General features: G+C 44.7%; 4 protein-coding genes and 1 long non-coding RNA gene across 15 annotated transcripts in view; 3 read left to right on the top strand and 2 right to left on the bottom strand.

The window, feature by feature from the left end:
• Nucleotides 1-36,679, top strand: part of SSBP3 (single stranded DNA binding protein 3) — a 140,545-nt gene extending 103,866 nt beyond the window's left edge. For 3 of the 8 annotated variants that reach the window (XM_032766923.2, XM_075067631.1, XM_075067630.1), the window contains 13 exons: nt 15,269-15,349; nt 16,041-16,100; nt 20,151-20,217; nt 20,316-20,392; nt 25,336-25,424; nt 25,579-25,627; nt 26,825-26,860; nt 27,411-27,465; nt 29,084-29,154; nt 32,306-32,384; nt 33,253-33,281; nt 33,621-33,722; nt 34,876-36,679. In XM_032766923.2, coding sequence (XP_032622814.1) covers nt 15,269-15,349; nt 16,041-16,100; nt 20,151-20,217; nt 20,316-20,392; nt 25,336-25,424; nt 25,579-25,627; nt 26,825-26,860; nt 27,411-27,465; nt 29,084-29,154; nt 32,306-32,384; nt 33,253-33,281; nt 33,621-33,722; nt 34,876-34,905 — 825 coding nt within the window. In that variant the 3' untranslated portion in view covers nt 34,906-36,679. The remainder of the gene's footprint in view (nt 1-15,268; nt 15,350-16,040; nt 16,101-20,150; nt 20,218-20,315; nt 20,393-25,335; nt 25,425-25,578; nt 25,628-26,824; nt 26,861-27,410; nt 27,466-29,083; nt 29,155-32,305; nt 32,385-33,252; nt 33,282-33,620; nt 33,723-34,875) is intronic. The other 5 variants (XM_032766924.2, XM_032766925.2, XM_032766926.2 and 2 more) reach the window with 5 other exon arrangements.
• A 21,491-nt stretch (nt 36,680-58,170) lies between these two features.
• MRPL37 (mitochondrial ribosomal protein L37) lies at nt 58,171-66,401 on the bottom strand. The gene is made up of 7 exons (XM_032766935.2): nt 65,906-66,401; nt 63,810-63,993; nt 63,141-63,256; nt 62,167-62,352; nt 61,714-61,871; nt 58,999-59,202; nt 58,171-58,405 (listed from the first exon to the last, which is right to left on the bottom strand). Exons 1-7 carry the CDS (start codon nt 66,291-66,293, stop codon nt 58,301-58,303), a joined length of 1,341 nt encoding a protein of 446 aa, XP_032622826.1. The 5' UTR covers nt 66,294-66,401; the 3' UTR covers nt 58,171-58,300.
• Nucleotides 66,402-66,945: 544 nt separating this feature from the next.
• On the top strand, nt 66,946-82,682 carry CYB5RL (cytochrome b5 reductase like). Of its 4 annotated transcripts, none has more exons than XM_075067622.1 (7): nt 66,946-67,022; nt 69,847-70,026; nt 71,290-71,438; nt 72,440-72,527; nt 75,676-75,780; nt 77,356-77,559; nt 81,457-81,629. In XM_075067622.1, the coding sequence occupies exons 2-7, from the start codon at nt 69,850-69,852 to the stop codon at nt 81,541-81,543; spliced, it is 810 nt and encodes a 269-aa protein (XP_074923723.1). In that variant the 5' UTR covers nt 66,946-67,022; nt 69,847-69,849; the 3' UTR covers nt 81,544-81,629. The 4 variants fall into 4 exon arrangements, with proteins under 4 accessions (XP_074923723.1, XP_032622822.1, XP_032622824.1 ...); XM_032766931.2 differs by having other exon boundaries at nt 66,948-67,022; nt 81,479-82,682; XM_032766933.2 differs by lacking the exon at nt 69,847-70,026 and having other exon boundaries at nt 66,976-67,022; nt 81,479-82,682.
• A 1,868-nt stretch (nt 82,683-84,550) lies between these two features.
• LOC116817126 (uncharacterized) lies at nt 84,551-93,778 on the bottom strand. Its single transcript, XR_004371856.2, has 6 exons — nt 93,662-93,778; nt 92,207-92,501; nt 91,296-91,448; nt 88,609-88,683; nt 86,612-86,647; nt 84,551-85,735 (listed from the first exon to the last, which is right to left on the bottom strand). It is a non-coding gene; the product is annotated as an uncharacterized LOC116817126 (long non-coding RNA).
• Nucleotides 93,779-96,901: 3,123 nt separating this feature from the next.
• On the top strand, nt 96,902-124,711 carry CDCP2 (CUB domain containing protein 2). The gene is made up of 7 exons (XM_032766928.2): nt 96,902-97,072; nt 98,961-99,053; nt 109,439-109,786; nt 111,683-112,024; nt 113,435-113,788; nt 122,471-122,649; nt 124,024-124,711. The coding sequence occupies exons 1-7, from the start codon at nt 97,036-97,038 to the stop codon at nt 124,339-124,341; spliced, it is 1,671 nt and encodes a 556-aa protein (XP_032622819.1). The 5' UTR covers nt 96,902-97,035; the 3' UTR covers nt 124,342-124,711.
• Nucleotides 124,712-142,608: the final 17,897 nt, after the last annotated feature.

Here is a 142,608-nt window from a genome sequence, read left to right as displayed (position 1 = left end):
ACAGAAATGAGACTAATGGAGGAGAAACTGAGGTACTCTATGTAACTCATGATCCCCCTAGGTGAAGCTTTCAGGCTATTATGCTTTTTTTGGTATCACATCAGATGTCTCTCATTAATATTTCTAAAGCCTTGATTATTACACTTCCAAGTAGCTCTTATTTAATGGTGTGATTCATAGACTCTAGGACTGGAAGGGACCTCGAGGTCATAGAGTCCAGTCCCCTGCCCTCATGGCAGGAGCAAATACTGTCTAGACCATCCCTGATAGACATTTATCTAACCTACTCTTAAATATCTCCAGAGATGGAGATTCCACAACCTCCCTAGGCAATTTATTCCAGTGTTTAACTACCCTGACAGTTAGGAACTTTTTCCTAATGTCCAACCTAAATCTCCCTTGCTGCAGTTTAAGCCCATTGCTTCTTGTTCTATCATTAGAGGCTAAGGTGAACAAGTTTTCTCCCTCCTCCTGATGACACCCTTTTAGATACCTGAAAACTGCTATCATGTCCCCTCTCAGTCTTCTCTTTTCCAAACTAAATAAACCCAATTCTTTCAGCCTTCCTTCATAGCTCATGTTCTCAAGACCTTTAATCATTCTTGTTGCTCTTCTCTGGACCCTCTCCAATTTCTCCACATCTTTCTTGAAATGCGGTGCCCAGAACTGGACACAATACTCCAGTTGAGGCCTAACCAGCGCAGAGTAGAGCGGAAGAATGACTTCTCGTGTCTTGTTTACAACACACCTGTTAATGCATCCCAGAATCACGTTTGCTTTTTTTGCAACAGTATCACACTGTTGACTCATATTTAGCTTGTGGTCCACTATGACCCCTAGATCTCTTTCTGCCATACTCCTTCCTAGACAGTCTCTTCCCATTCTGTATGTGTGAAACTGATTGTTCCTTCCTAAGTGGAGCACTTTGCATTTGTCTTTATTGAACTTCATCCGGTTTACCTCAGACCATTTCTCCAATTTGTCCAGATCATTTTGAATTTTGACCCTGTCCTCCAAAGCAGTTGCAATCCCTCCCAGTTTGGTAGCGTCTGCAAACTTAATAAGCGTACTTTCTATGCCAACATCTAAGTCGTTGATGAAGATATTGAACAGAGCCGGTCCCAAAACAGACCCCTGCGGAACCCCACTTGTTATACCTTTCCAGCAGGATTGGGAGCCATTAATAACTACTCTCTGAGTACGGTTATCCAGCCAGTTATGCACCCACCTTATAGTAGCCCCATCTAAATTGTATTTGCCTAGTTTATCGATAAGGATATCATGCGAGACCGTATCAAATGCCTTACTAAAGTCTAGGTATACCACATCCACTGCTTCTCCCTGATCCACAAGACTCGTTATCGTATCAAAGAAAGCTATCAGATTGGTTTGACACGATTTGTTCTTTACAAATCCATGCTGGCTATTCCCTATCACCTTACCACCTTCCAAGTGTTTGCAGATGATTTCTTTAATTACTTGCTCCATTATCTTGCCTGGCACAGAAGTTAAACTAAGTGGTTTGTAGTTTCCTGGGTTGTTTTTATTTCCCTTTTTATAGATGGGCACTATATTTGCCCTTTTCCAGTCTTCTGGAATCTCTCCCGTCTCCCATGACTTTCCAAAGATAGTGGCTAGAGGCTCAGATACCTCCTCTAACTCCTTGAGTATTCTGGGATGCATTTTATCAGGCCCTGGTGACTTGCAGGCATCTAACTTTTCTAAGTGATTTTTAACTTGCTCTTTCTTTATTTTATCTTCTAAACCTACCCCCTTCCCGTAAGCATTCGCTATGTTAGACATTCCTTCAGACTTCAGTGAAGACCGAAACAAAGAACTCATTAAGCATCTCTGCCATTTCCAAGTTTCCTGTTACTGTTTCTCCCTCCTCACTGAGCAGTGGGCCTACCCTGTCCTTGGTCTTCCTCTTGCTTCTAATGTATTGATAAAAAGTCTAATATAGAATTGAGTGCTTCTATATTAGCTATTTCTCTTGTGCTGGAAAAACTGGAGATCCTTGTCATTTCATTTATTTTCTTCTTGGGTTTCAGGCATAAACACATCACTCGTGATTGTGTAATAAAGCTCAGCGTATGCCTTAGCTTGCTAATAAACCAGTGGCAGTCTGTTTTCTCTCTAAAAATATGGGGTGGGAACTGATTGGTTTAAAAAAATAATTTCCTAGTAGTGTAGATACCAGACTGCTGCTGAACCAGTTAATAGGAATAGACCAAAAGAGTGTAGCCTGACTGCAGTTCTAGGCTCCCCGGATCAGAATAGTTGGGCTGCTGCTGCACCACCAATGCGTGTCGCAAGCTACGTGATGAGTCCTGATCCGGAGCTTGAGGGCCAGAATGTTGCATCTCTCTTGCCACAGTTACAACATTCCTTCCTCAGGTCGCCTTGGGGAAAGGACAGCTGTAGCACAGAGCAGATGTACGTGTAACCAACCAACCCTGGTTCCTCCATGGGGCCAGAGAATGAAGCCATCATCAGCCCAACCTAGTGGGGTTAGTGCGGCGCTCTTACAGCTGTCACTGCTGGTTTGATGGGAGTGGGAGTCTCAGGCCATCAGGAGAGGATGGCTTTAAGGAACAGACATTGCTGGCAGGGCAGTTCACATATAATATGAAGTTAAGAGGAAACGGAATGAATTTTCTTTACTCTGCTGCCATGTCAGGAATCAGCATTTTTCACAAGTTAACCTTGTTACATGGGCTTTTCTACTGGAATGTGAGCAATTTCAGACTCTGACTTCTTACCCTCACTACTATGTGGATCCCTCAGAATAGCAAACTGCTGGCAGGAGCCACAGAACTTCACTCTCCTTCACCCACCACCTCCGTGAATCAGTCTCTGCTAGACAGCATGTGAAGGGCAAAACACCCTGTCTCCTGCTCCCAGGCAAGGTGAATGTCATGAGACTCCTAGGAAGCAGCAAGAAAATACAGGAGTGAGGGCCTATCCTATTTGTTTTGCCTGTGGAAAATACTCTCCAATAGACTTCTCATACCCAGCCCCTGGGAGGGCCCACACAGATCAAATCTCTAATGGTTCCCCCTGAGGATATCTCAATTCAAAACTCTATTAAGCGGTATGTTTTGATGATACTGTCTAGCCAGGGTTCAACATGCTTCCTGGGCATTGCACTCCATAGTGGATTTGCATTTTCTACCAGCAGCTTCTACGACTTCGTTTTCAGCTGAGGATGACCTCCTTTCCAAGAGAGCATGGGACTAAAGATCAGTGGTATTAGCCTTCCAGCTGTTCGCAGCAGAGGCTGGCCTTGTCAGATTGACCATTACATCTGGGAATGATGTTCAGCCCAGGTAGTGGAACAGGGTATTCAGTCATACAAGAAGCCTGCTATTTAGAGTTTGCAACAAATGCTGCCTGCCCCCTTTCCTGTCAGACGAGGGCTGATCCTTACAGTGTACTTCATTTTCTGTTTATGAATCACCCCAATTTCAAGCCTCCACTCCAGGTTTCTCCTTCTCCTTTTCCTCCTCCTCCTAAAACAAAGAGCTCTCTTCCTAGAAACTCAGGGCACTTGAATAACTTTACCTTCAGGAGTCCTCTTTGCTTTTCTAGGGAATAGAAAGCTGTAGTGTTAGGCATAGAGCTCAGTTATGGGATTCCACATGGCTGCTTGTGACAACCAAAGCCTATTTTTTCCAGCTCACTAGCACATACGGTGCCTCAGACAGTTTGTGAGAGATGTCCGAAAGCTTACCACGTAAATGTATTCACAACAAGAGTGGTCTGAAGAGCTCCAAGACAATCCTCTGCAACAGTAGGTTGTCATGGCAAACTCATCTCCGCAATACAGGTGCCAACAGACAAACCCAGGAGAACCAGGGGTCCAGTTGTTGTGAAGTGAGATGAGTTGCTTTCTACCAAACTGGGCAGGAAATCAGTACCTCACGGCAGGCAGAAAGTTTTTCCCAGGGAGTGGTGTGTGCATGCGGAAGCATTTACAGTGGGTGTATCAACATTGCCCTAGTATTTGGATTGGTGAGAACTTGCCAGATCTGTTCCACAAGGGACTCATTCCCATATTTGGAACTGGTTACTTTGTTTTCCTATGCCTTCCCCTGCATATGATGGGATTTCTAATAGATTCTCTCCTTGGTAGTTCCTTGCAGATGAAGTGGGCTTTGTCGGCCTCCTCTGGCATTTCGGTTAGTTTCCAGGCGGATTCACATGTTTGGCTTTCAGATACCCCTTAAAATGAAAGCTCTTAACCTCGCGAAGCCATCAGATGGGGAAAAGTCTTTTCTTGCAGGATCTCTCCTCCTGATGGTGGTATTAATTGGGACCAGCATAAAGAATTATTGTCCTGTTCTGTCCTTTGTTTCTTCACATTGCAACTTCGTTGTCCTTTAAGCACCTTCTGCCATCTGTCTTTCTAAACAGTGTTGTCTGCCTTTGCATGCCCAGGCTGCCAGCTTGGGAACTCTCCAGAGGGCTGTATTTGGGTTCTTACAGGGTAACGGTGGGCTTTCCTTCCATTATTTATGCCAAAGGGTCATGTGCTCCTTTCATTTGAACTGGGTTGCAAGACTCCTCCCTCAAACTGTTGTTGTGACCTAGTCACAGTTGGACTGTAGGGGGTTGGATGCTGGATATTCTAAAAGAGTGCTAAAAAGCTCTCGTGAGAATGAGATGGAAATCTTTTGATAAGCTTGGTTGTGTTGGAGGGAATGTAAGCCTTTAAATTCAAGTTAGCTAAAGGACCAGGAAGTGTGTAGGAGAAGATTGTTCTAGAAAGAATTCCCTGCACCCAGAAGAGTAGAGCTCATGAGATGTGAAGTGTAGCCTGAGTGTTGGCAAAGAGGTGGTTTGCAGAGTGGTCTCTTCTGGCATTCACAAAGGGTTGCAGGTTTAGACTCTCTTCTGCCCTAGGTGCAGCAGTAAGTTGTAGAGCTCTTCAGACAGTAAGTACCTATTTCTTATTGTCACTAAATCCTTGTGTAGTGGGTATATATTGGTTTTTTTTTAAGAGCATTATTGTAAAGACAGTCTCAGACAATGAGATTCTTACCTGTCAGTAAACTTAGTTTCTGCGTTGCTTTGCCCGTTCTGAGGGCCCCCTGCAGGTCACTTCATAGCTGGGTGACTGTTTTGGGGAGTGAGGATATGGAGAGGGAGATGAGTTATTGAAAGGTTTTTTTTTTTTTTGTCTTTTTTAGAAACTAACCCCCCCCCCCGGCGCAAAAAAAAAAAAAAGCTCATGTGGTCTGTAACATATAGCTGCTGGAGTTTGATTTGGGGAAACAGAACAATTGGTTAAAAGAATAAGTATTGTTGAGTTAAGGAGATGCTTGAAGCTGTTGATGCCAGGAAGGAGTCTATTTAAAGTTTATAGTAGGAGTGGTGGGATGAAATGTAGAGAAACTTAAACTGGCTCTCAGGATAAACTTTCAAATGTACCATAGTGATTTAGGAACCAAAGTTCTGTTTTCAAAAGTGACTTAGCAGTAGGTGAGAGAGAGTTGAAATCATCAGGCCTAGCTTGCTATCCAGAGAATTAATGCCCTACTGTCGCACTCAAACCATACACACATAATAGTCAGGAATACAGCCACATAGCTGTAGAGTTTTAAAGTAGGGGAGAAATTATATCTACCCCTAGCACCATCTTAAATAATTCTTCTCCTCTTAACATCTGAACCCAGATCTGTCTACCCAGTTGACCTACACATTTTCAGAAATGATTTAGGAGCCTTTGTCCCATTGAAAGTCAGGCACTTAAGGACTATTATTATTAAAATATTTTTCCATAACAGCATTATTATAAAACTGACACCCCAGCCGCTACAAAACTACAGCAGGTTTAAACATTTCTGAGCATGATCAGCTTTACAGTTGGGAATGCAGCCTCTAGCCCTGTGGCATAGTCTCCCAAGGGCAGTGAGGAAAGCTCTTATTATTTGAAATATTTAAAATCACTGCACAAAGCGCACAGTAAACGTAAGGGACTAGAGCGGGTAATCATGTCAGGAGGATGGACTTGGTGGCCTATAGTTGGGCTCTTCCTTCTTTTAATTTTATGGTTCTGGAACATCACAGCTATGGGGAAGGATGAGTGTTTGACAGTATTCCAAAGCAGGATTGGTCCTGCATGACTGCCACTTATCCTGAGCAGGGAGAGTAACCAAGCTCTTCAGCAGTGTGTGGGATACCAAATCCAAACTTGCAGGTAAGAGTCGTCATTTCAGATGCCCATAGGTCAGCCATTTGAGTTTCCTAGTAATTGAAGTATGGCTTGCTAATTTTGTGCAGCTGCTGCCAAAGCCCTGTATCCTGAACCTGAGTACGTGATGAATCATGCTGCTGCTGCTGCAGGACAGTTTTTTTTCTTTAAAGTTTTTCCAGTTGTTCGGACTGTAAAATGCAGTTGCATTCCTGCCTATTGCATATATAGCTTGAGTTAAAGTTGAGCATTAATCCTTTGGCCAGCAAGCCTAATGCCTTTAATATGCATCTCACCTACTGCTAATGTTGTCGTAATTAACTATGGAGAACTAAAGTAAGGGAAAATGATGATATCTGCTATTATGGAAAATGCCTCTCTAATCTCTGCAGTGTTTTCTGATAGAATGGTTGAAGGTTCTTTGATACATTCCTGCACTTATTTTGAAGGATTCCAGAATTTCTCTAATAATTTATTAGTGATTTGATTTTCCCAGTTGGCATCTTAAAATTTGATCTTTTAAAAAGGGGGCTAGGTTCTGTTTTCTACCCAATCAAATATACAATTTCAGACCTCTCTCTAATGATGGTAAATTACATTTTGGGTGCCCTCTTTTATGTTGGAATGTGTACCTAGAGAAATATCATTTAGAACATGGGATACATTCCTTTAGCAAAGTATAAATTGTAGATAACTTGTTGTGTTGATACTTTACCTTGTTATATCATTCTTCATTATTCTGCCCACCCCTAGAGGTACTTAAAAATGTTTAAAAAAAACAAAAAAAACCCATTATCTAAAAATATGCAGCTTATAAAACATAATCCATTTGTGCTAAATTACTCTTGAAACAAATTCATGCATACACACCCCCTCCCTGTGATCGTTTGTGCAATTTTCCATGTTTAATATTTTACAAAAAAGGCCTGGTCTACACTGAGTGGTGTGGGGGGTCGATGTAAGATTCGCAACTTCAGCTACAGGAATATGTCGACTTCAGCTACGCTATCTTATTTTGACTTGCCTCCCATCCTTACGGTGCAGAATCAACAGCCACGGCTCCTCTGTCGACTCCGCTTCCACCACTCACCCTGGTGGAGTTCCGGAGTCGACTGGAGCACGTTCGGGGATCAATATATCTCGTCTAGACGAGACATGATATATCAATCCCCGATAGATTGATTGCTACCCACCGATCTGGCAGGTAGGCTGGACATACCCCAGGTTGAGAAGTTGAGTTTGTGAAAGACAGAGTGGAAATAAGCTCATCAGCAACAACAAAACACTTCTATTCTGTATTAGCATAGATTTGTCACTAAAAGAAACATATTTCTCATAGTCTATCTAGTTAAGGCCACTGTAATGAGCCGTGCTGACAGAAATGGACCAGAACACCTACAGGAACCTGTAATTTGTCTTCCCAGACCACTGTGGTATGTCTTTCAGAAGTACGTGAGAGAAGATAAAACAATTTTTATCAAGCAATGAGTTATACCTTTGTTTCCCAAAGTGCAGGCGGAGACTGGGACACGTTGTTTCCTGAAGTCTCATCTTTCATTTAAAAAAAAAAAGTTTCTAGCTATTATGGTTGTGAAGAAGACTTTCAAAATGTGAATTGAGCAGGAGTAATGTAGACTTAAGCAGATCTCTACAGAGAACTTGAAATGATGTCCGAGTTGCAGACTGTCCCATTCGTTTCATTGGGTGCTAAGTCAGATGCTGATGTGTCAAATGTCAACATACTTTGATGAGCAGTGAATAGTAATTATAGAATCATAGAATATCAGGGTTGGAAGGGACCTCAGGAGGTCATCTAGTCCACCCACCTGCTCAAAGCAGGACCGATACCCAGACTGTTAAGTGGCCCCCTCTAAGATTGAGCTCACAAGCCTGGATTTAGCAGGCCAATGCTCAAACCACTGAGCTATTATGTAGAAAGAATAAGAATTATGTTCAGAACATCTACCCCAACTCATCTCAAAGTGGGGTTGACCCAAAGAACTAGCCAGAGTAGAGCTGCTGGGAGGGAAAATGGGTTTAACTTTTCTGAAAAGGGGCTCAGCTTTCACAAGTTTGGGAAATCCTGGGCTAAACCATCTAAAAGAGATATTGAAACAACAAAGATCAGCTCTCACTTGCTCAGAAGCACTTGTTTTTTCCTCTTAATACGGAATGAAATCCCTGATAATTAGTCTTGTACCTGAACAAGCATTTAAAAAAAACAAACAGGATTTTTTGTGGGCCCGTGACACCATCCAGTTAGAGAAGTTAGGTAATGTATGTTGAACATCCTAATAGAAGTGTTGGTTCCCCAATAGGAGACGATGAATTGGCTCCATAAAGAATTCCATGTTTCTGAACCATTGAGATCAGTCATATGAGTTCACTGATAGATTTATAACCAAAAGAACAATTGTCTTGGAGTTTTTTCTTTTTTAAAAAGAGGAAAATAAATATCCAACAGGCACACTTGGTTGAAATGCAATTCTCCTCGGTTGTAGAACATCTGCAAATATTTAGAGATAACATCCAGAGGTTCTACCTTTTTTTTTTTTTTTTTTTTTTTTTTTTTTTTTTTTTTAATAAGAGGTATGAAATGAATCTTAAGCTGTGCTGTAAAAGCTGGAAGGGATTGGGATGTGAGAGAGCAGAAGAAAATAGAATGGAAGGCTGCAGTTTAATCTGAGCACAATGGATTTAGTGGCCTCAGGGTAGCAGACAGGAAGTAGCTAACATTTTCAGATGCGTGTTGTTGTTGCTGTTTGAAAACATAGAGCTCCTCCCAGGCTGCATAACAAGTTGAAAGAGCATGCAGCGTTTGCTGAGATGTTTGCATAAACTGTACATCTGCAGTTACATTATCCAGAAGTAGCTGTCATGAGCATTACTATTGAAGAATAATGCAGCCATGAGGATTTGATTTACTGCCGTGTGCTGTTTGCCAACAAAATGTTTCACAAAGTCTTGAATTTCCTGGGAGTATGTTACAATTTCTCGCGTGCTTGCAGCTTGCACAGGGCCATTACTGTCTGTCTGTCCATTGTGGAGCGGAGGGGAACAAGGGGAGGGAGAAGATTTGGAGTTTCTTGGAAAGGACTCAATTAACCGCCGCTGCTCTTTACGCTGAGCTGTATTTTGGCAAACTGTGAACTTTCTGGAGATTAAGCAATTTATACCAGAAAAAAGGACTGTCTGTTTGGAAGTGTGCAGACAGATCCCATTCCAAGACCAGTTTTTCTTTGGAGGAATTCAGAGGAGATGTGCTGTTGTGAATTGCAGTAACCTACTTGCTGATCAGACTTACTTAAGAGCAGAGATTGATCTCTCCCCTTTAATTAACACCGGCTGTTAAGGCAGAATCACTCTAATGCTCTTCCATGTAATGTGAGCATGGGGTGCATGGGGAAGGGTAACATGCTTCTCAGACAGCGTGCTTGCTTCATGCATGCAAGTGTCGCTTTTAACCTCCTGCTGCTTTGTCCCAGATGATTGTTTTCATGTAACACTTCACCAGGGAAGAAGCCAGTACTAGTTGAATGTGAGCTGAATATACCTTCACGCATCCATTCCATTAGGAATGGAAGGGTCAAAAGATGAAAGTCCCAAGCAATGGCCAGTTCCAGATCAAGATATATATGTTTTCAAATATCTGAGAGTCTAATTCCTTTTCTAAGTGGGGTTTAAATGGTACCTGAAACTTCTCAAACACAACTGTAAGCAGTCTGTGCTCTCACCTAACGCCTTCTAAACCAGACGGTAACTAAGCTTGTTAGAAGGTAGAGAGCGTCTTAAGGGGGAAAGCAAGCACCCAGTCCACATTTGATGCATTTCAGTGGCAAAACCCCAAGACCAACTTTGAATTTGAAGGCTAGGTGGGGCATTCATTCTCTGTCAAATTGCTGATGTTTTACTCTGAATTGCTTATTCAATGAAATAGATTTCTTGGTCTTAAAGCTTTAATCATAGCTCCAAAATTTCAATCTGCTTTGCAACCATGCCCTGAATGTATCTTAACCACACCAGTCTGCACACTGGTATATGGAAAATTGTTCTTTGGCAGAAGCTGATTCATGGCTGTATTGTGGGTGTTTAACTCTGCTGTGATGAAAGTGAAGCTTTGTCAGGGCAATTTAATGACAGGTGTGTTTGAAACTCTTGCTGTGCATTACTGTTCTCTGCACAGCTCCAGCAGTGCTGTTCTCCTGTGCCACTTCTAGTTCTTCTCCACACAGTCATTGAATCAATGCTGAAATATTCTTGCCGGAAACAGCTTCAACCACAGACAGGGAGTCGCTGATTGTATCGAAATCCAGTGTTCAGGCAGGACATTGACTAGTCCCCATTCTTTTCCAAGATCTTTCTCTTTTTGGAGGGATGCCACTGACCATTTGGGCATGTGTGTTAACTGGCTAGAAGTTTCTTGAAAGTTGTTAGCTAAACATCGCTAGCTGCCTTGATTTCGGCACCCCCCCCCCCACGGAAATACTCACGTTTTGGGGAAGCCACTGGATTTCCTGCAGCAGTTCCCTAATGATGCTTTTAGGAATAATGATCTTTACTTTTTTATCCCTCTGATGCCGTGTATGATTAACAGTAGACCACTCTGCTCTGAAACTGAAGTCCATTTAAGATAAAGGCAGAAGGCATTACTGAGATGCATGGCAAAATGAGAAATCCATCTTTTAGCCTTATTTTAAAAAGCAGCTTAAATGTAAACATTAATGACTTGTATTGGTCTCTCCCTGGACACAGTAGAAGCAGTACATCCTAGTAGTAGGGAAAGCTATTGTATGTTGTCATACTCTTCTTACTCTTTTCCCATCAGAGCAGCAGAATATCTGGTGTCGGAGATATTACTGCTAAGGCTCCCCTGCAGGTAGTGCCAGGTTTATATCTCCTTTTCTTTCTGCAACAACCTGCCATACCCCAGAGATGGTGAAAACCTTGAAAGCCCCTAGATATGCAATCAACCCAAATAACTTGTGTGTGAGACCATTAGGTTTACATAGACACTTGCCATTTCCAGATTAAGCACCAATACAAAGGATTCATATCTGCTCAGTTTGGTCATTCTCCAGGGTGTGTCAGCTGATGGGAGAGGTGGTTTAGCAATAGTGTTACTGAAGCTATGTTGCTCTTGGGATAAGCCCTCTGCTCTGCATGGGAGCCCATAATTCTTGGGTATTCTGGCCAATCCAGCAGAGTGGTGACCATGCTGCTCTCACTTAACTGGATAGCTCCTGCTGCTGGAGCGTTTTTGGGCTGACTGCAGCCTTCCCAATCACTTTGCCCGGAGCAGACCTTTCACTTTGTCTGTCAAGTGATTCTCTTCCCCCCGGCCCCAGGAAACAAGGTTCCTGTTTTTTGTTTTTTTGCCCCTGGTAATTCCCTCACCCCAGCTTGGCTTCTTGGAATGGAGAGAACCTTCATGGAAGCACTTTAATGAAGAGAAGTGCCCCACCCTTCCTGGCATGTTCAGTGCAGGGTTCTTAATTTGGAGTGCAGGTGCTTCTGAGCACCAAAGGATTCCCCAAGCACTTACCGTCCCATTGGCACACCACCAGGTCTGCACTGCTTCCTACTGTGCTGGATGCTTCGGGGGGGCGTTCAGCAAAGCAGTCTTCACACTGGGCGCTGGCCTGTATCCCCTTCAGTAACAGCCTTTCCGCAAGCCAGCCCCCCCGTCCCCACTTTGCTGGCAGATGGGTTGCAACTCCCTTTGGGACAGCAGCAGAAAACTGCCGGTCTGCTCCCCCTGCAGAGCCTGAATCCAGCCACTGAGCCTGCAGGCATGTTCCAGTAAGGGGCAGAGACTCCCTCACAGGGAGTCCAGCACCAAACTGTGTGTTTTTGCGGATAGAGCAAGCCCTGGTGTATTGTGGTTCCTTGATGCTTCCGGATCTCAGCTCCTGCTGCTTTCTTGGACTTACTGAGTTACATACAGATTCTGGCGTCGGTGAGGCCTCAACACACGATGCCTCTCCTTTTCCCCAGGAGTGATCTCAGGATCCTCTAAGAAGGCTTTTTGCACATGGTCTGAGAAGGTGCTCATTGATGTAAGTCTCATCACTGCCACACTCCCTCTCCTGCTGAAGTCATTGGTTGCATCCTGATATCTTTCACTATGAGTAGCTGTAGCTACCAGTTGCCTCCTGGTTAGGTCACCTCGGGGAACCAGAATCTTTTTAAGTGGTGCAACTGGCCCTTACTAATGTGCCTTTCAAACAGTCGTCCTGGGTGTCTGTTTCCTGACTCTCCAGATTGCCTTTCATCTGCCTTTCAGTTTGGTTAGAGGGTTAAGCAAGCAGGGTTCCTTTATTGTGTTTTTGTAGACCTGTAGTTACAACTCTCTGGCTGGGCGGGTTTGCATGGCAGCCCTAGTCTGTGCCTGGCTTAGAACACTGAGCTCCCCCTAAAGCAGTCAACGGGAAAAGGAACTATCAGTCATGAGACTTTGTGCCACTTAGAAATGCACGTTCATTCTCAGAAGGCGGTCTGGGCAATCATTTCTGTCTGAACAGTTCTCATCTGCGGAGGAAGGTGTAACGCCTTGCTCGTGGGGTTGGGTAGTCTCATGAAAGCGGCTACGTTCTTTTGCTTTGCCACAGCAATCAAACGATCCCATTCCCCAGATAGATGAATCAGCACACCAGGAAATGCTATAAAGATTGGGGTTCATTCTGCCAGAGATGCAAGGTATTGGATGGAGAAACATCAGCCCTCTTAGCGGTCTTGTAAGTTTCTTCCCAACTTGTGGCCAGTTCCCTTTTTCCCAGAGCATTACAAAACTGAGTTGGTCTTTTCTCTTTGGATACAGTCTTTGGGCAACATGCCTGTCTCTCTGTTCTGTGTATGTTTCAAGATGAAGAGGGAGTGGTATGTAATCTATAAGTAGAGAAAATACTTATGGGAAATGGCCATTTTTGAGCTTAGAGCTACCTGAATGTACATCATAAAGGATCTTTTTAATCTTGAGGCAGTTTTAACTAACAAGGGTTTCTCTGCGGTGTCTTTCATTTGACCCACAATCACCTTTTTCTTTTATTGGTAGTGACTGTTGTTTTTGTACTTACTCACTAAGCTCCAATTCTGCAATTCGCAGCATGTGGGTGGACTTCACAGGAGTTCTTCACAGGCTCAACAGTCCACCTGCATATTGTCAATTGAAAGATCCAGGGCCTAATTTATTTTCCCCATGTGGATGGTGGGTGGTGGTCACGCTGGCAGCTTCCCTTGAGGTCTGACTTCAGTCCAGCATAGTGGATCCATCACGGAAGAAAGGCAAAATTAGATTTATTTATCTTTTTGCACGTGACTGATTTCTCCTAGTGAGATCCACTACTCTGGACAAACCCCATTCCCTTTGCTTGTCTAGTTGGTATTCAGTAGATATTTGGCTGCTTATGGGATTTTCTCCTCTTTCAGGTCAGGGAGGGAATGTTAAAAAAGCCCTGAAATGTCCCAGTGAAATAAACAAAATGATTGGCATTCAGATTGCTGTGATTCTAGCTTTGTCTTCTCTGCTTTGGAAGGATTTCCCTGGGGCAGGATGCCAGTTCTGCAAACATACCAGCAGGGGGAAACATTCAGAGGGTTTTTTTAAAGTGGGTGGTGGGACACAGCGGGACGAGTTATGACTTCTGCCCAGAATAATGAATCTAGGAGAGGCAAGAGAACTATTCTTGTCTTACTGTATTAGTTATAAATTACAAGGTAGGACTAGTTATGTATATCCTGTTAATGCAACAGAGATAAATTTATATGAGCATATAAACTAAACATGGAAGATTGACAGAGGACGGTTCTGTTTTAATCTTCGTGGCTGTCTTTCTGTGTAACACTTAAGTAATAGGAATTTTTTTTATGGTGCACTCAAGTTTCTGTAGTACAAGAGATTTGCAGGTGCAAATGTCCTGCCTTCATTAACTTCCCCTCCCTTTTTAATTTATGTGATTTCAATTTTCCTTCCCTGTACTGTTAATTAGGGGACCCCTCTAATCAGTACCATTATCACAGTGGTATTCATGTTTAGGAAAACTGCTAAACAAATGCTTGCAAAATTGCTAAATGGCTAATTAATGTCTGTTAATTAAGAAAATTGCTCATGGTAACAAACCATGCCATTGCTGGCAGCAGCTAGAAGGCGAACACTTGTTGAAATTAGTAACGTGGCAGGTATAGAACATCTGCTGCTGTGCTTTTACTGAAGTGTGTGGCTGCTTCACATAACATACTCACAAGGCTTATTTGCTTTCTACACCAATTACAAGTTCTTGGTCTTGATTTTTTTTACATTAACATGCATCAATGTATTCTTGCTCAGAGCTCACATTTTCCAAACAAACTTTCTTTTCATGCTTTAAAGGGGGGGAAAAAATTGGTGTTCTACCCAAAAATTTCAGAAACTGCTGTCTTGTGGTGTTAAAAGCTACATGAACTAATCTTTCTTTTTCCCCCCAGACATGTTAAGTATTGCTTTACTCAAAAGAAACTTTACTTGCATCATTAGGTCATTCATCTTGGGGAAGGATATTGGATCTTTAAGGGTAACAACACAGCCCTGCATGTAGAAATGGATTGGAGTTGTGCCATCCATTTATTGGAGCTAACCCTAGGCTTCAGCTTCAGAAGTATCTGGCACAAACATGGGATGTGCTTATAAACAAGATCTTTGCCTCTACACTATTTTTAATACTTTGTATTAACCATTGACCCACACAGCAAAAGGAAGCCCTTTAAGGTGTCTCCTACCTTCAGGAACGTGTGGGAGGGTAGTGGAGAAGACTTTGTTTTCTCTCCATACGCACACTTTCAAAGCGTATCCAAATGTATTTGTCATAGCAGACTGGTTGAATTCTGAACCATTTACTGTAACGTTGCTGGTGTGCTTTGACAGATGTCCTATTTTTTTGCATATATCATTATTCGTTGTTCTTCAGTTACAAATGAATAGAAACTCAGCTAAAGCAAGACTGGCTTCCCTACAAACAGATCCACCAATAAATCCTTTTTAGCTCTTTCTGCGCTTTCATGTGCTAATCTATAACCTCCTTCTACTGTCTGACCTCACAGGGACCACCTGGTTCTCAGCCCTCGCCACACGCACAGCCTCCACCTCACAATCCTAACAGCATGATGGGACCCCACAGTCAGGTAAAGACACTAGAAATATGTAGGGCACTGATAACGGGGCTTGCGTTCTGTTTTGCTCTTTAAGCTTGTTGGGTTTGATTGTCAGCTGATGTGAATCAGCAGAGCTCCTTTAATCCTCATGGAGCTTCGCTGATTTACGCCAGCTGGGGATCTGATCCTCAAATTTATTCTTCCAGCATCATGCCAGCGCCAATATGAAATGTTTGTTTCCTTTTGATTTTGTATATTCAGTTGACAAAGGATTAGAAAGTCCATTCATAAGTTTCAAATATATGTAGCTATGATACTGTGAGAACTTTGTTAATTTGTGTGGTTTTTTAAAATTGCATTCATAGCACTGATATGAATATATGGTTTCAGTGGTTGGCTTTTGGTTATTGGTATTGGTGTTTTTTTGCTTCATTTACCAATTTTCTTTTTCACTTTGGTCAGGGTCTCCCATGCACTAATTTTTAGCAGCTTTATATAGTACTCTCCAAGTATGTTTAACAATCTCGCCAACAAAAATAATTTGTGAAAAATACAAAAATGGAATGTGAAGATCTGTTTTTACCAACTTAGTTAAAAAAAAAAAAAATTTCTCCAGAAAACTGTGTAGATTGTAACCAGAGTCTGTATGGAATGTAGTAATTCTCTTTATCTCCATGCTGTGAGTGCATCCTGTCATTAAACTAATTTCATGTAATTACAGCCTTTTATGTCACCGCGATATGCAGGAGGTCCCCGGCCCCCCATCAGAATGGGAAACCAGGTATTGTTTTTCCTTCATCTGTTACCTGAGTTAAGTTGGGGATTTTAAACTGAAATTTTTTTGGCAGTGGGCGGGAAAACAGACTTCCACAGAGCTGAAGGTTTCTTATATTCTTAGGTGACTTTGTGGTATCTATCATGCAAATAACATTAACTCACTGTTTAACAAATTCCATCAAAATGTTTTCTCCTCTTTTTTTCCATCAGGGGTTTGTAATGCATTGAATCTCAAGAAACCATTTGCTGGCAGAAATGCAATCACATAAATGTAGTAAATAGCAGGACCTGGCATAGGAAATGTGTTCTCTCCACTGCCAACAGCTTCTTCACTATCAAGAGAGCTTCCATGTAGTACGCAGTTCTGAGTTCTATTTTATAATCGTACAACTTCATGGGAGACAGTCAGGGAAAAACCAAGATTTCAGCTGATATAAACAAAGTTTTGCTGTGTGACTGATGATGGCTTACAACAAAGCTAGCGTAAAAATGTAAATTTTCCCTGGAATCTTTAAAAATCACAGTGATGCATATAATCCTGCTGTTAGAGAACTGGTCCACCAGAACACTTAGATCAGCCGCAGGGTTAAATTTTAGTTGTTTATCCTCTTCCTTATGGCAGCTTAAAAGAAAATGGGGTTTTGTTCACACAGTTATACCAGGGAGGGAGAAGAATTATTTAAGCTCAGTACCAATGTGGACATAAGAACAAATGGATATAAACTGGCCATCAGGAAGTGTAGGCTTGAAATTAGATGAAGGTTTCTAACCATCAGAGGGGTGAAGTTCTGGAATAGCCTTCCAAGGGCAGCAGTTGGGGCAAAAGACATATTTGGCTTCAAGAATGAGCTTGATAAGTTTATGGAGGGGATGGTATGATGGGATAGCCTAATTTTGGCAATTAATTGATCTTTGGGCATATTTACCACTAATAGTCAATGACCTGTGATGGGATGTTAGATGGTGTAGGATCTGAGTTACTACAGATTCTTTCCTGGGTGTCTGGCTGGTAAGTCTTTCCCACATGCTCAGGGTTTAGCTGATCAGGAAGGAATTTTCCTCCAGGGCAGATTGGCAGAGGCCCTGGGGGTTTTTTCACCTTCCTCTACAGTGTGGGACAAGAGTCACTTGCTGGAGGATTCTTTGCATCTTGAACTCTTTAAACCACGATTTGAGGACTTCAGTAGCTCAGACATAGGTTAGGGTTTTGATACAGGAGTGGGTGGGTGAGATTCTGTGGCCTGCGTTGTGCAGGAGGTCAGTCTAGACAATCATAATGGTCCCTTCTGATCTTAGTCTGTGATTCTACGTGGAGAAGTTTTAAGATTGTGGCATTTAGTTGTAATTTATCCTGTTGAACCATATTCTAAGAATTTCGCCAATTACTTCAGTTTCTTTTTAGTAAAAGGTGAAGCACAAAGTACTTCAGAAATAGTTACCTGCTTAGTTTCTATTTCAATAATTTATCACTTTACTGTTACAAAGGCAGACATTTTAAAATAAACCTTCTAACTCTTGTTGGAGCATTACGCTGTCTGTTAAGACACTGTTTTATGAATATGATTTAGAAAATGCCACTTAATTTTCAATATTTTTCTATGACTTTTTTCCCCACCAGTAGTAAGTGGCTCAGTCACCACAACTCATTCACAAATAGTGCTTAAGCATTCTTTCTGTTAGAGAAATTTATGCATCCGTTTTTTTCCTATATCTCTGTTTAGCTGTCTGATTGTAAGAAAAAGTTGCGGAAAAAGAAATCGGTCTTACAGCCAACAAGCGTATCAGTTTGAGTCAGTTACAAGAGACAGATTTGCTACCCGAAGTGTTGGGTTGGTAGAGATAAACATCGACTATCTTACCAAGTACTAAATAAGATGAAACTTCTTATAATGCATTGAAACCAGTATAAACTCTTAACTCCAGCCTTTCCCTGTGCTGTGGGGAATCTTTAAAAATAAAAAAAGCCTGTCCTGTTATCTCCTTTAAAAAAGATTGAGAGTGGACAGTGTGTGTTTCTGTTGGGGTTATAGGGAGTAAATGGGGAGGATTTAAGGAATGTCTACCCGGCTTTATACAACTCCTCCACCTTGTCCTAGTTCCCTTCCTCATTGGTGCTGGTGAAATCTCACAGCCCTGTAATGAGACCTGCATATGGAAAATGATACTGATTAGCAGCTCTATGTAACTTGTTTTGGAGTGCTTTACTATGGAGGACCTCAGCCTGGTTAGGACCTTAATCGTATACTCTCTGGTGCCTGGCACAGTGGGTTCAGGGAAGAGGACTGGAGTCAAGTGACTAGGCAGATCTGTTTCACCTAAAGATGGAAGACTTGAGGATGAGATCAGCTGCTTGACACCTGCTTAGATTATTGATGATGTCCCACCAGTTGAGAATGGCTACGCTGCAATTTTCTCACAGGTTCACACATAAGAGTTCGCAGGCGTGTTCTGATTTTCCTTAGCTAGAGGTTCTAGCTTCCAGTTAGAGATTCTAGCTTTTGGCAAGTGCAGGAGAACAGGAAAGTGAAACTGATTAGGAGCAAAAGTTAAACAGACAAGTCAATCTGTGCTGTCCAGGCCTGGTGAAGTATGGAAAGTCATTTTTTTTGTAAAGTGCAGTTTTACAGTGTCCCTTTAAATCAGGCTTGCAAGAAGTCCAACCTCTTGTGCTGTCCATATTTCAGCAGCAAGGATGGTGCTGAACTATATCTGTAAGTGCTATGGATTAGTCTTCTGCAACATGTTATTTGCACAACACTTTTGATTTTTGTCTAATGGTGTCAAGGCGGAGCCGTGGTTCTTTCCAGGCTTAAGTTGCAGTGACATACTGGAAATGTTTGTGACGTTGCAACTTCAGAATCTCGGCGTTCTATGATTTTGTTTTTATTCACTTGATAATTTAAGTTAATGAGGATAAAACTAATCAGACTTAACAAAAAAACAAAACAAAAAAACCACCCCACTGCATTGAGAGAAACTCACACAGCTTAGCTAGGTTACTGGATAGATCCAGAGATGCAAAAACATTACAACAGGGCCAAATAATCATTACTGCCTCATTGCTTGTTTAGGTGAGAAACAAGTTAATAGCGATGTGAACCATACATAAGTTCATTTATTATTTTTCCTGCTTGTGTCTCCCAAGCTGTAAATCTATAAAGATTTGGAATGAAAACCTTCCCTCTACTCATAGCATTGATGTGTGGCCTGGCCTGCCTAAACTGTCATCCTTCCTTATTGGAGAGTCTCTCAATTTTTACAGCATAATCTATTTCATGTTGGTATTCAAATAAAAGAAAAGCAACTGTTTCAAAATTTAGTTTGCTTCCCCAAGGCATATGATCTGTGTTTTCTCCCCCTTTATCTGCACTGAGCTGTACGTGGAAGTCCTCTTTTGATCTTTAAATAGATTTGTTGTCCAAGTGGAGTATGACTTTGAAAAAAGAAATACAGTGTTCAGGATACTAGGAAATGAGAGGAAAATATACATTTTTAATACTCCTGAGGCCATCTTCATAAGCTATTCAGTAAGAATGTTTAAAATCATCTTTGCAGATGAAATGTCTCTTCACTGGCAAATAAATAACATTAATATATTTACATAGCATATTTGCCAAGTGTACACCTCAAAATTACATTGGCATCAGTATCATTTCATTGAAGTGCTTTGATCAGACATTCGCTCACTCTGACAACCATGTCCCTGCCTTCTATTTACTTACAAGTAGAAGCTTGGAATCGGACCACTAATACAGTAGTGTGAAGGATTAGAGGAGAACTGGGGTTTTGTTTTTTTAAAAGACTGTGAAACAAAGTAGAAAGGTTATGAACGCGAAGTTAGGCAAATTACAGGAATTTATAGAACATGTCATGGGAGATGTCATAACTTCCTCGGCTTGCACACAGCTCCTACCTGTACAAGTCCCTCATTTCCAGAAATAGACTGTCACTTGAATTCTTTGTGTTTAAAGCCTTGAATTTAAACTACATATTTACCTTACATACCTGAAAGCTTGTTTTTCTTCTCCCCCCTTTTTTCCCCCAATTTTTCTAGCCTCCAGGGGCTGTTCCTGGTACGCAGCCACTGCTGCCCAATTCAATGGACCCTACACGACAACAAGGTAAACATGCTCAAGGATGCTAGAAGGTGTCTCACTGTTGGCTTTGGGCAAACACTATTACTCTGCTATAATGACTTCATTGGTTCTACTCCCAACAGGGCACCCTAACATGGGAGGACCAATGCAAAGGATGAATCCTCCACGAGGGATGGGCCCCATGGGTCCTGGTCCGCAGGTAAACTTAAGCAGCACATTCTCTCTCCTGTCCAGTGCCAAATAACATCTTATGACTTCATAAAGTTTATAAGCAAAACATCATCCAAACTATCTCTAGGGGTTTTAAGAGCTGGGAGTTCTTCCCACCTACTCCCCATTAGCACTAATGCATTTTACATTAGTGCATTGCAGCTGGAAAGCCTGCGTTCCGACAAGTGTATCTTCAGAGCTCAGCATCCTCAATAGGGATATTGCAGAAGCCCCTTTTGCTCATTAGTCAGAGGCAGTGCTGTTTAGCTGTGACCATGTAGTACTGGTGAATGCATTATCCAGCTTGCCTTGATAACACTTGAGAGTGCCCACATAAAAAAAAAAAAAGGTAAGTTATTTATACTAGGTATATAAAGCTTCCCTCTCCTGTATTCTGTTCTTCCCTATCCCATTCTATAGACAATTTCACTTCTCTGGAGTTTAAGCCATTCTTTGTTTTCCTGGATAAATCTGACGCTTGCCTCTTTCCCCTCTCTGTTTTACCTTAAACTTCAGGTTGGGGATTTTCCATGAGGGAAAAATTTGCTGATGAGTTTTGGGGATTTTTTCCCCCAAAGTGGGATATGCTGAGTGATCTTCTCATGAGCTTCGGAAAGGTTTTGACATCCTTTTTTTTCCCCCTGTAACTTTTTTCCAAGTGTATTTCAGAAGCTCTTGTCCTTTCCCAGGCATTTCAGCCAACTTGTTAGATTCCTTTACAGTAGGAGCTAAACATTGGCGTTACTCAAGAATGCTCAGATTTTTTTTAAGTTAGCAGAGTAGCACTTTCCTCTGAGCTTTCACTAGCATGAGTAGTAGCTCAACGTCCAACAAAATCTTCTGTAGTTCCTGAATGCCAAATCCCTCTTTGTTTGCATACATACCAGAGAATTGGGGGAACCAGTCCAATTATGAGTAAATTTTAAATGAAGTAGATCTGGGTTAATATATTCTGTCTTTGTGTTGATTCATTTTAACAAGTGAATTTGCATGCTACTGTGTTGACTCACTGCTGTTTGTTCGTTGTGATAGACTTTAAACAACATACTACCACATCTCGGATGTAGGTTTATCCTTCCAGACTTCTTGTTTCCTGTGTTGTCTTCAGTGCTGTTTAACCCTGCAGTAAACGAATGTGTGTTGCGCAGTTTTTCCAGGAGGCTGTTGAGCTAAAGAGGTCTTGTGTGAAGAGAATTAAGAAAGGATTTAACTTATGCAAAACTGTTGAATACTGACAAGAAGGGAAAAAAGTTGATTGAATAAAAATGTATATCCATCTCCTTGTGCACGGGGGGAAACTCCACTAGATTTCCCTACACCTCAGAAAAAATCCCAAGCAATCTTTGCTGGCAAGCTTAGATTCCGGTTGCTTTGTTATACATTGCAATGGTCTGGCACTGTCAGGAACTGGTACAACAAAGCTCTTAATAGTCCCACATGTATGACTACAAAAGCCTGCATCTGTTGCGCTTGCATCAGCCAAGCAAAAAGTGCCATGAAAGTTCTGGATGCTCGCTGCAGTTTGGACAAACCAAGGTGATTGCCATAGAACTTGAAAGTGGTTGTATTTTAATCGAGCACAGTGTAGGTTTTTCTCGGTCACAGGTGGTATTGAAAGTTGTGGTGTTTTAAGACTTTCTTATGCTGGGACTATTAGAGCATGTATGTTGGAGAGAGCGACTTGTTTAATTTTCCTTTAAACAAGTGCAAGCCTGTGAAAATAGACGTGCAGTCTCGCATGTTTTTGAGTCTTCCCAAAACGCTAAAGAAGCGAGTGCTGTGAAGCTTTAGTGCATGCAGGAAATAATCAACAATATTGAACCAGAGTCACCATTTTTGCTGTGTGTAATAAATCGTTGTGTACACACTCACTACCTTCCCAAAGTGTTTTTTCAAGACCTTCTAAAATATTACTTAATAAACATTCATATGGAACACATTTTTATCCAACCAATGGTAACCTGCAGTCATGTACCAACCACCTGACGTGAACTGAAAACCAGTCATCTTTTACAATCTAGCATCATGTTTTAAACTTTCTATCTCTTTTTTTTTTGATGATTGTAGCATTAATTCTGTGAACAGTATAAAGGCATTTGTTGGTGCTGCTGAAGTTAGATGTCAGTACTTCTATTAAATACGGTCTTCCAAGGGTTTTTAACTTCCCTCATTTTAATTCACATTTTTCTGAAGATTGACACCCAACTTCTCAGCATAACAGCACCCTTTCCCCTTTTTCTAATACCTTTAAAATGCTTTGGCCTGTTTGTCTGTTTCTTTCAGCTCCAGTTAGAAGTACTAAGTTTTAACGTGGGGTTTTATGTAGTTCAGCATAGAAACAGAGATTTGATAGATTAAGATTTGCTAGTGATTCCTTCGGGTAACCCTTTTTATCCTCCTAAAAGTACACATGTAGATAAGCTAATGGGCCCTAATTCAGCAAAGCACGTCAACATGGGCTTAAATCCAAAGAGTTCAGTGGGACTTCAGTACATGCTTAAAGTTAAGGAGATGCTTAAATGCTTTGCTGAATTGGGACCATAATGAAATATTTGTATTCCTGCAACACCATTCTGTTGTCCTAGCTGTTGTGCTTTGAGTTACAAATAAAGATATGATGGCAGGAGAATCAGGAAAAAAAACAACCCCCAAAATACTCAGTCTTGTGATTAAACTGAATTTCCCAGATAAATTGGATGTCTTGGGGCAAATCCAAAATATTGGTGGAGTGCTACACTGCCAAATACTAGGTACGGCTCCAGTCCTAGGAATGAACAAGGAGTTTGCTAGAGACACCATTAATCTCCCTCATTCGCAGCGAGAAGAGAGCCTCTTAACTGCTGACTCTGTCTACACTGCATACCTCTTGTGAGGGTGTGTAGGATACATGTAGCTACCCGCCACTGCGAAAGGCAGGCTGTGTCCACGTGGCGATGGATAGCTACACGTGTTGGTGAAAGGCTCTGGCAGGGAGAGGCAGCAGGAAGCTGCCAGAGCCTTCTCCCTTTGTCGCCCTGCTAGTTTTTCACTGACAGGGAAAGGCTCCTGGAGCAGAGAGCTGCCAGAGCCTTTGGGTCTTTTCGCTGCTTCAGGAAAAGACTTCAGCAGTGGGACATGTGGCTTGGGAAGTAGATTACATCCCCAAAGGGTTCAGGAGTGTATGTTACTCTATGCCGAAAGATGTGTGCGGCATAAGTGTATCTTGGGAGATCTTTGAGGACAAATAGAAGTTGTGTCCCATTCCAGTCCCAGAAGGATAGCTGTCCGGATACAGGGCCTCAGGAATACGCACAGTCAAGTTAAAGTGGCGGGGTGGGGGGAAGGGGTTCTCTAAGCTGTCTCAGGGAGATGGGGGACCCTGCAGAATGAGTAAAAGTTTGCAGGGGGAAAATGGGAGTCAGTGTGTCTGTGAAACTGGGGAGCCTTCCTTCTTTTGGGAGCCACACAGGTTTTGTTCCTCTCCTTGAATGGAACACCAGCACCCCGACATGTTTTTTTTTTTAAATGGTTGGCCTAAGCTACTTGCGCTGCCATAATTGCAAATACATGGAGCGCAAAGCAAGTCCGAGAGAGAACCCTTTTGATCAGGCGCTTCATCTAGCGACTGCACTGTTTTTTCCTAGTCGCTGGCTGTCAACATCCTTCTCCTCTTTATCCCTTTTACAGTCGTGGTTTTCTGGGTTGGGTGCTTAGCTCCGTGTGTGGGAGTGGTGGCTTCATAGATAAACCAGCCTTGCAAAACTGCTGAGGAAATAAATTGGTTCAGGCACAGAAGGCTGATGTACACTGTGAAAGATGTGCCCAGATACGTTGGTGATGGGCAACTGACTTGGAGAAAAGCAGAGAAATTCAGCATGAGGACTCCTGGAGCCACAGCATCCTCTGGCTTGGCATTACAGTAGATATGCTCTTATAAGATCAGGTACACTAATGGAGACTCCTGTTATAGGCAAAGCCAAGGGGTGACATAAGAAAGAAGAGCAGGTGCCTGAGTTGGGGAGTTCTGTGTAATGCCTGACATGTTTACAGCATTTCTGTGTTGCATGTCACTTTCCACCCCACCCCATGTACACGTGATTGGGTTTTACATGCTGACGCAGCATCAGATTTGACTATGACCAACTCACTAACTTGCACCTCTTCAATCTGAATAGTTCTGTAGCAAAATTGAAGTCCCTTCCCTTGCAACTCTGTGGGCCATGAACCTCTGTACATATGTTTGTGTGTGTGCCTGTGTGCACATGTCTGAAATGCACATTGTTCTGTGGAGACTTTAAGACCAATCTCCCTTTTTTTTTTGTTTTTTTTTTTTTGTTTGTTTTAAACTGGAGATGTAACCCTAAGAGGACAGGTTCCTTTTCCGTCTTTAGAAGGCTACTGCAAATGTTCATGCTGTTGGCATCTCTTCCGTGCATCGCATTGCTTGCCGATTACACTAGAGCAATAATCTTTCAAGCAGCTGCTTTCTTTTTCTCTGTCCTTCCACCCGTAAACAAAAGAAGTAGGGGAGGGAGGGAGACCACAAGCCAGAAACTGATTTGCCTGCTGGAGTTGGGAGGGGATTTTCCTCCCTCCATAATAATTGTACTGCACTTTTGGCGGGGCATTCTCTTTCCTCTGAAGTGGGCCACTCCCAGAGGCCAGGTCCGGGCCTAGGATAACCCAGTGCTGAGCTCTGCTCTGCAATAGGGAAGCCAAAATGCAAAATCTGTCTGGCTTCTGTGTAAATCTTTTAACAGCCCATGATGTCTTGCGGAGAGCCAATGGAAAGATACCACAGACCTGTTTATTTTAAAGTTTTTAATTGCTTGTATGTTCATCATCATCTAATTTTTTATTAAAGTTCATTTTCACAAACTAACCCTCTTGTTTTTGTTTGTTTGTTTTTTTCCCTTCTCTTTTCTTCTCCGGTTTCCCTTCTCGTTATGGTAGACTGATCCTTGGTTATCATTGCAGAACTATGGCGGCGGAATGAGACCTCCACCCAACTCTTTAGGCCCCGGCATGCCTGGAATTAACATGTAAGGCAAAACCCATGATGCTTTAACTCTGGTGTTTGACAGCGGCTTTGACCCTTGCTTTGAATGACTTTGGAATCCCAGTTCTGCGTTGCTGTTGTGCTGTATCCTGATGTGCCATGTATAAAAAGCCTTTTCTTTTTCGTTTAAACTCTAGGGGCCCAGGAGCTGCTAGACCATGGCCTAATCCCAGCAGTGCTAATTCAGTAAGTGTCTGTCTTTTTTATCGCTATTAGACTAGAGCAAAAGTTTTTGTACGTGAGCATCTCTTCGGCTACGTCTACACTACAGGATAAATTCGAATTAGCTTAAACCGATTTTATAAAACAGATATTATAAAGTCGATTGTGCGCTTCCACACTAGGCACATTAATTCGGTGGTGTGCGTCCATGGTCCAAGGCTAGCGTCGATTTCTGGAGCGGTGCACTGTGGGTAGCTACTGTAAAATAATGAGGCCAATAACGTCGATTTGCGTCCACACGAACCCTAATCCGATATAATATCGATTTTAGCGTTACTCCTCTCGTTTTGTAGGAGTACAGAAATCTATTTAAAGAGCCCTTTAAATCGATATAAAGAGCAGCGTAGTGTGGACGGGCGCAGCGTTAAATCGATTTAACACTGTTAAAATCAGTTTAATACCGTAGTGTAGACCAGGCCTTCGAGTGTGACTGCCTTCTCGTGTCTTTTGTTACAACTTCCGACTAAACCCTCATCTTTAGAGACAATCAGTCTGCAGGTATTACATGGACATGCCTGAGTATCAGGACAGGAGAGTAGTGTTATACCCATTTTAAATGTGGGCAAACTTCTGGCAAACATTCACCATCTTCCATACCATAGAGCGCTTCCCAGCGCAGGTGTGCGAGCATTCAGCTAACTAGAGAAGATTTTTATGTTGCACAGCGTTCCATTAATTTGGTTACTGCCTTGGTGTGTCTAAAAGTTAAGGTTGTGTTTCATTGGTCTGATCTGTTCCTTAGCCAGTTTTCTGTCCATTTTCTTTGTAATTCAGGGAAAGGGTGTGATACTTTGCAGCACTGTGTGCACCAAAAAAACAGTAGGGGAAGGAAGGAGACAGGATCTTCCAGCAGCCACCTGGTCATTGGGTGACCACAGATGTGTCTGATATAGCAGAACACCCACAACCTTGCCCTTGAACCATTAATTTTTCTTGCCTTTTTGTATCCTGCCAATAGTAGGGTTTTGGGGATGGGATAAGTGAAATACTGTGTGCCAGCATATTCAGTGAGTTGTGGGCATTTATAACACAACAGTGGCCACTACTGTAATTCAGCCTAATTTCCGCTTCAGTTTGACAGAGTGGAATTTGTAAATCTGGATATTATTGATGAAATGCTGAATTTCAGATAGTCACCTATCTCCTGTGATCTGTTTATAGATTCCATATTCCTCTTCATCGCCTGGTACATACGTGGTAAGTTCCTTGGCTGAGTTCTTATTTCTAGCCAGATTTCAAGTATATACATTACAGATCATTGACTCTTTGTACACCTGTGTGTATGTAGATATAACTTATTCGGACTTTTAAATAGAGTCTCGGTGTGAGTTAAATGTGTATAGTGTAGCCATGTCCCCTCTATCCTGAGTTGGTACAAAAGTCTGGGCAGAGGCAGAAATTCTAAAACGTAAGAATGTTTGTTTCTAGAAATCTGTGCGTCTTCTGGGTACCCAGAACAGACTCCCTCTTCTGTAATTGTAAAAAAATGTTTTAGAAGGGGTCCCGTGGACGCTGCAAATGATTTCCACTCTCTCCCACGTATACCTCTCAAATACATAAAAAATTCTGATTTTGCTCGAGGCTTAAACAAAGCATTGTACTTTGGCATCAAAGGTTTTAGCAGGAGATTAATGCTTGGCTGAATACCAAGGTGAGACATTGTTGCTGACAGCAGCAGGATTGTGCTGACCTATTGCAGTATGTGTTATCACGGTGGTTTCTGATGTGTGTTTAATCTTGTCTACAGGGGCCCCCTGGTGGTGGAGGTCCTCCAGGAACACCGATCATGCCTAGTCCTGCAGGTAAAATTCAACAGCTGACAAATTCAGCACTAAGAAACCCAAATTTGCTGGGTGTTCTTTTGACTGATAGCCCCCTAACTCCTCAGTTCATGCTCAACTGCTTCTCTATTGGATTCCTGATCATATGCAGTAGTATTGAAAGAAGATTTTGGTGTTTGTTAGGATGGGGCTTTGTATTCATTTCTCCACCCAGGATTGAGTTTCAAGAGGGTGAAAATTGGGGAGAGGGAGAGCTTTTGAGAACAGTGTGAGCATATATGAAGTGAGGAAGATGGAGGGAGCCCTTCTGTGTCCAGATTTGTTTCCCTGAGAAGCAATAGTCAAGTCACTTCACGTTTAATCCCCATGTTACTAAAGTGAACCAGCCTTGTGAGCTATGTAAACTCGAAATGTGCAAAACGCTGCTTGTTCTTTGACAAAATGTCCTTATAAAAAATTGAATATGTTTATTTGTTATTCCGTTCATGCTGGTTAGCAAACAAAAAGCAAGGGAGTCATTTTGTACGGTTTAGGGGCTGAGTAATCAGCTACTGCTTGCTCTTTTTAAAAAAATAAAAAATCAAGTTAAGATTAAAAATTGTATTAGCTACAAAAAAAAATCCAATCTGTTTACTATAAAGGTTTCCTGTGCCCTTCTCTTCCCCCTCACCCCCCCAATTTTAACTTTGATGCTTCCTCCTTTAAAAAGTCAGGCTGTGGAAGCTGCCATTGTGGTGCTCAGATTTACAATGAGGACTTGCAGGGGCTTTTGAAAACAACTTTGCAAAAATTCTGCTTGCCACAGTAGGCTAATTCCCTTGCCCCCAAATTTCTAATTCTTTTTGGATGGGTCAGTAAAATCTCCCACAATGCTTTTTCTCCTCCTTCCCCACATAAAGGTGGGCATGTAGATTCTGCATCTGGGCTGGTAAATAAATTTTCTCTTGGCAGTTTTGCAAGGCTGATTTTGTAATTGTTGTAGTGATCAATAGGAGAGGATGGCGGGTGGGTGGGCTCAAGGGAAGTACCCTTGCTCTGTAACTGTGGGTTTCACAGCTGCAGGGGTGGAGCTAAAATGTGATATTACGACTGTCTTTCTGCTTCTGCATTTTTATGAGAACTCTGACCTACATTTCAGACTAGGTCATAATAAAACAATCCATATGTTAATGGGTACTGCTAGTCACTGCCCCAGTATTCTATCGCAGCAGCACACTTGTCATTTGTGCATTTATATATTGTGACGTGATTAAAATGGTTTGTCTATTACTATGTGCATTATAAAGACACAGGTTCCTTTTCCATGCTGGTTCGGGGATTTGTTTTTAATACCAGTATTGTAATAATGTTGGAGGATAGTTTTGAGGTGTTAAGTGATACATAGAAGCAAATTATCTTTCTACCCCTCTTCTGACGAGCAAGCCCTGTGATTCTCAGTAGTTGAATTATTTTCACAGTTGAATTTCTGTGATTAAAAACTTGATGAATCTTCATTAAATACAAATTAGCCAGAAAATGATGATACTTAAAGGGAATTTTAGGTGATAAAATACAAAAGAATGAGTTCAAGTGGCATGAGTTTGTTTTAATTAAGAAATGAATTAATCACTCTGACTTACTGGGCTTCACTGTTCTACAGATTCAACCAATTCAAGTGACAACATCTACACAATGATTAATCCAGTACCGCCTGGAGGCAGTCGATCGAATGTAAGTCTGCTTTCTAATCATTTACATATCAGATGCCATAACAAATCATAATTAACTTCATCAGTTGAGGGTAGAGCAGTTTAATTGATTTCAGCCATTGGTTACAAAATAGAAATAAAACAAACCATCAAAAAGTGATTAATTCTTCAGCAACTTTGTTAAATTTTTATGCTTATTAAAATGGTGCCATTCACGCCACTCTGGTCAAGATCATGTCAGCAACGCATCCAGTTAGCAGTTGCATTTAAAGGGATACAGTCAATTTATAGACTACTCATTTTCAAAAATTTGGTTCCAAGCACTGCCTGTTTCTGAGATTCCCCCTGCCTGCATGGGTGGGGTTTTTTGTGATCATGTGTGAGATGTCGTGTGTGTCCCTCCCCCCCTCCCCCCGGAGGGTGAATATATAATAACAAAAGCCTGCATCAAAGGGGAAGCTGGCTCTTAAGGGCAGAACAGTGAAACTGACTGGACCGAAAGCTAGGGATTTTCAAAGGACGAATTAAATTGCAGTGGGATTTGGGCTCCTCTGACAATCACAGCCCAAATCAGTGAACTGGATGGCGGGAGAGGGCTGTGTTCATTGTGACGTTGATGGGTGTTGCAGGTGAAAAAGATCAGAGCAGACTGACCTTTTTTGGAGTATGTCTACCCTGGAATAAAAGACCTGTGACACAACTGTGGCTGGGCTGGGTCGGCTCATGGGGCTAAAAACGGTTGTGTTTGTGCTCTGGGACCCCCCTTTGCAGGGTCAGAGAGTCGGGCTTCAGCCCCAGCTTGAACATCTACACAGCAATTTTACAGCCCTGTGAGCCTGAGTCAGCTGACCTGGGACAGCTGTGGGTGTTGGCTGTGTTGGGCCAAGCTGCAGCAGTTATATAAAACAGTAATATGTCAAACCCATTTTTGACAAGGGGAGGGGGACAGTTTTGCCCACATTGGCTGCGTATCTGTTTATACAGACGTTTGCAGGTTTTATCTTCAGCTTATGTAGGTAAAGTGACTCGAGTGGGAACTCCATTGGCCATTTCCAGTAATGTGATCTTTGCAGATCTAGGGACAGGGAAACAAAATGAGGGCAGTGGTGATGATAGTAGTGCCCGCTCGATGCTCTCCAGTCTCCCAACGAAGGTGGGCCCAGCTCCAAGGAGCTGATGCGTTCTTGAATCTGCCTGCCCCTGTTCAGTGTGGAGCCTGGGAGCATGACATCCATAAGTGGCTGCATTGGCTGGATCAGCTGTGAGGGTCCATCACTCCTGTCTGTGGGCTGAGGAGGAATGGTGTGGGGGTGGGAACACATCACACCCATCCACTTAGAAAAAGAAATGGTGGTGCCAGAAGGTGGATGTGTCAGAGCGTGACGGTTCGGTGCTCGGTAAGAGAGGAGCTGATCAGCAGTGAAGAGTGTTCCTCCATCCGGCCTGTTAGCAGGCCTGGTACTCTAGGCCTTGCCTGAGCAGAAGCTGCCAGTTTCCCTGAATCCTGGAGTGCTCTTCAGCTCAGTATGGGGTGCCCAGCTGCCAGCTAGCTTCAATGATTTTATTCACCAGGAAAACAGCAGAGTATGGCTAGATTCCCTCACCTGTTCTCGTGGGTCAGGAGCCTGGCAGATGTGAGGCACTTGACACCGGGATATCAGACTGCTCAAGAGCAAACACTATTGGCTGACTTGAGCTGCATGAGTAGGCCCCAAAGGGAGGCCCATCCGTTCCCCCTGCAGACAGATGCATAATGGTCACAGCACAGGGGGCTCGGGTGGATCTAGCAAAGGCGATCATGTTGAAGTCTCACTGATCCCTGGGAATGTGGTGGGAGCAGCACTGGGGGAAGATGGGAGGTGGTGTAAGGAATATGGCTGGCTCCCCCAGCCAGCCGTTGAAATGTGCTGCCAGGTGGGTGGAGCGTGAGATCTTTGTCCTGGATTTGCAGTGGTAGATCAGGTTCTGCACTCTTCAGACTGGAGGTGGTTTTGCTATGGCGTGATCTTGGAATACCCCCTCCTGGCCAGAGAAGTATGTCACAGTGGAGTGAAAGGGAGGGAGCCAGTCTTTGCAGGGCGCAGCATGTTGACACTCATGTTGGGTTACAACAGCTGGTTCACTTGGGGATATGCTGGTGGGGAGAATGTGCCCTTTAGACATCACTTCCTGGCTTCAAGGAAGTGTTAACTATTTGGGCAAAGTAGCTGCAGAACCATTGCGTGTGCCTCTGTCAGCTGACAGAGCACAGCAGGAGGGGCCAAAGGGTGACCTCATGCATGTGTCTTGAGCACAGGTCTCACTGCCGTATGTTTTTGTGACTGTTTCTGTAAGAGGGGGGGTTGAACCCCTGCCCCCTGCATAGCACCTTGGAGCATTAAACCAGCTGGGAGAAAGGAAGCCCTCCCCAGTGTGCTTGACACCCGTCATGTTACCCACTCCCCTCGCTGGGTGTCTTGGCTGACTTGACAGCGCTGTGATTCAGCCCCTATCAGCCCGCCACAATGAGTTATTTCCAGAGCGGCAGGGGGCCCTGTATGCTGCGGGTGTCGATAGTCCTAAAGGAGGGATATTAGTTCCTCTGTAAACGCTGTTCATAGTGGAGGTTACAGAGGGTGAAACCAGAGCCCTGCTATTCTGTGTAGCTATAGAGTCGGGAGTAATTGAGTCGAAGGCCAGAGGGGACCTCCAAAGTTACACAGACCACACCACCACCCGCACACTAAATCCAACAGCCAGAACTGGACCAAAGTATTATAGCCTGCATCCCAGTGATGTAGCTATGCCAACAAAACCTCTGGGTAGGTGCCAGGGTGCTGACAGAAGAGTGCTTCATCTGTGAACATGGTGTTCCTACCCTGTTGGAAAAACTTCTGCTGCTGTGTAGGCTTAGCTCTGCTGATGTAGAGTAGGGCTATGTAGTGTAGATGTAGCTTTAGTGACTGAACAAAATGTTTGCTGGCACTTTCCAGAGGCGGTTAAGTTTTCAGGGGGTATTGCTTCCCAACCCAACGGGCGCCAGGTCACCGTTCCGTGTCTGGACAAAACTGGGATCGTAGAACATTCTGCTCTGTTTTGAGGCCATTCTTACCAGTGGATGGGCTGGTCTGCTTGATGCTGATAGGAATACGGGTCTCTGATTATGGGGTTACACTTTCTGTTTTCTTTCTCAGTTCCCAATGGGGCCTGGTTCTGACGGCCCAATGGGAGGCATGGGAGGTATGGAACCACATCACATGAATGGATCGTTAGGTAAGCTAAAGGCTGGCTGAGCAGGAAGTGCACTAGACCTGACTCTTAACAAGCTGTTAATGCTGATCTGCTGTTCAGGATTAGATCTCTATAAGGGAAATGTTATTGTCTGGTGGTTTGTCCTGCTTTGCTCCTGGCATATTGGTCAGTGATTTTGGAGGCACGTGTGCACTGTGAGCTTTCAGAGGTCTGAGAATCACCCTATTTCCTCTGGCCCATGCCCCGCACGGCCCTCTTTTGCCATGACCTACCTGTCCACCCACGTGACTGGATACTCTTGTGTTGTCACATGGAGACTAGCCACAGGCTCACTGGAGCAGCATTGATAGATTCAGTCAGAAGAGGAGCTTAAACTCAAAACCGGTGTTAGTGTTTAATTGAAAGCAGTAGAAAGGCCCATTAACCTCTCGAGTCAGTCTCCTACGGTGTCCTGCTGTAGGAGCTGTGCTCTAGCTTGATCAATGTCAGAGTACCACAGGGAGAGCCAAGGCCTCTGCAACTAACCTGCCATTATTACAGTGCCATGCAGTAAGAGTGCTGGTGCTATGCAGTCAGGTGAGCTGTCCTCAACTCCCTGGAGTTCAGCATATAAAAGAGAGGCAGCTGAGGCCCCCCACTGGTCCTTCTACCAGAGGCAAATGTTAAGAGGTGTGGGATTAGCACAGCTGCGACCTGTATTGCCTGCTGCTAGCAATGCCCCGGAGTAGCTGCATGTAGCAACAGCCTCCTCTTTCTGGATGGCATTCTAGGCACCTGCCCAGCATGCTCCTGCACTGAACAGGCTAGCCAAGGAGAACTACATCAGCTGTGAGCAAGGAATGTAACTAACGTGCAAATAAAAGTTCCCTTTCTTCCCCTCTTTTGATAGGGTCAGGTGACATAGATGGACTTCCAAAAGTAAGTGTGCACTGTGGTGACGGTAGAGGTGAATCACTTTCCTTGCAACCGTAGCCCTTCCCTCCCTCATGAAGCATCAGCAGTGAGAAAATAGTGTGTGTGGGTGGAGAGGCGCCAATGTAGGGGGAGCAGTAGAGGGACACAGGGGGGGCTTTCTCCCATGCTGTAGCCCTTTCCCAGGAGTCATTTGCTTCGGCACTAATGGAAGGTTGTATAAACGCAGCCGTTCTCTCCTGCTCTCCCACCAGCCACTTGTAGTCGCTAGCGAGGGATTTTGCCAGTCTGTGCCCAGTGATATATTTGAGACATACTGACCTTCACCTTCTTTTGTCTCCTTAGAATTCTCCAAACAACATAAGTGGCATTAGCAACCCCCCGGGCACTCCTAGAGATGATGGTGAACTGGGAGGTAACTTCCTCCATTCCTTCCAAAATGACAACGTGAGTTGCTCAGACACCCAATCTCTAAGCCCCTTCTCTTTTGGTATCACAGAATTTATAAGGCTCTGTCTCTGCTTCCTGGTGGGGCCCAGGGTTTGAAGGGGCAGGGGTGATCTCTGATGGTAGAGAGAGCATGTTGTCACTTAATACAGATCTAGCTGTGGTCCAGGGGACTCAGCACGGGGGCTGGAAGACAAGAAGCCCAGGTTCCTAATCCCGATTCTGCCACTGCCTTTCTGTTTGACCTGGGAATGTTGCTTAAGCTCTGTGCTTTGGAGACCCCCTATCCAAGTGAAACCAAAAAGTAGCGATGGTCACTCTTACCTGCAGTTTGTGCTGCGTTTTGAGATCTATTTCTGAACAAGGTGTTGAACCAAAAAGCATACAGGCTAGATAAGATGACAACAGCATGGAACAAATGAGGCTGAGAGGAGAGAAAAAACATGACAGCAGTAGGGTCACATAGTTGTGGAACCCAGCTCTGTGCCCAATTGGTAGGATTTTTAATAAAGTGTAAATAAACCGTGCTGGCCCCCTTTCTAGCCATCATGTGCGTGAAATAGACGGGTGAAAGTGAGCTGCTGTGGTGAGCTAGAGACTCTGTGAAAGCCTCCTTTATACAGCTGTGCTGCTGCTCTGAAGAGCAGGGAAGCTGCAGGTCTTATCTTGGGACCCCCTATTGATGCTCGGACGCAGTTTTTCTCAGGCTTGCAACACTCCTGCTGTTTCCGAGCTGCCCCTGAGCAGACCCTGCTAACCGTGCTCGCTTTCAGCTGCGAACAAATGTGCACTCATCTTTGAGATCTGCAGAGCATTTTCACATTGGATTTCAAGCTCGACAGATGAGAGGCTCCCCCTTTTTTTTTCCTCACCATATTTAGCGTTATATACATGCATGCATTTAAATTGCTTCCTACCCCATACTGTTTTGCTTATTTTCTCCCTGGAAGGACCATTATGCAGTGGATTATGTGCTGATAAATTAAGAGTCTCTAGCATATTCTATCTTTCTGATTTATTATATCCAATTATGTTGCTTTATAGTTTTCATAAGCCAGAGTCTTACTTTCATATCCCCTCTTCCCTGGCCTTGGCGGCGTTTGGTATTTCAGTCCTGTTTGCCCAGTACTCATTCTGTGTTTGTCTCTTTCAGTATTCCCCCAGCATGACGATGAGTGTGTGATTTCCCTCCCCCTTCCTCCTCTCCAGGATAAAGAGAGTCAGCTGCCATTCGGAGGATCTAAAAGAGATTATGCAAGAAGAAGCTAGGTGTATTATTGGCAGAGAGACGCAAGGGGGGCAAACCCCAGTTTTAGTTTCATGCAATAAAAAGGCTGAACTTTTTATTCCATAAAACATGAAGGACAAAACTTAAAATATGTCAAGACGTGACAAGATCCTTCTTGTGGTGAAGGATTTATATATGTACATGACTTTTTTTTTTTTTTTTTGGAAACAAATGGAAGCCTCCAGTACCCAACTCCAACCTCTTTGCTTTGTTCTTTTAAGCCTGTTGTATGTTTGTTTGTGCTGTGCTACACCAGGAAGCTAGTCTAGATCTGAAATCTCATGTTGTCCCTGTTGTAGTCCTATTTTTTTTTAAATAAACTGGACAGTTTACAATTGGTGGTTTTTCTTTGGAAGGCCTGTTTTTGTTTTTGTTTTTCTTGTTTGCAGCACAACGCCTCCTCCTCCAGAAGAGACTCCTCCACCTCATAGAAAGTTGTTAATGCAGTTGGCCCCCTCATAGGATCACATCCTCAAGAATTCATTGTGATCTTACTATCTATGACCGTGGCATGCACTGTATTAGCCTTTTTTTCCCCCTCTCAGAATACAAGGAGAGTTCAGTGCTTCCCCCTGCAAGAATCCTTGACCTATTTCCCCCTCCCCCCAAAAGAGAGAGAGAGAGAGAGAGGGTTAATCTGACCTGGGATTTTGTAACTGTGATCTCAAGCTAACATCTTTTGTTGATTTTTTTTGGTTTTGTATTTTTTTAAAAAAGATGTGATCTTATCAGGGTTTCGCTGTATGTGTTTTGGAACTGGATGGAGATACTTTAAAGTAGTTGTTCAAATGTATACTTGCTATTCTGTAGGCTCACTCTGTAACAAAAAAATAAAAACAAAAATGAGAAAATTACCTTTCTTGTGGTAGAGGTGACTACAGAAAAGTAACAAACCAACCGTGTTAAAGTGACACTCGCCAGAGTCTGGGGATCCTGTACATTACACTACCCTGTAGTTGGTCTTTGTTTTATAAATCTCCACTTCTGATCCATGTATATCATATTATGTAAAATACTATCTCCCTGGATTTCCCTTTGTGCCGATTATTGAGAACATTGTATCTTGTTTCAGTGTTTTTTCTTACCTTGTAGTCTGGTTCTAAAATAAGAGGGAAAAAAAGTAATTATTATACATTGTAGTTTGTGTATGATATTTGTTGAAAATGTTTTATTAAAGGGATGTCTTTTTTTCCGCACCCCTTCATTGAGATGTTTTTTGGGAACATTGGCTGGTTTTTATTATTCTGACTGCAAGACATGAGATGACAAACTTTTTTTAGTGTGTAATATGAATTTTTTTAAATGTTTTGCCTTCTTTTTCCTAGGCATTTTAATTGTGCTTTACCTGTAGAAGGTGGGTGGGGTTGAGGATGGGGCTGGGGGTGGAAAAAGGGTTCAGTCTCATAGTTACAGTCAGGTTAATATTTAAAAATAAAAAAAAAAATCAAATGAAGATTTGTTGTATTGCTGAAAATCCGTGGTCTCCAGAATGGGTCATCTTTTTTTTGTTTTGTTTTTGTTTTTTGAAGTGAGAAATGACAGACCGGTTTTAATGTATTTTAAAATGAATAGCTAAATTATTGTCTTCATTGGTATGGGATGGTTTTTGAATGAAACAGTTCTTTTTTCCCTCCTCCATGCTGTAATAAATATAAACATAAACATTTGAGTTCAGGTCTCTGCTGTTTGTTATGAGAAAGCTGGGCACTTTGTTTTGTTTCTAATGACTTGAATGCTTTCTGTGCAGTTTTAGGGGGAGGACGAGTGTATCCACTGAGGATTGGCCATTTTAACCGCTCCCCCACAAGGAACTTGTATTGAGACATTCGGTTCCAGACAGAGCGGTAAGGTTAAAAAGGGGTGGCAGGGCCTAGCCCCAGCTTTTATACACTGGTTTGGCAGTCGCAGAGATGCCACTAAGGGGCTGGTGGCGAATTCCTTCAGCCCAGAGCCACGGAAGACTGAGGAAAGCAGCTCTGTGCCCTTTTTCCTGCCCCATTAGGCCCTAGTGTAGAGGTGTGCCCGTAGCACTGAGTTCTGGGCTGCACCACCACCTTGGAGAGGCAGCTATAAATTAGAATAACGCCTTATGCCGGTGGCCATTTCAGCCCACAGAGTGCCCAGAATCTGGGCTGCACGGAGGTGGTATCAAGTCAGGCTGCACCTTCTGAACTAGGCCTCTAAAGAGGTGCCACGTAGAACCTGACCCCTCAGGGCAGGGGAAGTGGAATGAGTGACTTCCATGGTATCGATAGTTTCCTTAGGGCTGTGCCTGCTAAGGTCCTGATCTGTGGGATATCTTTGGAAGCTTGTCTCCTGCCATGCTAGGATTGGAAGCTTTAACAGTAATGTTGGATGGGAGGGGTTGAAATGAGGATTTCTTCATCTTAAAACTGAAATTTGGATGGACTGATCCATTGGAAGAATGTTACAATTCCCCATCTTCAACCTGGCTTGTGGGGCCAGATTAAACTCAAGGGGCTGCTGAACAGAAAGGTAAACATACAACGTGGTTGCCTAAAAACTTTTCAGTCTCGTGTGAGCATGCTCGCCAGGAGAGAACTGATGGGGCCTGGAGACACTTCTGTTAAAAGTGGATGTCAGTATTTTAAAAGGACCTATAGGAGCCTCACTGGGAAAGTGAGGTTCCCTGCATGGGAGAGGCAGAAGTCCCATGACTCTGTGGGGTGAAGAGGTCCTCCCCCTCACCACCCCCATATTTGTTGGGGAAGTTGAACCCATTAGCAGTCAGTGCAGATGGAAGTGTGGGGCGCCCATGTCTGCACGATGAGTCGTTGTGCTGCAGCGCCACAGCCTGCTATGCCAGTTGGGAGCAATGAGTGGAGTCCATTTAGTCCGTGGTCTGCGTGGCAATCAGAGGTGTGATTGCAGCTCAGACATACCCAGGCTAGCTTTAGTCTAAAACTAGCCATGAAGATGTGGCGGCACAGGACCCCGGCACTGGCTAGTAATGCAAGTATGTACACAGTGTTACGGGCAGGCTTGTACAGCTTGCACTGAGGCCCACGCTGCAGCAGCAGTTTCACTGTGATTTTTAGCCGTTTGAGCAGCCTCTGGCTGTAGGATAGACAGCCCAAACTCTGGCTTCATGCTGGCGTGTGGGCTGAGAGACTTTCACCCTAGGAAAATGTGTAAAGTATATGCCAGGTATCCATCTTCTTAAAAAAATAATCAAGTTGAAAATTCCTCCATTTTCCCTTCCAGGGGCCTCCTCTTCATGCAGTTGTTTATTGTTCATCATTTGTAGAGCAGAGAGTGCTTTATACACAAATACAGACACAGTCAGTTGCAATATAGCTCCCAGGTGACATCAAATCATGCAGTGCCGGTGCTAGGCATCAGCAGACTAAGCAATTGCTGAGGGCCCCAAGCAGCTCAAGGGGGCCCCCTATTTGCTTTTTATAAGAACATGCCTGTTTTAGTATTGGGGAGCCTAAAATATTCCAGCTTAGGGCCCCCAATGGGCTAGCACCAGCTCTGCAAACACACACACTAAAGTGGAGAATGTAGGAAGAAAAGTTGGATTTTTCTGTGACCAGCATCTGTTGCAGGAGATGCACAAAATTCTGATTAAGGTAAGGGAAGGAGGAAAGGATATTGGAGAGTTAAATTTACAGCTTTGTTTTTAACAAATCATAAACATCAAGTCAGTACCTGCTCTTCTCACATGCAGCCGGTGGAACACACGCGTGCGTGCACAGTGAAAGGACCTGATCTGCAGCACCGAGCACAATGGGGTCCTGGGCTGTAATTCCCAGGTGCTATTGCAATACAAATACAAGTTCATCTTTAATGTAGCTATTCTGAAGAAAACGCTCCAGGAGAGCTGCTCTTTCAGAGTTTGATTCAACTGTTCTGATTCTGAGCTAAGGCTGTTACGAACTTGTAACTACAGTAAACCCCCTGTGAGAGGTTTAAAGGACTGGCTCCTGCCAGAGCCCTTTTTGGAGTTGGGGTGAGATCTGGTACACTTATTAGCATGCAGGCAGGGTTTTGTTTTTGTTTTTTTTCCCTCTGAAATGCTTTTGACCTTAAGAATAAATGTGCTTGCCTAGAAAAAGCTGTTTGGTAACTTGACTGCTGACAATGCCAGCTGTTCATAGCATTCGGAGAGAGAGCAGAGTGCAGATGTTGGCCTGTTCCAGCAGTCTGGCTTGCTGGGGATATCGGTATAAGCAGGGAACTCTGAAGCCTGGAAAATCCCTGGTCAGGCGGAGGAGAGATGTGAGCCTCTGCGCAAGATGGGTGATGGCTAAGGAGCTGGGAGCTGAGAGCCTAAAATACTGGTGCAATTACCCTGAACTGTGACAAGGTGCATAAATGTCTTTCTGCACAACCTTCTGACCTTACAGTGGAACAACCTATTACCAGGTTTCTGATCAGTCTTTTTTGTGAAGAGAAAAAACTTTACTGAGGTTCTGCACTTAACTAGTCTGAAATGTTTTGATTTCTAAATCTTTCGATAACCGAGGGCATGTATGCTGGATAACTGCTAATCATTTGTTGTGAACCATTTTCTGATACTTGTCCTCTCCGTTTTCAGTAACTGGCTAGGGGAAGGTAAGTTTTGACTTGAAATTTCCTGCTTTTTTCTTTTTGCTTGTGGAAAGCTTTAATATGATTTGAACTAGGATCGTAATAAATGGCCTGGAAATGCAGCTTTAACGCTGCTCTCTAGAGAGCTTTTCTTCAGAGGGAACATATTTTGTATCCTGTATCATGTACAAATGGAATGCTGTGGCTGTGCAAAACAACCCCTGAACCAGGAACCAGTTGCAACACTCAATGTTCTAGCTGGGGGTATGTGTGTCTGGTGGGGGGGTGTTGTTTTTGCATGATTTGCTTCTCAGATGTCTTTGCATCCGTCGGAAGGGTTTCATTGCTAGTGACCCACAGACCACTCAGTGCAAGATGAGCTGTGTGACATGGTTGAATTGTTGCATTGAAATCCCTGTGTGATTCAGGAAACACCAAGAAAAATCCCCCTGTCCACTAAGTCCATTAGCATAAGGGTCGACTGGCAGAGTAGGTTATGCTTGTGAAAACCAGAAAGTATTCGTGTTCCTAACAAACCTTTTCATTTGTGCATTTAGGTTTGTTTCCCATCTCACCCAATACTGCAGATTGTCTTAAATTGAGACTGCAAACACAGACTTTTTGTTCATTGTAAAGTTGTTCTTGGAGTGCTTGCTCAAGTCGATTCCATTCTAGGTGTGTGCATGCCCACGGGTGTGGTCATCGGAGATTTTTGCCTTAGTGATATCTGTAGAGTGGGCAGTGGTGCCTTCTTGAGTGCTGCGCTCATGTGCCGGTATATCAGGCTCAGCCAGCCTTACGCCCTCTCAGTTCCTTCTTACCACCTGTGGTGGTTGGTTAGAGCACCTTTCCTCGCATAGCAAGGGCTGGCGGTTTTTTGTCTTTACTGACTGTGAGCCTTAGGGCCTTGTAAGTAGTTAGTTAGTGTTAAATAGTTAAGTGTAGTTAGAAGTTAGAGTCCCAGTGGGGACTTCTCCCCAGGCAGGGCATGCTCTGGTCTCCCAGGTTTAAGCCCTGTGTGGACTGTAACAGGCCTATGCCTGTAAGTAACCCCCACAGCTGCCTCAAGTGCTTGGGGGAAATCACACGTGAGGGATAAATGCCGTATTTGTAAAAACCTTTAGCCCCTGATTCAAAGCAGGACATTCATTTTACGGGTGCTTTTCACGGAGTCCACCCTTTTGTCTGGCTTCCTAGCCGCCCCACCAGGACTCATTGGGTGCCTTGGTGCGCAGTGTGTCCCTGTCGCCAGTGCCCAAAAAGAAATAAGGCACCAGGCAAGAAGAGCCATGGGTCGTCGGGCAAGGGACCCACTTCGGGCCGCCCTGCCACTCTAGAACCATACGTTTGTGCCTCCCTGGTCGGGGCCCTTAGCTCTTTAAAAGGTCCTCCTCTGACTCCTGGGACCTAAACCCCTGATGGCACGGATGCCTTTCCAAGCTCCCCCAGTGTCGAGAGAGCAGAAGCCTCCACCAGTGCCACTGATGCAGCATGTGCCACAGGAATCGGCAAGCCAACCACTAAGAACCCCTTGGGGCAGTGAAGACTGCCGATCCCCCACGACAAAGCGATGCTCTCCACCTCAATGCTGCAGATTGCCGGAGTCGCAGCCCAGACACTCTGGGGCTCGTCTTTGGTCACCAGCACCACAGTCGTGGTCCCTGCTATCTCAACACACAGTGTGTCGAGGGAGTCGCCTGTCTCTGTACTACTGGCACCATTTGCGCTCTCATTGGTCATGCTCTCGGTGCAGATCCTGGTTGCCTGCCCTGTGGGAGTGTTTTCAGTCATCTCCGGTCCCCCTCCCCCGGCAGTGGCATCAGTGCCCTCAATACCAGCACCATCCCCTTGCTCTGGGCACCAGTCTCCAACTCCAGCATCAACGGCCCCACCATGGTCACCAGAAGGGGATTCCTCCAGCACAGAAGGGCAGTTCAGCCCCTGTCTTACATCCCATCGGTGAGAATGGGCACCCGAGGCTGCATCTACATTGGCGCCACTTTAGCAGCATGGTCAGTGGCCAGCGCAGTGGCCTTATTGGGGTGTGTGGGACATGCCAGTCATGGCAATGCCCCCTTCACAGCACTCGGCCGCTGCCTCAAAGCAACAGCTGGCAGCACCAGGCTTGGTGCATGAGACTCACTCGGAGACTGAAGCAGAGGAGACTGCACCCACCTCCAAGCCTCCCTCCACCATAGTGGAAGATGCCCCGGGGCCTCCTCTGGTGGTGGTCGTTGTCATCGTCGCCAGACAAGGTGGTTGTGGGACCCTTGAGGGCCAGCCTGCCAGATGATGTTAAACAACACCAAGCCCTGCTTCAATGGGTGGCTGAGAACTTGGGCCTGGAGGTGGAGGAGATGGCCAAACAGGCAGACACCTTGTTTAATGTCCTCTCTGCCTCTACCCTGGCCTATGTCACACTACCAGTGCATGATGGAGTCCTCAACATTGTCAAGACGCTCTGGCAAACTCCTGCATCCACTCCTCCCACCTCTAAAAGGGCCAAAAAGAGATACTTTTGTCTCCGCCAAAAGGTTTGAGTATCTCTACACTCATGCTCCCCCAGGCTGGTGGTCTCTGCGGCCAATGAAAAAGATAAATGGGCATACCAGCTCAACTCCAAAAACAGGGGCCAAAAAAAATTTATTCAACTGCCAGCCTCCAATTCTGGGTGGCAAACCATCAGGCCCTCCTAAGGAAGATACAATTTCAACTTATGGAACTCCCTCCGTAAATTGAAGGAGTCCCTCCTGCAGGGTTTGGCCCAGAAATTCAGCACCCTGGTGGAGGAAGGTACCACCGCGGCTAGTTACTCCCTCCAAATGGCATGGGATGCAGCTGACTCAGTGGCTAGGGTGGTTGTGTCGACGGTAGTTATGAGGCATGGTTAAAAGACACTCAAGCCACCCTTCACTCACTGGGCATGCATACGCCACAGTCTGCAAGAAAGCAGTTCCAGCCACTCCCTTCTGCCAAGGCCTTTTCTGGGGTCTGCAAAGAGAAGGGACAGGGACATTAGTTTCAGCTGCCGCCACCTTCCTCCTCCTGCTCATCTGTGCAGCCCAGCCCGGCAAAGCACCCCAGGAGCCAGAAACGCTCATTTTGTGGGTGCGGTTGAGAGCAATGCCCCAGTCACCTCCCAGGATCCACCCTGTTCTTTCCTCAACTGTCTTCATCCATTTCGTTTAGCCTGGTCCCATATCACCTCAGACTATGGGGTGCTGGAGATAGTGTCTCAAGGCTACAGCCTGCAGTTTTTGGCTGCCTCTCCCTTCCATCCCCCCCTCTTTCTTGTCCCTCTTCAGGGACCCAATTCCTCATTCAAGAGGTCAAGAATCTCCTGTGCCTGGGAGCGGTAGAGGACATCCCTCAGGACATGACGGGAAAGAGATTCTGCTCCTGTTGTTTCCTAATCCTGAAAGCAAAAGGGGACTTAAGACCCTGTCATAAACATATAGCTAAGGGTAGCGCAAAATCCTTCCTTTACCTGTAAAGAGTTAAGAAGCTCAAATAACCTGGTTGGCACCTGACCAAAAGGACCAATAATGGGAGAAGATACTTTTCAAATCTGTGGGGGAAGGTTTTCGTTTTGTTCTCTGTGTGTGTTCTCTCCGGGTCAGTGAGGAACCAGGGCAGGGAAAATACATCTCCTATAGCCATACCTGAACTAAGCATCTAAGATTAAAATCCTAAGTAATAGGAAGGAAATGTGTTAGATTATCCTTTTGTTTTAGCTTATGAATTCTCCCTAGGCGCTGAAAGAGGTTTATTCCTGGCGGGGGTGTAACTTTAAAGTTTTTGCCTAGAGAGGAATCCTCTGTTTTGAATTGGCTTACCCTGTAAAAGTTTCTTCCAGCTTGATTTTACAGAGGTGCTGCTTTTACTTTTTTCTGTATTATAAAGTTCTGCTTTTAAGAACCTGATGGGTTTGTAGGACACTTAAAAACCTAAGGGCTGGTCTGTGCCCACCTCGTTAACCTGTTTGGTTGGTATATTCTCAAGCCTCCCCAGGAAAGGAGGTGAAAGGACTTAGGGGATATTTTGGGGAAACAAGAACTCCAAGTGGTTATTTTCCTAAATCTTTGTCTAACTCACTTGGTGGTGGCAGTGATACCGACCCAAGGACAAGGAAGAATTTGTGCCTTGGGGAAGTTTTTGACCTAAGCTGGAGATAATCTTAGGGGGTCTTCCATGCGAGTCCCCACATCTGTATCCTAGAGTTCAGAGTGGAGAAGGAACCCTGACAGACCCATTCTGGACCTGCGACACCTCAAAACTCAGGAAGTTGAAATTTCACATGGTCTCCCTGCTTATTTCCATTTTCCAAGGTCAGATGTTTTCTCCCCCCCACCCCCCCCCCCCCCATTCATATGGGTGGACACCATTTGCAACTCATGGTGCTGCCCTTTGGCCTCTCATCAGCCTCAAGAGTCTTCACAAAATGTATGGTGCCAGTGGTCACTTACGTGAGATATTGAGGGGTCCGAGTCTTCCTGTAACTCAGTGCCTGGCTCATCAACAGCAGGTCTCAGGAATAACTGCAGAGGAACCTCGATTTGGTTCGTTCCGCCTGCCACAGCCTGGGCCTGTTGATCAATGAGCAAAAATCTATCTAAGGCCAATCCAACTAATAGAGTTCATCGAGATGGTTCTCAACTCTGCGTGAGCCAGAGCCACCTTTCCAGAGGCTCGTTTTCAGGCTACATCAGACCTGATTTTTGCTCACCACGGTTCATATTTGCCTGTGGTTGTTGGGCCACATGGCCATGTACACGTGGAGCTGGGCGTGACTGACCTATCTCCAGCCTCGGCAAGCGTGACTGGCGTCAGTTTACATCCCCAACAGACACGACCTAGACCGGGTAGTTAAGATGCTGGATCACATCCTGTCGTCCCTGGAGTGATAGTTGAATCGTGGGTCGATGCTGGAGGGAATTCCCTTCGTGGTCCCTGCCCCCTCACTGACCCTGGTCTCAGATGCTTTGGACCTGGGCTGCGGAGCCCACTTGGGCGAGCTCAGCACTCAAGGCCAGTGGCTGTGGGACAATCTGGCCTTTCATATCAATGTCAGGGAGTTAAAAGCAGTTCGCCTGGCCTGCCAGGCTTTCTTGCCCCACCTGAAGGGCAATGTGGTGCAGGACCTCACGGACAATTCCATCATGACGTATTACATCAACAAGCAGGCAGGGTGGAGACAGGTTGGCCCTTTGCCAAGAAGTTCTCCACCTTTGGGACTTGTGTGGGGCATACCATTCACCTGCTAGCCGCACACCTGCCTAGGACCAGGAATGTGCTAGCAGATTGCCTCAGCAGGACCTTTTTGTCTCGTCATGAGTGGTCGCTCCATCCAGAGGCAGCCAGCATGATCTTAAAGTAGGGAACTCCCCAGGTGGATTTGTTCGTGTCCCCTCAGAACAAGAAATGCCACATGTTCTGTTCACTCTAGGGGACAGACAGATTCCCTGTGCAATTGCTCCTGTGGTCGGGGGCCTTGATGTACGCTTTCCCGTCAGTGCTATTGATCCACAGAGTCCTTGTGAAGATCAAACAGGACGGCAAAGGTTATCCTGACAGCCCCTGACTAGTGGCTTTGCCAGCACTGGTTTGGCACACTGCTGGACCTTTCGCTAGCTGCCCTGCTGTCCCAGGACCCCAGCAGTCTTCTGCACCTGAACCTGGAGGTGTTAAACTTGTCAGCATGGCTACTGCATGGCTGAATGCGGAAGAGTGGGAATGCTTGGCCCATGTTCAGACGGTCTTGCTGGGTAGCAGGTAGCCTTCCACCTGAGCGACCTACCTCGCCAAGTGGAAAAGGTTCATGAGCTGGGCTTTGGAACTATGTATCCGGGCCAAGCAGGCCTCGCTGCAGATGATCCTGGATTATCTTCTGCACCTCAAACTTCAAGGCTTGTCCCTGTCATCAATCAGGGTCCACCTAGCCACTATTTCTGCTTTACACCCTCTGTTCTAAAGCAGGTCAGTCTTAATTCACAACACGACAGCCCAGTTCTTGGAAGATCTGGAGTATCTCTACCCTCACATCCGGGACCCTGTCCCTCCCTGGGATTTGAACTTTGTGCTGTTGAAGCTCATGAGGTCTCCCTTCATATCTCTGGCTTCCTGTTCTCTCCTGCTTCTCTCCTGGATGGTTTCATTCCTGGTTGCGACAATGTCTACTCTCAAGGTGTCTGAGACCAGGGCACTTCAGAACTGCCCTGTACGGTATTCTGCAAAGATAAAGTCCAGTTACGGCCACACCTGGCGTTTCTGCCCAAGGTAGTTTCCCAGTTTCATACCAGCCAGGACATATATTTACCCGTCTTCTTCCCTAAGCCCCATAAATCAGAAGAGGAAGGCAGGTTGCACACCCTGGACATCAGGAGGGTGCTGGCCTTTATATTGACAGGACAAAACTGTTTCACAAGTCAACGCAGCTGTTCGTTGCAGTGGCAGACAGGATGAAAAGTTGCCCAGTGTCTGCTCAAAGGATTTTGTCCTGGATCACAGCCTGCATCCGCTACTACTGTGAGCTGGCGAAAGTTTCTCCATTGGCAATAGTCAAGGCACGCTCAGCTATAGCGCAAGCATCATCAGTGGCCTTCCTGGCTCAGGTGCTGATCCAAGAGATCTGTAGAGCTGCTACCTGGTCGTCTGTCCACACATTTAGGTCCCATTATGTGCTTACCCAGCAGGCCGGGATAAGATTGGCTTTGGCAAAGCAGTGCTGCACGCTGCAAGACTGTGAACTCCGAGCTCATCTTCATTGATACTGCTTGTGAGTCACCTTGAATGGAATAGACATGAGCAAGCACTTGAAAAAGGACAAAACTGTTACCTACCTTTCGTAACTGTCCTTCGAGATGTGTTGCTTATGTCCATTCCATTACCCGTCCTTCTGCTCCCTGTCAGAGTTGCCGGCAAGAAGGAACTGAGAGGGCGTAGGGCCAGCAGTGCCTGATACACCGACACATGAGCGTGGCACTCAAGGGGGCACCACAGCCAACCCTATGGATACCGCTAAAGCAAAAATCTCCAACGACCACACACGGGGGTGTGCACGTACCTAGAATGCAGCGGATGAGCAACAGAACAGTTATGAAAAGGTAGGTAAGTTTGTTTTTTTCCTCCTCCTTATCTGCACATCATTCTGTAGAAAATATGCATGTTCTTTACCTCGAGCAACATTACTGTCTGAATATCAGTAATCGCTGATAACACAGCAGGAGGGAGTGGGGGTCAGGATGCTTCAGTTCTTTTCCCAGCTCTGACAATTGTTCAGTCTGACTTTGGGCAAGTTACTTAACTTCTTGGTACTGCAGTTCCCCATCTGCAAAATGGGGGTGATATATCCCCTTTGTAAATGGCTTTGAAATTCTCTGGTGAAAGAGGTTTGTAAGGGCAAGGTGTGCTTATGCTAATTATTTAAAATGTAAGGAAGGATTGTGGTATCTTCATGTTAGAACAGATGATACCTGATGGGTGGGATGTAGAAGTCTAGCATGGCAAAGTTACTGCTTTTTCCAAGCACTCCCAATACAATACAACTTTAGACAGTTATCAGTTACTAATGAGAAATGAAATCCTTCTCCATCTGACTCTTAGGGCTTGTCTTCATGTGAAAGTTAATCCAGATAAGGGATTAATAAAGGATGGTGTGAATTTAAAGCAGATTAACTATTCCCAATTAACTCTGTGTGGACATCCCTTTTCCAGAATAAGAGTGCCATCTTCCAAGTTAGCTCAATCCACTTTCTAATTCTGAATAAGGCATTACTACCCTAATTCCTGAATAAGCATGTCCACTCATGGAGTTTATTCCAGAATACTGCTCTAGTATTCAGAGACAGGAGTTGGAAAACCAATAGCTGTCTCTTGGGCTGGGGTTAAAACAGTTTAACATTGTAAATTTGACTTTTAAAAGTGTATTTTAACATCCCTGACCTGTATCCATGCTGCATGAGCTCCTATGCAGGCATATACAGTAAGGAGGAGTTGCTGGGTTGCTTACTGAGTAGATAACATGTATTTCCCGCTACCCAGCAACCAATCTGCACCTATAGAGAGCAGAATCTGTTGCTATCCTGGACCTCGTTTATCCTTTGACTTGGGTATAAGGTGACCTTTGAAAGCTGTTGGCTAAATTTGATGTCCTGGGGGGAGAGGGGGGAAGCGGGGATTAATTAGGAATCTTCCGATGCTCTCATGTTCTCTCTATTTGGCCCAACAGCTGAGAACCAGAAACCCTTACAGCAATTAGAGAGGAAAAAGCCAAGTTCTCTGTGTGGACACTCAATGATTCCACTCTTGGTGCATGGGCAAATGAGTTCAGATTCTTTTCAATACTAAAGCCCCTTGGGGCCACGCCTGTGCCCTGAGTGCCCCCTCACAACCCATAGTCTATGGCCTAAAGGGTAGAGCTGTTGCAACCCCTGCAGTTCCTTACTACCCCCTTGATGGAACTCTATAGCATCCACATTTTCTGCTCCTAGCGAACAGTTTTCTCCTGTTGGGAAAAGATGTTTGTTAAGTTTTGTGTTGATGGGCTTTCTTTGCTAGTTAGTTTAAGATAACTAATTTTAGAATGGTAGTGGTAGGTTACCATCCCTGACAAGGGATCTCTTCCCTAGTACAGACCCTCTGTACAGTAGCCTAAAATGGCTGGGGTTTAAGTTCTGCCCTGCCTGTACTGCTACTATGCCAGTGAATAGCAGGCACTTGCGATGCATGTTCCCGTGCGCTGCTCAGTCTGCAAGTCCTTCACCAAATGAACCCAGAAGGCAAGAGACATGAAGCTGAAGCCATCACCCTTTGTCTTGGAAAAATTCATGCAGGTCTCATCAGATCTGGGTAGGTCTTCATTCAGGGTTTGACAGCGCAGGTCCTGATGGACAACCCACGGCGCTGCACTCCAACAACAGGCAAGCAGGAGCCAGATCCTCTCTGCTCTGCCAGGAAGCTACACGTTTCTGGGATTGGTGCATCCATCATGTTACTTCGGTAGCACTACACCTCCCTGGCTTTCTGACCATGCCCTAGGAATTACTTTGTGAAGTTCTAAGGCCTGTGTTACCCAGGAGGCCAGACTAGATGATCAGTGGCCCTCTCTGGCCTTGAGATCTAGGAATTGAAGTGCACAACTCCTCATGGAGAACCACAGTTACTGTAAGGTAAGTAACCTTTCTTGTGCTGTCTCTTCACTTACAAGTATGTTTTGCTGATCCACCAAGTTCTTTTCCTGTTCCCAGCAGGTGGCAATTACTCAAGTGTCATCCTTTTCTATGGCAAATACTTCCTTTCAGTCCTTTCCCTGTTCAAGATTAGCTGGTTGGATGTGGCCTGATTTAGTGAGTGCTCTATTTTTCTCTTTTTGCATTGACCAGAGCACACTGGGGAGATGGCCCTAGGGTAGCAGTGTCTTTCTGCCTCCTAGTGGGCAAGGATCAACTGCAAGAAAGTGGCCACTTGTTTGTGATCTCAACTGCTTTTTCCAACCCTGGAGAGTCCACTGCATTGGGTGTTGGGTGAAGTCCTGCCCAGTTCATGCAGCACCCAACGTAACTGTTCCTGCATTGCCGTCTCTTCCTGACTATCCACATAGCCAGTCAGTGCGTAGGTCCTGCTATAGGTGTGGTGGCTCTTGGAGTAAGGCCCTCTCTGGAGGAAGGAAGGCTGGCTGCAGAGCAGTTCACATTTTTTTCCCCAGCACTTTACCATTCCACTTGTTACAGGGTGTGGGGGATATCATGGTCATGTCGTGAACCATTTGTACCAATGTTTGTTGTGTGGAGGTCCATGTCAGTGTCATCTCACTACCATTGTGTGCCCCATGCACAGAAAAGTCAGAGCTCTGTTCCTCAACCACTCTAGACTTGGATACTGTGGTCAGGGCTAAGCAGTTCCTTTTCATGGGTCCAGAATGGTGGTGGTCTGCATAAAGGCAGGTACTCCTCCCATATGCCATCCTCCTTTATATAAAGCTCTTGGTTTTTGTGGGAGTGCTCATTTCAGTCTTTACCTTTCCAGGCAGATGCTTCAGTCTCCTTCCTTCAGGAAGGGAGAAAATATGCAAAGCTATTGTGGGAGGACCACTCAAGTGGGCTGGCTTCCTGGCCTGGGATATGGGACAAATTGCCCTGAGGAGAAGGAAAACTGTTCCAAGAGGAGGTAGGAGTTTTTAAGATGGCCTGCACCACTCTAGAGCTGGAAGGGGATGGGGAGTTAACCACAGGAAGAGCTCTCCCCTTTCCATCTCACCACTATGTATAGTATAAGGGGTGAGCTCATTCACATCAGAACCCCACTCCCATATAACATTTACAATGACTGTGCTCAGAGAGACTGTAAGGCGCATTGGTCTGACTCTTCCACTGCAGCCACTCTGAGATGTCAGGGCTGCCTCGGTTTATCACTGTTTGGCTACAGACTTGTTCAAGTTACTAAATTCAAAGCTGTTCTGTTCACTCCTCACTGAGGAGAAAGAGCCTTCCCGAGAATGAGTCCAGTGGCACCTTAAATCTTAACTGATTTATTTGGGCATAAGCTTTTGTGGGTTAAAAAAAAAAACCTCTTTTTTTTTTTTTTTACCCACGAAAGCTTATGCCCAAATAAATCGGTTAGGCTTTAAGGTGCCATCAGCATCCTTGTTGTTTTTTGTGGATACAGACTAACACAGCTACTCCCTGATGCTTGTTCCCAAGAATGGTCAGATTCTGGCTGTAAAATCCGTTAAGCCAGGAGCACTCAACTATTACCCTCCCACAGCTGAACCTTCCTCCATATCTTCATGTGGCCTACGCTGTTCACAGCAGAGTCCATGGCACCTACGAGGCCCTGCTTCAAAGAGAAACCCACATGATTTTAGATGTCTCATCCCTTGTTCACATCGCCTTTGCTGCGTTGCTAAGGGCCTGAGAAGCCATTGAGGGTGTAAGAGCTTGAAGGAGCAAGATGGGCTCCCATCTTGGAGAAATGCTGGGTTTGGAGGGAGTTTATTTGTTTTAAAAGCAGTCGACAAGCCAAAGTTCAGGCTCAGCCTTCCCTTAGTCTGTGTGAGGGCCTCCCCCAGGGCTAAATGAAATCACCCGGGCTCTTTGTGAAACCCCAAGGGAGGTGTCAGATTCCTCTTGGATAATCCTCTAATCCCAGCGCAGTTTTAGTGGCCCCTTGGAAACAGGTCATTTAGACTGTTGGTTCTGTAGCTCCTTGGCTTGTGGCCCCCTCCAGCATGCAAACACTTCCCTGTGCCAGCCAATACAGCTGCCAAAATTGCAAGCCAGCTGGCTGCTGTCCAGGGGCTTCTTGCATGGCTCTGCTGTTCCTACTTTCCTCTCCAGCTGCTGCTGCTTTCCACATCTCATTTCTGATTCCCCAGGGAGGAAGGGGTTTAAGCATCTTCCAGGTGGTCCCCTGTTTAGCCAGGAGAGTCAAGGCACTGCAAGGTATATTGTGCCACCTGGCTTCCCATCCGCCTATTCCCTGTTACATTCCCCTTAGAAATCTCTTTTCTCATTCCCTTTGCTCTGACACTGCAGAAATGGATCAGGTGTGAAGGGAGCTCTGTGGATCTACCTGAAAAGGCCTCTAGCACTTGGCTGTCTCAATTCTTCAGCACCCCTTAATGATGTCCATTTTTCTTTTGCACCTCCCTGTGGCCATATATACTTTTGCATAAGTCTACTTCCCATATAAGCGGGGAATTATTTTCAAATGTAACATCTAAATTGGGGTGATGGCTTATATGCGGATATATATGGTAACTTTGTGCCATGTCCATGGTGATGATTGATCAGTCTTTAAGGTGGGACTTTTAACAGGGCTCCTGTGCCTTCAAGGCATCAGTGCTTTATTAGACTTAAGAATGCATTGAGGAGGCTGTCACTGCTTGGCATAAATAGGTTCCTGTGTCCGCTAGGTCCCTATGTGGCCCTCTTCACTGTTGTATTGGGCACTCTCATTCCGTGAGACCTGCCTTTTGGGCTGAGAAAAGGAAACTAAAATGTGGTTCTTCCTTTTACTAACCAGGAGGCTGCACTATGTCTATACATAGTGTGACAAAGTTCCTCCTCTATCTTGGTGGGTCCTGCGCTTATTGGCGGATTTGTTCACCTCAGTGATCTTCCCCTCTTGTGGAACCCACAGTCTGGGTCAGCTCCTCCTGTGTCTGATCAGGAGTTGGGAGGTTTGGGGGGAACCCAGGCCTGCCCTCTACTCCAGGTTCCAGCCCAGGGCCCTGTGGATCGCAGCTGTCTATAGTGCCTCCTGTAACAGCTGCATGACAGCTACAACTCCCTGGGCTACTTCCCCATGGCCTCCTCCAAACACCTTCTTTATCCTCACCACAGGACCTTCCTCCTGGTGTCTGATAACACTTGTCCTCCTCAATCCTCCAGCAGTACACTCTCTCACTCTCAGCTCCTTGCCTTCTTGCTCCCAGCTCCTCACACACGCTCCTTCTCCTCTGGCTCCTCCCTGCCTGACTGGAGTGAGCTCCTTTTTAAACCCAGGTGCCCTGATTAGCCTGCCTTGATTGGCTGCAGGTGTTCTAATTAAAGTAGCTATCTCTACTGCCTTCTAGAAAGATCTTAATTGGCTCCAGGTGCCTTGATTAACCTGGAGCAACTGCCATTTGGTTACCAGGGTACTAGGGATTTGTTTAGCCTGGGGCTAACATACCTGTTTCTCAGTACTTTACTGTAGCCATCTGGCCTTGCCCCATCACAATAGTTAAGCAAATATATAACTTGTAAAAACTATGAATCTGAATAAATGTTTGTTAAGAAATGCATCATTCACCATTTTCTGTTTGCTCTATTCTTTCTACCTGTGATTTTGTAGTTGAGCTCTGGATGGAAATTGTAATTAAATGAAAAATGCACAAAAACATTTTTAAAATAGTTTTAACTAAAAACAATCAAATATGCTGGACACAATAGAGTAAGTTTATCAAAACATGTTTTTCATTTAAAAATGATTTATTAGACCAAGGAAGAATTAACAGTACTTGGTAGATTGATCTGATTGGTGACCACAAATCATGTCGTGCAGGATTTTAAAACATTCTGTCACCTAGTTTTTATTTAGAGATTGGGAGAGGAAAACAAGCTTTTCTTTTTCCATTCCCAATCAGTTTCCTAACTTTGAATGAATTAGTCATTGAAATGAATTAGTTGAATAAACTGAAATGAACATATTCTCTCTGTACCTGCAGAGGAGGCTATTGTTGTCAAAAGCATGTTTAGCACATCAACTAATTCTGTTTCCAGGGGTGTAGCCAGTGCCTTCCACCAGCTCAATGGTCTGACTTCTTTAAAACTTTGGCAGCAAATATATAATGCTTGAATATCACTTATGTAATTGAAAGTATTTTAATAAATTATAGTAAATTTAGGCCTTAACCTAGATTATCATTTCAGATTTCATTTTAAATATTTTCCTTTTTAGAAAGGAAAAATAATTTTAATTAAAAAATAAAGATTTTTTTTAAATGTAAATTATATCATTGATATATTTTTTATCCTCCTACCACACAGCTCATACAGATATGGGAGAAGGGCTGGGTTTTATTTGTGCTCATGTGTCCTTGGCAGATTTAAATTCTGATTACAGTTTTACTTCTGTCCTTGGTGCTAAGAGTTCAGCTTACAAATAACACAAGATGGGGTGCTGATACATGAGCATAAAGGAACCCAGGTTGACTTTCAGATCCATGGCTGAGTGAGTTATGGGAAAAAAACATTGTGCTGCAATCAGGATGATCCTTTAAGCTTTGGCAAGCTTTGCTACTGAAGAGCAAGCACAGTAGCTCCTAGCTTTCACCACTGCCAGAAGCCCATGCATCTCCTGCATGTTAGTGCAGGGTAATGTTCTTTCTAACTGTGTGTTATACAGCCAGCACATACACACACTCAGTTCAATGGTAGATTTGTTCTGGTGGGTCGTACCCTTCCAAGTTCGTGCTCTACCAGGCATGATCCTTCTTAGCTTACAAAATCAGACAAGAACACCACCCCTTACCTATGCTTCTGTTGCATTTGTACAGCAAGGTACAGAGGAAACTCTCCTGCTGGTTCTTGTGGGGTTATGTACTAATTTTGTTAAAAGTGCAGGAATAAGAAACTGCCATGGTCCGCAAATAAACGGTCTCCAGGGCCCAGCCTAGGGCTAATTCTCTCCCCCATTTGTTTTCATTAACTAAATGCAAGAGGAGAGTATGTACAAGGTAGGGTTTCCATTGAGTACTGAGTAGACGCGGTAGCACCATTAGCGCAGCCTGAAGAGTTTGATTTTATACCAGGCACACTTCAAGGGAACATACTGTTTAAGAAACAACTCTCCCCTTGAACAGCATGAGGAATTCATCACAAGAAATGTTTTATCTAAGCCCTGGATACCTGTTGAAACAGTACAGACATGAGATCAATGAGGGAGAGCAGCTTGAAAAACCTGTCACAACACACTCTGGCTGGTCCCTGCAGGGGCCAGCCTTAGAATTGTCACAGTACTATAGAAATCTGAGGAGGAGGAATTTTTCTGCTCACGAGAGTGAAACAAGGGGGTAGCTGAGGCATGGTGAGAATACCGATTGTACATTCATATGAGATGCTCACAAGAGCTAGTCTTGTCTCCAGCTTGGTGCTGGGTCTGCTCTGTATATAGAATCTGTCCAGCTTCTACCAGTGGCCCCTGTGTAACAGTGTGCTCCTCAATGGAGCCTTTTCATTTTCTACACTGCCAGACACCCCATTACTGCCTATATTTAGCTAAGTGACAACCCCTGAGACCCACTTTGCATATTTTAGGCACTGTCTGTGCTATATTTCAAAGACCGTTAGCCAGAACAAAGCTCATGCTAGCAAGGGCCTCTCGCTGCTTCCCTGGCCTGCAAAGGTAAGAATGAGCTGTGTGCGAAACAGTCCTACAGACAGTGTCTGTGCAGTACTCAATGGCACACTTCTGTAAAATGGCCCCCTGTGCCTTCTTGCGGCTCGAAGCTGGTGCCTGTGTTCCCCCTATTGAACCTCTGAGGCACTGTTCTTTCTTACTGCCTTTCCGATCTGCCCTTCTCCACTCTCCCCCCGAGCCTGTGATCTCCAAACTCTCTTCCATGAGATCATAGTGCTTCAGCCTACCTCAGTCTGAATTTCATATGAACTGCTCCATCTCTCTTCCCTACCCCTTCTCGCTCCTGGAGGCAGCAATCCTGTGAAGTGGAGCTGTTCCTGTAAATAATCCTGCCTTTTATTGTGCCTGTCACTGAAAGCATTCAGAGCTCAACACCAGACTCTCTAAATGGCCACCAGAGTGTACTGAAAGCAGCTGTACCCAAACATACATGTGGAGTGCTTTGCCTCGGATGAAATGGACTCGTAAGAGGCAGGGAGACCACCTTTTGGCAACTAGCAGCTTACTGCACTAAGCCCTTGGTGCTTCTAGCTAGCACTGATGCTGCTGTGAGGGAGCCACTAGGGGAAACTAACATCTCCAAAGCAAACCAATCGATCATTTTTCTGTTTTTTCTCCCACCTGTGAGCCCCTTCCTCCTCATATGAACATTAAAACTCCCAGGCTCCATGCTGGGCTATAGTGTAATACTGTCCTGCCTACTTCCCACTTGTGCATTAATGAACCTACACTAGTGCCTGGGACATATGGGATCCTGGGCCCTGCCAGCTGCTGTCAGACTGGAGTTTAGAGTAGTGAGTTGCACTACGGGTTAAGGAGTGCCAAGCTGAATCAGGGTGGGGTGGCCCAGCAAGGTGTGGCCCTCCACCAAAGCAAGAGTCAAAAGTACCAATTGCAAGAGCCAGGAGTGATGCAGCTCTAAAGCTTGCCTCAGTAAGCTTTCCATTGCTGAGCCCTGCAGGGAGGTTACTTCTATTCAGTCACTATCTGTCTACCTGGCCAGTGCATCTGAGTTGAGAGCACTGTCCAGAGCGGTCACAATGGAGCACTCTGGGATAGCTCCCAGAAGCCAATACTGTCAAATTGTGTCCAAACTACCCTAAATTTGACCTGGCAAGGCCAATTTCAGCACTCATCCCCTCGTTGGAGGTGGAGTAAAGAAATCGATTTAAAGAGCCCTTTACGTTGAAAAAAAGGGCTTTGTCGTGTGGACAGCTCCAGGCTTAAATTGAGGTAACGCTGCTAAATTCGACCTAAAATCGTAGTGTAGACCCAGCCTAGGTCCTATGCACATGTTGGAAAGTGGTGGTACAGCCCCCGGGGGTTTACTCCATAGCCCACTTCTGGGGCAGGAGTGTTTCATCGCTAGCTACTCTTCCAGCTCCAGGGGAGACACGTCAAACATAACTACCTGCTGCATCAGCATAAAACCTGGGAGCACAAATAGGCTCGTGAGTGTTGACCACACTCAGGATACTTTCTCTAGGATAAGTTAGCACCTAGAGCAGGAAGGGAGGGAGTTAATTTCATGGAGGTACTTGAGTTATGTTGCCTCTGCAGTGTGTCGTCTCTTCTGGAAAGGAACCTAAAGGAGCTGGGCCATTGGCTAGCCTATTCTAGGCCAACTGCTTGTAATTGTTCTGAGCACCATGTGACACAGCAAATGGCAAACCAAGCTGGAGCAGCAATATATTGGCACCTAGCAAGCAATGCAGTTTTTGTATAGCTATTAGTCCAGATTTATTCCTATATAATTATATGCAAAGAATAGACTCCAACACAATTTGAATAGATGAGCTATTCATCTCTTGGGCAAGCAGAATTAATATAATCTAGATAGATGTGGTACAGTTGATTTCCCTCCCCCTGGCATTTGCCCTTGCATATTGAATTTTCCAACTTGATTTTACAGAAGTTGACTTCAAGATTTATTGGGTACAACTGCTGACTCAGAATCTGGCTAGTGAAACTGTGGCTTCCTAAACAATTTGAGTAAGGGCTAAGGCTCTTTAATGTTTTCTATTATAGGACCACCCAGGAGGTTTTTATCCAGAGTGTCAGCCAAGATAAGGAAGCAGAGACTGGTATCAGATTTGAGACCTTAATATGCTCAAAAATTCCTTTAGCACTGTGCCTTAAGAAATTGTATAAACTATCATGTTATTTCCTACATGCTAAGGACTTGGACTATGGAGTGAGAAAATGCTTTCACATGGGCCACAGCCAATCCAGCCTCTTTGCCTAGGGTTACAGACAACTGATCTGAAGATAGTCTAAATTTGTAAGTGTCATCTGTGTAAGAATGCATAGATTTCAAGGCTCAAAGGGATCATTATGATGATCCAGTCTGATCTCCTGTATAACACAGGCCCTAGAACTTCCCCAAAATAATTCCTACAGCAAATCTGTTAGAAAAATATCCAATCTTGATTTAAAAATTCTCAGTGAGGAAGAATTCACCACAACCCCTGGTAAACTGTTCAAAGGCTAATTACCCCCATTGTTAAAAATTTACACCTTATTTCTAGTTTGAATTTTGTCTAGCTTCAACTTCCAGCCACTGGATTGTTGTTTTTCTCTGCACACTGAAGAGCATATTGAATATTTGTTCCCTGTATAGGCACTTCTAGATTGTACTCAAGTCACACTTAACCTTGTCAGTGTTAGACTCAAGGAGCTCGGTCTGTTTAGCTTATCCTTGAAGGCACGTTTTCTGATCTTTTTAATAAGTCATTGTTGTGGCTCTTCTGACCCTGCTCCACTTTATTAATATCCTTCTTGAATTGTGGTTCTGAGACCACTCACTATTGCAGCCCCATACATTATGTCTACACTCAACCTGGGAGTGAGCCTCCTAGCCTGGATGGACAGATTTGAGCTAGCATGCTAAAACACAGGGTGATTGTTGCAGCTCTAGTAGAGAGATGCTCACACCTAGGGGCTCGATCCTTCCCTCTCCCTACCCCAAACTAATAGCTATAGACGCAAAAGCCATTTTAACACATTTTCAGGTTAACAGGACTCTTTACCAGTGATTGTGCCTGAAGAATTTCAGTTCTCTGCCTCCAGAGAAACTCCATTTTGATGGTAATAAGATAATATTGTAAAGTAAATCACTAATAAGGAGCTGGGCATTAAGTTGCCAAAAACATATTAAGTAAAAGTATGGTGATTATGAAGGCCTATTGTCCCACACGACTTTATGCTTAAAGCTTTATATAGGTGGGTTTTCTACAGAATGCAACTTGGGAACTAACTACACCTCTACCTTGCTAAAAACACGACCCAATATAACACAAATTCGGATATAATACGGTAAAGCAGTGCTCTGGGGGAGCAGGGCTGCGCACTCCAGCGGATCAAAGCAAGTTTGCTGTAACACAGTAAGATTGTTTTGCCTCTTGAGGACAGCCTTCTATCAGGGTAGTGGTGCACTGTGCTGTTTGCTTTGGAGTCAGGTACCCGCTCAACACATTCTGTGCTCAAGTTCTACTCTGTGGATTTCTGCTCTCCCAGCTGCTACATCCAGAATCGCTCCTACAACTAGTAAGAAATAAATGGCAGTTTGGTTTGCATATTCTCTCTTGATAATGATGGAAAATTGGGAAAATACTCAGTGATGCTAGGTTCATTAACTTAATGCATGTGTATAATGGTACAGTTAGGCCATTGCAATGAAAGTTTATATTCAAGTGCACACACTTCTTTTTAAAGTCTTTATTTTCAAAAATTGTTAGATTTTAAACCCTTAAATTACTCAATTTGGGAGCAGTATACGATCACATTTGCTTAGCTGTATGATCTTCTGATGAAAGAATAGCGGGAAGTGAACTTAAAGGATTTTGGTTTGAGTAGAATCTTGAACAGCTCCATGCAAATACAGTGCCAGAAACTTCTTGAATGTGTCAGGTTGATAGCCATATATTCCAGCGGGAAACTGTGAAGAAGAGACTTGGATATTCAGTTTGTAGTGAACTGATACTTTCCTAAGCAATAGTCTTATTATACTTCAAGACCCCTTGAAAGACGGCAATCTGTCTGAAACAAGCTTTTTCTGACAGATAAGCCGGTTTGAGCGTATTTCCATTGGGATTATAGTAATGGGTGGGGAATTTACTCAGTGAAATTAAAGAGTTGTCTTAGTCTTAGGGGAGTTGAGTTGACAATTCCCATTCTCTCCATTTACTTTATATCGAGGCTGACCATTGCATGCAAGTATACATTTTCTTAGTTATTTCACTGAATAACTTTTTCAATAAGGACATAATGAAATTGTACATCTACATAAGATGTCTCCATCTTAGCAAGTTTAATATAAATTGCAAAGCAGCTGACTACACTGATATATAAACAGGACTAATAGTTGCCCTATATTATTTCAGCGTTCACAAGTACCAAACAGCCTATTGTCCTATCTATACCAATACCATCTGTACAAGCTCTTAAGGCTCAAAATATATATAAAAGTGTAGGATTTACATTATATAATTCTGGTGAGTAAAATAGTTCTCTCAAGCCTGTTAACTTTACCTTGACAACCTTCTTCCTGATGCCTGGAAGATACCGGATGTAGTCATACATATACTGATCAGAATCAATCCAGACAAGGTTTTTAACACCATCACTAGAGGCCAAGTCTGTTGTATTTAACTGGAACACCATGAACTGGAAAATACGACCCTCTGTACCAATGCTTTGTACTACTACTGGGTGCTCTAAAACTTTGGGATCATCCTGGGTAGGGTAGAGGGAAGAGAGGAAGAGTTACAACAGACAATGGATGAGAAAATACAGAATCAGCAATCATCATTTGGTTTAAAGCCACGACTTTAACAAAAGTGTTATCTTGCCCAGAAAGTTACTCTATTCAAACAGGTTTTGAATATAGATTTTGTATTTTAATTAGGGCTGTCAATCAGTTAAACTCATATGATAAACTGCAATTAATTTGAGTTAATCACATTGTTAAACAATAGAATACCAACTGAAATGTATTAAATATTTTGGATGTTTTTCTACATTTTCAAATATAGATTTCAATTACAACACAATACAAAATGTACACTGCTTGCTTCATATGTTTGGTTACAAATATTTGCACTGTAAAACTGTCAATTCACCTCATAGAAGTACTGAAGTGCAATCTCTTTATCATGAAATTGCAACTTACATAACTGCATTCAAAAACAATGCAAAACTTTAGAGCCTGCAAGTCCACTCAGTCCTACTTCTTGTTCAGCCAATCATTAAGACACTTACACTTATGGGAGATAATGCTGCCCATTTCTTATTTATAGGATTTCTGTAGCCAGCACTGCATGATATTTACATGCCAGATGCTAAACATTCATATCCCTTTCATGCTTCGGCCACACTTCCATGCTGATGCTTGTTTAAAAAAAAAAAAAAAAAAAGTTGTGTTGTGTAGGTGGACTCTCTCCTTGAGGGAAACATTGTGGTGTTCCAGCTCTATTTTACTGGCATTCTGCCATATTCATGTCACAGAATCTCGGATGATTGACTCAGCACATGTTCATTTTAAGGAAACTTTGCTGCAGATTTGCCAGAATGCAAGAAGGTACCAATGTGAGATATCTAAAGTTTAGAATCTGAAGCGCCTTCAAAATCTGAGGAAGGATGAGGTGTGGAGCATGCTTTCAGAAGGTCTTAAAGAGCATAGTTCTATGTGGAAACTACAGAGCCTGAACCACCAAAAAAAAAAAAAAAAAAAAAAAAAAGTCAACCTTCTGCTGGTGGCATCTGACTCAGATGATGAAAATGAACACGCGTCAGTCCGGACTGCTTTGGATTGTTATTGAGCATAGGCGCATGTCCTCTGGAATGGTGGTTGAAGCATGAAGGGACATATGAATCTTTAGCGCATCAGGCATGTAAATATCTTACAATGCTGGCTACAATAGTGCCATGAGAACACCACTCACTTTCACGTGACATTGTGAACAGGCAGCATTATTTCCTGCAAATGTAAACAAACTTGTTCAGCCAATTGCTCAGACAAACAAATCAGGACTGTGTGGACTTGTAGGCTCTGAAGTTTTACATTGTTTTTATTTCTGAATGCAGTTTTTTGTACATAATTCTACATTCAAGTTCAACTTTCATGGTAAAGAGATTGCTCCACAATACTTCTATTAAGTGAATTGAAAAATAGTATCTCTTGGTTTTTAAAGTACAAATATTTGTAATATAAATGAGCACTGTACACTTTGTGTGAAATCAATATATTTGAAAATGTATAAAACCTCCAAAAATATTTAAATAAATGGTATTCTATTAAGTATGACTAATCAATTTTTTAATCATTACAATTATTTGATTGCTTGACAGCCCTAATTTTAATTAAATCTTTCAAATAGCAATGGACTATAGAAGTAAACTGAATTACGTCTGTTCTAGTTTTTCATTTTAGCCATAAGCAAGACAGTTGCTTCAACTGATTTCTACCCATTGCCAGTCTACGTTTAACCTTCATTAACACATTAATGTAATTGCTATTGGCATAACAAGGTATTACTCTGAATTGGCAAACACCTTAAGAATCAAAACATGTTCTTAAAGGTTACCTATAAATCTCTGGCCTATAAAGTCACTAGATATCAGTGCAGATTTCAAAATATTGTAATATCAGACTTAACAGAATTCAGAAGCCCTCACCCCAGGTCATCAGTTCAAATTCAGTCCAGGTCAACGGTGACTAAGTCATTGCCAGCTAGTGGCCTCTGAAGTGTCCCAAGTCTCACTCTAGTTTCAAAGGGAGAGGTGTCCACATCATAAAAAGTCCACCATGGTTGGCATCCTTCTTGTAAATTTCAACTACAGTGTTAAGGACTGACCTATCCACTCCCACCTAGCGTTCATACTTCTAGGTCAGGACTGTGGCACAAGGATGAGATAGCATAGGAGAGTTTGAATCACAAACTCTATGCTATATTTGTCTGAACTAAAACTCAGCAACAGATACCTCCTATCTCCATAATTAAGTAAAAGTGCAGGTAGTAAGTATTTCAACAATCTACCTTCTAATCCAAGTCTGTGAGATCACTGTACCATTTCTCAATTTTGTATAATTGAAAGCAAAACTAACTTTGCTGCTGGCTTGCAATTTATTCATCTGCAACCACCCAGGCTGTACTGCACCTTTAGATAAAATCATTACAACAGCCTCCATGAAGAATGACTTATACTACAGAAGTAGTGAGGTATGACAGGCATTTTAATACGTACCCCATATAGCATCTTGGCCTTTGCCAGTGCATTGCCAAAAGCAAACATGAGCATTTTAGCCCGGAGTTGTTCTGGTCTAAATCGGGCTGGACGAATGTTGGCTGATTCCACAAAGTACAGAGTGTGAGGATGAGGGTAGGGATAACCCTCTCTAAAACCTGGATTACAGGTAACCATGAGATGATATAAAAAAAAAGTTTAGTACAAAAAGTTACTTTTCTTTACTCTCTTCAGTAATTATTAAATGTGTATGAACGCAGGTTAGACTTACTGCTGTGAAGAACATGTAAGATAACTATATAACACTAGCAAATTGGCTAATCTATTATCAACTGTACACCATCTAACCTCAGCACATGAAATGTTTAAGGGAATGGCAAAGTTAAAGATTTTTGAGCTGTCCACTAGTAAACATTAGCCTGAAGGTTTATGTAAGTGCTGCACAACTTTTACCTGTATCATTTTGTTCTTCATATACATTAACTTCCTGAAGATCAATTGTAGGAGAGATTGGATGGAAGGTCTCTAGAGTGTGGTTTTCAGTAGCCAGAATCTCATCCTTGGAGGCTACTGGCAATAATGGATTAATGGCATTCAAAAGTATTCCATTCATGCCACGCACCTGAAGAAGAGATGATTCTGTAAAAAAGAGATCATATTGCATGCAAACATTACATGACAAAAACTCATTAAACACTCATACTTGAACAATAAATCTAATAGATGTGGTGTTAGCAATAAATTTAGAATAAATCTATAATTTTACTGTAACATGTATCCAAAGGAAAAGATGCTGTAAGTTTCATTTGCTAATGTTTAATACTCTATGAAAAAATGAAACCATAGGCTGACCCCTGCATAGTTAACCATGCAGTGTCAAAATAGCATTACTGTAAGAATTCTGAATTATTTTGCAAGGCACCTCGTTCCCCCTTCCCTCCCCCACCCCCCATGAATGTTAAGTAGCAGCCCAACTGGAGACAATGTTTTACATAGAATACAAACATAACACTTCTATTTATCCAGTTCACTAGTTATTGGTCCCATATAAGTGTGGCTTGAAAGATTGTACAGATTTCATGCACATTGTAGTAAACAAATCAGTTCTTAAGAAAACAATGCTCAGATTCCCTTTTGTCATGTACCATTGACTATCTCTCCTGCCCCCAATGTCTTTCATATTCTCTAACGGATAGATAGTAGATTCCTGAGGACAAGGGACAAGCCATCTTACCTCAACTATGCCTAATGCACTATTTAAAGCTAAAAGGTTCTGAGACACTTAGTTTCATAGGCGTTAGCTTTATTTTAATTCTCATTCATGTCCTTAGCTTTAAAGCTAGTATTTTTCTTTATTATTCCCTATCAAGATTATAAGTAAAGAGAAAGAGAAGTGTTCTCTACAAAAAAAGAAAGAAGTTACTAACCTCTCTCCCATGTAGCCGCCACTTTGTAGTCTCTAGCCAACATTCTTTTAGAGAGGGAAGGATACTTGCTACCCATTGTCCTACACAAATGTAACAAGTCTTCCAAGAGTACAGGGCTTTAGAATGAGACAAGAATTAGTAGGATAGGACACAAAATGACTTTGAAAGTTATAGGTGTACAGAATGTACGATGTATTCCAGTACATGAATACAGTAAGGCATAAAACAGTATGAAATATGTGACACTTCCAAATGGTTAATGCAGATTTGTTTAATTCTTAAATCCATCTGGCATACCAATCATGTTCCAAGTTGGCAGTGATAATGTTTTAATAATTGAAAGTAAACAATTGACATCTGTATTAGCTGGGATATGAGCTAAACTAGAACTAAGTTTGTACAAACCCACAGATTATTACACACTTTGACATAAGATGAAAACAAGTTTTGAATATACACACAAGTACAACTGTAAACAAGTGAGGGCTGGCAACCAGATGCAAACTGAATTCACTTCAGTAACCTTAAACAGTAAATCTAATGTTCTGCGGGTAATATCTATGTTTTAAAAAAAAAACTGGTTGTTTGAAGCAGAGCTTCCCTGAAAAGGCTGCAGTGTAAGTAAAGATTTCTTTAACTCACAGACTTTTTAAACTTTTGAGGACTTACCAATAACTCTCTCTCTTGGGAATAAGTTCAGTGGTATTCCAGACACGTGCATGAGAAATTGCATTTTGTACTCCCTCATCCTGATTCTCTAGTTGGTTGGCTGGTTCATCAATAATACTAAGTACTTTTGGAGGTAAGCCTTCCATTAATTTTGTCTTTGTTAGCCAGAGTGCTTGCTTTACTCCTTGGAGTCAAATCAAAATATATTTACTGAGGATATTCAGCAGTGTTAACTATGCCATAAATGGGTTAATATAAAAATGCTCTTTTACCTATTGAACCTTAAGCATTAATGCTACCACTAATATAAAATACTTCTCAGCATGACCAAGTTATCAGGAACATTAATTTTATGTAGTCTGACCACTTTCATTTACGTACTGTTTTACAACACTGAAATAAGTGGTGCTAATGAGGCATGCACATATAAGTTACACTATACAATAATTTTATTGAAAGAGATTAGTTTAAGTGTTTTTCTCTACTCATTTTTTAATTATAGTATATTGGCTTATAAATTACAAGGAAATAAGATATGAGAGGCTACATATACCATGTGTATACTTTGCATGTTATACTTCATGTTACATGTAAATGAGATCTTGCATTTGGCTGCATGCATAGTTCATCTTAAATTAAGTACTGGTATCCATATCAAAAGGAAAGAGAGCCTGTATCCCTTGCCAAAGTTTCTTAGCTTTCAGTTTAAATCATCATAGTAGCTGGAGCCCCAACAAAAATCAGAGCCCCAGTGTGCATAGCCCTATACCTTCAGGTGACATACTTCCCTTACAACCTAATCCAGTATTTTTCTTGGTCCACCCTCCTGAGAAAGTAAGTGCTAGCCTACTGTGCACACCACTATTGTTGTAAACAAGTGAGCTGGGGCGGGAGGCGCACGCCGCACCACGAGTCAGGTTACAGCCACTCCAACCAACGCAAAATGCCTTCTTGATATGAGCCGTTTTAGGATAAGGGGCAGCCTCTACCTGAGTTATAGGTAGGGCCCTACCAAATTCACAGTCCATTTTGGTTAATTTCATGGTCATAGGATTTCAAAAATCATAAATGTCATGATTTCAGCTATTTAAATCTGTCATTTCACAGTTTTGTAATTGTAGGGCTAGTGACCCAAAAAGGAGTTCTGGGGAAGGGGAGTTTGCAAAGTTTTTGGAGAGAGGGTTGTGGTACTGCTACCCTTACTTCTGCACTGCTGGAGTGGTGCTGCCTTCAGAGCTGGGCAGCTGGAGAGTGGCAGCTGTTTCCTGGGAGCCCAGCTCTGAAAGCAGAACTGCTGCCAGTAGCAGTGCAGAAGTAAGGATGGCATGGTATGGTATTCCCACTCTTAGCTGTGTGCTGGTGCGGTGCTGCCTTCAGAGCTGGGCACCTGGCCAACAGCCGCCATGCTCCAGCCACTCAGTGCAGAAGTAAGGGTGCGAATACAGTGATTCTGTTTCCCTCTCCCTCTTTCCCCGCCCCCCAAAAACCAAACAAATTTGTGGTCTCCCTGCAACTCCCTTTTGGGTCAGGACTCCCAATTTGAGAAATGGTCTCCCCTCTGAAATCAGTATAGGGTAAAAGCACACAAAACACCAGATTTCACAGTCTGTGATGAGTTTTTCATGGCCCTGAATTTGGTAAGGCCCTAATTATAAACTAGGCCTGGCAGCTAGTTGTTGCATATTATTGTGGTTGCCCCTTAACTGCTACTCCAGCTCTCTCAGGCACATCCCTCTACACCCCTCATCCCAGTCTAAGGCATTTATATGACCCCATCATTTGCATTGTCTGAGCACCTCACAACCTGATGTATTTAGCATAGCGGGTTGGGGGCAGAGCAGCAGCTCTTATCCGCAGCTACAGGTGGGGAAGTGAGGCACAGAGCTGCAGTAACTTGCCCAGGGTAACCTAGGAAAGCAGTGTCAGCTCAGAGAACTGACCCTGGCTCCTCCGAGGCTGATGCCCTAAGGAGGGGGCCGCGTTTTCCAACACCCTGCTGCCTCCCCAGGCAGGGCTGGGCGCTCCTGCCCCTCCCCCAGTTTCCACGGCGGCCTGGCTCCCTCAGCCACCCAGCACCTCTGGCCTGCGCCCGCTACCTTCCAGCATCTTGGCTCGCTGGTGGCACACGTAGCAGACCCGCTCCTTGTAGAGGGGCATCTCCTCGTAGCGCGGCCCCCGGGGGTGGCGCGGGTCGTGCCAGCCACGCTCCCAGCGCGGGTGGCGGGGCCGGGCCAGCCAGGGCACGAAGTACTGCTTGCCCGCGTAGGTGACCTGCTCCAGCCCGGGGATCTGCTCCTGCACCGGCCGCTTATCCTGCCAGCTGCGGGGCAGGGGGGCCCCCGGGGGCGGCCCGCGGGTGGTCCAGGGCGTGCGGGGCAGCGGCCTGCGGGCGGCCTGCACAGTCTTGCTGCGGTGCGGCGCACGTGGGCCCCACACCCTCAGCGCCCCTGTCGCTGGCCTCACAGGCCACCATAACCCCGCCATGCTCGGCTCCCGTCAAGGACTCCGGCCCTGGCCCTCCTCGGCCCAGCCACCCGCAAGAGTCACCGGCTGGGGGCCGCCATTTTCCCTAGCGCGGGGCATGCCGGGTACGCAGCGCTCGCGCTTGCTACGCCGGTGACTGAAGGCACCGCCAGCCAATGACGCCTGGGTAAACTGTCTGTTCCCGCCCTCCCGGCAGAAGGGGGCGCGGCGTCAGTCGGGTTTTGGGGGTCGCGAAGGGTGGGGGTGTCGCCGAGGGTAGGCGGCAGGTGGTAGGTCGCGAGCCGGAGGATGGCGCGGCGCGGCGCGGCTCGGCGCGGGGCAAGGCAAGCAGCCCCTCCCCCGCGGCCCAGCAGGGCCCTTGGCCTCCAGGCGCCCCCCAGCATCCGCCACAGCTACGGCTCGTGGGCGCCGGCGGCCGCTGCTGCAGCCGCTGGGGGGCACCTGGTGCGCGGGGGAGCTGGGCAGAGGCGCCCCACGTCCTGCGTTGCCCACCCCACGTGGGCTATAGAGAGTCGTAACGGGGGGCGCCGGGCCCTGCTCCGCCAGTCGGATTGATTGACAACTTTCTAATCGCGGGAACCCGGACACCCTGCCCCGAGGCTCCGCCCATCGGTCGCTTTCACCGGGCTGGAGGGCGGAGGGCTTTCACAGGGGCGTGCGGGCTTCGGCTGGCGACGCGGGCTCTGGGGCGTTGCTGAGGATTTGGGGTACAGGGGTCTCTGGGTTGGGGTGAGTTGGGGGCGTGAGAGCTCTGGCTGGGGCCAGGGATGAGGGGATTGGGGTGCGGGAGGGGGTCCAGGCTGGGACCGAGGGGTCCAGGCTGGGACTGAGTGGGTTGGGGTTCAGGAGGGGGCTCAGGGCTGGGGCAGGGATTTGGGGTGCAGGGTGTAGGCTTCAGGAGGGCATTTGGGTGAGGGAGGGGGCTCAGGGCTGGGGCAGGGGGTTGGATGCAGGAGCATTTTGGGGTATAGGCTCTGGCCAGGCGGCGCTTACCTCAGGCAGCTCCCAGAAGTGACCTGCATGCCTGCATGTGCCCAGGACCGGCGCTAGGGATTTTAGCGCCCTAGGTGCACAGCAATTTCGCTGCCCCGCGCACTGGTCCCGCGGCTCTGGTGGAGCTGCCACAGTCTTGGCTGCGGACGGTCGGCTGCTCCGCGGCTCTGGTGGAGCTGCCACAGTCGTGCCTGCGGGAGGTCCACTGGAGCCACACGAGCAGCCGACCGTCCGCAGCCACGACTGTAGCAGCTCCACCGAAACCACCTGCCTCCCCCTCTGGCAAAACGCCATCCACCAATAATCCTGGCGCCCTAGGCGATTGCCTAGGCCACCTAACTGGAAGCACCAGCCCTGCAGGTGCCACCCCCACAGCTCCTGTCAGCCACAGCTCCCAGCCAGTGGCCGCCTTTGCACCTCCTGGGAGCCAGACATACCAGCCGCTTTCAGGAGCCATGAGAGGCAAGGCACACAGGGAGACTTCATTAGCCATGCTGCTGGACTTTTAGTGGCTTGGTCAGCAGTGCTGACGGGAGCCACCAAGGTCCCTTTTTGACCTGGTGTTCTGGTCAAAAATTGAACACCAGCAGCCCTACCTAGGGGGCCCGTTTCCAAATCTGTCTCTACCGTGGCACATGCTGGACCTGTCCATCCATGAATGCAGAACTTCTCCCCTAATCCCATGACTCCAGGATCTGGGGCTTCAAGAGAGCCGCCTTACAGTCTGCCCTGACTCTGGGTCCCACCAACTGGGATGATTAGCTACCACCTCCTGTAGCTACAGGAAGCAGCAGGCTCCCAGTCTTGCCTTTGCCTGATAGCATGATGGGGTTGCATGGCTGGGCTGGACTGCAGGGGGAAGATGGATTTATCATATTACAGCCGTACCCAAATCACAGAACCGAGAGGCATATTGAATGCCCTGCCCAAACACTGCTCCTGTGTTACTTGTACAGGCCCCTTTTGCCTACTCTCCATTTGTCCAGATTGGAAACTCACTAAAGCAGAGACCTGCCTTCCCTGATGTCCTAGGCTCTTTCCCAACAGAAAGATAGGGACACAGTACCTGCTCCAGGGAGCTTACTATCTTTGGGTGAAAGAAGAATATTCCTTGGGTAGAAGGTAGCACGGTCTGAGTACAACGCTAGGAGTCAGCTCTCGTGAGCTGTAGGCCCTGTGCTAACAACTGATATTCGTCTTTGGCCTTGGTCAGGTCACAAAAGCTAATTTTTAACGGACACTTAGGACCTAACTGTCAGACATGCTGAGCACCCATGACTCCTATTGACTTTGCTATGGATGCTCAGCATGTTGCTCCCTGTGGCTGGACTGCTAAAGTCAGTGGCCACTTTTCAAAATATTTGCCCTAGTGTTCCATTTCTCCCTCAGTAAAATGAGAATAATAATATGTTTGTCACAAGTGTGAAGATAAGTTTTAATCCTCATAAAGCACCTTGAAAATGAAAATGGTTATAGGCGTTAAGTATTCTTCAATGCTGCCACTTGTGGTTTTATAATTTTCCTCATTTTTAAATGATACAGCATTAATAATACCTAGCTCTTATCTAGCACTCTTCATAGGTATATGCGAAAGCATTGAGTTTAGCAATGTGTTAAAAAGTTGTGATGTTCCACAGAGGTTAGTTTTGGGACTTCTTTTGATAGGACATGATCTAGGACTGTCTGATATAAGGATTTTTGGATGAGGGGGGGTTAAAGATAATTCTACCAGTGCTTGCAGTCGCCTACTTATTCGATATCTAACCCTTTAGCAACTCTCTTGCTTTCACTAAACACTGTTCCCTGTCAAGTTCCTCTCTCTGACCACCACCTGTATTTCTCTAGCATTGCTTATCTTCCAGCCTTCCAGAGGATGAACCTCTCTATTAAAAGCGGGGGCAGGTGCAGGCCACATTTTAGAATGCTGCTTTGTATGTTGAGTACAGTAATAAAGATGTAATGAAGGAGGGGATTTAGAGAAAGATGCAAGATAAAGATGGGATCAGAGCACACCATGTATTCTTCTTGAATGTAGGGGTGTGGCCCACAGAGATGATAAATCCTAGGTCACAGTGCTCCTTTTTGGTCACTGAAGCTGAGTCTAGGATTTAAAAAATATAGCAATTTATATGAATACTGAGAACATCCACAGTTACATAATTTTTCCTCTCTAACATATACGCAATACAGACACTTATTCTGCTGGGCATAAACCGCTCACCAAACTGTTGTTGGGTTTCTTACACCTTCCTCTGCATCATCTGGTATTGGCCACAGTCACTGACAGGATACTGGACTTTGTGGGCCATTGGTCATATGCAATATAACAATTCTGTATTAAAGCAGAGGATTGCAGCCACTCAAATGAAGATGCAGCGTTGCTTGTATCAAGTTAACCACTATATATTCAGCTAGATAAAATTTGGGTGCCTCCTGAATTAAATCTTCAGCGTATTGAGATAGATGTCTCTAAAGCAGCAGAAAGCTAGCAGCAGCTTCATATGTGCCTCTTTCTTAAAACATGTAGCCCTGTGAATGATGCTTGGGTTGTGTTTTGTAGGTAATGAGTGAAAGTGAGGATGACTGGCTCTCTCTTATGCCCACTGAACCCTTGCAATCTCAGTGCTGTGGCAGTGGCTGCAAACCGTGTGTCTATGATGTGTATCAGAAGGAGCTAGACCAGTGGGAAGAAGCCAAAGCAAAGAAAGACAGAAGCCTTCTGACCAAACAGAAGGAGGAGGTAGGGACTTTAAAGCCCTTCATAGCATCCAATCAGTCAGTACTTTTATCACATTTGTGTTTGTAAGCGTTTAATAGCTGTGTAGCTGAGGGTGGGGTGATCTATAATGGTCTTTTATTAAAAGAATTTAGACCTCCCCCATAATACCTGCTGTAATGGAAATTCCCATATTCTTTGGATTTCATTATGTACCTCATTCAAGTGCAATTCCTGGTGCCACTACAGCAAGCTCACATCACGTGAAGGTGATAAAATAAGGATAAAGCTTGTTGGTGCAGGAGACAGAACTTTCTTCAGGGCCAGTCTGAGACTTGAATGAAGTCTCCTAGAAAATTAAGGGCCATCATAAACTTCACCACCCTCCAGTCCCAGTGCAAGGTGCATTTCTTTGATCTTTCTGTCCCTAACATAAATACATAGCAACATGTATATTAAAAAAAGTCTTCGAAAATCCCACCAAAACAAGGCACTTTTCTGCACATACATCTTTCTCTGTTGAGAGGATGAGAGGACAAATACATGACAGGTGTTACATTCTTAATGCACTACTGAAAGTATTCAGATATTACAGTGTTGCGCCCTGTGTAGAATAGAATAGGTGGTGATTCCACAGCTTGAGGCAACAAGTTTTTAGGGAAAAAAGTAGAGCTGAGAGTGTCAGCATCTCTTCTGCTATGATAGCGTTCACGTTCCCCTTAGACAACTATTTTTTTACCTTCATTTTCAGGTTCATATACTGAAGATAAAAAATTTACATTTGACCAGCAGTCAATTATTTGCCTCTTCAAAACATAGTTTTTCCTGTCAAATGCCCTTCAAATAAATCCAACAATGTTAGTAAAGCTGGATATTTCTACTAACATAATCAGCAGTGAAATAATTAACAGTGTTATTTTTTAAAATGGTCATTATTAGAGTTCAGCGTTACATCCCCATTAGGATGTTAAGCTCTTTTAGAGCTGTTTCTACACACTCAGGAAGACAGCATTGCACTGAGTCACGTTTAGAAAGTTTTCTTCGTGGTCATAGGATCTGGAATCTAATTTTTTTAAATGACATCTTAGATTTTGAAAAAAAAACACTGCAAAAACGAACCAGCAGAGAGACCCCTAAATCTGTGCTTGTCCCTTGAGTTTTCAAGGCACGTTTTTCTGGAGTCCTAGTTTTACAAGCACTAAATCCACACACTAGTTTTTTAAAAAAAATAGAAGTGAAATAAAGGATGCTGTCTACCCCAGTAATTACTTATTGTTGTTCTTACAGAGTTGTAATTCAGAATTAAATCCAGATACATTTACTGCTTTCAAGATAAGCTCTGTGGAACAGCTAACAGAGGACACCTACCAGTATAAATTTGAGCTGCCAGGAAATAGCAGCCTGGGATTGAGTTTAGGACAACATATTGTGTTAAGGTACTGTAGTTGTCTCCAATTAAACGGCTACATTATGTGACTTAATATGCAGTTTGTCAATATACAAAGATGTCATACCAAGTAAATCATAATTTCTGTGTTTCTGTAATGATGCAGTTGAAAGAACTCATGAGTTTAAGTTTGTTAATTTTATGGTGAAAGCCCACTCTATAGCTTCATTTTTTCCCAACATTAGCTTTGTGTTGGTGGTAGAGAAAAGAGAACTAAGTTTTGCTAAGAAGAGCAATTAACAGAAGGAAAAAGAAAAAAAGTAGTTGTTTCGGCACATGATTTATATCGATGTTGTGGCATGAAGGCAAACTACTAAATCAGGGGTTCAGTGTTAGGCCCTGTAGCTTGGGGTGGTTAAGCACCGTGCAATAATATTGTATCCAAAGTCTATGTGCTTTGTGGCTGATTGCCAGCGAAGGTCAGGAAAAACATTCCCCCCTGGCATAGTATTTGCCAAGAAGGGGCCATGTGGGAGAAGCGGTCATCTGTGGTAGTTTCTCGTGGTGACCACTGCCAGATACAGAAGAAAGTCAGACTGTAGGCACCATTGATATATATCAGTTATTATTATATGTTTACTGGATGCTGTACAGTGAAAAACAGCCCCTAGACCAAACAGCTTACAATTCAGATTTACCAATATAGCATTTCCTCACGGTACTGCACATTTATCTGCTCCATGCAAAACATCTGTTACTCTCCTTTGCCTGATTTGTCTGGGGAAGCTGCATGTGCAACATAGCTGGTGCCATTTCCTAGAGAATCAGAAGTATACTAAAGAGTGTCGTAAAGGGTCTGCAGAGAAATCTGAGGTTATTTCACTCCCTGGATCTTTAGCTAATTGAGGGAACATCTGTCTCAGCAAAGGCTGACCCATGGGGAGGAAAGACTGCTGTGTGTTTCAGACAATAGCCTTTGCTTATCGCTCCAAAAAGTATCAATCAGTGATTCCAGTAATGGTTTCCTGTACCGTCTTGTTTTCTTCTCAGAGGGATGGTGAATGGTTTGGAGGTTCAGAGAGCTTATACTCCAGTTAGCCCTGTAAACGCTGAAGGATACTTTGAAGTTTTAATAAAAGTAAGTAGTCTATATTAGTTAGATAAGATTGTAAACAACTTGGGACTGTGTTTTTCTTCCATTGAATGTACAGAACTCACTCTGTTAATATTTAGCAAATGAGAATAATAATTAGTATGTGTCATGGAGCATTTTTGTAATTATTTAGGGGCAATTGTGCTTTGCTGATAAGAGCGGTCATTTCACGTACACAAAACTAAAAGTGAAAAGATGTCTTGTAAATAAATTATTTACAGCATATTCCCTATTAAGTGATCCTTACAAAATCAAGGCCAGAGTTTTGCAATTGACTATGGTAGGAATAGGATCAGGGCTTAGTTCTAAATCCTGTGCATGGAATCCGTGGGGGAATGATGCCCCTCTGGTCCCTCTTCACCCCTAAAGTCTGTCATGTGAGTGCAGTGGCAATGCCAGTGGAGGATTTTGAAAGTCTGTGGTACAGTAGGAAATGAAACCAGCTCTCCTGCATCCCTGGAGAGTGCCTTTATCACAAGACCAACCTTTAGCAATTAGGCTTGTTGAAGAGTTGTTTGCTTTAAGGACACTTTTCAGGGAAACTGTTCATTTTGTTGCAAAATATGTAGAACCATGAAGCATCTATTTTGTGGTCTTCACATTTAGAAACTGATACTAAGACGTGTTTGGGGTGAAATCCTGGCCCTATTGAAGCTAATGGGAAAGCGCCAATTGAATTCAGTAGGGCTGAGATTTTACCCTTCCACTTAGATGGAAGTTTTGCCTGCAGAACCAGGCTCAACAAAAATAATTATTTTGTGTAGGAGATCAAAATCAGTTCTATCTGTCTAGTCATATTTACATATCTCTGCTAATTTCTGGGGAGAGGATGGATTTTACTCCACGTGTAAAATTCTGACAGCTACAGCTTCCAGGCAGATTAGAGTAAAACTTTTAGCCTCTGGCTGTCTCCCAGGAGTTTATACTTTTGAGGATTTATTATTCATTAGTGTGATAGAATGTCGTCCTTTAGAAATGTGTGTAGCTCTGATAAAAGACATTTATGGGTGGGTTATTTCACTATTGTGGCAATCGGGGGAAAAGTGCTACATTTGAGCTGCATTAATAGGATACAATTATAAGTCAACTGTGAAATTTCATGTATACTTGCTTATTACACAGGTTTTGCGTTTCAATAATAATAGTAATGATTCTAATAATACCTTTCCTTTATATAGAACCTTTCATCCCACAGGAACTATAGCGAGTCTCTGGCAGTAATAAAAGACCTGCAACACCTCCGCAGAAAGTACCCATTTTTATAACTTGCTGTGTAGGTTGTAGTATATTTCACACTATTCAGGCAATTTTGGGAAGTACTATATTATTATTACTGTGCAAGCCAAGTACTGTTCAGACCCCTCTGTTTCCTATTGTTACACTATCACGTTTGTGATACTACAGTTTAGAGTGAGGGAGTTGCTATTTACCATGCATAACCCTCTGTAACAGGGAGCCACCAGCTGAGCACCCCCCTTGCGGCCTAGGGTCACTCTATTTCCCCTTCTTCAGGGCCCTTAAGAACTGCACAGTCCACAGTACTTAAAACAGTCCCCTTCTGGGGTCCAGTTTATTCAGTCCTCTGAAACACATTGCCCTCCAGCCCCAACCCCCATTCAATATCTCTCTCCCCTTCAGTAGAAAGTCCCCATTCCTCCTTTCCAGAGCTGGGTCCTAATTTACCAGTCACTCCCATGCTTTACTTGGCTGGAGTTCATCCTCCTGGCTCTGAGTTCTCATGTTCCCTACTAGAACCTTTCCTCACTCTCTACCAGAGCTTCCTGCTGCCCCTTATAGGGGAATCAGCTGTCTCCCTCAGGTCCCACAGCATAGGTGGGCTAGAGCAGTTCCTTCAGTAATCAGAGTTGGCTAACTCTGGGCCTCTAGTTCATAAGTGCCAAGCCATACTCTTACACCCTCCTTTGAGTGATTTTATAATGTTACCGTTTCTTTTGGTGTAAAACTGAGTGTAGAAGTTTTCATCCCAGGAGATATTTTTTTTTTTATTTACAAAAAATAATTGTAAACCTGTTCAGTCATGTGTCATTTAGACTGAGGGGAGATATTTGGGTGTGGAGAGTGTTTCAGTTCCAAATGCTTTTCCCCCAGTGCTGTAGGGAACATGAAGTAACTGCTAATTTGCTACTGCCATATACCTTGTGTTGCCATTTATGCTTGTGGAAGGTGAGTGTAAGATGCTTACCGTACAAACCATTCTGATATGATACCTTTTCTACCCACTCTGCACAGGTGTTAAATGTCTACCCAAGATGCAAGGCCCATTGAACGTAAAACGTCTCTTATAGTATCTTACAGCACGGAAGCCATTAGGGATGGTAACAGGACTAACTGGATGATCCCAGGATTTTAGCGTTTCCCTTTGTGTCCTCCTCTATTGCAGGCGAACCATGACTCCTGTCAGTAATACATGAAGTCTTTGTGCAGAAGTCTCTAACAGTGTTTTCACAGTGGTTTTGTACCTGCTAGGAAGAAGATCAGTTTTTGTGAATGCCGTTTTTAGTGAGGTCCATGTCAACATTTTTGTAAAATCTCAGAGCATCCCTTCACATTCAGATGATCTATACTAAAAATACCATTTTAATATTTCAGATGGGAAATCCGACTCCGGTTCAGTAGTTACTTGCTGTGCCATTGTAGCATCTGGGAGATCTGAAACAAAGTGTAAAATTTGTGGTGTTCATTTGAATATCAATACTCAGAATGCACTTCCAGCTCCCCGTCATTTAATAACTGTGCTACATGGCCATGTTCTGAGCTCTGGAGAACACAAGAAAGCTTGCTGTGCTTTTGACTGTAAGGAGTTCTTCTTTGTGTGCTTTGTAAATGAGAGTTCTGATAGGCTTTCCTAGCTTCAGAAAGCTTAGGCTTCATGAGTGTGTATTGTGTTTACATTATATTCAAGCTGGATTTGATCCAGTATCATTTCAGTTAAATGTCTTTGTTACTGTTACAAGTTTATATTATTTTGCCAATAGAACAGTCATTTTTTAAATCCCTGAAATGTTTTCCCCCCTTTTGTTTAAACAGAGATAATTTTGTAATTAACGTTAAGCTGGGAAACTTTCCAACAAGTATAATTATTCTTTCCTTTTGTGTGATTTTTTTTTAATAGTGCTATAAGGCTGGGCTAATGTCACAATATATAAAATCCTGGATTGAAGGAGACACAGTCTTTTGGCGAGGGCCATTTGGAGGCTTCCCATATAGCCCTAATCAGGTTAGTCATATAATAGATACAGAATGGCTCAGCACATGGTAGTTCACTTTGTGTAATGTACCAAAGGGAGGGTGTCAATTAGATTACAATTTTGATTATTTATGAATAATAATAATAGATGGAAGGTATTTTATGAGTTCTGCTAACACCCGAAATTAAAATTCCCTTTTATTTTTGCATTCAGAGTAATTTGTTACCAAAATACATCAAAACTGATCTTATTTTAAAAGTGGATATGGCTCAGCAATTTAAATAGGTCATTCACAATATATCGTGAAATAGTCCCAAAACACCATCTCTGTGCCCTGCTTCCAGCCTGCTCAGCTAATTTACCAATTTTGTAAGTTAGAATAGGTTTTGCAAACTGTGCCACAGGGAACCAGCCTTACTGGTAGCCTGGGCACATGTAGGGCCTGAATTTGAATGATGCCAAGCACTCCTGGCTCCCACTGATGGCCGTCCCAAAGAATTGGTATTCTGTTTAAATCAGTGGCCTGTATCGAAGGAAGCTGAAAGTTTCATAGCACTTAGGATAGATTTGTTCATAAAAGATCAGATCCAACTTCCACTGAAGTCAATAGGAATTGGAGTGGGCCCTTTAGTTTGCAAATCTTTTCTCAGTCTAATATAGCTTTTCTATATATATAACTTTTCTGTTGGGATACAGCTCAGATGTCCTCAATCCAACTCTTGAATAAGAGTGATTCATTTGGCTGTGAGCACTTCATCTGATTTTGTATGGATTCATAGGATTTCCCATATCAGTTCTGACCTGGTAGTTCATCCAGTCCAATATCCAGTCCCTAGCCATGGCTAAAGAAGGCTAAAGGTGGTCCTGTGGTCAGGGCGCTGAACTGGGAATCAAGAGATTGGGGTTCTCCTGACATGCATGTGAACTTGGGCAAGTAGCTGGGATCCTTCAGCTCTTCTGAAAATTGAGCCCTCCCCATGCCTGAGCTTCCTAATCTATAAAATGGGGATGATAATGATCATCCACATTTTGTATGTGCTTTGAGCTCTGTGGATAAAAAGTTCAAAGTATTACTGTTATTTATATGTAATGTCCACTGCTGCTGAAGAAGGTAGAGAACCTCCATAATGCACCAAGCAATTGTACAAAGAACGAGTGAGTTCCTTCCTGCAGCTATCCAAATTACACTCTACAGCATGAGATTTGAGTGCTTTCATCTTTATCTCAGGGCTTGTCTACAATGGAAATATAAACCATTGCTGACAAAGGGTGTCAGCGATGGGGGCAGCTGAACTGAAGCTCAACATGTTTTAGCTGAAATCAAGGTTAAATATCGAGTATGTTTCTATCCAAGAGAAAATGGTTTTCATTTGATTTTTTTTTTTAATCATGAAAATGTTTCCGTTGAGCTTGGGTTTTGTAAAATCTTGCCTTTTAAAAAACTAAATTTTGTGTGTAAATGAACCTTACACAGTCCCCCATTAAAGAACATATCAGATATCATAGGCCTGCTATCGCACCCTTTCAGAGGAATGGAGTCATGTAATAGGTTTTTCCATTTCCAATTACTATAATCTATTCAAAATCCTCCACTTAATTTCTAGTATGGAGAACTTCTTATGCTTGCCTCTGGAACTGGCATAGCACCAATGCTCCCCATTCTCCAATACATAACAGAAAATGAAGATGATGAAACCTTTATAACCCTGGTTGGTTGCTTCCGGACTTTTGAAAATATTTACTTGAAACCTCTTCTCCAAGATCAGTCTCGATACTGGAACGTCAGAACATGTTACGTCCTTAGCCAGGTAACATTCTGATATAAATACACTCATCCCTGGGTTTTCTGTGGTGAACAGGTCTCTGCCTTCTCTGCTTTTGCCTCAGTGTTATCTAAGTTGATTGCTTACCAGTGGCCAAGGCCATGTGTTGATCCAGTAGCATCTGTCTGATAACATGTTCTTAAATCCCATTCAGACTAACTAGCAGACTTTCAACTGTATTACTCACTAGTTGACCTGTTTTGACAGGGGTTCTGTTAGGAAGGTCCCATTGAACTGTATCCTCCATGGAATATTTTTTCCCTCCAAATTGATTATTGTTCCATATGAAAAATTGTATTTATAGAACTCTCAGCTCTCTGTGAAACTCACAATAAACAAACTGCACCCAAAGGGTCTTCCTTTTTCAGCACCCATGCAATGATTTGTTAGCTGCTTTCATTCACTGCTCACGTTCATTAGCTAGTTTCAATCATCACAAATGTTCACTGCTAGCTTGGTGTCTCACCTTGCAGCATGCATCCACCCAGCTTCTCATCAACTTATCTCACACTGGAGTCCTCCAATGAAGCCCATGTCACGTCTATGCATAAAAATGTTGGGGCCACATACTTAAAATTGCTAACTATACCAAATTCATGGACAAGGGGCTACCTCTGAAGTAGCCTTCATTTTCAGGGATGTTGCTCATTTACTCTCAAATTTATGTATGTTCCTCACAAATCTGGTGTTCCCTCACTTTTATTGTTGAAAAATTACTTACATCAGAAATAAAGATTCATCGCACTCAGATTATAGAAAGTTATGTATGCTAATAGTATGAATCGCATAGCATTTTAAGTTTCCTGCATGAATCATTTTTTGCACCTCTCATTGTGGAACTTTGGCCTGGTCTACACTACACGTTTAAACCAAATTTAGCAGCATTAAACCGATTTAACCATGCACCTGTCCACACAACGAGGCCCTTTATATCAATATAAAGGGCACTTTAAACCGGTTTCTGTACTCCTCCCCGACAAGAGGAGTAGCACTGAAATCAGTATTGCCATGTCGGATTAGGATTAGTTGTGCCGGCAAATTGACGGGATGGCCTTCCGGAGCGGTATCCCCGCAGTGCAACGCATTGTGACCGCTCTGGAGAAGCAATCTGAACTCGGAATGCACTGGCCAGGTAACAGGAAAAGCCCCCGCGAACTTGTTGAAATTATCATTTCCTGTTTTGCCCAGCATGGGACTCTGACTCCAGCACGGGTGCGATTGCAGTCCACAAAATCCAAAAAGAGGCTCCAGCATGGACTGTAACGGGAGATACTGGATTCTGATCAACTGTATGGGAGACAAATCTGTTCTATCAAAAGCTCTGTATACAGAAGACGAAATGACAAAAGCAATTTGAAAAAATCTCCAAGGGCTATGGATAGAAAAGAGGCCACGCAGGGACTGGCTGCAAGCGTAACGGAAAAGCCAAGAAGATCAAATGGACGCTTCATGGAGGGGCGGGACTGGGACTGAGGACTCCAGGCTATTCCACCAGTTCTCTTCAGTATCCAAAAAAAGCATTTGGCATTCTTGTGCTGAGCTTCCCAATACCTGAAGGGTCAAAAACATTGTCCGGGTGGTTCCAGGGGATATATTCGCATCAATTACCCGTCTCTCTGTGAAAGAAGGCAAAAAAACATCGTTTCTCGCATTTTTCAATGTCACCGTATGTCACTGAGCATGCTGCTTGTAGAGCGGTTGCTTGTGGTGATGAAACAGCAGCATCCCCTCTCCCCTTTTCCCTGATGGGCAAGCACGTAAAATGGTGGGAAAAAACCAATCATCAATTCCCGTGAGGTGTCCTAGCTTTGGCCACGGTGAGGTCGGCCAGGGGACACACTGGGTAAAAATGGGAATGAATCCGGTCATTCCCAGGCAGATGGTACAGAACGGCTGGTAACCGTTCCTCATCATAAGCAACTGGAGCTGAGCTCTAATCGCCCCCCCACCCCACCCTTTCATGTCAAAGAAAAAGATTTCTGTACTTCTGGACATCATAGCAGCGGGAGGCTTCCTCCCCCTCATTTTTATCTCCAACTAAAAAAGGTCAGTGTTTCTTATTCCTGCATTCTTTATTACTTCATCACACAAATGGGGGGACACTGCCATGGTAGCCCAGGAGGGTTGAGGGAGGAGGGAAGCAACGGGTGGGGTTGTTGCAGGGGCACCCCCTAGAATGGCATGCAGCTCATCATTTCTACGGGATCTCTGGGGCTCTGACCCAGAGCAGCTGTGCTCTCTGGCTCTCTAGTAGACTTGCCCCATATTCTAGGCAGGTTTGACTCTATTTTTAGACAAAACATGAAGGGAATGACCCAGGGAGTCATTTCCATTTTTGTCCATGAGTCCCCAGTCGACCTCAGCGAGGCCAGCCAGGAGCACCCATGACAGCAGGAGTACAAAATGATTGATAACCGTCATCGCCAATTTCCAATTGCAAACGGTACAAAATGATTGATAACTGTCATGTCATCAACAATTTACAATGGCAGACGGCGCAATACGGTTGGTAACCATCTCTGCTACCTTGCAAAGGCAAATGAATGCCACTTTGTAGCACTGCAGTACCGCCTCTGTCAGCAGCATCCAGTACACATACGGTGACAGTGACAAAAGGCAAAACAGGCTCCATGGTTGCCATGCTATGACGTCTGCCAGGGCAATCCAGGGAAAAAGGGCGCAAAATGATTGTCTCCCATTGCTTTCACGGAAGAAGGACTGAGTGATGACGTTTACCCAGAATCGTCCGTGACACTGTTTTTGCACCATCATGCATTGGGATCTCAACCCAGAATTCCAATGGGTGGGGGAGACTGCGGGAACTATGAGATAGCTACGGGATAGCTACCCACAGTGCAATGCTCCAGAAATATACGCTAGCCTCGGTACATGGACGCACACCACCGAATTAATGTGCTTAGTGTGGCCGTGTGCACTTGACTTTATACAATCTGTTTTACAAAACCAGTTTCTGTAAAATCGGAATAATCTCATAGTGTAGACATACCCTTTGTCTCCTACATTTGGCCAGTATGGGCAATGGGGAACAGAACTCATGACCTGCTGCTCCTAAAAACCTTTTTGCGTGGCAGCCACTAAAGAATAAGATGGTCACAAACATTGAGGAGGTCTTGAAATTCCATCCTGTACAGGGCAGTGGTACCTGTTTGACACTAATCAGGACATGGCAGTCCATATGTTTTTTCTCTCTTGTCTCATTGTGATTTCCTCTCATAAGAGGTTTGTTTTAATCTTACACCAAGTTGTACAGCTTCCTTTTTATAATTCTATCTGTCTACTTATCAATCAGTTTTATACTGCTGCCCATCATGGTAGTAGGTGAGCACCTTCCACATAAAATCACTAACAATAGCAAAGGCCCTAGTGGACTTCATAGAATATCTGGCATTTCTCTCTTTTCAGGGTCAAAACTCTGCTTAGGGTAGGGTTTTATTTTTGCAGAGGGAGGTTGTTAGGGGTTTGGGAATAGAGGCACGTCTTCATATTGTGAGTGTCACTTCTGATGGGAAGGCTGTCTCAAAGAGGAAGGTTTTACAACATTTCCTAAAAATGGTCAGATTCTGGATTTGCCCAATCTCCTCTGAAAGATTGTTCCACAGCCAGATCCCCTTGACAAAGAATGCTTTGTTCCCAGCTCACACCTGATTCATCTTGGGCTTTGTGATTTTCATTGTCCCAGAAAAGCACAGCTGTCGCAGTGGTTCATTTACATCAATCACTGACCTGGAAGAAACCACCTAGATGGATTCCTGAAGGGTAAATTTTCAGATGAAACTTTGTCAAGGGAGGTCAGATGTTTGGTCTAAGCATTAACTCTTCAAAGTGTTAATCATCCTTTTTTTCTAAAATAACTTGATATAGTGTAAACTTTTTGCTTTTCCAGGAATCTTCCCTGGAAAACCTTCCTTGGCGCTATCAAGAAAACACACACACTGGCCATATAACTGAGAACTTGATTAAGAAAATGATAAATTCCTGTAGAAGAAAGCCATTTGTGCTGATTTGTGGCTCGGTAGAATTTAATGAAGATATGACTAGATGCCTGAAAGCCATAGGACTCAAAGAGGATTCCTATTTTGTATTTTAGCAGCGTGTTCCAGACCTGCTTCCTCTGAAAAGAAGCGCAGACCAAGCATGCACCTGTTTGCCATTTCCTGTGCAAACATCAATTTGAACTTGTCCTTTGACCTGTTTGGGTTTCTCATGCATATATTTTCATATGCTTTTGTATAAAATATTTTAAACAGTGTCTTTAATATAATTCTTAATATATTATTTTTAAAATCCCTATAGGCCAGCTGACAAACCATACCTGCCACAATAACATGGCACAGCCAGGAAAGAGAGGAATGATAGTGGAAGCAGTAACTCAGAATTTCATGAAAGAGACATTTAGCATTACTTTTACCTCATTTTTTTGTGTCATCACTTTCATTTTGTAAATAAAAAGGAGCAAGTAAGTAACTCTGCTCTGATCTGTGCATGGTTGTCACAATACTAACACCCTGAAAGCCATTTAGGTCTACCGTGTCACTGTGCACTATTGGGAACTCTTAATCCAGAAAGAGGTTATTGCCGTAAGGGACTTTAAATGTATGTCTACACTGCACAAAAGACCAGGCTTTGATGCAGGTTTGAACCTGAACCCCATTCCAAATCAGTCTGATTCAGATCAGCAAGCACTCAAGACGCAGGTCCTAGAACCCTCATAGGGCAGTGGGTCAGAGCCCAACTCCTACTGTGACTCAAGTCCAAGCCCTCTCATTTTGCAGTGTGAACACGGTCAGACCGCAGATCCATGTCAGAAGGTCTGCATAGTGTAATAGCACTGATGCATTAACATGGCTGTGAGACCTGGATCCAGCAATTATAAACACTGAGTCCATGAGTTCAGGTCCCCTAGACTCGGGTTTACAATGCAGTTAGACATACCCTAATACTTCTAGTCACTGGGCATTTATTAAGCCTTACCCCATGATGTATTGATGCACTGGTACGGGTTTGCACGGTGTACTCAAAAAATGTAAAGTCCTTTATCATTTGTGTACAACACTTCACATGGAGAATAAAAATGTATCCTAAAAATCTATTTGAGAAAGTGTGTGCATGATGTTCTAGCTGTTGTTAAACCTCAGTTTCTCAGGGATGATGGTTATTTGCTTTACCTGTTCCCAAGCATTTTATAGTCTCTATTTATGAAACTGAAGCTATTTTCAAGTTAGAAAAGCTATTTCATGGTGACTTCCTGACTTTTCCATAGGCACAGGGCTGCCAGAACTGACTTTCTGAACTTCCCAGGAACACTGCCTCATATCTGGAATAATGTTTGGATTTTCCACAGGGCTGTTCTGGAATACTCTAGCATTGTGGGGGGAGGAAGGGGCAGTGCATAGAGGCCTGCTAGGGCTGCACCTTACTAGCTGTACCAGAGGTTACAGACAGGGCCGGCTCCAGCTTTTTTGCCGCCCCAAGCGACGAAGAAAAAAAAAAGAGAAAAAGCAGCAATCGGCAGCACCTCAGCGGCCGCTCTACCGCGCTGCTCCATTCCTCGGCGGTAATTCACCTGTAGGTCCTTCCCTCCGAGAGGGACCGAGGGACTTGCCGCCGAAGACCCGGACGTGCCACCCCTTTCCATTGGCTGCCCCAAGCACCTGCTTCCTGCGCTGGTGCCTGGAGCTGGCCCTGGTTACAAAGCCTCAAAGCAGCTCTGTTACCCCAGAGGAGATGAAGGAATGAAGAAAACACAATCTATTCAATAAAATTCCTCACTACCACCCCTCCCCCTAAAAGAGATACAAAATAAAATAGAAAACAACAAAAGCCCCAATTCAAGCAAGGTACTTAAACACTTGCTGACCATTAAGTACACAAAATCAGTGGGATTATTCACATGCTGAAAGTTAGGCACAGGCTTAAATGCCTTGCTGAATCAAGGGCAGAAGAGAGTGGAGCTGCTGAATTTGTTCTTCTGCCAGAGGCAGAGCATCTGGCAGGTGCAGGCTAGGAGTTGTCCCTGGGATTCAAGTCCAAACTGCCTCTAAGTTCCATGCAGACCTAGGCTTAGCCAGATGTAACAGACTGGAGGAGATGGTTGATCTCAGAAATGAAAGTATTGGGTATCATATTTTCCATTTTAAAACATCACATTATTAATGGAAAACAATAGTTGTTAGTAAAATTACATCCAGTGATATAATGATACATACTTTGCTTTGTAAAGCACTTTGAGACAGACCAGTGAAAAGCACTATGTAAGAGCTAGGTATTGTTACAGGATATGACAAGGCATCTTGTGCACATAAGTGTACTTGTGATGTATGGCGCACATAGTCTCTCTCCACATCTTTAAATTCATCTGTTAATTAGCATTTTTATTCTGTTTTAGAGTTTCTGCATACTGTGTATGCTGTAGCTATGGCACAGTTCCAAGTTTGTCATTAAACACCCGTGTCTGAGCTTCTCGCTTTACTTGTAGCTAGTAACATACCTAAGCTCTTCCTATGGGAAGGAGATGTATTTGGATTGTTACTCGAAATAAACAGCGTGTACCAAAACAACACAAAAAAGTGTCTCATTCACGTACTGGGAGGATGTGAAGTTATCTGAATGAGGGTCCCACAGACACTGGCTAGTCACCACTATATCCACAGTCTCATCTTTGCTTTTGTTTCCAATGGTGACGTTGACAACTAACTTATACCAAGGAGGAGTGACTTGCTTGACCAAGTGTCTTATTTCTTTACTTAAAGCAATAGTGAGGCTGGCAAATTTTGTAGGCTCATAGGTAACGTTGGCAAGTTTGGTTGGTAAATATTCCCTTAGCAGCTCGTCTGCTCTGCCACAAGAGAATTTCTCTTTTGGTATTGCAGATGAGACTGGAATCTGTAACAAAGAGCCAACTCTGTAATATAATTTTATTTATTTATTTGTATTACAGTCATACCCAGCGCCCTTAGTCAGGATTGGGGCCCCATTGTTTTAGACCCTGTACAAACACACACACACACGTGTGTGTGTGTATTACAATTGAACCACAATAAATTCTGTTCCAACAATATGAATCTCTGCATTTTCAAAGAGCTACATGGGGTTTAACCAGTCAATTTCCAGTCAAGTCAATGAGAGTTGACTCCAATTACTGGGAGTCTAGAATTAACCCATGCATGCATATTAACGGAACTGGGTCAGTGTGCTGGCTCACCATACAGTCATCCCCACAACACAAAATGTGGTTCTGGTTCCCCAGCATACGTAAATGCTAAGATATATCCAGGGCTTTTGCCCAATTCATTCACATGGTTAAAACCTGGTTAGGTCTGCACTGGAATATCAAACCACGTTTTAACCATCTTGGAGGCCACCACTATACTATTATGGTAGATGAGGAAGTTCTGTGAACCTGTCCTTGCTAGTAGGACTTCTACCCAATGCTGACTGCCTAAGTCCTGTCCCAACATATGTTGGGTTTCATAAAGCCTGAGATCGATTCTTCAGTAGCTGGCGTACTTTGGCCCTAGCTAGGAACACAAGGGAAGGCATCATCTCAGACCATTACGAGCCAAATTTTCGAAGACTTGTTCACACGCACTAAGCTTTGAAAATCTAGAGGTTTTGCTAAACGTCTGTGGGTATGTCTACACTGCAGCTGGGAGCATGCTTCCCTACTTCGGTAGGCTAGGCAGATACTCTAGCTCTTCTCAAGCTAACATGCAAAAAATACCCTTGTAGCCATGGGTAGCACAGGGGGAGACTTGGGCTAGCCAGCTGAGGACAAATCCACCCAGAATCCTGGCTATGCGCTCAGACAGTTAGCCTGAACCACTGCCTGTGGTACCCCCAACTACACTTATGCTTAGTATGCAAGCTTGAGCAAATCGCGCGCGTGTGTGTGTGTCCATGTCCGTATCTGAGCAGGGAAGCCTGCTCCCAGCTGCAGTATCGATGTACCCAGTGCAACTCTTTGAAAATGCAGGGGTATAACTTCGAGTTAGCAAAGAATGGGACAGTTAAAACTGGAACTGTACTTTAAATTCCACCCCAATATGCCTCGGTGTTTCAGCACATCTGGAACACGATGGGGCACAACTCTGCCCAGCTGGTCTGGCCCTTCTGCTGCTAACTCTTCTCTCTTTGTTCATGGCTAGAAGGGAGGGGAGTGAGAGACACACAGCCCAGGCTGTGAATATCATTGGGTTGCAATCCTGCAAAGGCAGACTGCAGGGAGAGAGGGTGGCATTTCTGTACGTGGCTCCATCAACTCAGCCCTCTGCATTCCCTGAAGGAGGGAAATTCTTGAGGGAAATTTCCCCTTAGTGTGGGAGGTGGCCCTGGAAATGTGAAGAGCCTTAGACAGCAGCTCTCGGCACAGCAACCTCGAAGGCAGTGGTGCCTGAATTTTTCCTGTCACACCCTCCCTCCTCCCCTTACCAGTCATGGAATCTGTCCACACACACACACACACTACTGCACAGTTGGCTTAGCAGAGGAGCTTGGATGGAGCTGGGGGCAGAACTGGGGATGTGGGGAGAGCTGGGGCTAGAGGTGGAGCTGGCCTAGGGGGGCAGAGGGAATGAGGACAGAACTGCAGACAGGGACAGGGCAGCGGGGCGCTCCCTCCCCACCCCCCATGGGGGCTTGTCCTTCTGAACATTCCTCTGTGTCTTCCTTGGGGGGAGGGCAAGTATGTCCCACAGTTTGGGGACCACTGCTCTAAACAGAATCCACCTCTGGCCAGGCCCTAAGGCCAGGCCCGGCCCTTTATTCTCCAATATCCACAGACACTCTTCCCCACTCCATTTAGTGTTTTGTCCTGGCAGGTTAAGACTCCCTCTGCCCAAGTTGGGATTTACACTTACCCTTGCTCAGGCAGCCCTGTCTGAAGGAGATAGGGGGCCTTGCTAAGTGTGCTGAGCTTGAAAGCCATGCTGCACAGACAGGCGGTTCTTGTACTCCAGCCCCAGCCTGTGTGTGACACTAATGCTCAGTTGGCAGGATGCTGCCTGGGCTCTTTACTTACTAAAGGAAGATGGGTTTCTCCGCTTCTCAACAGGCTCTAGGAGCAGAACAGAGGAGTATCCCATAGGAAGAGTTTCATTGAAGAAATGCTTAGATATTGATTGTTGCATCAATTATTAAATGGATTCTTAGTGCTGTGTGTGCGTAGAGTCATCTCTGGAAATGCAGATGGCTCATTTCATGTCAGAATACTGGGATCAGAGAGATCAGCTTATCTCCCGGCCAATGCAGGATTGGTCCCTACAGGACATTTCCAGTGCTAGACCCGCAACCTAGCAATGAGGCTTTCAGTACTTCTCCAAGGAGACAAGACCATCGCCTAATGCAGCTCACTGCCAGGAAGGTTTTTCCGATATGCAGCCTAGATATTCTCTTTCTTAATTTCATCTCAGTACTTCGTGTTCCTGCCTAAGTAATTTCTCTCCCTACTTGGTACTGTGTTTAAACCCTTGATCAGCTCTGAAGTCCCACTGTTTGATAACATCCCTTCCATTTAAATTAATCCAAGCCTTTTTCAATGTGTGGTTTATAGATTCTTACATGATAGAAACTGTGTGAGAACCAGATATAGCGTAACTCTATTTCTAGTGAAACAAAATGGTTGCAGTACAAACTAATCCACTGTGGTCCTGATGCAGAGGTCCTTGCTGTTAATGGCAAGACTCCTATTTGACAAGACTGTCCTGACTCGTCACCATTATTCCTCATCCTGTCCCCCCCCCCCCCACACACACACACACACCTTCTAACCCAGGATTGCTTAGCTGACAAATGAGGATTCCTCGGTTCAGGCACAGCAGCTGAATTGCAGGCCCCCAGGTCACACGAGGGTGAAAGTGTCATGAGGCTGATATATGCTGTCTCCTAGGAGCATATCACTGCTAGCCTGCCTGGAAGAGAGCTCTCCCCGTCCACACTCCTGGTTTCCTAAGTAATGTTGTATCCAGTGGGTACAACAAATAGCAGAAACTGGGAACATGCCATGCAGCTGGGTGGAATGGGGACACTAAACCACACAAATAAGAGAATCCTAGGCACTGCTATCCCAGACCAGATCAGTGATCCATCCAGGCAGGCATCCTGTTGCTGACAGTGGCCAGTGATGGATGCATGCTTTGGAGGAAAGCAGGGGAAACCCAGAATGCTCTGGCCACCTGTACAATAATCGAGCTTGGAGGAAGCATGTTCTTTCTAAGCCCGGATGATGAGTCTGTTCCAAGCAATGTGAGGGATAATCACCACCTTTGTAGTTTTATCCATGAGTGTAGCAATGGAGGCTATTCTGGACAGCATAGGCCTGACCCAGAGCACCCTTTGACCCTAACTGGAGTTAGGGGCTCAGCACCACTGAAGATCAGATGCTAAGGCCTTGTCTTCATTCAGAAACAAGATGTGTTCTTAACTCAAGTTAACTAACACATGGTAACTAACATGAGGTGAAATCCTAGTACTAGATCTAGGATTTTCCATAGTCTTTAACTCAACCCACTGATATGTGAAAAACTACCAACTGCCTGGTCTTCACAAGGATTTTAACTGCTGTTAGCCTACTCAAGTTGGGACCACACCTCTTCAGCTAGAAAAGACACATTCCTATAGGTTTGATCCACTGATGTCAGTGGGATTGGATCAGGCCCAAAAGGCCAAATTTTCAAATAAGCTCAGGTTCCATTTAGGCACCAGAATAAGTGCACATTGGGTGCTGAGTTCTTTAGATCTATCATATGTAGATCACAGTGGTGCCTGAAACATGCACATATCCTAGTCACTGAAAGAAGCCTGAGCCCAGCCCAGTCCAGATCTTCAAAGCCCTTGGAGCAGTTCCTAGACAGAGCAATTCCACTGTGGTGTGTTCCACTGTTATTGGCATCGAGTGGTCAGTCTTCATTGCTAATTGAGGGGATGTCACCATTCTCCTCAGCCAAAGGAATGTTCAGTAGAAAACTGCACTGAGCGTGTCATCTGAGTGACCCTGTGCTAGGCAGACAGAACAAGTACCTTCTCATTGATGATGGTGATGGGCTTGTGACGAGAGATTTGGAGTCTTGACTTGTTTTTCATAATGGCTCAGTTCTACAAGTCAAATGCATGTTTTACCAGGTGCTAAGAGACACGAGCAAGACAACAAAGCTCCAGCCCACCTTTCATACCCATACATGGGGCTGCTCTTCAGGGCAGGGAGTTTCTGACTGGGCACGTGCACGGCCCAGACACTGCGGTACCACGTTGCCATTCTTCAGCATCTTTCATCAAAGGATCTCAAAGCACTTTACAAAGGTGAGCTAATTAGGCTTTGCAATGTCCCTGTGAGGCAGGTAAGAGATCACTTCACCTACCACTGCAATACAGCCACCTCTGGAATTGAAGGCAGCAACAATACACAGCATTTTAGGGCAGAAAGTGAAGAACAAGATATATTCACAGCCACGTTGAACTATCTATATTCACATAGCTGTATCTGACTTATAAACATCCAAATACAGCCTTATTTTATTTGGTATGAGGGGATCTCAAAGCACCTTATGAACATTACTGAGCTTAGCCTCTATCCTGCCCCATGAGACAGGTACCGGTGTCAGTATCTCTGGTTTACAGCTGAAAGGCTGTTATCTGACAAGGTTACCCAGACAGTCAGTGGCTGCGCTGGGAACAGACCCCAGCTCCCCTTACTCCCTGCCCTGGGCTTGGGGAATTTAGCTAGAATGTCATTGCCGGAGTTGGAATTTGTCCCAGACGCTGTGGTTAACATCTCGGCTCCTACGGTAGCACTTTTCTAAGGGCTCCTTCGGGCTTTGTTTGTTTAACTAAGGGGAGTAGGCAGTCCTTTAATACACTGTGTGGCTGAGATGGGAGCTATCCAGTGTCAGACTATTAGCTGGCACCTCTAGCTATACTGTAAATCCTGGTACTGTCTTCCAACAGAAAATGCCTAAGCCCCAGTATTAGGCATTATACGTTTTACCTGAGCCCTCACCACCAGAAAACAGTGGCTGTGGCTGGACCTGAGAGTCAATGGCCAGCCACTGCTAGCAGCTGCCTTAAACAGGTAAGCTCCATGGGAGGGGAGTTAAAAACATCATCATCGATTCCTGCCGTGAGTAAAATGGATTTAATCCCAGGGCTAATGATGTTAGCAGAGGCCAGTTAGCAGAGGTAGGTGGGATGATAAAGAGAGTCAGCCTGCCTTTCCTTCAGGGGTGCACTCCAGTACTGAGCATGTGCCCCAGGAAAGGAGCACATGTGGATGTCTCTGTTAACCATGCTAGCAAAGGCACAGCTTCAAACCTCTGCAGTCAGAGCCAGCCTGACAGTGATGGGGCTGGTCAAAACCACTGGGCTTTCTCCCACTGACTGTGGGGGATGATCACCTGCTGGTGTTGCGGGGGCAAAGGCCGTGGGCCTGCAAAGGGCTAGGAGTTGTGGAGGTTGCACTGGGCAGCAGGGCCCCAGGCTTTGCTTTACTGTTTGTGCCCATGTCATAAACAAATAGTAGGAGTTAATAGAACAGAAGTACTTTATATCTCTTTTGACTGTAAAGGGTTAACCAGTTCAATGAGCCTGGCTGTCACCTGACCAGAGGACCAATCAGGGGACAGGATACTTTCAAATCTTGAGGGAGGGAAGTTTTTGTGTGTGCTGTTAGTTTTGTGGTGCGTTAGTTTTGTTGTCTCCTCTGGGTCTGAGATTGACCAGATGCAACCCAGGTTTCTCTCCATATCCTCCAATACAAGGCCCTTTCGTTCAGAACAGTGAGTGACTTAGGTAATAAGGCGTTGACGTATGTTTGTTTTCTTTATTTGCAAATGTCATTTGCTGGAAGGACTTAAGTTGTCTTGGGAAGGAGTTCACAATTTGTATTTTGCTGAAGATTTAATTTGTACTGTATACTCTAGGCTGGAGGGTATTCCAGTGTCCTATATAGCTGCAAGACCCTTACCCTAATCATCTTAAATACAAAGATATTTTTACTGTTTTTCCTCTTTCAATTAGCTTAAATTTTGTTAGAACCGATTGTTTTCTTTAATGTCTGGTGAACCCAGGGGAACTGGCTCTGGATCCCCAGGGAATGGTGGGGGAGAAAGGAGGGGAAAGGGGAGGAGGCTAATTGTCGTCCTGTGTTAGGAGTACTTTCTCTCTCAGGGAGAGTCTGGGAGTTGGGAAAGAGAAGGAGGGAGGAAGGTGATTTTTCCTTGTTTTTAGATACAGGGAGTTTTGATCACCAGTGATCTTCCAGGATAACCCAGGGAGGGGAAGCCTGGGAGAGGCAACGGTGGGGGAAAGAGTTTACTTTCCTTGTGTTAAGATCCAGAGGATCTGGGTCTTGGGATTCCCCAGGCAAGGTTTTGGGGGGACCAGAGTGTACCAGGTACTGGAATTCCTGGTTGGTGGCAGCGCTACAAGTACTAAGCTGGTAATTGGGCTTAGAGGAATTCATGCTGGTACCCTATCTTTTGGACGCTAAGGTTCAGAGTGGGGAATTATACCATGACAGCCCATTAAGAGGACCTAGGTATAGATGCTTTTAGCAGAAATACCAGCCTCTTTCGCTCCAGTTCTGAAACCTTCTGATGTCTGCTTGAGGGGGACGGTTACTGCTATGGGACACAGCAGAACCAGGGGGTCACTGGAGCCTTGCTCTTAAGTGGCTGTTATTGGGAGCATCTCTACAGCAATAACCATAGTACCTTAAATTCCTTAGTGAGTCGCTGGGCGGCTAGAAGGCCTCTCAAGCTGACGGAGGCTGGTTTAGAAGTTGTGGCTTCTGAAGCTCCTGTGGTTTCTATGCCCATCTGAAGCTTGGGAGGTGAGTAACCACCAGCAGTTGGAGCACCTGGGGACTTAAGGGGAATATAAGGACCAAGAAGTGAGTGCATGCAGATGTCTGAGTGAAGAGACATGCCAGTGTCATGACACCAGCTGCAGGAGCATCTGGTCCATGGTGTCCATCTTGGATACTTCCCCAAATGGAATTTTGTGACACATTCACTGAGCTGCTAGCCACTCATCCTGCCCCAGCAGCTCAAACCCTTCGCCTGCCCCCAAGACAACAAAAATACTAATTGGACCCTTTAACCAAACAGGTAAACCCCACTCAACCCCACCCATCCCATGGCACATCCCAGCCACCCACAGTGAGTGTGAATGGGGGCAGTGAATGTCCTGCATCTCTGGGCATTGATACATCATCTGGCTAGCGAATCTAATTCTTACATGGGGCCCTGCACCATAGTAGCTGAATGCCTTTTCCTCCCTAATATTAAATAGAACACATCCACCCACACATTGAGTGCTTGTATTTGAAGAGGGAAGTTTGTATTCATGTGTATACTATACTGTATTTGATTTGCTGCTGTTGCATAGCACTTCAGTTGGGGTGGGGGTCAAGGGAGGAAGTATGTTTATTGTTATTATCACCCATAAAATAAATCCAGGCACTTAATGACCTTGGCAGAGAGCATTTCCTGGGGATTAATGACAGATTGGTGTTCATGTCCCTCAGGCTGTCAGCTCCTCCCAGCTGGACATTAATCCACTAGAAATGTCTTGGGTATCGATCCCTATTGCTTAATTAATAAATAAATGCAACATGTCTTACTGGCTTAGATTTAGAGACGGCCCTTTCTTCTCTTCCTGCTGCATTGAAAGTGACTTTTTTAGCACCTGTCGCTCTTTCTTTTGAGACCTTTGGGTCTTTTGGTTTCCTGGCATTCATCAGAGTGTTGTTTTGTTGCTGCAGCAGAGAATTTCACCCTTAGAAGGGGGGAGACAGATGACACACTTGCTGTCTTCTGCGATTCCCTGGCTAATGTGGCACGGCACGAGAAGCATATCTTTCAAAGCAACACAAAGTCTTGATTATCCTCAGCTGATTACATCCGCTTTACAAGAGTCTGCACAAAAAGGAGCATGAGCTGTCAAGCAAGAACATTGTAATTCACCGAGGTCTTAACGTTTTTCTGTAATAATCAATTTCTTGCCTATGAGTCACCATTCATCTTCAGTACTTTCTTTAGTGGATGGATTTGCTATCTTTAGTTCTAGGCTACCAACTGTCTTTGAGACACAGCCACACTAATTAGCAACATTACCAGTCTATCAAGTTTTAAAAGTCAGGTGCACTGTCCCCATCTGACTTGAAGCCCTGTTTTCAAAAGTGGCTAGTGGTTTTGGGTGCCCAGCCTGAGTTGCCAGAAGGAGCCTGATTTTCAGAAGATGCTGAACACCCTCCTCTATAAATGAAGTCCCTTAAGGTGTCTCAAGTTGAGAACCCAAAAAACAGAGTCATCCAAAATCACTAATCCCTGGTTTTGGAAATCTTGGATCCAAGATCATGTACTTTTTAAAGACTAGGACTGCGCTGTCTCACCCAATCAGATATCAAAACAGAGTTCATCTGAGTGGCATAGACTAAATGACTTCCTCCTTCCTTATATTACAGGGCAGACACATAAACACTACTGTTTTCAGGTTTGCCTCTGGTAAACGATGTGCTTGCTATATTGCCTGGAACATTTCTAAATGGCATTACTCTTTCACTGCCTGTCTTAGAGCTGCTCACATGTATTTTCTCATGTTGAGAATGCCAATAGTGTTGGCCAGGAGAGTCAGGACCCAGTTCTGGGCTTGCTTTCAGGATGTAAATACAGAGGAACTCTCATCAGCTCGACCGAGTTACACAGGTGTAAATCTGGGAGAGCAGAGTTGGGCCCTCAGTGTACCAAAAAGATTTTCCCTTTGCAAATCTTGAATTCATTTTGTATTAAGAAAGGTAAATGTGTAAAAATGTGTAGTCAGAAGGTAACGGCCCTAATGTCTACACAGCAGGGCTATACTACAGCCATCACCCAGTGCATCACACAGGCTCCAGGGATGGTGACTAGAGTGACCGGACAGCAAATGTGAAAAATCGGGACGGGGGTGGAGGGTAATAGGTGCCTATATAAGAAAAAGTCCCAAATATCAGGACTGTCCCTATAAAATCGGGACATCTGGTCACCCTAGCGGTGACACTCCACTCACTGAGAGATAGGAAGAATTGTTTTTGTCCTACCTGCAGATGGCCTTGGTGTAGCTTCCATTCAAGGTGCTTTGCTGTCCTTGTGACAGCTACATTGAACACTGACCAGATTAAGTTAAAATAAAATGAAGCCTCTTCTACTTAACATGACGCCTGTTCTCCAGTGTGTACAAAATGGATGACTAACACTCCTCCAGCTACTTATTCTGGCTGCTGTGTTGATTCTTTCCAGGCCTCCACCCTCCATTAACACTAAGGCAAACAAGATTTGCATTTCTTTCTCTGGAGAGATAGCAGGAGCAAGAGGCATTATTTACATAGCATTTGCTTTGTTCTCCCTCAGTCAGCTGGTGAGATGTTACTCTATTAACCATTAGAAAGCTGGCTCTATATTGACAAACTGGTGGTCCTTTGGCATGGCTCTCCCTTTGTAAGCATAAACTCTTCATGGCTTCAGAGCATGTGGCTGGTGAAACTAACATCCATAGCAATCTGAGAGGCCATATTAAGTAAAGCAGTTCAGGGATGCTGCCTACATTGAGGTCATAACATTATAACATATGGCAATGTCCTAGGACTAAATTGTTTCCTATAGGGGTCATTTCCATGGGAAATAGCGTGGTCATGAGGATAAGGAATGAGAGGAGGCAGGTGATGTGGTTTCTATTCCCAGCTTTGCCACTGACCTCCTGTGCAACTTTGGGCAAGTCTCTTTACCCTTCTGTGCCTCAGTTTCCCATGCAACTCTGTGCCTTCTCTAGTGTAAGCTCTTTGGGGCAGGGGCAGTTTCTTGCTATGTGTACAGTGCCTAGCACAATGGGGCCCAGATATTTGCTGGAGCCTTTGGGAGCTTCTGTAATACAATACAATAATAATAGGAGACAGCAAATTCAGGGTATGTCTACACTGTAATAAAAGAGCACAGCTGGCCCAGGTCAGCTAACTCAGGCTTGCAGGACTTGGGTTGTGGGGCTATAAAATTGCAGCATAGATGTTCGGGCTTGGGATAGAGCCTGGGATCTGAGACCCTTGTGGGGTCTCAGAGTGTGGGCTGTAGCCCAAGCCTAAACATTTACACAGCTACTTTCAAGCACCGCAAGCCCAGGGCAGTTGACTCTGAGATTCGGTACCAGAGGTTTTTTTATCGCAGTGTTAACGTATCCTCAGTATCTTTGGACAAATGTTGGTTTGGACCAATTCTTCTTTGGAAGCAGCAGGTTGCCCCATCCGCCAGTCCACCAGGAAAGGGGTTCAACCCTAAAATGCACAGCTGTCCTGAGATTTATTGGAAGCCATCTTTGTGGTGTCCCTGTGCTTCCACGGTGCCTCCTGACCGATGGTTCCATAGTGTCTCGGGACATACCCAGGGCACTGGGGACGGTAATCCTACTACAGGAGGGAAATCAGTGTACATATGCCAGCAGCGTCCATTGCTAATTTACTCTGGAGATTCCCACTGATGTTGAGGATGGCGGTGACTGAACCAGCAGAGGCCCAGACAAGTTCTGTTCATGTCTGTGAACCTATGAATGGGAGGTTTTTGGTGCTAGCTGGCCGTCCATGAGCACACTTGGCGACTGCACTTGGCCAGTGCATTTAGACTGTGCCTGTCAGGGGGCACATCACTCACCACGGGTCCGGCACTGCCTCGTGGGGATTAGCTCGATGCCTATGCCTATGCCCTCCCATCTGTGGTTTGCACACTGTTGCTCTGTCCCTGTTGTCTCTCTGCAGCCCTTCCCATGACCCCAGGAACTGCAGTGTCCTCTTTGTGGCTCAACCCTCTGGCCGTGTCGCCATCCGTGTTTCCCCCTTCTGGCAGTTAGTATTGCAGTCCAAATCCTGACACTTCTCTGTGGTGAGTGGGAGGGACCTGGACCCACCTACTACTCCGGGTCCCAGCCCAGGGACCCTGTGTATCGCAGCCTCCTGCTGCTCCTCTAGCTCCTCTCACCGCTGCTATGGGTCCCTAGACACTTCCCCGTGGCCCCAGTTCCTCCTTACCTCAGGGCCTTCAGCTGCTCAGTCCCTGAGCCAGCCAGGAGTTCTCCTTTGTTCCCCCGGTCCCTGCCAGCAACTGACCTGTCCATGCTGCTAGCTTTCTTTCAGCCTGCTAGGGACACAGTTCTCACCTCTTGTGCTCCCAGCAACAACCAACCTCTGCTCTGCCTGGAGCTCCATTTCTGTGAGACTCCTGGGCCCTGATAGACTGCTCCTCGCAGCCTCTCTCCTATTGGCTGCTTCCCACCCAGCCTCCCTAGGGCTTTGGTAACCTCTTGTACGCCAGTGTGGGGTAAAGCCCCCCTCATGGTGCCCAGTTGCTCTCTCCCACCGTTGAACCTGGAAAGGCCAAATGGTATTCTCCAGCAGGGCCACTAGTCCCACTTCTAGTTCCAGTCCCCCTATGAGCTCACATCTAGCACTGATGCTTTATAAGTAGATTCAGTGAGGAAGAATGAACACAAAGGCATTGATCTGGACCCTTGCCTGTGCGCCCCCACCAAGATTTTAAAACTTCAGGGCCTGTGCGCCCATGTGACCTGGATCTGGCATAAAACATCTGTGAACCTCTTTGGACTTAACATTGTAAGGCTTTGCATCAATGTCTAATGAGAGGTGGGAGATCTAATATTTTGCCCATCTACTCTGATTGGTAACCATTGAATACCTCCAGCATAGTCATCATTCCTGGTAGAATGATCAACCCAAAATATGTTATTTACAGGAATAATCATCTCAATACATAACATTGTTGAGGGAATGAGCATGAAGATTCATTGTCTTAAAAATCGTGAGATAAAAATTATTGTTGGTTTCTTCTTTTTGAGTTTCTGTTGTCTGAACCTTTACTTTACACTCAGGTCACATTTTTTAAGCTTTTCTCTGCAGCCATAAAGGCTAGAAATGTACTCGGTTTTTTTTAATGAAAAGCTGAAGTTTGCATGTAAGCATTTGACTCCAGGAGCTGAGGATTTCAGAAGAGTACCAGGTATCATGAGACTAGCAATAAAATTAAATTAACAAAGAACATGGCTGGGCTATTGTCTGTATAAATGCTTGGGATGCAAGTTGATGATGGAATACAGAGCCTTTAAGATCTTGAACTAAATTCTATCCCAGATTGGCATGATCTAACAACTGTTGGAATTCCTGTGTGAAATGACTTGGTGGGGCCCAGTTCTGTTCTTAGGGGCTCAGTGACCACATCAGAAAAACCATCATCGTACTTAATATCTTCCTCTTTATCCTTCCCAAGGCAGAATGGGCCTGAGACTTACTTATCCTCATCCCAGAGGTGATCCCTCCCCATCAGGTTTAAAGCATATTGGCTGACGACATGGAGGAATCTTCAGCCTGGCTGCTGCAGCTGTACCTCATCAGTGAAGAGAGGACTCTGGTTTCCAAGAATGCCAGCTCAGCACCTTTCACCAGCACTGATACATGGTAAGGATATGACACCATCATCTGCTGAGGACATGGCGTTTTCCCTGAGCATTCCACACACCACATTTAACAAAGGCGGCCTCCTCTGCTTAGGGAGTCCAGGGCTAACTTGGGCATTGGTGTGTACCTAACACAGCACCAAATAACCCCTGCTTCCCTCAGTTGAAATGCTAATGCATTCTTGTAAGTGAGCACTGTGAAACAGTTCTCAGCATTCATGGAGATTGGGCTAGAAAAAAATCAACAGAGGAGTTACAACAACAAACCTGCAGTGGTAGCAACCTATCTGTGCACAGCGGACGATGAAAGCCAAGTGAGACATGCCAGTGAACCAAGCCCTGATCCTCTTACACATAACTATTTATTATTTAGACTGTGCCAGAGAAAGAAAAACAGACTCAGGAGAGCTGAGTCCAGATGTGCTCTGCTACAGAATTATTGTGTGACCTAGGGAAAGTCACTTCATCTCTCTGTGCCTCTGTTCTCCATCTGTGAAATGTAGCTAATACTTCCTTTTTTCCACCTGATGCCTGTCTTGTCTATTCAGATTGTAGGGCAGGGACTGAGTTTTTCAATATATATGTACAGGGGCTAGCAAAATGGGGCAATAATCTCAGTTGAGGCCTTTGCATGCTACTGTAATACAAATAATTATTAATAATAACCAGAGATATACATGATGCTTTTCAGACAACAACCAGGGGCATGTCCTTGCCTCTAGGAGTTTACAATCTGAGAGACAAAACACAGCAAGGAATGACCATAAAGAAAGGGTGAGGTATAAAACAAAGAGGACACCGGGTCTGATCGTAGCAGATGCATCTTGTTAGTTCCTCTTTTTTTAATAGCAATATATTAAAATGGGAAGTTGAGTTGTGACGCTAGAGGGAAGGAAGTAAATTTAAAATAATTTGTGTGTGATCTTTTAGAGGCAAATCTTTCAGGACGTTCTTAGCTAAGCAAACCTGCCTGGTTCCCACTTGAATATACACAGATCTCTTTTTCCAACATCAGGCTGTGCCCAATCATATTCACAGGTAGTAACTGATCACCAAGCTTTGCCGGAATCCTGCCAGGTTTTCAGACTGTGCTGCTTTTTGCCACTCAAGCCAAGATACAAGACAGAGCCGAGAAAATGGGCTGCCCTTTCTCATCCACTTTTCACCAGCTAAATGCTGGTTAAAAGTCCTCCCCCTTCCAGGCCCTGCTGTGCAGCACAAAATACTTCTGTTTATTTCACTCGCAGTTTTGAATTGCAGTTAAGACTAACTAACCATCCCAAGCCTTTGGGCAGATAAGCGAGCAAGCACCTTTGCATCTGAAGCTCCTTGGATCTTTGATATGCGCATCACATGACATCTCTGGGAACAGCAGTGAAATGTGTTTTCACATTTTGTTTAAAAATATGGACTAAAATATGTTCTCTGTTTCTCTTGCTTTTATCAACAGTTGGCTTTGTGCAGCGAGTGCCTGCGCCGCAGTATAAATCAAGTTAATTCCTAAGGTACTTTTCTGTATTAAGACTGAAATTCCCATTTTGGTTCACTGTCTTGTATTGTGAACTAAATTATTTTCATAGCCCCAGAAGGGCACATTGTCAGCACAGACTTACTGCAGTTATATACCATAGTCGAAACATTAATATCTCTTCTAAATATAGCGTATTGGCAAGGTATCTGGTATAGTGTAAATCCTAGGGACATTTGATCCAGATCATTAAAACCAAGTGAAGGGAGCAAGGAATAGATCAGGTTACTAATTCAAACATGCAATGAATTATTAATTCCACTATTAATTCTACCGACCTCCTACTTTTTATTTTTTTTCAGCTAGGCGGCTTTGAGCATATCCTTGCTGTTTCATGGTAGTGCATTTGTTTGCTTCGTAGCACAGCTGTGTCTGAGGATGCGGCATATTCACGTCGGGTGTCTTGTGGCAATGACTTTCTTGTGGGTGGCAAACAGGATGCATGCTAAGAAAGGTAAGACTCTGTTCAGCTGTGCTCAGCACCAAAACACTGAGGGTTAACTTCCAGGGGATGTCCAGCTGGGGTAGCTCTTACAGGACTCTGGCAGCAGGCACGCTCCTAGGTCACCTGCAGTGTGTATGCATGAATGAACGATGCCCGTTTCATGGGCTTTTTGATATTCTGTCTGATTTATCAATCTCTGATGTGGTTTTAGGGCCTGAACCTGCCAGCCCTTATTCACATGAGCCATCTTACACACGCACCGTCTCATTGGCTGCAACGGAACTAGACGCTTGAGGAAGCAGTTCTATATGTTATTATTATTACCGTATTTACTCGTTTGTAGATGTCTCCTTTTCATTTAGATTTTTAAGGTATAGACAGCACAGTGTTTGCAGACGTGGCTTAGAGCACCGCTGGTCCCAATTCTCCAGCAAGCAAGGGGTTAATCTCAGCCCAACTTCTTACCCCCCTTGCACATGTGCTCAGGGGATAGGATATCAAATGACTGCTTGGAAGACAGGCGGTGAATGGCAGGGCTCTCCCTAGCCCCGGGTCATAGGACTGAGTTGAGTGCCAGGCTAGGGGGCATTTGAAGTTGCTCTGGGTTTTTTTTGCTTATGTTAAACTGATTAACCCTTGTCCCTTGCTGGCAGTACCCCTGCCCTGTTTCTGCTGCATCGTCCCAACCGTTTACACAGTAGACTGTATGTGCCAGTTCCTCAGCTGGTGTCTCTATCGAAATCAATGGACCATGTATGCCAGCTGAAGGCCTGGCTCTAAAGCAGTGTGGTAGTTCTGGATTTGCTTTTTAACTATAAAAATGAAATATTTCAACTGCATCAGTAGAACCCTGTGCCATTAACTTATTCATCAGCACTTGGGCCTTCTTTGTAGGAGGGTGGTGAAGCACAGGACTGGGTTACCTAGGGAGGTGGTGGAATCTTCATCCTTAGAGGTTTTTAAGGCCCGGCTTGACAAAGCCCTGGCTGGGATGATTTAGCTGTGGTTGGTCCTGCTTTGAGCAGGGGATTGGACTAGATGACCTCCTGAGGTCTCTTCTTACTCTTTCTTTGACAGTCACTGACACAGGATAAAATGCTTTAGAATGCTGCTTTGTTGATTTTATGTTTCACTCTTTTAGTTTGCTAACGATTGAGGGATAGCAATGTGGAAGTCTCTACATCGGTCTCCAGTTACTCTTCTGAAATATTTGTTTGCTTCTCTTAAGTATTCATTTTTCTGAAAACCCACCACCACAACAAATTACTCTTCTTTTAAACTGATTCAGAAGTAGGGAAACTCAGATATTGACAGCTTGGTTTTGTCACTAAATTAACTAGAGAGACTCATACTCCCTCCTTTGGAGGAGTTCAGATGCTCATTAGAAAAACACAAAGGCAAGTAACAAAATCTTGACCCAGATCAGAACGTCAGCAAAGTTAAGAGCTGTTTTTAGTTCAGAGTTTTAGCTGTCTTAGCTCTGTCTTGTCTGTGAAATGAAGGCAACGTGGACTTGATCCTGGACTAAGAACATGCATCTCTCAGATCAAACCATGAAATCTGTCATGGTTTAACCGATAATCAGTGCTTGTATCTCATAACTGGGCTTCCTCAAACATTATTTTCAGCCCTTGCTACTGGTGGAGGAGCTGCCAGGAGTTCACGGACTCAGTTTGGTTCGGAGAAGAACCTGAGAGATTGGCTGTTTGGGGTTGGAGGTCCTGTGGCACCAGCATCTCCCAATAGAGCAAAGTTAAGAGCTGTTTTTAGTTCAGAGTTTTAGCTGTCTTAGCTCTGTCTTGTCTGTGAAATGAAGGCAACGTGGACTTGATCCTGGACTAAGAACATGCATCTCTCAGATCAAACCATGAAATCTGTCATGGTTTAACCGATAATCAGTGCTTGTATCTCATAACTGGGCTTCCTCAAACATTATTTTCAGCCCTTGCTACTGGTGGAGGAGCTGCCAGGAGTTCACGGACTCAGTTTGGTTCGGAGAAGAACCTGAGAGATTGGCTGTTTGGGGTTGGAGGTCCTGTGGCACCAGCATCTCCCAGTAGAGCTAGGAAGCCAAAGGTGCACAAAACATGAGCAACCCAAAAGTTAAGCTACCCGCTTTTGATCCTCCCAGAGTTTGATTTCAGTTCAAAGGACGGGCAAGAATTTGGAGTTGTCCTGGTGTCTGAGAAGTGGGGAAAGATGTGGACTCTGGGAGTTATTCTTGCAAGATGCTGATCCCTTCAGTGCCTCTGAAGCCAGTGGGAGCTGAGGATGCTCAGTACTTTGCAGGATGTAACCTAAGGCTGGGGTATTTCCTTGCTGGAAGAGAAATGAGTGAATCCAGGTGCGGGGATGCTGCATTGCTACTCTATGCACACTGCATACAGAATTACAATGCACACATCATCTCCGTGGTGGCCTCAGGGCGGGATAGGGCAAAGGCAGTATAAGCAGAAGTGCTCACGTGGGTGCCGCACCACCAGGGCTGGCTCCAGGCACCAGCTTATCAAGCAGGAGCTTGGGGCGGCAACTCGAGAGTGGGGCGGCACTTTCAGGGAATCCACAGCAATTCGGCAGAGGGTCCCTCACTCCAGCTCGGAGCGAAGGACCTCCCGCTGAATTGCCGCAGATCGCGATCGTGGCTTTTTTTGTTGTTTTTTGGCTGCTTGGGACGGCAAAACCCCTGGAGCCGGCCCTGAGCACCACAATCCAGAACATCACTCAAACCAGCTCTGTCTCAAGTCCCCAGGCACACAGCAGCTTTCCTCTGTGTTTTGACTCCTCCAGAAACATGTACCTGAGCTGTCAGTCAAAATTACTGCAACTCCAGCTAGCTGGGATGTGTCATTCAAACTTGCGGGCCTTGAATTGCTAAATCTGGTGGGACTGTGTCAGTGGGTTGTCCCCCTTTGCCCATTTATGTATTAATTATAATTCATTATAATTATTTTATTATATCATATTATAAAATAACACTGAGGTGTCCCAGCTGAGTTTGGGGCTTCATTGTGCTTGGCACTGTATGCACACATCATCAGAGACACTCCCTGCCCTAAAGATCTTTCAGTCTAATCAGAGGTAATACCAAGGCACAGAGAGGTGAGATGACACCTCTAAGGTCACACAGGAGGTCAGTGGCAGGGCTACAGCTAGAGCTAAGATATCCTGACTCCCAGTCCATGTGACTAGACCACACGGCCATCTGTTCTGCAACACAAAATAAGTCAACTAGAATTTAATGAACCTCCCTCTTAATCCAAAGTCCTCACACAGTGCTGGCTGCTCATGAGCCGTTCTCACTTACTGCATTCACTTAAGTACCTTGAAGCACTGAGCTATTAATTCATCAATAATTGTCTCTGAAGTAACCTTTACCCCTCCTGCAGGCTCCTCGTTCAGCTATTTATTTCAATAACATTATTAGTTTAATACCTTCCCCACATTACTTTATCGCCTATCCCTGGTAATTACCATGTCAATTTGCTATCTGACCATCCTGCCCATGCGCAGGTGCTCACACACACAAATGTATATTAACCGTTTGTTTTTGACTGCTCATCACATTGCACATTTATCTTCCATAGCAGGTCACAGCACTGCCAAGCATAATGAAAAGCAATGTGCAATGGCCAGCTATTGATTTGCAATAGACTTTGCCTAGACTGAGAGCATATAGACTTATTTGTGAATCTACACATGTCGCTCAGAAGGGACAAAGGGTATTTCTTTGCTCCCAAATGTGGTATACAGGGCCAGATTTAGGGGAAGGCGACCCAGGCTACTGCCTGGGGTGCTGGGCTTGTGGGCAGGGGAGCTGGGCTTGGAGTCTTGTTTTTGGTGTTAGTGATAAAAGGAAAAATAGAATGTTTGAAGTAAAATGTTTCAGATATTCCTTATGTGGAGTAATTCTTCACTAACCTTCTAGAATGTTCCAGACCTTTGTAGAATGTCATGGAACCTTCCAGACTTTCTGAGAACTACATTTTCCTAGAACCTCCTAGAATGTTGTCAGCCATGCCCTCATGGGTGTATAAGGGGTGGGGCATCGCCAGTCAGGCAGTGAGATATAAGAACGAAGTGAGAGCCCAGTTGCAATACTGGGAACCTTGTTTTATTGTGTAATTGTGAAAGTGTACTTGTGTTTTAAGACTAGAAGCATGTAAGTAGTGACTAATAAAGGACAAATTTAATGAGATGCCAGAGATAACTACCAAATCCCTTTCAATGCAACAATTTAAAGTAAATACTTTCTTAAAGTAAGTTACTTCTTTTGCCCTGCTTAACACGTAATGTTTGATGACTTTCTAAGACTGCGGAACATAGACTTTTGTTCTCCCTAATACTATCTGTTTTCTCTTAAAGAAAATAAAAGATGTCCCTGAAGAAGCCTTCAGGAGCTCAGTATAGGAAGCAAAATGCACAATTGCAATCTAGTTTGCAGCAAGGGGCAAATTTGATGGGAAAATATCTGAAACCAAACAACATAGGCCAGGTTTTAGGCAGTAGTGATCGTCCCAGTGCAGAAGAAATTGAGGAGTAAAGTGTAAGTGATGGAAGTCCTATTGCTAAGGAATTAGCAGATTTTCCTGAGGAAAAGAAATGGAAATGTGAGGAAAGTGATGGAGAATTGTCCAGTTTTCCTGGCGACATAAAGGAGAGTGATGATAAAGAAGAATGTGGCTCACATGAAAAGGAGAGTGATGACAAATTAAAATCTGGTTTACATGAAAAGAGAGAAACTATATAGAAGAATCAGCCTCACATGATGACAGAAACAGCAGTGAGAAAAATTGCACACCACAAATTGATACATCAGATCCTGCTTTATGACTGGCGATCCTAAACTCTGCCGATATTGATCATACAGTTTTGAATGAGCTGAGCAAAATCGAGGATATCCATTTCCAGTAAATGAACAGAAGCGACAATTCTCAAAGTCACACTGTGAAAGAATGCTCAAGAATGGCGAGAAACTGAATCAGCATCGGCTAGTTTACTCAAAATCAACTGACAAAGTAGTCTGTTTCTGTTGCAAAATATTTGACAGGAATGCCAAATTGTTGCGTTCGCTTTCTGTGTACAATTATCGACATAGCTTAACTGATGCTCTGAAGCAACATGAAAAGTCACTCAGACATTTTATGGCCTACTCCAAATGGATGGAGGGTGAGTTCAGGCTCAAGCTGAATAAATGCATAGATGCAGAAAAGCAAAGCATTGTTAATGTAGAAACCAAGCATTGTAGGAACGTGCTCAAGTGTCTGATCTCAATTACCCTCTTCCTTGCAAAGAATAATTTGGCTTTCTGGGGCTCATTGGGCAAGTTGTTCACTGAACATAACAGTAATTTCCTCAGTTTTGTCAAGCTCCTTGGGAAATACAATGATTTCATGTGTGAGCACCTACGTCAAGTAGTTTATAAAGAAGCTATGGACCATTACTGCAGCAAAACAATTCAAAATGAATTGATTGACCTTTTGGCAAAGAAGGTGCTTAATAACATATTGATGCGTCTCAGCAAAGCAAAGTACGACGCCATAATAATGGATTGCACTTCCGACATTAGTCACAATGAAAAGATGTCATTTACAGTAAGATTTGTTGATGATGAGGATGGTTGAATCCAAGTAAAGGGACACTTTATCTGTTTCCGTCCTGTGAACGACTCTACTGGAAAAGACCAAACAAAACTGTTTATGAACATTTGGAATGAAAATAAAATAGAGCTTCAGAACTGCCGCCGCCAAGGCTATGACAATGGCACGAACATGAAGGAAGAAACAGTGGTGCCCAGACAAGGATCCTTGAGCTGATTCCAAGAGCTTTCTTTGTGCCTTCTGGCTGCCATTCATTCAACCTGGTTGTGTGAGATGCAGCATCATCTTCTTTAGATTAAGTATCTCTCTTCAGAGAACTGCAAAGAATATGCATCCTGTTTTCAGCATGAACTATCAGGGAGAAGATCCTCACTGACAACGTTACAAACCTGAGGGTGAAGCCACTAAGTGATACTTGTTGGGAGAGCCAAAATGACAGCATAAGGCCAGTGAGGTACTGAGTGACTAAGGTTTACAATGGCCTAATGGAACTGGTGCAGTCAAGTAAAGCCAAGACCATAATCAGACACAAGGCACAAAGCCTGGCAAACAAGGTCACTGACTTCAAATCTCTGGTGTCAGTTGTGGTTTGGCATCACATCCTGTTCTGTGTAAATGTTGTAAGCAAGGCATTACAAACTCAATCGATGGACATCACGACCACTACTGTTTTGAAGAGAAGCTGCCTTGATTTCGTTGTGGCCTGCAGAGACAACAGATTTGAAGATGCCATCACTGCTGCCAGAGAAATGGTGGAAAACTTAGGAGTTGAGCCTGTCTTCAAGGAAACTAGTATTCATCAGAAGAAGAGACAGTTTGGTTATGAGGGCACAGATGAGATGATGGGAAGCTCGGAAGAAAAATTCAAGAGGGAGTGTTTTTGCTCTCTCATTGACACTCCCTGAGTATCCATTGAAGAAAGGTTTGGACAAATGAAGCACCACACAAAGACCTGACCTTAGTAACACTCTTGAACAATTGTACCAACCTTCACCAGATGCTGATAGGTGGGAAATGTTTGGACATCAATGATAAAGACCTCTGTGTCGAATTAGACAACATCAGTCACATTTTGCAACACGGGAAGCACTCTCTGCTCCAAGTTCTACAATTCATTTATGATGCAGATCCGAAGGACACTTTTCCTAATGTGTGGATAGCTTTGAGGACTCTGCTCATACTGCTGGTCACAGCTGGGAGTGGGGAGCACAGCTTTCAAAGCTCAGGCTCATTAAAACATATCTTCAGTGGACTATGACTAATGAGAGACTGATGTCACTTGCTATTTTATTGCTTGAAAATGCCATTGGCCAGTCTCTGAATCTCTGACGCTGTGCTTCAGTTCACAAGGACAAAGGCAAGAAAAGCAACCTTTTGAACTAAAGGACTAGGGTTAACAGTCTAAGGATGTCACCTACTGTAACACTATTTAATACTGGTCCACCCAGTGTTGGTGCACAGTTCAATTTCTTGATGTTAGTACATTTCAGTTATTCTTAAAATTAAAAAGGTTCTATAAGCTTAGAGGAAATGAAATTTTTTTATTTGCTTACATATGGCATGAATAAATACAGATTTACACATCCTAGCATGCAAATTTATCATCTTATATGACAGGGATAAATCATGCATGTAAATCATGCATCAAAGTCATGAAATGGGCTACATATGCAATAAAAAAATAAGGTATTCAAAAGTTTAACAAATGAAGGGGGGGCATTTTGTCTAGGGCTGGCCCTGGTGGTATGTGCTTAGCACAACTGTACATTCATCCACTCTCTGATTATGGTGAGTTGCAGGTGTTTGCCAGCTTCTTCTCACTCCCTTTATTTTATAGTAACTACATTGCAGTATAAAAGAGCAAACAATGGACATTACATCGCTCAGACTGGGCAAAGCTGGAGACTTTCCACACAAAATGCCAATGTCATATATTGAGCATAAAGTGGAATGACTTAATCTGTAATGCAGATGTTTATGGACATGCCGGTCTACAGACTATTGGGGCCATTGTCCACAGATGGCACCTTATGCTTTTCGGACATGTAGCGAGAATCCCACAAGACGTTCCAGCGAACGCCATTCTCTGGGTGGCTTGTAACATCCGGGATAAAATTCCACCAACTGAGGGGTGGAGGTGGCCCAGAGGCAGAGACCCCCTATTACATGGGTTCATCAAGTCTGGTATGATGTTGGACTCTTGGGCTGACAAGTCCTTGTGGCCACACAGGAATGGACCAAATAGTGAACGATCACTGTGGCCAACTATTCAGCTGTGCGTTGAAGAAGAAGAAGACATTATGATATAAAGTTTTCATTAGAAAATCAATCGGTGAATCCATAACTCACTGGTAAATGAATCAAGCCCTTCACCCCTCTTTCTTTGAGCTTAGATTCTAAGATACCAGCTTTAAATATTTTCGTAGCACTTGAAAGATGAAAGCTAAAAGAAGAATGCCAACAAGGCTGAGTACTCACCTACTTTAACAGTGGTTTTGTTCTACAGTTCATGCTTTCAGGGGCCAGGTGTTTATATGCTGTGACATACCCAGGATACAGTCTAGACTAATTACTGTGTCACTCCTGCCTTCTAACCTGGGGTGTCCTTTACATTGCTTTGCTGTTGTTGCCTCCACTTCCGGACTGCTCACTTTAGCATATAAATCACTCCCAGCTATGTCTGTGTGCATTTGCATCCAGCCAGCCTGAATTAAATTGCAAGGTGACCCCAGCACATTCCCACTTCCATATTTCCCCCCAGAAATGCATGTACTGTACTGACCAGCCCTCTCACAAAATATACAAGCTCATATAAAGTCCTGCATTTTATTAAGAGAAATAATATGCATGAATCCTGTAATGCCAAATGGATTTGCCTAAACTCTTCAATTCAAACACACGCATTTAGAGAGAACAAGTTTGCTAACTACAAGAGATAGATTTAAGTGAATACAAGTGATGAGGCATAAAAGTCAGAAATGGTTACAAGAAACATAAAGATCAAACACAACTTAATGCCTAACTTAATAAACTATGATAGATTCAAAGCACAGTTTTTCTCACCACGTGTTCTCAACGGTCTTACTTGGCTGAACTTCTTAGGCCAGGACAACCTTCTGTTAATGGCTGCTTCCTTTGCTCCTTCTGGTGCAATGAATTGATGGACACAGAGAGAGAGAGAGAAGAAGGAGGAGAAGGGGGTGAGGTCCCTCGGTGTGTTTGTCCCCCTTTGTATAGTGTCAGTCTCTCCCTTGGAAAGCATTTCCAAATGAGATTCAGGAGACAAAAAGTCTGTTTGGATTAGAACTTTTTGCTGTTTGGGGTTGTTTTTTTGTTTTTTGTTTTGCTAAGATATAATTTTTTCACCCGTACCTCCTTTCCTGCCAAAGAATGGCCATTTATCGGGTACTGGCCTATTGGCCTTGTTTACGCCTGGCTGAGTTGTCAGCTTGCTCTTTGTCTCTGAGGGACTGGTTTAGCCAGCCCCAGACTTGGAACATATTTTAGTAGAATCTTATAACTTTACACTCAATGTTGCTATACATGTTTTACCAGGATAATAATGCCCAGCAACTTCTGAGTTTTCAAATGACACCTCATAAGGCATACTTTGTACAAAGATTGTTACAATAGAGTACAAGAGCTGAATTCAGGGGTATATTTTCTCACAGACACCCTTTCCAGACAAGCTCCTTCTGTGGACTTTGCCTCAATGCAATATTATTCCACTGATTAAAAGACAATGTTTGGCTGTAAATTGATGGTCTGGTCCCCTTCTGGGGAAAATACAGGCCTCAGCTAGCTCTCCATATACTCAATGGTAGCCAGGAACATCGTGTGGTTGCTGTTGTGTATTGAGGGTGGCAGGATACTCTACTGTGGTTCTTGATGTTTCATGACTCCTGCTGTTCCAAGAAGATACTTTGCTTTATGCACAGTACCATCTGTGGTCCACCTGAGAGGGATGCATAGAGGAGGAGATGGCTGGAATGGCCATCCAGAACAGCATCCTTTTGAATGGGGTGGTGGAGCTGTTAGATCTGCCTTCTAGATTCAGTTTGTATTGTTGTTGTCATCTCCCAGACAGTCAGTGAGTTCTGGAGTGCGAAGGCAGCTTTCCAAGCAGGGTACAGCTGAGGCCAGTATCTCCACTGGTTTCAGATTCACTTTGGTTTTTTTCCAGCAAGAAAAAGGACAGAAAGGACCACACGGAGCTCGTTTCCAGGAGGGAGATTTCAAACAGGCAGCATGAGTTAGAGTGGGAAAGCTCTACTGTCTAGCTATTTGTATTCATCTAGAGAAGGGATTGGCAACCTTTGGCAGCGGATTTCCCTGACGGGCCGCATGCCAAAGGTTGCCAATCCCTAGTCTATAGATATAAATATAAACAACTCGATGACCTGAGAGGGACCAGTATACCTGAGATTAGAGGGGCAAAGTGAGTGAGCAAACTATCCCTGAATGAAAATAGATTAATAAATCATTATCAGTTATTGTTCCTGCAAATGACTTTGGCACAACAGCATCACCACCACATTGAGTTCCATCTTAAAATCCCACTTCTGGGTTCCCACTCTCTTTAGCCCGAAGTACTTTGCAAATGTACAGAAAATCACTTTGTGCACCACTGAAGTCAAGGCACTTCTGGGGTGGAACATGGATGCTGTTTAAGAGCAAACAGCTACAATGAGCAATGATTGTAACTGGTTTGCAAATCATCGGCTTCAGAGATTTACCAAGCAGATAAATATTCTGTGGTTTGTTTGTTTTTTATAAGCAATGTTTTGTTTTCTCTAGGTGTCAAATGTGGCGGAGTCCTCTCCGCACCATATGGCAACTTCTCCAGCCCTAATTTTCCTGGACTTTACCCCTATGACACCGAGTGCACGTGGCTCATAGTGGTCACAGAAGGATCATCAGCCCTGTTGACCTTTGACCACTTTGACCTGGAATATCACGACAGCTGTGACTACGACTACCTCAAAATCTACAACGGCTTCTCTGCGGATGAGGGGAATGTCCTGGGAAAGTTCTGTGGCAAGAGAGCCCCTCCTCAGTTTACTTCTTCCTGGCATGTCTTGTCCATCATCTTTCACTCAGATAAGCACGTGGCCAGTCAAGGCTTTTCTGCAGCTTACCGGAAAGGTTGGAATAGGTTTTATGTGGAGTCTCCTCAAAGGGTTAATGCATGAAATGCCTGGGTGAAAGGCTTCTAGGTTTGCTGTGTAGCAGTGGACAAAGAGACTGTTATATGAGCACCTTTGAAACAAACTGTGTCCCACAAAGTAGAGTTAAAGAATTATACAGAGTGAACTAATTAGGGATTTTCTGAGACCAATGCAGGTTCGAGTAAGTTTTTGATCGAATGAGGAAAATCAAAATGTAACAGATTGAAAGTTCAAAACCACGTGGCCGTTTATTAATGGGGATAAGTTATAATTTGGGCTGGGGAGGAGCACTTTTACCAACTAGCAATACTATCAAAACAAGAATCTACACACAACTTGAAACAATCTATTTACATCTAACAACAAGAAACCAAACAATCTATGATTAACCGCTCACTAAAATCCAGATAAAACACACAAAAACTGAGTAAACTGTACAAGCATTAACCAGATATTGCAAAATACAACAATTCAACTTTCATATATTATATACACAACTTGGTACCAAGTAAGGGAGGGAAAAAGGGAAGAGGCTAAGCAAACAGAATATTTACAGAAATTAGAATGCAAATACCACATTCCAGGCGCAGCTGACCAGCAGTACAGACACCAAGGGCATGACGAATTAGTGGGAAATAATCCGTAACGACACCACCTGAGCCAGCTAAATCCGGAGGAGACCCTTCTAGCTGGAAGGATGATCAGGCCTTCCAGCTAACATGCGGATACTCCTGCAGATTTTGGCGCGAGACATGGTTTTATTCGAAGGCTCTTACTCATGTCAGCATCTGATTGGTCCCTAGCTCCTTCGCCTTCTAGGTTCCAAGCTGGAGCCGTCCACGTAAACAGGATCTGCACACGGCACACTATCCTTATGCACATGGCACGCTGGTATTTTTGCACAAGGCACTAGCCTGATCCCTAGGTGACCAGGCAAAAAGAGCTGGAAAATGCACACGGCACTATAATGTAATGTAGCACACCGCACTACGGTGTTGTACACGGTACCAATGTGAACTTTTGACCGACAATTGGCCAAACAGACGCCATGTTTGAGCATAGGCTTAGGGCTGCAACAGGGATGTGATGAATACCTGGCTCAGTTCTGATGCGAATCTGGTCTGTTTGAGAGTGTTTTGAATAAACTCTGCTAAAAATCCACCCCCAGAAAAATGACAGGTCTTGCATAGTATCAGGCATAAAGTGCAGCTCTGGTCTGAAAAGTGAGTCTGCAAAATCCTGGAGCTCCAGGGTGATTATGTCCCAGTGATTTCCAGTGCCAGTGTGCTCAGTTTACAGCTAAAAGGATGGCTTTTCTAACAGCCAGCCCACAGTTTACACTCTGAGACAAGCCGGTCTCTTTCCTCCTTATGAAGCATCACCAGAAATAAAGGTTCTGGGGCTTAACTGTGTTGTTAGACCTGGGCAGTGAGCAGCAAGGATGCACAGGTATAACTGAGAGAAGAATTCAGCCCTGCTATGGGACCTTAGTGCTGAATGAGCATCATGTGATGTACCATTATGACCAATAAAAAAACAGGACAGGAGAGTAAAAAACACTTTCTCTACCAAGCCCCTTGAAGGAGGAATCTCCCAGGCCCAGTACATTAGTCCATCGTCAGTCTCCAGATGGAATGAAACTTGGGTTGCTCAGCTCATTTGGCAGGAAACCTCTTTTCCTTACAGAGTTGGAGACAACCTACAGCCTTCTGCACCCCCAAGCTGTTTCTTTGCCTCCTTTGTTCCTCTTTCCAGGGCTGGGGCATGTGTGTTGATGTTCTCCATGATACTCCATCCCCTTTGTGGGCCACGGAACTTCCCTCTCATTCACTCGGATGTGTTATGTGTGTAACCCATCTGTATTTGTTTCCAGATGTTTGTGGAGGAGTGCTCACAGGCCTTTCCGGCGTGATAACAAGCCCCCATTACCCTGAGAATTACCCTAACAATGCCGAATGCCGCTGGATCATCCGGGCAGTGCCCAGCTCCATCATCAAGTTGATTTTTGCTGACTTTCAGATGGAAAACAACGAGGGATGCAATTTTGATTACGTGGCTGTCTATGATGGGCCCACGATGGGGGACATGGATTTCAGCCACTACTGTGGGAATATGAAACCCCCTGATATCGTCTCTTCCACGCACGAGCTCCTGGTGGTGTTCAAGTCAGACTTCAACATAGGAGGTAGAGGCTTTAAGGCCTATTTTTTCTCAGGTACGGAGGCAACTGTTTGTCCAGCATAAGCTACCAGATGTATGGGAAGCCCTCTGGGCCTTCTGCTTCTCTGCCACTATCCCAGCGTGTTGCTCTCATAAAGGGGGTATAGATTCACTGTTCCTCCATCCATGGCAAGATCTTTTGCGTGCAGGCTGGCAAGTGAAATGGTTTGGTGTCATGCTTGTGAAGTGTAAGCCTTAGTATATGAGGGGCTCTCAGAGAGTGGAAGGGCCCTTTTAGTGTCTGTGTAGTATCCATGTAAATAAAAAGTACATTTAAGAGTGTTCAGGGCAACTGAAATGGGACACAGGAGGCAAGAGTTTTATCCCCACCTCTGCCCCGGCTCGCCGTGTGATCTTGAGAAAGTCATTCCTATCTAGGTCCTTCTGCGGCCCCAGTTACTGTAGCACCTAAGCCCCCCCAAAATGTTTATGGAGCACCCTTGTAGAGAAAGGGTATCAGCCTCATTTTACAGATGGGGAACTGAGACACAAAGAGATCAGGGGACTTACCCAGAGTCACCCAGGAAGCCTGTACCAGAGCTGGAAAGAGAACCTACAGCGCCTGTGCCTTAACCACATGACCACCCGCCCTCAGTTAGAGCTGTAGCCTGCTTCCTTGAAGTCAATGGCAAAGCTCCCACTGACCTCTGTGGGGTAGCACTGTCAGGAATTAGGGCATGCAGCAGCAGAGCCAGTCTCCAGGCAACCTAACGAGCACAGCTGGCCTGTAGCAGGCTGACAAATAGGCCACACTGCATGATTAGGGTGACCAGATGTCCCAATTTTATAGGGACAGTACCAATATTACCCCCGTCCTGACGCCTATTACCCCCATCCCGATTTTTCACGCTTGCTCCTCTGGTCACACTATGCATGATGGATGGGAAGAGTCAGCAGACTGGCTCTGAAGCCCAGCTGCAGCAGCTGTGCAGTGGTGTGATAGTCCCTGTGTCTGCTTAGTTCCAGCTTTGCCTCACTGCAGGTAACCTAGGCCTGACCCCTGGATTCCTGCTCTGATCTGTAGCCATGACCTCTGCCTATGTCCTGGTCATGTGACATGTTAAGCTTTTAACTCCTCTGTTTCCCTGTCTTTAGGTTGAGGATAAGGATCCTTTTCCCTTCTTTGCCAAAGCACACTGATATCCTCAGCTGAAAAGCCCTGCATGGGTGCTTGTTGTTATGCATTGTGTGGAGTCTGGCTGCAGTTGTGCAGCTAACAACCCCCCCTAACTCTTTGAATGTTTGGGACAGATCTATACAGCATGTGGCTGTGAAACCTTTATGTGAAAAAGATAATTTGTTGTGATATATTTTAGCAATACATCAAGGGAACCCCCCCGCAGCTGCTCCCTCCACACACAGGGGTTTCGGTTTGGTTGGTAATGCATTTTCTTTTTCTAACCAGGCAAATGCCAGGAAGTATACACAGCCATCAAAGGAAATTTCTCCAGTCCTCAGTATCCCAACTTTTACCCCAACAATGTCAAATGTCATTGGACCATCCAGCTCCCCCCAGGATACCGAATCAAAGTCTTCTTCCTGGACTTGGCTCTGGAGGGGCGGAACAGCCTAACAGATGGCTGTGATTATGACCATCTGGCAGTGTTTGATGGAGGCACTGAGAAAGCTTCCCTCCTGGGGAAGTGGTGTGGGAGAGAGATGCTCTCTCCCATAACATCCACCAGAAACAAACTGCTGTTGGTCCTCCACACGGACAGGAACACGGCCAACAGGGGGTTCTCGGTAGCATATATTGGAGGTAAGACATGACTCAGTGCATTGATCCGGTTCTCCCTCGCTCCCTGCTGGATATTTGTAGGGCAAGGCAGCAAAGAATTATAAGTATGGAGACAGTCAGTAAAAACCTGACAGCCTGAGTTCCAAAAGTACATGCAAAAAAATGTGAGCAAATTTGTGCACCAAACTTTTGCATGCATGAGGTTACTATAATTGCACATGCAAACTGGGCAACTGTGCAAACGGCTAGCCAGTGGGGAGTTATAACTGTCTCTCTGCATGTGTGATTACCCAGCTGTACCTCTGCAACCACTATAATTGCACATATCAGTTAGGCACTCTGCTGTTCAAATGACTAATCGTGCATGGCATATTTTTGTATAGGGATTTCACACATGCAGCCAGATCTGCAAAGACACTTTTAAAAATAAGTAGGCCCTGGGTTACAAACTACCCCAACCACCTAGCCCTGGGATGGAAGGGTTCTGAGACACCGAATGAACAAAACACTAGGCCATGTGGAGTGACACCAGGCAGGAGTTTGGCTGATAGGGTCGTGCACAGGAGACTGGCCAAACCATGACTGGGGTACTAAATGAGTACCTGTGTTCCCAAACCTTGTCTTGCTAAGATAGCTACCAACTAACAGACGCTGTTGCTTGAATACTTAACACAATAGCATCTGGGCATCCTCCAGTAAACTCCTGCCCTTCATTCATAACTATCACCCTTCCACTGATTGGTGATTATTTAAAAGCCTGATTTAACAGGCAAGCCTTATAACATGGCCAAGCTTGGCTCCAGCCACCTATGAAAAGGAACAAGATCCACAGGTTAGGAGGAGAGAGGAGAGGAGAGAAAAGGCAAATGCAATCCTAGGCTGTATTACGCTAGGTGCTTCCAGTAAAGAGAAAAAAATGTTTAATGCCCCTGTACAAGGCACTGGTAAGACCTAATTTGGAACATTGTGCACAGTTCTGGTCACTCTGTTCTAGAGAGATGGATTCAGACTGGAACAGGTGCAGAGATTTGCTACAAGGATGATCATGGGAAGGGAGGGGAGAGCCTGTCTTATGCGAGGAGACTGGAAGAGCTTGGCTTGTTTAGTCTAGCAACAAGAAGGCTGAGAGGGAATATGATTCCTCTCTGAGTCTGAATACATTTGGCAGGCAAATGTCAGGGAGGGTAAAGAGCTATCTAAGTTAAAGGACAATGCTGGCACAAGAACAAATGGGTATAAACTGGCCATGAACAGACTCAGGTTGGAAACTAGAAGAAGGTTTCTGACCATCAGAAGGGTGAGGTTCTGTAGCAGCCTCCCAGTAAGAGTTGCGGGGCAAATAACTAGTTTTAAGAAAGAGCTGGACAAATTTAAGAGCACAATTGTATGATGGGGTTGCTGGGATGTGGGGGGCAGCCCTGGGGCTCACTTCTGGTCTATGTCTATGTTCCTAAAAGCTCATGCTTCAGAGTTTCAGCTGTCCACCAGGAGGGGTCAGGAAGGGATTCTGTGCATTCCCCTCCCCCATGTATTCTGGGAGGTTGTGTGGAGATGGTTTGGTTTTGTGTTTATATCTCCTTCCTCTGAAGCATCAGGGATGCCCAGGGTGGGAGAAGGGACATTGGGTGGGATGGGTCGGGCCAGGGCTCTGAGGTGGCTCCGAGCATTCTCATTCTCAGGTGCTGGGCTGGCTGGTTCTTGCTCACGTGCTCAGGCTGTAGCTCATTGCCACACTCCACGTGTTTTGCCTTCCCTGCAATGTGCGAGTCACTTGCCAGGATTATTTGGGTATTTCTCACTCAGTCATTTCCCTGCCACTGCAGGGGCCTTGGACACTGGTGCACCTTGGTCCCCTCCTATTCTCTGCCTGTGGCACATACTAGTCTAGTCTCCTGTGGGCTGTAATACTTGAGTCCCATTTTGGTTGTTGGGTTTAGTGTACGGGTGTTGAGCTGTTGGTGTCCAGTGATATATAGCAGATCAGACTAGATGATCTGGTCACTCCTTCTGTCCTTAGACTCTGAGACTCCCCTGAGGGGCAGATTATCCCACATCTACCTTCTGTAGGGTTTCTTGCACCTGCCTCAGAAGCATCTGGTGCTGGATGCTGTTGCAAGCAGGTAACTGGACTAGATGAGCTACAAGTCTGATCCAAATTGGCAATCCCGATGTCCCACAGAATACATTCTTGGCTGTCCTGGAAAGCTCATGTCTCAAGCTGCCAGCAAGGAAAGTTTTCTGGCCTGTGTTATGTAGGAGGCCAAATGAGATGATCATAGGGCCTTAAAATCTGTGAACCTGAAGTTTCCTAGTGGGGACCTATTTAAACTCTCTCTTCTGTTCTTTGATTATTATTTATCTCCCCCATGTCTCCCACATCTGGAGACTAATCTCCTGCCCTCAAGACAGGATGGAGGTTTGGCTGGAATTAGCAGAGCCCCTAACTCCTTACCTTCAATGGGTGAAATTAGCGCAAGCAATAAGCCCACTTTTGGGGGAAAGGGGGGCCATATCAGACTGGCAGGAGGCCTCTTCAAACCTCAGCAAGAGACTCACTCTCACAAGGAATATTCCCTTGCAAACAAAAGTGTCTTGTGGACTCAGTTTTCAGTGAGACCTTCCTGGACGTTTTATCTGCAAAGCCACATAAGTATTCTGGGGTTTGCGAGATACCAGCAAGGGCTGTGTCTTTGGAAAAGACCCAGACCAGACTCTGTCAGCCTGGAGATTCCAGGATATGCAGATAGTTGGTGGGAGGAGCCGCCCAGATGCTGCCTTGCTGTGTAATGCTCCTCATATAGTTGTCAACCTTTGTGCCTCCTCAAAAGCAGGCGAATTGATGGCATTCATTGTATTTCAAAATAATTGTGTTGGAGCTGACCTGAGTGTCAGGGATGATTCATGACCTATTTCTGCTCAAGATGATCCTCTCTGAGTATTCAGAAGCCTTTTAACTGAGCTGCTGCTTGTGTGTGTTTGCAGATGGGACTAGCATAGCTCTACTGTGGTTTCTTTTTTCCTCCACTTACAGTCACAGTGCAGGGTAACCTCTTGGGCTGAGTAATAGAATGAGAAGGGGGATTATAGCTGTGCCCGGTAGTGTTGCTGTAGTTTAAGGTGGAATCAGTGTTGTGATTACAAACCTCAGGAACTTAAGCTTTTATATCTCAGACACCAAAGTTCAAACTTGATGTATGAGATTCTGAAATCCTGGCCAAACATCTTATGCACATAGAGACACAATCGTCCCAAATTACACCAGTGGTGTGCTCTGGGTCCAGGATTATTCTGGATTCTGCAATATAAAAGACACTAGCTAGTTGGCTTCAGCCACCATGACTCCAGAAAGTTTTCAGTTTCACCTAATTTTATGTTTGGCAAGGGATTCATCTGCTTCATGCAGCGGGCATTTTCAGAAAACTCAGTAGAGCAGAGGAGAAGGAGGAAGGTCTGGTGATGAAAGGATAGGACTGGGGAGTTGGAAGGAGGTAGTTATAGTCTTCGCTCTGCCACCGACTTCCTGTGTGAGCTGAGGTAACTCACTTAATCACCCAGTGCCTCAGTTTTCCTATCTGTAAAACAGTGATATGTCTTTTCCCTACAGGGGTGTTATGATGCTTAATTCATTAATATTTGTGAAGTGGTTTGAAATCATTGGATGTACTAGAGAAGTGCAAAGTGTTCTATATTAATTTCTGAATAGTGTCTGCTCCTGGCATAAGGAGTCTGTAACTTACCAATGGATTTTTAATTTGGGCATATTTTCCATTAGAAGCTAGTGATAGTTATATGAAAAAGCCAGGTTAGGCCCAATGCGTCTAAGTACATATGCTCAGCAACATGCCATTTTAGCAGCCCATAAACACATAATTTTATCATACCACATCTGTGTAATAAGAACTTTTAAAAAATGAGTGTGTTAACTCTCACCATGCTGCTGGGAGGGAGGTTCGTAAGAATTCTCTATTTTGTAAAGGGGGAAATTGAGGCGGAGAAGCTAAGCGACTTGCCCAAGACTGTGGAGTTCACACAGGGGCTGCTGACTCGAAGCTCTGTGCTCAGTTCACTAGAGAAAGTGCACCAAATACCACAACCAAAGGATCCCTTTTAAGTCACACTGACAGGCAAACCTAGGCCATTCAAAGTGCAGGTGGCACTCCAGGCAGGAGCGACGCCAGGGTGTTTGGTGCCCTAGGTGGGGGTCCTTCTGTGCCCCTGGTCTTCGGGGGACTTTGGCGGCAGGTCCCGGAACAAGTGAAGGACCCATTGCAGAATTGCCGACGACGACCCAGAGTGCAAAAGGACCCCCCGCCACCGAATTGCCACCCTCCCAAATCCTAGTGCCCTAGGCAACTGCCTAGGTCGCCTAAATGGAAGCACCGGCCCTGACTCCAGGGCATGGTATGGTCTCTGCCCACGTGTATAACTCCCATTGGTGTCAATCATGCATGCCTGTTAAGGGCATAACATGGCCCTTATTTAGCTGTGTCTACACTACGGACCTTACAGCAGCACAGCTGCGCCACTGTAATTTCTCCCGTGTAGCTGCTCTATGCCAGCAGGAGAAAGCTCTTCCGCTGGTATAATCAAACCACCCGCAACAAGCAACAGTAGCTATGTCAGCTGCAGAGTGTTTCCCACCAGCACAGCGCTTTCCGCACAGGTGCTTTTGTCGGTGAAACTTTTGTCGATGGGGGTGTGTTGTTGTGGGGTTTTTTTTCATATCCCAACCAACAAAAGTTTTACCGACAAAAGTGCTAGTGCTAGTGTGGACATAACCTCAGTTTCACTGAGCCGAGATATTGCCAAGGTCCTTCTGCCTTCAGATCCATCCTGGTCGCTCTGATTTTGTCACAATTCACGTGATGAGTGAGGTGGTGTGCTTAGCCTCCTGGATCCAGATCCACAAAGGTATTTAGGCTCCTAACGTCCCATGATTTCAGTGGAAGGTAGGACCCTAACTGCCCTTGTCAATCTGGTTCCTAATGTTTGTTCTGCATCCGAGGCCTAGTCTATGCTACAGAGTCAGGTTGATGCAAGAAGTTTGTTGATCTAAATATAGAAGCAACTACACTAAAATTTCAGTCCTGCTGACGTAACTGCCCGCTACACTGAAGGCTTGGACACTTATGTTGGTATAGCTTACATCGCTCAGAGGGGTTGCCCACTTTGGTTAGCTGTATTCCTGGAGATTTCATCACATGCATAATCTTTAATTCAAGATTAATCTTTAATTCCTGGAGATACCAGGCCAGTCCTGGAGGGTTGGCAACTGTATACGTGATTAAGCTGCCCCTGAGTGACATAAATGACACCAACCTAAGCGCCGATGTGGACAGGGCTAAGCTGGCAGGAGATCTTCTCCTGCCAACATAGCTACTGCTTCTCGTGGAAGTGGTTTTATTATGCCGATGGGAGAGCTCTCCCCCATCATCTTAGAACATCTTCACCAGACGTGTTACAGCGGCACAGCTGCAGCACTGTAGTGTTTCTAGCATAGTCTAGCCATCACTTAACTCCACCTCCACAAGAGTCTGTGTGGTACAAACCTTCCATAAACAGCCGCTGCAAAGGAGGATGACCATCTTCATGATGGAACCTGGGATTGCTTCCCAGTGCACGGAATGAGCCTCTTGCATGAGGTTTCCTTTGAACTGACTCTGTCTTTGGAGTAAAGACTCAAATGGCAAAGTGTTGTACTCTGGCTCCAGAGAGGAAGAGTGGTCTGTGGGGTAAGGTATTGGACTGGACTGTTGGCAAACTGGGTTCAATTCTTATGTATCCTGTGTGATCTGGCACCCCTTGTTTATTTAGATGTCTTTTCCTGTGTGTATGTACAGCAGTTAGCACAGCTGGGACCCAGTCTTGTTTGGAATCTCTTGACACTAATGGACAATGCATAACAATCATCCTAGAGGCTTGAAACTGCTCTCATTAGCCTGGTCTGCATTAGCAGGGTTCGATCCCATGGTGACAAGTACACTAATGCTATCACCAATGGCGCTCCCTCAGTGGCAGTGGAACAATAGAAGAATGTAAGGAAAAGGCCCCAGTGGAAGCCCAGATGCCATGGTATGCTCAGTGCGGTAATGGACGAAGTATATAAAATGACATACAGAGAGCGAGCTCTATCAGACTCTTGTAATTAGCATAAATATTTTTCAGTCTAACTGGGCCCATGAAAGGATGTGAGTTGGGCTGTCCATGTGATTTATGGTCATTTTAAAGGAAGCCTTCAACTCGAGAGCGAGGATCCATTTTGTCCTCCCCTTGATTTAATGCACTCTAGTTATTTGGTAAATCTTCTAATGGTTCTATAATGTACTAAGTGTAGTAAAGTGACACAATTTTTTCCCTGTTGATTTTATTGCATCTTATCAGTTTCATAAGAGTCTGATTCTAACAGAGTGAGTTAGAATAATTCAATAATTCATGTTGTTAGTCTTTGGGCCAAGCCTCGGTGGGAGATACCTTTAAATATTGTGGGGATTTTTGTTCTTATTTCCCTTCCCACATGGTTTATATGTTTGTCTTCTCCATGTAGAAAGGCCAGCTGCGATAGGCAGACACAGACGCGACACTTTCCGTAGATCTATGGATTAGGGGCTTGATTCTCCATTGCCCTGCTCCTCAGGTAGGCAGTTACACTAGTGCAAAGTAAAGTGCACCGGGGTCAATGACTGCACAAGGTACATGGCCATGAAGAACCAAGCCCCCTAGCATTTTACATCGTCAGAGTTCACTGTAGCCCTTGATTTGTCTTCTTAACACACCTGCAAGGTAGGTATTGTTACCCCATTTTCTAGAGCAGGGGACATGGAGAAATAGAGTCCAGGGACACCGATGCACTCAAGACTATTCCAGTATTAGAATGCAGAAGATCCTAGCTCCCAGTCCTGTGTGCATGCGGTTCAGCCATGTGGTGCTTTAGACCCGTGCCTGACTCACGGAGTGATTCCATTTCTGAAAAGCTGCTGACTTGCTGGTGCTGGGTGTAACATTTCCCACAGCTGCAAGATAGACCAGCAGGGTCTATAACAGAAACCTGCCATGTTTTGAGAACTCCACGTACTACATGCCATGCACTGACTGTCCACACTACAGCAGTTACGGCACTGCAGCTGCGCTGCTGTAGTGTAGATGCTTCCTATGCTGATAGAGGGGGTTTTCCATCAGTGCATTTAATCCAGCTCTCCAAAAGGTGATAGCTACGTCGATGGAATAATTCTTCTGGAGACCTACCTGTGTCTACAGCAGGGGTTTAGGTTGATCTAACTATGTTGCATGGGGCATGAAATTTTGCATGATGTAGCGAGGTGGCCCTATGTTTTAGGTGTAGACCACGCCTGAGGTGGGTCCACGCTGGGACCAGAGTATTCCACAGAGAGCTGGGAGGAAGGCAGACCAGTCAAACTGTTACACAGACATGCCTGAGGAGAGAGTTCCCTCACTAGTGCAAAAAACAGTGCTCAGCTGGTGACAAGAAGACAATCCTATGCTGCATTAGGCCTGAGGTTACACATCATTAGAGGGCACTACCATGACTCTGCATTGGGGTGGCACGGAGCTGCATTGCCCCATGAGGAGCACAGGAAGGCAGAATGTTGTGCACATGCCTTCAGACCCGTTTGTGGGATGCAACCTTTACCTGACCAGTTTGACTGGCATCCTTTCCACCCCACTGCTCCCCCAGGGAAGGGGCTGGCAGAACCGGGCCCAGAGTATGAACCAAGTGGTGTACAGACACAATTCATGTGTAAAGCCAAGCATGCCAATAATGAGTTACAAACTGGTCTGAAACGTGCGGCATCGGCAGGATCTTGGATAACTAGACCCCAGGATAAAAACAACAAGAAGTCCTGTGGCACCTTAAAGACTAACAGATTTATTTGGGCATAAGCTTTCGTGGGTAAAAAACCTCACTTCTTCAGATCCCAGGATGGTCAAGCTTTTCTAGATTGTCAGAAGTGCTCTGAATCGCATCCCAAAGCAAAAGGATCCAATACACACCCTGTTGTGTTCCCAGCAAGGCCAGCTCTAGGCATGTGCTTGGGGCAGCCCTTTTCAAGCGGCGACATTCCGGCTCTTTGGGGGCGGCACTTTTGAAGGGGTGCCACTCCATTGTTTTTGTTTGTTTGTTTGTTTTGCTTGGGGCAACAAAAAACCTGGAGCTGGCCTTGGTTCCCAGTGGATGCTGATGCAGAATTTTGTTAACCTCAAGTGTTCAAAAAGCATGAGTCAGGCCCCCAGAAATTCTGAGATTGGGTTTAAAATTCATGAGTCTTTTAAAAATGATAAATGTAAGGTTCTTTTTCTTTGCCTTCTCCTTTATGAGCTTTTAGGTTACACTCAGATCATGCACGTTTAAAGATCTTCTCCACTACTGTGAGGACTAGAAACTACTATTTTGGGTTTTTTAAAATGTAAGCTGAAATTCTCACATAATCACCTGACTCCAGCAGCTGGGGCTTTAAGAAAAACACTTATCAGAAGACTCACAATAAAACCACAAGCATTTTCAGCATTGGTCACTTGCTTGTGGATGCCACTAATAGTCTTTGTATGACAAGGTGACAATAGCAATAGTGCCACTCTCAGCTATGGGAACTGGCTTGTATTGTACACCGCACAGTACTGATGAAAATCACCACTCGGTGCAGTCTTGTGAGTTTTAGAAGAGCTTCTTTCTTCCCCCTCCAACAGTTGTTCCTGTGAACGTCAGCTGTACGCGAACAGATTTCCAGATCCAGATTCCTGTGCAGTCTCTTGCCCAACTGGAGAGAAATAAGATTTATTTAGGGACCCCATCCTGTCCTGCCCAAGTGGTTGGCCTGAACTTTAAAATACACACGAGGTTCGACACCTGCGGTACTGAGTCCCAGGTAAGTGATCAGTATAATAAGGAGTGAATCCTATTTACCTAAAACTAATACAGTACGATGATAAAAAATCTGCGTCTAATGATGCACATGCACACACGCATAGTAAGAGACAGTCTGTCTCCTGAAGAGCTTACAATCCAAATATACAAGACTAAGAGTAAATCTACACTGCAGGGGGGGAAAAGTCCTGCGGCACCAAGTTTCAGAGCCAGGGTCAGCTGACTTAGGCTCACAGGGCCCAGGTAATGGGGCTAAAAATAGCAGTGTAGAATTTGGACTTGGGCTGGAGTCACTTGCAGGGTTTCAGAGCCCCAGCCCCAGCATGAGCTTGAACATCTACATTGAAATTTTATAGCCCCACAGCCTGAACCTGGGCTTGTTGCGGGTCTTTTATCACAGTGTAGACGTACTGAAAGGATCTGCGAGAAAGGAACTGTTAGCCCCATCTGTATAATGGGGATAATGGATGAAGTGACTTGCTCAAGGTCAGAATTTTGTACAGTTGATTTAGGATATGTTCTTTTAGGTAACTGTAACCTGCTCCCCACATGAACGCAGGCCTGAGGCAGAGGGCACTGTGCACCCAGCGTTTAGTTACTCAAATAAAAACTATGCACATGCTTTTGGCAGCTCTGCCTGGCATGAGCAAGCCCCACGATTGCTGCATCCAAAGAACTCCATGCACTGGTCTCTCAACATTATGCCCATGGTAAACTCACCCCAGATCACTGAAGGGGAAACTGGGGCACAGAAAAGTCCACCTCTTTAGAGGTGGTCACTGATTCTGGGTGCCTTACTTTTTGCATATCCAGCATGCGGCTCCGTGGGTCTTATTCAGAGATGCTGAGGGCCTGTCGCTCCCGTTGACTTCAGCTGGAGTTTGAGATTCTCAGGACCTAGGTGCTGGACAGCCAAAAAACTGAGGAACCCCAAAATCAGTGGCCATTTTTGAAAAACTTGGCCCAAGTCACTTGCCTAGGCCCACACAGCAAGTCAGTGCCAGAGCCGGGAACAGAATCTACAAGTCCCAACTCCCAGACCTTTACGGTGGGCGTTGGCCTGACATGGTTGAGTTGCTGAGCACTTGCAGCTCTCATTAACACCCCTGTGAAAATAAGGCTCCCTGTTTCTAGGGAATTTGATCAACCTGGTTTCTGCCCCATGGCCTGTCCTATTCTCAATGCGCATTCTCAGCGCATGCTTTCAAGCGGCTGGCAATGAAATGCCATGAATACCCTGTAACTCTCCTTTCCCATGAAGAGCCTAACTCCGGCCACAGCCTGAAACGTGTTACTCTGGGGGTTTCGTTTTTATTAATTCGGAAGGCTGACAAGTAAAACCAAACCCTTGCCCTTTAAAAACTTTGTCTTGTAGAAAAAAAACCACACTTCTGTGATTGTCAGTATCCTGTATATCGACTTCTCGGCTGGGAGCCAGGAGGACATTCATGAATATGAAGTGCAGTGTGAGCCCAAGAGGAAAGAAGCTTCAGTAAATCTTATCTCGAGCTCTGACCCCTACCGGCTGACCCAGTACGCTGAGAACCTGGTGGAGCCCCACAGGCAGGATGCAGAAGCAGTGGAGGCCTATGAGAACAAAAGCCAGGACAGCAGTGACATTGTCTTCATTAGCATCTGTATTCTTGCTGGTATCCTCATGGTGATTGCTGTGGTTGGACTAGTGCTATTATAGGATGCTGCCTTCGGCCCAGTTCCTCCTTACCTGCCCTCTGTCCCCGTCACAGACACACATGTACAGCCAGTGTCCTTTCATCCGAGATCCTGGGCTTAGCTCAGCTGCTAAAATGGAAGCTCAGCTTCCATGTCCTGAAACAGAGGTTGGGTTCAACCTCCATCTCCTCTCTGTTCTCTGGAGAAATTGGTATAATAGGCAAACAGCTTCTCTTCTCAGCTATATATTTTTTTCTTTCCATCTGTCAACTGGATTTAGGAATCTGATTCTTGGGTTTCATGACTCTTCCTACAACTGTTTCCAGTGGTGGGGCTACAGTAAGGGGTGTAATATTGTTTGCCTCTGGCTAGAAATATCACTATAAATAAATTTTGGCTGAATTTTAAAATACAAACACTGAGTAGATATAAAGCCCATACCTATCGGTCTATACACACACACGCACATAGCCAAGGTGGTGGAGGTAATATTTTTTACTAGACCAACTTCTGTTGGGGTGAGAGACAAACTTTCGAGCCCCCCCCCCCCCCCGGCCGACTTGCATTTATCATACCTCTGTGACCAATTCAGCTGCTCTCCCTCCCAGGACTTATTCTAACATTCCAACCCTTTGAGCAGCTTCATCCACCTGACAAACAAGAAGGAGAAAGAGAGAGCGAGCTTTTCTTCTTTCCCCCAAATGTGGAATTTTCCTCAGCAAGCCCCAGGCTGAGCAGACTTCAGCACTATACTGGTGACCGGTTTGTTGTCCAATAGCTCTAAAAACTAGAGCGAGGTACTGTTACAGAAAAGGCCTTTTCTCCTGACGCTCATGCTGCAAGCCCTCCAAGCTCCCCTGTGATCTGTCCTCCGATATTTTCCTCCCCCACCCATCTCAAATGCACCTTCCCTTTGACTGTTAGCACCCTCCAGCCACCACCAGGACAGTTCCTGGGTCTGCTGGGGGAGGAACCATTGCGGAGTGATGTAAGTGTCTCCCTCACAGCAGTGTTCCCAACCCCTGCTGATTCCTGTGCTTGCTATTGCAAGGTGGCCATGCCGGTCAAATCCTCGTTTCCTTGTGGTATATACCTGAGCTTGTTGTGTTGTCTTTAGATCACTGCAGACAAGACCTTTCAGGGAGAGCAGCCCAGCCAGAAACAGAATCACTGTGGTTTTGTCTTGCTGCTCCGATCCCATTACAGAGCCATGTCAAGCTCCCTCTAGCATCTCAGCCCCGTATATAAGGGAAGCCGTTTATTTTGAAAAGCTGGAGTGTGTAAACAAAAAAAAATTGTACTGCAGTGCAGCGAGACCTTAAAATACCCTGTGTCCAAACACAGTAATTCAAAGGACAAGCAGCTCAGCCTGAGGATAGAAGCAAGTGAGTAATCCAGGAGTCCTTTTTAGCAGCATTATCCTTGAACATGGGTCCATTCTGATGAGGATGCTAACTTGATAATATTTTATAATAGTATCACATCATGGGGCTAAATCCTCCTGTTGCTGGTTTTACCTGCAGTATTAACAGCTGTCAACAGGATTGTGACTCAGGCCTGGACTACACTTACAAATTAAATTGGCTTAGTTATGTCGCTCGTGACTGGGAAAAATTTTGGGCCCTGAGTGCCGTAGGTAGGTCGACATAACCCCTGGTGTTGATGCAACTAGGTTGACAGAAGGATTCTTCCATCAGTTATCAGTGGTTCACAGTCATGCTGGAAGAGCATAATAAGTGGGTTCCCGCAGGGACCAGATTTGGATCCAGTTCTGTTCAATATCTTCATCAATGGTTTAGATAATGGCATAGAGTACACTTTTAAAGTTTGCAGAAGATACTAAGCTGGGAGGGGTGGCAAGTGCTTTGGAGGATAGGATTAAAATTCAAAATAATCCGGACAAACTGGAGAAATGGTCTGAAGTAAATAGGATGAAATTCAATATGACAAAATGCAAAATACTTCATTTAGGAAGGAATAACCTGTTGCACACATACAAAATAGGAAATGACTGCCTAGGAAGGAGTACTACAGAAAGGGATCTGGGAGTCATAGTGGACCACAAGCTTAATATGAGTCAACAGTGTAACGCTGTTGCAAAAAAGCAAACATCATTCCAGGATGTATTAGCAGGAGTGTTATAAGCAAGACATGAGAGGTAATTCTTCCACTCTACTCTGAACTGATTAGACCTCAACTGGAGTATAGTGTCCAGTTCTGGATGCCACATTTCAGGAAAGATGTGGACAAATTGGAAAGAGTCCAGAGAAGAGCAACAAAAATGATTAAAGGTCTAGAAAACATGACCTATGAGGGAAGATTGAAAAAACTGGGTTTGTTTAGTCTGGAAAAGAGAAGAGTGAGAGGGGACATGGTAACAGTTTTCAAGAAAATAAAAGGTGTTATAAGGAGGAGGGAGAAGAATTGTTCTTCTTAATCTCTGAGGATAGGACAAGAAGCAATGGGCTTAAATTGTAGCAAAGGAGGTTTAGGTTGGACATTAGAAAAAACTTCCTAACTGTCAGAGTGGTTAAGCACTGGAATAAATTGCCCACAGAAGTTGTGGAATCTCCATCATTGGAGATTTTTAAGAGCAGGTTAGACAAACTCCTATCAAAGATGTTCTAGATAATACCTAGTCCTGCCATGAGTGCAGGGGCTGGACAAGATGACCTCTCAAGGTCCCTTCCAGATCCAATCCTATGATTCTACGATTCTATCAACCTAGCTACAGCCTCTCGGAGATGTGGACTACTTACCTCAATGGAAAAACCCCTTCCGTCTACAGCAACAGCACAGCTGTAATGTAGACATACCCTCAGACAGTCTTCTTCGGCTATCCCTCCATGTGAGGATGATGTCTGCCAAGGGGGTTCATTGGTGAGTTTTTAAGTGGCTGAGAAGCCCAATTCTTGCTCTGCAGATTTTCCCTCAGAAGTGACAGGTGTAATCTTGGAGGAGACACAATTGTTGGCTGGAGTGTTGTGCCCTTTCTTTCCTCCTTTGTCTCTTCTCTGTCTCATGAGCACATCTCTTCTCCTCAAAGTGAGTTGTGGCTTGATGTATATGGTGTGGTGCCATTGTGTTCTGTTCCACGCCGAGTCCTCCCAGGTTGTTGGGTTGATGTCTCCCTTTTTGAGGTGTACTTTCAGTATGTCTTTGAAATGCTTCTGCTGCCCTCCACGAACCCTTCTTCCCTGACTTAACTGAGAGAACAGTACTTGCTTCGGGAGGTGCGTGTCAGGCATTTGTACACAGTGGCAAGCCCAGCAGAGTTGGTGTTTCATGACCTGCACTTCTACACTGCTGATGTTGGCTGCAGAGAGAACGTTGATGTCAGTGTGTCTGTTTTCCCAGCTGATCCTGAGAATTCTCCTGAGGAAGCGCTGCTGGAACCACTCCAGCTGCTTGAGATGTCATCTGTAGGTTACCCAGGTCTCACACTCATAGAGAAGGGTGAGGATACAACTATCTTGTAAACCAAGATCTTGGTACCTGTTTGCAGATCCCTATAATTGAAGACTCATTTGAATAGTCTTCCAAAAGATGTGCTGGCACAGCGGATCCTGTATTCGATTTCTTTGTCAATGCTGGCTGTTTGGGAGAGGTGGCTGCCAAGGTATGGAAAATGGTCGACATTTTTCAGCGGTTCTCTGCTGATAGTGATTTGTGGAGTACGAACTGTAGTTTGTGCAGGTGGGGGCTGGTAGAGTACCTTGGTTTTCCCGATGCTGAGAGAGAGACCTAGGCTGCGATAGGCATCTGCAAAAAGGTTTCAGGTACTTTGCAGGTCGGCCTTTGTATATGCAAGAATGACACAGCCATTTTCATACTGCCAATTCTTGTGATCTTAGATTTTGTTTGGAGACATCAAAGATTGAGCAATTAGCCATCCATATGATACTCAATCCTGATTCCGTCAGGAAGGCAGTCGCAAATGAGAATCAGAATCACGGCAAGGTAAATGGAGAAGAGTGGTGAGCAATGACACAGCCTGCTTGACACCAGTGCGAATGATGAGTGGTTCGATCTCTGAGCCATTGCACAGAACAGTGTCAGTCATCCCATCGTGGAGTAGTCTGATGATGGAAATGAATTTCTGTGGACAGCCAAACTTACACGGCACCTTCCACAGGGCGTCAAGATTGGTAGAGTCAAAGGCCTTGGTTAGTCGATGAATGCCATGAGCAGTTCCTGGTGTTGCTTTCTGATGGACCGCAACTTCGTCATGGTGGAGAGCCTTGCGTGGGCTAAAGATCCTCAGAGCTATATTGTCAGGAGCTTTTATACTTCTGGTAGGGTCCCCCTTGGCGAGCAGGTTTGAGGCGAGGCCCCTGATTAACCGTGGTCCAAACTTCAAAAGACCCCAATGATGGATCAGGCGCACACAGAGGCATTTCTAGTACTCCGCAGCTGTGAAGGCAGATGAGGGCTGCAGCAAGATGGAGGCCCCGGTTGTCTTGGAGCTCCTTGCCACTGGTCAGGGTTTCCGCCTGTCAAGTTTTGTGTGGTTACTGCCTGTGCACCGGTTTCCTGTTAAAAGATTTCACACGCAGGCCTCTGCCAAAGGGTTCACATCTGCACAAAGTCCTGTGGTGACAGATGAATGGCAGAGAAGACAGGAGCAGTGATCTCTGGGAATCTTCAGACAGTCACATACGTATTAAATCAAATGCTTTACTGGCAGATTTCTTATTTTTTACATAAGGCATCAACTTGCAGCCATAATAGCTAGGATTGGGATCTCAGAAACTAAGCAGCATTAAGACTAGTAAATTCTTGGATGTCAGACCTTCAAAGGAAATCCATGGAGATTGTAGGAAGTGATGTTGGTGAATCAATAGGTGGCATTCTTCCTTCTACACTGGAACTACACCAGTGGCCTGGGCTGAGGTTAGGACACACTTCTCCTGGAAGTAGGCATCTTTTAGATGAAACATTAAAGTCCCCTGATCAGATTAGATGATCTGTCACTTTCTATCCTACAGTCTTATGTGATACTGATGAGACAGGTTGGGGGAGGTCATATTTTTTATTGGACCAACTTCTGTTGGTGAGAGAGAGACACTTTCGAGTTACACAGAGCTGCTCTTCAGGCCTGGGAATGGTACTCAGATCATCACAGCAAAATACCAGCTGGAACAGATTGTTTAGCATACGTAGTTAACCACTTTGAATGGTCTCTTATAATGTGTAAGTGGCCTGTTAACATATGATGCTGATGTGTGGTGTAAGATATCTGCCATGTTCTTCCTCCAAGTGGCTGCCTTGTAGTGGTCCATGAAAGGACGACTTTGTGAGTTTGGGAATCCTTTGTGATGAAAAGCTGTTTGTGTAAAAAGGATGCCAAATTCATCCTCAAGACAAATGAGTGCAACTCTACTGAAACCACTGTCACTACCCCAGGGATGAATTTGGCCCCATCCCGATGATAGTATCAGGTTTTGAGTCTACATTTTGCCTAATCCCCTTCTCGTGGGTTTCCACTTAGACTAGGATATCTATGAGAGAGAACATCCCAAGTAAAGACTATGGGCCATAATGACACCGGGGTAACCCCACTGAAGGTAGCCAGTTGAATGATTCCGTACAATTTTACTCTGATAAAACACGTTCAAACAATTAGAAGGTAATATATGGACTCAGCATCTTAGCCTATGTATACAAGATCTGTCCTGGCTAATCTCAATGTTTACCTTACAGTACTTAGAAATGGCAGCTACTGTTCCCGCAGTAATGAATGGGCCTAATTCCATGCTAATCCTTTTCTGCATTCATTTAACCTACATTCTTCAGCTGGCCAGAGCAAGAGACAGTGGCACTGAGTAGGAAGTTGGAATTCTAGGTCACCTGCAGCCTAGTCTGTCATTTTTCTGCTCATGAGCCTGTACTGAACAATTATGCAAAAATGAGGGAATGTTCTACATGGCCATGTGGATAATGAGTGTGTCAGGTTTTCCCCTGGGGAATGCAGGACCTAAAAACTCCCTATATATGAAAGGGACTGGTCCTCTCCAATCTGTAACTGAGAAAAGTCAGACCTATGTCATAAGGAAGGTGATACTGGGTCAGACCAATGGTCCGTCTAGCTCAGTATCCTGTCTTCCAACAGTGGTCAATGCCAGGTGCCCCAGAGGAAATGAACAGAACAGCCAATCTTCGAGTCAGCCATCCTGTTGTCCACTCCCAGCTTCTGGTAACCAAAGGCTAGGGACACTGAGAGCATGGGATTGCATCCCTGACCACATTGATGGACCTATCCTCCAGGAACTTATCTAGTTCTTTCTTGAACCCTGTTATAGTTTTGGCCTTCACAACACCCCCTGGCAAGGAGTTCCACAGGTTGACTGTGCACTATGTGAAATAATAATTCCTTTTGTTTGTTTTAACCCTGCTGCCTATTCATTTCATTAGGTGCCCTTGGTTCTTGTGTTGTGTGAAGGAATAAATAACACTTTATTAACTTTTTCCACACCATTCATGATTTTATAGACCACTATCATATCCCCTTAGTCATCTCTTTTCCAAGCTGAAAAGTGAGGTGTTTTTTTTTAATCTCTCCTCATACCCCTAATCATTTTTGTTACACTTCTCCAAGGCTGAAAGTGAGTCAGTACGCGCCAGTATGGCGTACCAGTAACAGCCTGGTACCAGCCCATACGTGGCCCACATTAAAGCTCTGCCGCGGCAAAGGACCCTGCAATGCTTTAACGTCCCAGCCCCTTTTGCCCCACCTTGGCCGCCGATTGGCAAAGGGAGCAGCTAGGCCCGGAAGCGCTGGTTGGGGAATGCTGACCACTGCCCCACCCCTTCTGCCTGAGGGCCCGCCCCTTGTGGGGGCTGAAGCCAGCCCCGGCGCCGTCCCGTTACGTGTCTGGATTTACTTTCACCCCTGCCCTTCTCTATACTTTTCAGATTCTAATATATATTTTTTGAGATTGAGCAATCAGAATAGCATGCAGTATTCAAGATGTGGGCACACCATGGATTTATATAGTGGCATTATGATATTTTCTGTCTATTATCTATCCATTTCCTAATGGTTCCTAACATTGTTTGCTTTTTTTGACTGCTGCTGCACACTGAGGGGATGTTTTCAGAGAACTATTCACAATGACTCCAAGATCTTTCTTGAGTGGTAACTGCTAACTTAGACCCCATCATTTTATATGTATAGCTGGGATTATGTTGTCCTCTGTGCATTACTTTGCATTTATCAACATTTAATTTTATCTGCCATTTAGATGCCCAGCCACCCTGTTTTGTGAGATCTCTTTGTAACTCTTTGCCATCTTTGGACTTAACTATCTTGAGTAATTTTGTACCATCTGCAAACTTTGCCACCTCACTGTTTATCCCTTTTTCCAAATCATTTATGAATATGTTGAAGAGGATGCAGATTCCTGGGGAACACCATTATTTACCTCTCTCCATACTGAAAGCTGACCATTTATTCATACCTTTGTTTTCTTTTAACCTCTTACTGATCCATGAGAGGACCTTCCCTCTTATCCCGTGACTGCTTGTCATTCATCATACATAGATCTCAGTCATTTATATAACAGTAATAAGTCATAACAATAATGATAAATGTTTACATAGCTGTGTGTGTGTGTGACTTAAATCTTATTGAAAGTCAATGGGATGTGCGTTCCTAAAGCCCAAATCCTCAAAGGTATTTAGGTGCTTAACTCCCACTGAAATCAATGGGAGTTGGACATTGAAATACCTTTGAGGATCTGGGCTTTAGGACCCTGTGATTTTGCAAATGGGACTTAGGGCTGGTCTACACTACAGGGGAAAATCGATCTCTGATACACAACTTCAGCTACGTGAATAACGTAGCTGAAGTCGAAGTATCTAAGATCGAATTACTCACCATCCTCACGGTGCAGGATCGATGTCCGCGGCTCCCCATGTCGACTCCGTAACTCCGTTCGGTTCGTGGCGTTCCGGAATCGATATAAGCGAGTTCGGGGATCGAGATCTAGATGAGATGCAATATATCGATCCTGAGCAATCGATTGCTACCCGCCGATACGGCGGGTAGTGAAGACGTAGCCTTAGTCATCTCAATGGCTTAAGCCTTGCAATGCTGATAGGATGACCAAATAGCAAATGTGAAAAATCGGGATGGAGGTGGGGGGTAATAGGCGCCTATATAAGAAAAAGCCCTAACTATCAGGACTGTCCCTATAAAACTGGGACATCTGGTCACCCTAAATGCTGAGCAGAGCAATTTCTTTAAAATATCTTTAAAGATCTGGCTCTTAAGTCACTTAGGCACTTCTGAAAATGTCACCCTTATGGTCTTTCTGTGCCTCATTTGTACTATGGGCATGCTAGCTCTGCCCTACCTCACTGGAGTGTTATGAGGAGGAGGACTATATTAAAGACTTTGAGCTACTCAGTTACAGGCAAGTCTCGTCTTGCGCGGGGGTTCCATTTCGCGGTTAGTGCTAAAGCGAAAACCGCATATAGTGAAACACTCATTGAGTTGAATGGCAGGTGGAATCGCTCGCACTACACATGCAGTTTTTATATTGCTATTTTTCTTTTTTTCCTCCGTTTTTGCCGACCAAGCAAAGCTGAATTCACACGTTAAATGCGCCTAAGATGCAACTTGCCTGGACTACAGTGATGGTGGCCATATGAATCCTATAAACAGATGAGTGCTGTGAGGCTCAGTTCATGAGTGCTTGTAAAGTACTTTGAGATCCTTGGGTGGCAATCCCTATAGAGAAATACAAGGGTTTATTATTACTTGCTATGTCTGTGACACCCTGCACCTCTGGCTTCTTCAGTGTACTACTGCTGGGGGACTCTGCTTTATTTCTTTTGGCGAAAGTATCACCTCCCAAATCGCCTTTGCCAAATGCAGGCGGTGAGTAGAAGGGCAATGTCTCACAACCTTTGGGGACCCAAGATACATAACTTCTTTATTCCACCTAAAGCAAAAAAAGAGAGAGAGAGGGACAAGCTAGAGAATCCATTACAAGGAGCTGAAACGCTGCTCAACGAGTGCGGGGCTGATGTATTGATATTTACAGTTCCGCAGATAACGGGCATTTGAGGAGGTAAAAAAGAAATGAATCTGAGCATGCCATTCGTAACAAGGAGCCTTTTGTTATCAGGGTCTTGACTGATTCAGTGTTTGTTGGAACAACGCACTGGTAAATGCGAGATTTATGGGTGGAGTATTTGCCAACCATGTTAAGCTCCATTAAGGAAATGTTTTGTTAGTGTGTGTGTTTGTGTGTGTGTGTGTGTGCATGCTCGGGAGACAGGGCCAAAACCCCCTACTGTCTGCAAATCTTTTATGCAAGTTAATTGCTACGTATGTAACTGTCAGCTTGAGACTAGTTACAAGATTTGACAATTGAGGCAACTTAAAGATATAATTAACCTTCTTAGCAGCCCGATCCTGCAAGGTGCTGAGCACCCTATGGTGCTTGGTGAGTATGGAGGCTGCTGAGTACCTAGCAGGAGGAACTCAGCACAGGGCAGAATCAAGTCCCTAGGCTGCAAATAGGTTTCAATGGTTGAATCTTCTAGGGTATAAACTGTTCCTGAGCCAGGACAGGACTGACACCCTTGGACCTCTGACTGGAGCCAACGGACCTGTGCTTTGCTTAGGAAAACATACTCTATGCAGCTTTTAGTTTTGCTCTTGAAAAATGCACCTACTTGATTTGATACAGGTCCTCATGTGTAGGACTCCCATTGACTTCAGCAGAGTTCTGCGCACCTGTAGTGGAGAAAGATCACCTGCTGGATCTGCAAAGCAGGGGATAACAGTGCCTATCAGCCTCTTCCCCACTGCTCTGCCCTTTCCCCTGGCCAGGTAAGGAAAGAAATTATCAACCAGGAAGTAGCTGGGCAGTGGGCTCTTTTTGCGAGAGGGAGTCTGGGATGCTTCTCATAGCACCCAGGGTTGAGTCACCTTGTTACCACCTGCCTCCAGTGCAAGGGAGTCTTGCCTGTGCCTAGCTGGGTGCCAGCTCCCTCACATCACCAGCCTGTCAGTCACTCAAGCACTCTCTCCTGCGCTACACCAGCCCTGCCTTTGCCCTGCAGGTTGACAATAGATGTACCCCAGCCCCCAACTCCCTTCAAAGTGTCCCCCTGTGGTATCCAGCTCTTGATCACTAGATACCTGTAGACATCCCAGGCCCTCTGTTCCCAAGGGAGCCAAGTACTTCAGCTTTACCTTAGATCATTGCTCCTGTCTCAGACGCAGCAGTGGGTTGAATTACAGTAAAAGAAAAGGGAAGGTATTTAAGAAAGATTAGAGGTTCACTAAAAACAAGTGTGAATGAGGGCAACAAATGGTTTACATAAAAAACAAAATCATAAAATAAACTAGGGCTGCACTTATTAATAGTTACCTTTCCTAGGTAATAAAGTAGATGCTGACCCCAAAGTTTAGTTTCTTGGCGTATTTGCTGGTCCCAAGGAGCCAGGACCCAGTGCCCCCCAGCTCATCAACATACCTTCTCAGTGAATCCATCCAGACAATGTCCTTCTCCATCCTGTGATACACTGAATCAGGGCACTCCCCTCCCAGTCCTATTGTTCCTTTTAGGGTTTGATGTTTACAGTTTATCTTTGATGGTTTTCTGTTGACTTTTCTGGGTTGGTGCAAAGGTGGACAATGGAGCAATACATGATATAATCAGCTAGCCTGAGAGAGGTAACTCCTTCCTACTTGAATGGATCAGCACCGAGACATCTGATTCCCTGGTGACTCACTTTCCCTCCAGGACCATAAAGTATAATTTTCAACAGAGTTGCATTATTCCTTAAATATTAATAATTGTGAGATGCGTGCATGGATATGGGTATTGATAAGTTACAAGGTTTCAGCAGAGACCTCACATGCTACCCTTCATGGATAAATGCCAGGGGTGTTAGAGGTAGTGAGTTTGTCAGGTCTGAGAGAGGAGTTGCTTGTAAAGAACAGTGACCCCTTTGCTCCTTGGCACTAATGGGCCTCTGTGTCACAGAGCTGCATGGCAACAGGGGGCTGGAGAGAAGTTCCAGGAACTGTGGACAGAGCCACATGTGAAATAGGCCAGATAATACAGTTGGGTGTGGGTCAATGTGGGACTTAGTGGGGTGGGGGGCAGCAGCAGTGGAGCAGGGAGCCAGTGCAGTGGGGTCCCAAGAGAGAGATGCTGAGTGAGCCTTGCTTGGAACCCTGCACCTGCCCATTGGCTGGAACAGAGACTGGACTGGAGAGGGCACCCCAGACCTGAAAAGCCCTGTCTCTCCGCTGGACTGTCCAGGAGGGCCCCAGACAAGAACTGCTATTACTCACATTGAGCGCTAGCTCTTTAAGACTCTGTACCTTGGGTATCAGCCACCTTTCCCTTTCCTGCCAGCCCTAGTCAAATATCCTTTCCCTTAGCCATGTTCCTAAGTGCATACCGGGAAGCCCTGGGCTAGTGTCTACAAGGCCTGTTGCCATCCGAATTGGAGTACACTAGGCACGCTACTAGCACTCTAGGGGTTCAGTGTACTGGTTAGCCACAATAAAATTACAGTCAATTTCTTCCCTTTCTGCCCCCAATGAAGTAGTCCAAGAGCTCTGCAGTTCCAGAGTCCAAAATGGAAAGTGAAACTTCGCTATGTTCACACTGAGCCAGATTCTCCTGCCACAGAAACGGCCACAGGGGTGGGGCAGGAAATCACTGCCAGGATCATGCAGGCCATTTCCTGTCAAGCATCCCCTTAAGAGACGGGGTCCATCTCAAAGGACACCCTAGATCTGTGTGGAGAGAAGCTGTCTGCAGGGGTGGTTCCTGGCCCTATTGGTCTCCCTTGACTGGGTCCCACATGGCTGTTAAGCAGCTGTTGCAGAGAGAATCCAAAGGGAATGAAGGGTGAGTCATTATCTGCTTGGATATCCATGGGGCACGGGGCCATGAGCAGCGCTAGCTGCCTCCAGCCTGCCTGATCTAGTCATTCTCCAGCTCCCAGCCCCAAACATCAGTGGAATCTCTTCTGCATGAAGCAGCTCTGGACTGGCAGGGAGGTGCCCTTCACTGCAGACAGAGATCCAGCCATGGATAGATGTTCCCTCCCATAAGCGAACTGTCCCATAGTATTTATCCTCATTCTCTGAGCACCAGTGAGGTAGTCAGTGCTTTCACCAGAGAGTTCCTGGTTCTCTTCATTGTTACCCATCTTCTGAGGATATATAGATCAGTGGAAGGAGGCCATTATCCAGATCAGTGTTTTTATTTACCAGCCAGACTAGGGAGGGCTACTCTGATCTACTGTAGTCTTACTCTCCTCCTGAGAAGTACGAGGAATCCTTTGACTAATGAGAGTTCTTCCATGTAGTCTGGCCTTCTACCTTGAAAGGTGCTAGACTTCTATGGGGCTCAGCCCTTGCAGAGTCTGGTATAATTTCAACCCTAATATGAACAGGCCCTCCCTTATGAACCAGATTCTCTGCTGGTATAGATCAGCATAGCTCCACTGCGTTTGAGGGAGCTGTGCTGATTTGCACCCGCTGAGGATGTGTCCCTTCGGAGCTATCATCCAGGTGATCTACAGCCCATCTGATTCATATAATTTGAAAGCACAGGAACGTTTCAGGGCAAAGGCAGCCATGCCGCTTATCCCCTCTCTGTCAAGTGTTTGCACCCTGTCATGTTTTCTTTTTGTAAGTGCTTGTCTGACTTGTTCTTGGATATGTTCACAGCTGTGTCTGCTCTTCCTGGTGTTAGTGATCCATTCCACTCGTTCATTACCCTCTGTGCAAAGAAACGTCTCTTGTACTCCCTCTGTGCTCGGTCCTTTCTTGGCCTCAATTCATGCCCTGATGTACTGGAGCCTCTAATTTTCTCCAATAGGTTTTGGCATCCATTTTCTAACTGTCCTTCAGCATTTTGCACACCTCACTCAGGTCCTCTGTTAAACCTCCTCTTCTCTAATAACTATGGACCTTGATTTCTTAACCTGTAAAAAGCTTTATACCACTGTGATGTCTTCAGACTAATTGGCAGGAATTCACCTCACCACCCTTAATTAGTAGCCTAATGGTAGTAATGTCATCCTACATTTATACAGCTTCTCTCATGAAGGCACCCTGAGAGCTGTATAACCATACACATGATAGTACAGCATGTGTTAGTTTATTACAGACATTTACCTCATGGCACCTGTCTCAGACAGGTAAACCAGTGTTCTCCACATTTTAGAAATAGGGAAACTGAGTCACCAAGTGAGACTAAGGCCATTTTCAAAAGCAGCCACTGATTATGTGGGGGGCTGTGTGTTTGAGTGCCCAAATGGAGACATCTGAAAGAGCTGATATTTGGGAGTGCTGAGATCCCACAACTCCAGCCAAGATCAATCAGAGCTGCTCAGAATCTCTGAAAACCAGGCTGCACCATCTGTATCACAGGTTGGGCATTCAAAACTTGGGAAACCCCAAAAAAGAGCGGCCGTGTTTGAAAATTTGGGCCACCCAGCAAGCCCATGGCAGAGTCAGCACTGGCTACTCCTTCCGGAGCCCAGCCTACTAAACCACACTGCTTGATGGTGTCGGATGGGAATTGCTTCACTGAAATGCAACCACCTGGGGTGACAGGTGACAGCCAACTAGCTCACAGACACTAGTGATTTGAGTCAATGGCACCAATTCAGACCCCCTAGTCTCACAAAAATAAGTGCCCTGGTGTCTTTAATATCCATGCCATCTTTAAATGCACTGCGAAATGACCCACGCATGCCTAGAAATGAAAGGAGTGGATGTGACTCTGCCAGGATATGAACCTGTAATTCTAGAAAACCTGCGACTGTCAGGCCTGATGCTTGCACCATCTAAACCATTTTCTTGGGGCGCAAATGTCTAATGGAATAAAGGGGTGGATGAAGTCAGTGATCCAACTGTTGGGCTGCTTTGGGACAGGTCTGAACCATACAGTCAACCCCAGTGGCCCTGAAGTCAGGGTAGATGGCCACAGAAGGATCACCCTGTTGTAGGGGTATCTCTCAGGGAAGCACAGCTGGTGCAAGGGCTTCTACACCAGCCCCTCCTTATGGAGGGTGGCAGAATCACGGCTGGGTGAGAGGAGACGTGGCCTCGGCATCACTCTGCCCCACTGCTCCCCAGCTGCTAATAGCCAGCACAAGCTAGTGCAGTACCAGGCTCAGGGCTTGGCCAGGGCCACAGCTTGCATTACTGCACACCCAGCAAGGCCTTGCTTGGATCAGGGTAAATAACTCAGCTAAAGGTAATGTTATAAATCATGTGCTGATGGCTTTAACAAAGAGCAATGTTTGGCAACCAGGCCTGGACAATGGCTTTATTGTAGCTTGACAAACTCTGACTGGTGGAGGCCAGTGCTCCTATACCCAGCTGATCTTTCCAATCTCAACAGGCCTCTGTACTGCAGTTTAGTGTTTGCATAACTCAAATAATTACAATAATGCCTGGCAGTTTTTCTGCGACATTTGTAAATGGCTTATTCTTGGGAGTGGATTTAGGACTGGTGAAAGGTGCTGGATTGAAAACCCTGGAGACTGCAATCCCTCAGTTTACTCGCAGACCTAATACAGCAGAACAAAACTGAGTTAGCCTCTCAATGGCATCCCAAGAGCTCTATAGATACCCTTGCATGGGTGATCCCCAATACCCCGCTCCCGCTCCCTGGCTAGCTGCAAGTCCTTCCTCCCAGTCAGGTAGAACATGGAGAGCCCTTCCACCTAGTTCAGGCTTTGAGCTCCTATGTCTTTAGCAACAACCTCCAAAAATGACGATTCTCAAAAATCACAACCCCTGCTTTCAGACTGTTCTGACAATGGCCGTGATGGGAGTTCTCTGCAGAGCTGGAAATACCTGCTGCAGTAGTAGCTAATCAAAAATAAACTAGTCCCATTGCATCCTCGGATCTTGCCTTGGCAAATCTGTTGAGTCTGACCCTCGGTTATCCCATTCCTGGCTTGGTGCAGATACTGAGGGGACAGTGAGGGGAAATAGCTTTAAGCTATCTTTGCATACCCCTCAGGGGCTGTGCAGGTCCATGCCACCCTCAGTGTAAGTTAGAGTAGCCTCAAGGCTTCCCATGGCTCCCTTAGAATATGACCCCTGGGAAGCAGAGAATCACAGAGTTAGTGCACTTTGGCCACACCTTCGGCGTCCTCCCAGTCTGCCTCTGACCCAGTTTGCAACACCCTTACACCAGTTCTGCTCCCTCTGGAGAGGCCTTCTGTGGGATGACTATTCTCAGAGGGATGCTAATGCCTGATTTTAGACCCCTTTAAGATGCCAGAGAGGTATAAAGGGACCTTCATGTCTGTTATAGCTGTTGCCAAGGCAATAGAGCAGGTGTGGAAAAAAATGCAATACATATTTGTGAACTCTAGAGGGCGCCAATGGAAAGCAATGGAGAGAAGCATGAAGAATAACAAGATGGAGGAGCTAGTACCTTTCTGCAAGTTAACATCGATACAAAATCCATTTTCATCCAGGGACAGCTTGAGGAACGGATCCAGATGAATAATCTAGCTGTGAGGAGGACCCGTCCTGTGGACACTGCATTTACTGATTAGTTATGTGCAGCATAACACATGGATGGTGGATGTGAGCCATGATGCAAAGTGGCACCATTTTTTTTCCTCCGGAAACATTTCCAGCCTTGAACCTGCAGAGGGAAGAAGTAGTGAGGACTCTGAAAAGGGCTTGAGAAATTAATCAAAACCTCTGAGAGAAATGAAAGCTAACCACCAATGAGCACCAGGAAATCTCTCAGCAACACCGTCCAAGATGCTCACAGTTCCTGTCGTGGCAAACAGTATCTGAAATGCTGTACTGAGTTAAATGAACTAGTTGGTTTGAAATCATAAAGGATAATACACCTCTACCCCGTTATAACGCAACCTGATTTAACACGAATTTGGATATAACGCGGTAAAGCAGTGCTCTGGGGGGGCGGGGCTGGACACTCCCGTGGATCAAAGCAAGTTCAATATAACGTGATTTCATCTGTAACGCAGTAAGATTTTTTGGCTCCTGAGGACAACGTTATATCGGGGTAGAGGTGTACAGGAAGAGAGGGATTGCAAAATGTGACATAGGGAGAGAAGATCTAGTTTCAGTTTAGATCTATTTTCAGTTAATTGTTTGAAATCGGGGCCGTTTCTCATGTAAAAGTGGCTTAAATGGCTCTTCTACTAATGGGCAGCAGAATTGCATTCCCTCCCAGCTCAGCTTCATTTGTCTTAATGGAACAGGAAAGCCCTTACTTACCGAGAGCTCCAATTTCACTGCAGCTCCAAAGTGTGGTTTTTCAGTGTTTGAATCCCATGTAGACAATTATTGCTTTTAGCCACCTTAGGAAGAGCCTAGTGAAACTGCAGGGCAAGGATATTTCAACTAACAGGCAGGGGATTGATTTTTCCCTCCCATCCCTTTAGCTTACTTTCAAATGTAGGTATCAAATTAGAGCTCAGAAAATGAAATCGCCATGCCAAGATTGCATGGCCTATACCAAGTGGACTGTTATTAAATGCTGAACACCTTTGGCAAGGATTCACTGATAATGAGTTTTACTTCCCTCCATCCCTTTCCTCTCCAGAGAGACAGGATTGCTGGACTCAGGGGACTGGGAGTAAGACAGAGAACCAAGGATCTCAAACTTTATAAGAGACTGGCTCAGACCTTAATAGACAGATCATCTCATGGACACTTCCTCTGCCATTCACTGTTGAGTGGACCACTCCTCCTCCCAGAAATTGCTTCCGTGGGAAAGTTCGTATTCATGTACTTTTAATATTAATCACACTGCCCACTTTGGTTATGCATTTCATCCTCCTTCCCATTGGTTCTGTCCCCCTCTCCCTCTATTTGTGCTTCTCTGCTGCCTGACTGTTGCCAGATTTCACATGCTTAACTGCCTCTTCCCCCAACCTTCCCCCATTTGTTTCTTCCTCTAGATATACTCCCGGCCTTCTCTTCCACTCCCCTGGACATTCTTCTTCTGTTTCTGGCTGGCAGCTGCAGTCTCAGTGCTGGCTGTAGCCTTTGAGGGCAAATCCTGTTTCCTCATCTACTTGCCCCCACTAGGTGATTCCTCCACCTTGTTTCCAGCTGCTCTAGCTCTTCTTTGCAGTCTGGACACTAATGGAATCAAATGGAAACCAAAAGGAGAGCCAGCACCACGTACCGGCCACTTCTCAGTGGACCATCAGCACTAGGTCTTGGGAGACAGGCCGCAGCGTGGCAACCACTGATAACCATGGATTGATCCATTCAGCCCTGCACTGCTAGACTGCTCTGGCCCAGGTCAGCAGTGATGGAAAATTGTTACCATCGGTTCTGAAAAGGAAAAAAAAAACTACTCCTAGAAATACTGAGATATTATGAAATTTCCTTTACTTTGGGGAAATGGATGGTAGGTTTTTTTGGTCCTTTGTTATTGTGCATTTACACATTTGTCTTTAGAGGGTGTGTTTTCAGAATAGTATATTTTTAGAGCGTGACTCAATGCCCATTGAAGTCAATGGAAAGACTTCAATGGATGAAGCCCCGAGACAGCATCTTTCATACTAAAAGCACTTCACAAGATAACGGGATTGAGAGCACTAAGCCATTTCACAACAGCACTGACACAGACTCCTAATAACTTTCCATTACTATGAACTTGATGAGAGTCTTCAAACCTGTTAAGGGCTGTTATAAGGAAGTTGGTGATCGGTTGTTCTCCATGTCCACTGAAGGTAGGACAAGCAGTAATGGGCTTAATCTACAGTAAGAGCGATTTAGGTTAGATATTGGAGGGAAATATCTAACTATAAAGATAGTTAAGCTCTGGAATTGGCTTTCAAGGAGAGAGGCTATGAGGGTTTCTAAGAACAGGTTGGACAAGCACCTGTCAGGGATGGTCTAAGTGTACTTGGTCCTGCCTCAGTGCCGGGGAATGGACCTCTTGAGGACCTTCCAGCTCTACATTTCTATGATTTTATAACTCTATGCTCCATTACCAGTCTCCGGGCAACCCAGCCCCCATGTCTCCAGCATTCAAAACTGGGATTCCAGAACCCCTCCATTCTAATCCTGCCTCTGCCCCTGGCCTTGGACAAGTCCCTTAGCCCCTACATCTGTAAACAGAAGATACATCTCTCCTCAATCTAACGCTGTCCTTGGGAGCCAAAAAATCTTACCACATTATAGGTGAAACCGTGTTATACTGAGCTTGCTTTGATCCATCGGAGTGCGCAGCCCTGCCCCCCAGAAGCACTGCTTTACTGCGTTATAGCCAAATTCGTGTTATAT

This window comes from Chelonoidis abingdonii, chromosome 7 (assembly GCF_003597395.2).
Source record: "Chelonoidis abingdonii isolate Lonesome George chromosome 7, CheloAbing_2.0, whole genome shotgun sequence".
Classification (NCBI taxonomy): Eukaryota; Metazoa; Chordata; order Testudines; family Testudinidae; genus Chelonoidis; species Chelonoidis abingdonii.
This window is presented reverse-complemented; position numbering and strand designations above follow the sequence as displayed.

Coding starts and splice junctions, on each gene's coding strand:
- CDCP2 (XM_032766928.2), top strand. CDS start 97,036: ATGCCAGCTCAGCACCTTTCACCAGCACTGATACATG. Junction 109,787..111,682: donor TTCTGCAGCTTACCGGAAAG/GTTGGAATAGGT, acceptor ATTTGTTTCCAG/ATGTTTGTGGAGGAGTGCTC. Junction 122,650..124,023: donor CCTGCGGTACTGAGTCCCAG/GTAAGTGATCAG, acceptor TTTGTCTTGTAG/AAAAAAAACCACACTTCTGT.
- MRPL37 (XM_032766935.2), bottom strand. CDS start 66,293: ATGGCGGGGTTATGGTGGCCTGTGAGGCCAGCGACAGGGGCGCTGAGG. Junction 63,257..63,809: donor CCCAAGAGAGAGAGTTATTG/GTAAGTCCTCAA, acceptor CTCATTCTAAAG/CCCTGTACTCTTGGAAGACT. Junction 62,353..63,140: donor GGCGGCTACATGGGAGAGAG/GTTAGTAACTTC, acceptor TCTTTTTTACAG/AATCATCTCTTCTTCAGGTG.
- CYB5RL (XM_032766931.2), top strand. CDS start 69,850: ATGAGTGAAAGTGAGGATGACTGGCTCTCTCTTATGCCCACTGAACCC. Junction 70,027..71,289: donor TGACCAAACAGAAGGAGGAG/GTAGGGACTTTA, acceptor TTGTTCTTACAG/AGTTGTAATTCAGAATTAAA. Junction 71,439..72,439: donor GGACAACATATTGTGTTAAG/GTACTGTAGTTG, acceptor TTTTCTTCTCAG/AGGGATGGTGAATGGTTTGG.